Genomic DNA, 144,179 nt, shown 5'->3' with positions numbered 1-144,179 from the left:
GCCTCAGGGTGTGAGAAATCAACATTAACCTAAGGTTCTCACCATGTTTGCATGGAAGCATCACTCCTACATCAAAATGGCAACCAGGTCAGCTGGAAGAGTGGGAAGGAGAAAAATGCCATGGAGAATGCAGGGTCCACCTCCTCCCACTAACTCATGCACCTTCACTGGCTGACAAACCCACTGCCCCAAAAGCACCACCTCAGCCAGGGTAAGGCTTTGTGATGGTTTTCACCCTGCTAAAGGTATTTGCAGGAAATGGAACTCCCTGATGCCCATCAGCTCCTTCACCCACGCTCCACAGCTCAGAGCAAGGAGAGCCACAACAGTAACCTTCCCTGACTTTTGCTTTAATCACCAATCCTGAGTTTATCTGCTGTCTTAATTCAGAGCAGAGCCTGCAGCAGGAAGAAGGTGTGGGAGAAGACTAGGATCACCCATGTATCTCCTGGGAGAACTCCTGCCCACTACAGCTGAAACCATGGAGTTTTTTGTGGAACAGCAAAAGAACAGACCCATAGGGAAAGGCCAAGGGAGACACTGGAGTAATTTATCAAAATGGTGGCTTTGTGTCAGTGACTTGCTGCTGTGCTCCCTTCTGACAGTGATCCAAGGAAACTGTCAGATGGTCAGAGGACACATACTGAAGACATTTATTTACTTGTGTGGCCCCAAAAAGACCTAGTTGGTGCTGTGTTCAGTGGGTCTCCAATTTGTTTTCACTTGCTATATTCCTAACAAGATTTTCCATCTCTCTATCTCTTTCTTTCTCTCTCTCTCACTCTCTCTCTCTCTCCATCTATCTTTTCCATCTGAGAACTAAAAATTAGGCTTTTAAATCTGAATAAGGTGGCCAAACATAGCAGTAGGATTTGGTAACACCTGGGCTATTACCGAATTCCTTGTTGCAGTGAACATCTCACTTCAATATGACAATATATTCAAAAACAATGGATTTCATAGCAACAATGAACTCCATCCCAATCTAGGGAAATGAGCTGAATGCAATATCCACCACGCCTCTGCCTCACATGAGATATCCATCATAATTTGGCCAAAAGCACTGCAACGGTTACATGTCATGGTGTTTTAGTAAAAACAGTCAAAGAGAAGAGCTACTGCGATATGCTTCAACACACATTGCATAATATTTCCCCTCCTGAATTTATGTTTCTTTTCTCATCTTTAGGAATCATTAAAGCTACAGGTCCCCTCTCTTAGCCTACGGTCATTTCTCACTCTTTTGCTTGGCATATCATAGTCTCATTCCATTCCAGCACCATTTCACTAAAAGCAAAATCTGTGTACCAATTTGTACTATGCATTTCCTTTTGCTTCATGCCTAGATTTTACTAAAACACTTGTATACTTACACAGTCATCTACAACAAACTAAAGAAAAAGCCCTTTAAAACTTATTTCTTTCCAGAAGGGAAGGATAGAGGTTTTGTTACTGTTTCATTTCTAGGATCCCCTTAGGGGCTTGCATAGGTATGTTTTGCTGTAGGCTTACTGCATTGCCTGTGATTTCCACTCAAAGGACCTTGGAACAAACAAAAATCATAATCTTTTCCTCCCATCTCTCTCAAACAATATCAGAGAGCAGAGAAGAACACTCATTTGTCTTTTTTAAAATGATATTTTAATTACTCATGTCATGCCTCAGCAAAATGGCAAGCCTTTTGTTAAAATGGGGCTTAATTGCATTATGAAGCCTTCATGGGACCCTTGCACATAAAGCGCTTTTCTTCAGACTTCCAAGACCTAAATTTGCAGTTGGCTCCTGACCAGCGCACTCGAGCAGATCGGCACGTAGGTAGCGGGCAGACCCCGTGTTGATGAAGTAATCACAACTGACTGCCTCGCATGTGCTATTCCACAAATTTACCCGCAAACAAAAATTGCATCTGCATGTTGGTTTTCATTTTGAATTCATTCAGAAAAAAAAACTAACCTAAAAAAAAACCCAGTCCTTAGTATGTCAGAAAGCATGGAGACACCTTCACGGACTGTTGGCTACGCCTCAGCAAAGCTTTACAACAATCTGTTAGACAAAAAAGAGCCTGATGCAGATACCTTAATAAGCATCCCATCTGTGAGGTCATTGGGATATTTCAAACAACTTTCAGCTCTCATTAGTTTAGTGGATTCCACAAGCATGTCCTTATCTTTTGTAACTTTTGCAGCCAAACTTCCTGGGAAAGCCTCTGAGCTGGGTGACATTCCTACCCATGGGTCAGTCTGCAGTAATGAGCCACCAATTTATGTGTCCTTTGCACTCACAGCCAGTATATGTTTATATTAACCTTTACGTTGAGAATTTTTTCCTTTATCTGTGTAATTCTCTGGGTTCTACCATGCAAATCTCATTATTTCTAATAGGCTGCAATTAGGATATCCAAGCTGTTGATCACAGTCATTTGCAACAGACAGGCATTTTCCAAGCATAAATGCTTTATGTATAACAGAAGTTATGCCTGAAAAGTAATAGTGACTAGTGGAGTTGCAGGCTCATGGGAATCCTTATCAGCTCTCAGGTTTTGTACCTCCAATTAACACAGGAGATATAGCATAGTCTATTGCTTCACATAAAACACACTATGCATGACATTGCATGGAAATGAGATTTACAATTTTTCACATGTCCGCTAGGCCTGAATAAGTAAATGGGTATTTATTACAATTTCTTACAGTTTTATGCACTCAAAAGGGATAAAGCAGGTTCATCAGCACTTGCCCACATGTTAGGTCTTCATTGCACTAATGAGTGAGAACCCCTTTAAAGGGGATGTTGTAATGCTATTTTCTTTTCTAATCACTCCCATGTCTGTATTCAGAATTTATTAGACTGAACAATTCCACTGCTTAAGGTATAAGAGGGTAATACCCACAGTCCTTATTCAGATCTTTCTTTGGCTGCTGCTGTTTTCTGAGTTTTGCATGAGGGACATGGGTGGAAAAAGAGAACTGGTGAAACACTGATAACAGATGAAGAATTAAGAAGAAATGCCACAGGATGTTTGCCTGCAGCACCATAAAAGGTAAAACCAAAACTGTAGAATAGGATGGAAAAAGCAAAGGCAGCCTGAGGAGAGAGCCAAAAGGTGTGTGTATGTGCATGGTCGGAGGGATGTCTGCTCAAGGCAGGACAAGTGGACAAATACGATTTGGGGAAGAAAGTGAAAAATGGAGGCTGAGCAGAAGATATTTCAGTATTTCATGAGTGGAGTAGTCTACATCCAGACTAAAGTTTTGGTGGGAATGCTGAAGTAGCAGTAAAATAGGGAAGAGATTACAGAAAAAATGCCTGAATGGGAGCAGTGCACATGAGGAGTAAATCCTCAAAGATTACCGTCATCTGAAAATCCCAAAGTGAGCAGGGCAATGATGAAGGTTAGGAAGGACAGAGTAGGATGGGAGAGACTGATTTCACACTTTTAGGTACAAAGTTGTATTCTGATCACATTTTGTATTCCATCTATCTTCATTTTCATCCATGGTAAAGAAAACATAAGTTTTATTCCCTCCTTTATTAACCTTCCTTCCAGCAGTGTTGGCTCACTTAATGTGCACAACTACTTCCTTTTCAAAGCAAATAGAAAACATTTATGAGGCACCATATGACTTGAGTAAAGAGGGGAAAAGCCTCCATTCCAGACTTTCTCAGCTACCTACTGCCTAAACAGGTTCCTCTGCCTTCCCATAGATTCCAACCAAAATTAATAAGACCTGGGAAAATCTGCTAGGAAGCATCACTCAGGTCATATTCCATAACTAGGAAGGACCTTGAGTTTGGATGTAATGGGATCTGTGGGTTTGATAACAATTAATCGCATTTCTATCTAACATGTTATTTTTATTCTGCCCTGACTATTTACAGTTTGCAGTAAACACCAGCAATATATTTTCTGTTGGTACTTCTCAGAAGCACTCCACATAGAGGTGTCTCTGAAACTGCATTAATGATCTGCTCTCCCAGGCAGGCTGACTTATAGGTTTCTCCCTTTACTCTTCTTGTACTCCTTAACAAGTCCTATAAAATATGACCTTAAACTCAACAGTCATCACATGCTCGGTGATATTCATTTGTATTTTCCTGTCAGTTTCATTTTTACAACTTGTGTGCTCATATGGAGTCAGTGTAGTTTCCTTTCATTGTTCCATAAAATAAAGTAGTTCACATTTGAAAAGGGAATTTCAACCACATTAAAATAATCTTCCTATCTCAGAGAAAAATGTTTCTGTGGTGGGTTAAACACTGTTTTCCACATGCAAGCCTGATGCAATTCAGAACAGACAAGTTAAATGCATTGCTGGACCACAGATAAAGGGAGGTGAGGAAGAGAGGTTAAATAGGCAGTGCTAGGCAATGAGAAATAAGTGCAAACAGTAGCCAATGCTTTTCAAAATGTTTATGCAAAGATATATATATAAAGATATATAAATAAGATATATATATATATAAACAGTATTTGTATAGGAGACTGAAGATTTATGTGTGTTTTAAGGTCCTGAAGTAGAACACAAAAACAATTCACGAAACACAAAGCTTTTGCTATGGATGTCCTTGGAAGATGTCCTCTTTCCTATAATTTGTGATACAGGATATTAACTTTTGGAACTGACAGCAGTACAGACATCTAGAAAGAGAGAACATTTAACCTAAATGTTCTAAAAAGGTCTCGGTCTCCTCTCTTAAAAAATCTTCATAGGAAGCTTCTTGATAAGACTTGCAGTAAAAGCAAAGGGTAATGTTTTAGGCAGCTAAGACTGCAATACTTCTTTTGGTTTTTTTAACTGATGCATCTCAGACTGATGATTCACATCATCATAATGACTGTCTTGCAGAACCATGTTAAAGAATACCATTTAGTACTTTCACCAACAGTTGAATGAGAGGTTGTCAATAATCAGTTTGTTTGTTCTGATTATTTGGGAAGCAACTGATCTGTAAGACACCCTTTCTCTCTGTTTCCTGGACAGTCCAAGAGATACAATAAAGGCAACTTTGCTTCTAGGAGCCTGGCACAGCCTTGCACGCTGTCATCTCCATCTACAAGGGCACAAAACACTGCCTGGTTCTAGCCCCACAAAGAACTGACCTCAAACTGCAGATATGTGCTTAGTGATACAAAGACTTACACAAATGTAAAAAAATGTAAAGCAAGTAAGATCATCAGGGAGAACAACAACTGCTGTCATAAACCTGATTTATTCTCTGTAAGATAAACAAAAGCAGCATTTATGAGTAATTATTAGCTCTCCTCTGCCCTTCATAGATTAATTACTCTATTATAGGATGTTTTTTGTGGGGTAGACAGCCTAGATTTCAATGCAGTAGCTTAAACATGGGTGTTCAGAGGCATCTAAACCATGTTCTGGATCTCTTTTCTCCTAGGTGCCACCTAGAAGTTTATGTGTATCCTGTAGATACACATACACATCTGCATTATTTTATATGTCTTGCACAGCTGTCTCAAACCCACATGTATGAGAAATTAGTGATTCAAGGATGGATGAGCAAATTCCTAGAGGATCTAGCAGGCAGAGAGTCTGCAGAGCAATACCCCCCGGGCCCAGAGCCCTGCCCATAATCAGACAATGAAAGTCATCACAATATGAAGAGACAATTCCTTCAGCAGATGGTAGTCTAGATTTGTCAGTAAGAAACAAGAGAGTAGAGAGGACACTCAAAACAATTTGTTAGCTCTGTCACATGGGTGAGAAGGGACCCTGCTCACATGGGAACATTCCTCTTTGCAAACATGGAACCGTAAACAATTCATGAAGTGATGGAGAACCTGCCTTTCCTGGATACACCTCTCTAGTTTCTCAAGCCCAGAAGGTTCTTTCCTCCCTTAGGACATCATCAAAGGAAGGAGACAGCAAAGCCAAGCCTGAAGTAGGAGAATATAATCTACTACTCAGTGGTCAAATGGTGTTACCCTGTGGTACCACAGGAAATACAAAGGACTTACCCCTCTCAGCAAACCTGCAGCGTTCAGCAGCAGACCAAAGTGTGGCCATGATGAGTCATTTTTGGCTAGCTGAGCTACCCCAGTGATGTGGTACCCACACAGGCCTAATGGAAACCTAGTGCATTCTGAAATGCCAGCATGAATACTAGAAAAACTTCTATCAGATTTTCATCAGACCAATTTTAATCTTCCAAACCTAAACAATCCCTTCTGCTCTGAAGGCTCCAGATGGGATAAAAAGAATGCAAACAGCAGTCTAATCAGTGAGATAGAAAGGGAAGATGTGGGAGCAGAACCTTGTTTTCTACTATTTGAAACCCAGCCAAAGAGTCATTTAATCTGCAGTGACATGTATAGTACTAGTAGCTTGTAAATGAGATTATTAATATAAATTTTAATTTTTTGTTTTTAAGATGTGAAGTTGAAGATTGTGTCCTGTAGGCAGGTAGAACACCACCTCTGGCAACATCCAAATAGCCTGAAAGAATCAAACGTCGAATTTCTTTCAGCAACCTGTGTAAGTACTTAGCCAATTTCAGCAGATACAATCTTATTAATAACATTTCTTGCACTTTCTTTCACATTGTTTTCAATTGGATCTTTTAAAGTTTTTGTCTTTTGTTTTTCTTTTTAATCAACTGACATAGAGAGAGGTTTTTAAATTAAATCCACTCTCCCCTAATATTTACTTTTTTCTCCATATCTAACTAAGCTTGTACTGGAATAACTCTATTTCTAATCTGGAAAGGTGCTTCATGCTTAACTAGTAGATGCTGATAGGTTTTTTCCTGCCCTGTATTTATAAAGGAATTAGCCATAAAGAGAGACAGCAGATCAAAAAAAAAAAACCCTGCAGAAAAGGAGCCATGTAAGACTCACTCCTTCAGCCTGTATCCTCCACTTACATTTAATTGACATTTACTTTTAGTAGATATTTAAAATAAACCAAAATAAGATACTCAAAAGACCATGTGGGTGCTCATTCTGCCCAGGCTGGAGCAGTTTCTGTGACACACAAACAGGTTTGTGGTAAGGTAAAAGAGTAATGACAATGAAAGGAATTTATGAGGGCTTGCAAGATCCTCATTGCCTTGTGTAAATATTCTCTTTCCAGATTTAAGTTGAAGTCCTATATGGAGAAATTTCCAGCATTGCCAACTGCTTCTAGCATTAACCCACATTTCTACAGATTCAAATGATAAATTGATGTCTCTCTGTTACATTAAAAAAAATCAAGTAAAGTTTCTTTTCAAGTGTCAAACATTTGTAAAATAAATTAAACTGCAGCTTTCATTTTCTTTCTTAATTGCTCAAATCTCTCAGTCTCCTTCAATTCCATGAGCAGATATCCCATTTTTTTAAACATTTGTTCCAGCACCTACTGCACTAATTTTATTAAGGTGATTCCATTTCTGCTGTGTTGAAATTGTGGCGGTGATTTTGCAGTACAGTTCACTGCCAGTAACACAGGAAAAAGAGCCAAAGAGAAAGCCCAGTATGGATTAGACCTTTGCAAGTATTTCTGTACATCTGGATGGACATGCAGAAGTGACCTCACTGAAGTGAACGGGATGAAACACATCAAGGCTACAGGTAGGTGCTTACCGTAAGGTACATAATTAAACCTCCACAGCCAACAGACAGAATGTATTTATCATGGAGAGGTAAGAGCATGGACAAACCCTGGAGGCAACTAATGAAAGGACATGTTCTTCAGCCTGTTCTTGCTGCAGGCTCAGTTAAATGATTCTTTATAGAGCTCCAGCCAAATACCCTGTAGGACGGAGAATACAGATTCAGTGTTGGCTGTGGAACTCATCTATCCTTACAGAGAGCCTGAGAGGGGTTTGCCTTGAAGAAAGGCAGTGCCCTGGTAGACCACTTTTAAACTCATTCATGTGAAGTGGCACAAAATTGAAGTCCACTTGCAACAGTGAACCTGTTTCAGGACAGCCTCAAATTCGCTACAGCAGGTTTTAATTTGTTTGCAAAAGACCACATTCAACGAGCTTGCTGCCAATTAAGATTATTTATAGAGAACATGATGTTTAATTTCAAACCTCACAGTTTCAAGGAAGAGAGAGCAGGCCCTGAATGAATGCAGATAAGAGACTCCCAACAGCGTTGGCATGTGGCAACATTTGGCTGCAGACAGACATCCCGGAGTGATGCAGCTGAGTGGGGACAAGATGTCTCCGCCCTCCCTTGTCTGGGCTGCCACCTCCCGGCTTGTGAGAGCCGTCCTGTCCCTTTCAGTCCAAATGAGCTCAACTAGTGCCAGTAAAACCAAGTCATGTTAACTGAGAGAGTCCTGGAAGGAGGAAAGAGGAACACTTTGCAGGAGATGGAGGCTGCAGCCAGAACTCCATGATGCAGATGGGCCACAAGCCACATCCGGGGATACTCCACAACAGTGAGCCTTGCTCCTGAATAACATAAAACCTTGCCACTGGCAGGCTCTTTGTACAAAATCTTGCTTTTCATGCAAATATTTAGAATTTTAGAAGATATTTTAAAGTATGTTTGGAAGTGTCCCTTTCCTGGCAGGTTTACAGCAACGCCAGGACAAGTTGCAGACACTCTGAAGTCACAGAGCAGCCAGCTGAGAGCACCCCAGGCTCAGAAGCTGCTGAAAAGAAAGAGCTGCTGGCAGGTTTTAACAGGCTCCCTCCAATGGAGATTTTTAACAAGCACAAAACACCACAGCAATCAAAATGTAATGTGTTAACCAGAGGTAAGCCTGAGAATGAGCTTCTGAGGAAAACTTGCTGTTGATTTTCAGAGGCACAGCCCATTCCTTATCCCAACCTATCTGGCCTGGCAGCTAGAGAGCCTGTTGGCACAGTGCTTATCCAGTCCTTAATTACAGGTCTTATCTATCAGATGAAAATTCATTAAAAATGACTAGGTGGGCTCTTGCTAGTGATTCTCTGTGGCAATGACACTGTACCTGTAAAATAGATACACTTTAGGCTGGGTCCTGCCAGCTACGCTGCATTATGCGGAATGTCATGTCAGGTATTGCTCATTATTGCCTGCAGAGAAAAACTGAGGGATTTTCCAGCAACAAGAGTGTGATTGCTAATGTCACAGATGAGTAAAACCTCAGCTACACTGGTGCACAAAGATCTTGATGTCTGTATGTTCAGGAAAAATGGATTCCACCTGAGACAGATAGAGAAGGACCACAAAAATGCTAAGAGAATGAATGCCTGATGCAAGAGAAAACTGAAGGAGTTTATCACGACAAAATTAAAACTGAGATGTTCTGTTGCTGCAATTGAATGCCCAGGGGCAAGTGCCATGGCAGGAGAAGATCCAGCCAAGCTGACCATCAGAAGGGGAATGCTCTGGTGCAGCTTGCCTGTAGCAGCAGTGATAGCAAACAACTTCATCTAAGCAGCAGGCAAGAGATGATAACTTTCTCATGGTCAAGCTGCAAATTACTGATCTATAGTCTATTAACTGAAAGGAGAATGCTGTAGCATTCCGCATTAATGTTGCATTAATATATCTCCATATTTCTTAATCCATCAGGTAGAAAAGCATTGCTTTCTGCTGTACACATTTTGAAATATTTTGTTGTTAAAATAATTCAAAATATTTATTAACCAATACCAGTAGATTTAGAGAAGGTTAAAACACAATTATGTGTGAAGCCTGCTCTCACAGCCCATCCATCAAAAAGAAAAATATGCATTTTCTGGGAATATCAAAAAACGTGATATGAAAATTCCCAGTAGTGCTTTCTAAGTGTATATCCAAGCCTGTTCACATCCCAAATGCCTTGCTAAGAAGAATGTTTGCCCAATAACAGTAACCAAAAGATGATAATTACTATACCATTTCTATGATCAAGTTTCAAATTAGAAATCAAGACTGGAACATAGAGAGAACAGCACGGATCCCATCCTGATGAGATTTATCTTGTCAGGATTGATAAACAAATACAAAACTGTCAACCCAAGAATGAAAAAACATGAGTTGGACTTGAGCCATAATAATTATTTGAAGTTTTGTGATATTTTAAAATACATAACAGAATTTTAAATGAATGGTTTAAATGAATGGTTATACTGTTTTTAATAAAATCAGCCATTTTCTCTGTAAATCTCCAGATTGCATAGTGGGAATTATTTAGTGTTTTCTCATCTTTTTTCCTCCTGCTTTGATAGCCCAGGTTTTTCCTGAAACCAGAAAAGTCTTGAAATTTAACAAAAGCAAAAGGGAAGTGAAGAAACTGGCATTCACCTGTCATATTATGGTCCTGTGGGACTGAATTAAAGAGTGTCAATGCTGCATTGGCTCAAGTAAACAAAATGCTCATCATTAAAAAAAAAAAGATAAATGACTTTCTCAGAACAATTATGTTTTCTAGGTATTAAACGTTGTTTTACTCCTCAGTAAGGTAAGTTTGTTGAGAGATCTCTTTGATTTATAAAACACCTTCTTTGTTGCAAAATCCCATCTATAAACAAACAAATTTATTGCAACTTAAGCTGCAGTTGCTCCTATTATACTGTCAGTTCCAATTAACTTCACCATAATCTGGTACATCAGTTTATTATAACAGGCAGACACGGGTTTCTTCTCATGAGAACCAAGTAATGGATATGGGGAATGAAGACCTTTGTTTTTAATGCTGTAGTCTGTTCTAAAGCAGTGAAAACCAACAACAAGAACAAGAACAATGATGGATCCACAAACCTTGTGGATTTGTCATGGTTCAACCCCAGCTGGCAACTATCACACAGACACTGTCTCACTTCCCCCACCCCAGAGGGATGGGCAGCAGAATCAGAAAAAAAAAAAAAAAGAAAGAAAACTTTCATGGTCTAATAACTGTTTAATAACTGAAAGAAAATAAAATATAGTAAAACTAGTAATAACAGTAATGAAAAGGGAGATAACAAAAAGAGAGAAAGGAACAAGACTCAAACCAAGCAATGCACAATACAACTACTCACCAGCTTCTGACTGATGTCCAGCCACTCCCCAAGCAGCCATCAACCCAATTCCAGGTAACACCCCCAGTTTATATATGGGGCATGGCATTTCTGCCATGGAATATCCCTTTTGACAGGTCAGGTCAGCTGTCCTGGCCATGCTCCCTCTCAGCTTCTTGTGCACCTCCTTACTGGCAGAGCATGGGAAACTGAAAATTCCTTGAGTTAGAGTAAGCACTGCATAGTAACAGCTAAACCATCAGTGTGTTAACAACATCATTCTCATTCCAAATTCCCAACCACAGCACTGTACCTGCTACCAGGAAGACAATTAATATTATCTCAGCCAAAACCAGGACAGGATGTTGTCTACTCAGATTGTCATAAATAATTTGACATAATTTCCTGCAGCATTCTCCTGGAGAAAGCATCTGATCTTGGCTTGGACAGGTACACTGTTTGCTGGGTAAAAAACTGGCTGGATGCCCAGGCCCAGAGTGGTGGTGGCTGGAGTTGCATCCAGCTGGAAGCCAATTTGCAGCCAGTCCTGTTTAATAGCCTTCTCAACAACCTGGACGAGAGGATCACGTGCACCCTCAGTCAGTCTGCAGCCAGCACCAAGGTGGGCAGGAGTATTGATCTGCTGGAAGGCTCTGCAAGGGATCGGGACAGGGTGGATCTATTGGGTGACACCAAATGTATGATGTTCAATTAGGCCAAGTGCTGGGCAGCCTGAAGGAGAAGGACCTGGGGATGCTGTTGACAGTCACTGAGCATGAGACAGAGTGTGCCCAGGAGGCCAAGAAGGCCAATTGCATCCTGGCCTGTATCAGCAATAGTTTCCAGCAGGACCAGGGCAGTGACTGTCACACACCCCAGGTGCTGTGGGCAGCTCTGGGCCGCTCATTATGGTGGGACATTGAGCTGCTGGAGCATGTCCAGAGAGGGGAAACAGAGCTGGTGAAAGGTCTGGAACACAAGTCCTGTGAGGAGCTGGCTGAGGGAGCCAGGGGTGTTTATCCTGGAGAAAAGGAGGCAGGCTCGGGGTAAATCTTATCACTCTACAACTGCCTGAAAGGAGGGTGTAGTGAAATGAGGCTTGACCTCTTTTCCCAAATAACAAAGCTATAGGACAAAAGGAAACGGCCTCAAGTTGCTCCAGGGCAGGTTTAGATTGGGTATGAGAAGAATTTCTTCACAGAAAGGGCTATCAATCACTGGAAGGGAGCTGTCCAGGGAAGTGGTTGAGTCACCGTACCTGAAGGTGTTCAAAAGATATCTAGATGTGGCACTTAGGGACACAGTTTAGTGGTGAACTTAGCAACGCTTGGTTAAAGGTTAAACTTGAAAATCTTAGATGTCTTTTCCAACATAAACAATTCTGTAATTTTATGATTCTATGGTTTTGGTGCTGACCTAAAAGAAGGGTTGTCATTCTTCTCACTGAGAAAATTGTTCATTATGAGACCTTTTCCAGTATCAGTTTAATTGGTTCTGCACCTCTCACTGTAGTGGCAAGGTACTGCAATCCAACACACAGTACCCAGGCAGGCAGCATGGAAAGTTTAGTTTAATGATTTTCTCTTGTTGTTTACACAGATTAAGTAGATTCCATTTTTGCCAAATACTTTACACAAAATAAATCATTCGAGAGCCTGGACAGTTATGCTGAAAGAATTAATTACTGCCTGACAACACCTGTCATCACTTTTCCATTGAATCAAAAAACAGATCACAAAGACAGCTATAGCTGAATAAGTTAGTCTCTTATTTACAAAGCAAAAAGTAACTGTGCTCCTTAAAAACTTCAAATATTTTTTTTGATGGCTAATGTTAAAAAGAAATAAAAGCATTTTAAGAATAAATAAGAAGATAGTCTGAAATGCCTCACTGTGGTTTGCTAAGCATTTTTTCCCAGATGACAAAGCAAGCTTTCCTTTTCTTTCCTTGCTCATGGATCTAGTTTTCACAATGTGGGTGACACAGATGATACAACTGTGGGTCTACATTGCTCAACTCTTCCCTCTTGTGTTACCAGAAGGACATGGGGACAACAGCCAGGTCTTTTGTCTCCTACAAGAACTTCACATTACCTGTACATTCCTTCTCAGCCTCCTGACACAACCCTGCATTCAAAAGAGACGTGCCCTGAGGAGACAAAAATTGCTGGAAATGTGCAAACAGTGACCATGCAATCACCCAGAGGGAGAAGAAACTTGCAGGCTGACATCTTTATGGGAACAAAATAACGTATCAATAAATCTCCTCTTCTGTATTATTAGAGGAGATATGGTGTGATTCTTAGGGTTGGCCTGATAGGAGTTGGACTTTAATGATCCTTATGAATCCCATTCAATTCAGAATATTCTGTGATTCTCTGATCCAGCAAGTAAAAGAACCTGCCTTTTTGAAGAAGAAGCACTTAGATCTGGAGGCAAACAACTAACGTACAAATCATGACAGCCACAAAAATCCTATTCTGTTCATAACTTGATGTTATGAGCATTCAGGACTTGCTCAAATAAATCCTCCAGACAAACATTTCTTACAGAGAAACAGGCTCTCCTACCTGTCTAAAATCTTGAAGAAGGAGAGGCTGATTATTCCCAGAAGATGACAATGAAAACCCAAAGATTGGAAAAACCCAGACTAGACAATGACAAAATGCTGTCTGAGTAACTGCAGCACCCCATAGCAGCTATGCATGCTCTCAATACATGGGAAAATTGCAACCAGTGAGGTTTACAGGGATGTTTACCTACAGGCTCAAAAGATCAAATGATGTAGAACATTGAACTTGTTTGTTTAAATCTGAGGGGGTTGATCCATGCAAATTTCACAACTAGCTCAGGTTTTTACATCCTTTCTAAACCTGTTTTTGAGCCCTTTCAAAGTACTTCTAAAATTCCCACTGCTCACAGAAGTACCCAGTCCTCTTCCCAGTCTTGCTTGCTCCTGAGTCTAGTTGTTATTTCTTGGCAATGAGTCTCAAGCTCCAGCTGTACTTTACATAAAATGCATTTCCTTTCATCTATTTGGGATTTCTCATATTTCATCTCCCTTGCTCCTGTGTTGTGAGAAAGGTAATAAAAGCAACAAGTCTAACTGCTCTAAATGCTTTACCGTGTTATCCAGTTTTACACATTCCCTTTTGCTTATGCCATCCCAAATGAAAAAGCATCAATCTTTTAATTCTCTTGGAAGTTTGGATTCACTGAAGCAGGCAGAAGAAGCCTCTTTCTACTCTTCATGTGCTAGAAGAGGAAACGGCGGAAGCTTTGCTACCTCTGCAGTCAGAAGGGGACTGATGCATCATGCCTGGTGAGGAATATCTGAAGACATGGAGATCAAATTGCTGGACCAAGCATGTTCCAGACAAAGCCAGCTTTTTTTATGCATCAGCCTGAGGCATCCTTAGAAAATCGTTTGCTTGTAGATTTCTTAGTTGTCAGGTAGAGGAAGGCAATGAGTAAATTAGACTATCAGGTGCTTTCCTGGGTGACTCTGTCTCTGTGCTGTCAGTCACTAACAAAAGCAGCTTCCACCTCACATGTCAATAGATGAAATAGGAGTAATTCATTTAGTCACCTTAAGATGCTTCTAAATCCAGTGCTGCCTTCTTTCCTTTCAAGTCAGAAACTTTACTCCTCTTCTAAAGCATTGCTGACGGCAAATGTTGCAGAGCTGTGCAAATCATTATTGTTCAAACACTTTTCTTTAGTTATTGTTAGGTTTCAACATTACTATTTCAAATCCATCTTAGAAACGTATTTCCTAAAAGGAATAGTGATTACAGTGGCCCAAGGAGAATACAAGCTTTGTTCTAGTGAAAGCAAAGACTCAGATTTCAAATGTCATTGCTGGTTTAATAGTTTTCACAGCAGTCTGAGGAAGACTCTGAGGAATAAACTCTAAATAGATAAATAAATATCTATTTCTCATAGATATGAAATGATGGAAAAACTGAAGACTGCCGTGAATGGGCCATACTATATGGGATAAAACTTGCTGTAAGTGGGAATCCTCATCTGAACACTTTTGCATGAAAGTGGACCCAATATCTCATTCATGCAATGCACATAATTTTTAGAGAGGCCCAACTTCCAAAAACTGAAATACTTGGATTCTCCACAGCCCAAGCCGACTTCATCTTTCCTCCCAGAGCCACTCTATCCATCTGAGCAACATCAGTGAGTTGGAGAGGTCTCTTATTGTTTTATAATGCAAAAAAAATAAAAGCTTCATCCAAAACTAGAAACAATTCACATACTTCTGAAGATGCAATAAGAGAGCTGGGGCAGAAACAGATAGTTTTCATATAAAGAAACGCAGATGAAACAAATGTGTCTAGATCTGGATCTCTACTGTTTTTATCAGACTTAGTTGTCAAAAAAGACCGAGAGCAGGAGTACTTCTGAAGATGTAATATGAGAGCTGGGGCAGAAACAGGTAGTTTTCATGATGAGCCGAATGTGTCTAGATCTGGATCCCTACTGTTTTTATCAGACTTAGTTGTCAAAAAAGACCGAGAGCAGGAGTTCTGGCAGCAAATCTCTCCCTAATAGCTGCATATGAGTTTGTTGCTGCTCCAGCAAGAACAAGGTTGTATCAACTGTAAAAAATAGGAGCTGGGATTCACTAGTCTGAGGCCATGAGGAAAAGAGACTGGGCTGACTGTGACAGACTTCGGAAAAACCACCTGCTTTGGAAACCCAAGGCAGTGGCCAAGTCCTGAGTGTGCACATTCATGGTATCCAAGACATGCAGACTGAGTAGCTTAGAAAAGGCTCAAATGATCCTAGGAAGCAGCCTTCCCCTGCATGGCTGCAAGGCCCTCTCACTGCCCAAAGCCTTGGGCAACACCAGCGTGTACTGGCATGCCAAGGTGGGCATCCCCATGGTGCCCTGTCTGTCCCCAGGCCAGCCTCTTCTGGCACTGAGCTCTGCTGGAGCCCCCACCACACCACTGAGAGGGGACAAGGCTCAGAGGAGACCTGCCATCCACAGCCCTCTAAGGATCCAGCTGGGCCTGATGCTGCCACTGGGAAGAACCATGCCTGAAGACTTGACTGACAGTCAGAAACTTCTTGGAGAGAAGAAGGAAAAGGAAGACCAGCAACATTCAGTGCTACAAATTAAAGAGTTTTTAAATAGACACTGTAAATGTTGTCACATAAACAACAAAATTGGCAAAATATCACTTTAGTTTGGTTCAGTATTGTTTTTGATCAAAACCTTGCATGCTATCAATGTTCTCTCTCAAGCACAGCATGAAGGAGAAGAATGTGACACATCAGGAAAGAAGGATTGCTGAAGAATGATTAATGTAGCCATGTCCATTAGCTCTGTAGTGAAAAGCTGCATTGAGAAACAATATATATGCATAAAAAGTAAATAGGTGTAGTATCAAGCCCCGTGGGGTTCCATACTGCATAAAATGAACAGATGTGGAAGTCAAGAAAAATATGCTCTGAAAGGTATTTCATAAAATTCAAGACTTGCACCCACAAGAGCACTGCTTCACTTCTGGCCAAAGAATGTGAAACTACTGAGCCTGCCCCGGTGGACTAGGGTCTTGTGGCTGAATTGTCTATTAAAGGATGACCTTGTGATGAAGCATGCCCTTCAGCAAACCTCTGATGATAGATCTCCTGTTCACTTTGACTGAAGTTTATAGGAATTCCAGGACCCTGGGATCTCTATTCCTGTAGTTTAGAGAGGCCAGTGGGTTCAAAAGCTGTTTGTGGGTCATTAAGACACACACATATGTGCAGACAGCAAGTATTGCACTTGCTTTTTCTCTCCAGGAGACTAGCTTAAACCAGACAGTCTTCTCATCTGCTCACTAAAGGAAAGCATCCAAGAGAAATGTGGACAAATATTTTGCAGGACTGCTGCCTACTTCTTTTAAATAATTGCTGCATTAGGAGAAGTTGGAACAGTCTCAGAGATCAACACATAGTTCAGATTTCATGAATAGCTGAGCTTGAAAAGCCAGGAAGGAAAATAGTCCAAAAAGGCTGTAGGTGGTCAAGCACATCTGCTAAGCCACTTGAAGGGGATCAGACTGAAAAAACAACAGTGAAAAACAAAGTGATAGATGAGTGCTGCAATGGCAATAGGACATAGAGTCTTACCCTTCTGTACCATTTTCTGACAAAAATATCCCAGGTCCTAAAGACAGCCGTGAATCTGTCCTGGAGCCAGCACTGGAACCAAAGTGACATACAGAGATCTGGTTTTACACCATTTAACACCTTCTAAGCATATATTTTATATGTCTGTGCTTCCAATGTAAAAATATACCAAATAGCAAATAGTCTTAGCTGGCAAGAGCCATTTCCAACCTCTTAAACTTCATGAAATTGTTTTTTCAATAAAAAAAAAAAAAGGAATATAAAAGGAAGCTAATACTTTAATAAACTTAACAATCTTTGGTGTTCAGTCCTTTGATGACCCAAAAGGAAAATAAATGTATCAAGTTGGGCATGTGACTCATGGTAATGTTTGTCACTTTTCCTCTAGTAATCTTGTACAATTTGTTATGTTTGTGGTTTACAACTTAGATAAAAATAGATCATCATCCTGAAACACAGGATTTATAAATCTCAAAATACATGCAAATTTGCTTCCGCACTATCAGATTATTTATCCTATTAACAACTAGTCTGATTAGAGAAGCTCTGCGTGCTCACACTTATAAACCACATTATCAGCTTCGTTTAACTTCAGTTGAATTCATGCCCTAACAAGTATTTATCGAGATAATATGAATGATATCACATATTTGGCCATAAGGGGTTTTACAAGTCATACCTGGCTAGACAGTGTTTATTCCTCAGACTCTTCCGTAATTACATATATTGCTTAAGCATCAGGTGTGTGTGCTGGTGCTCTGAAATGCTCCATGTAAACACACCTTGGAAAACTGACTTACCACCTGTGGGGAAGATGATATCATACTTCCTAGGTGGTATTGCCATAAACCCTCTGTTCACATTTGCTTGTAATATGAGACATGGGAAACACATGCTGCATGTAGTTAGAAGAAAAAAATGACACATCTCACTTTTTAATCGTTTCAACGTTCCACAGCATAGCCAAGTATTTTGTGGTGTTTTTTTTAGTGCAACGTTCTTAACTAATGATTCTAGTCTTCATTCTCACTCACAATCTTTCCAAGCCGGTGCCCTCATTGCAGTAAGCCTCTCATGCTAGAAGACATCAGCTTAGTCATAGAAGAAAATTTTAGTGAAAATCAAGGAATCAGCCACATATACCATGGAAAACTGGTCTGCTGTCAGAGAGGTTTAGCCTGAATCCTTCCAACTGCCCTGAAGAAAGTCCAAGTCAAAAGAAATGCTACTGCATATGCTAAGCCAGAGAGGTGTGAGGAGCACATGAAGAATCTTATTGGAATACAGAAATGCCTTGTACCAAATCCCACAACAATCCAACATTTCATGTGGTTATAGAGAAAGTATCTGATAATTGGGTGCAGTAATTAAATGAGCCCTCCACATCTGCTATGAGCAGAGGTGTTTACCAGGGATGTGGAGCTACTGCACTTGCAGCAGCTGCAGAAAGACAATTTATCCTAGTAGGCTCAATATTTCTTTAGAAAGACTCTCATCAGAGTCTTTCACATCTGCCCACTTTACAAAATTGCCCTCTTTCTACTTTCTGTCCCAAACAGCACAGCTATTTTGAATGACAAAATATATGCCACTGAAATACCAGAGACATTTTCTGAAGAGCTGGAATAGACATTACTGAAGGAAAGAAGTTAAAGATGATTTTGATGATGATCCTACTGTATACTCTACCCAAATAAACACTGCTGTATTTTTTCAAGCATCAAAATAGACTTGCTGGGAGATGAGAATGAGAAGTCAGGAATTAAGTGTTTTCCAAGAAGATGATAAAAATAGCTTCTGCTAAAGTAGAATAGCTGGTCCTGGGGACACATAAACCCACATGTCATTCCCATGAAAACAGGAAACATTTTTAATTATCACAACATTGTTATGACTATAAAACTAATAAAAGCAATGTAAATCAAAGGGTCCTACACATCCACATATTTAACTATTATAATTTCTTCTCACTGCATGTATTCAACTTTTTTCATTACCTCACAAGATCTTGCTTCAGGACACATAATATTGAAAAGAAACTCCTTCCTGCTTGGAAAAGAGAGACACAAGCTAATACAAACAGCAATCTTGGAGTGATGTGTCACAAGATTATCCTAAAAAATAAAATATTTTTGTTATAGTGACTTGCACTTTTTTTGAGTACTCTGTCCTGCTTTAGAGAAAAAGCAGCACAGGAGAATAGCAAGGTACCTGGAAAAAAATGACCAAGAATCACCATAACTCTGGGAGCTTTAATTTACAAGGAGACTTGTGGGCTCTATCTAAAGAAAACTAAGGGGAGACACCATGTCAGATTTCAAATGTATTCAAGACTGCAGACAGAAGAATTTATTCACTGCATCTTTAATGAATAAAAAGTTATGTGTCTCAACTGCAAGAAGGAAACCTGAAGCATGACATTTGGCAAAGGGTAACAAAGCCCCAGATGTGCTGTCAAAGGACAGAGTGGGATCTCCAGAGGGAAGGGTTTTCAAGAGAGCTCAGACACACATCTGCTGGAAACATTACAGGCATATTTGATCCAGGTTTGGCAGCAACAGGGTGGTCTGTGTTATCCTTGGAGATTCTCCTCAGCCCTCCATGACTCCAGATCTGTAATTCTTGTTCTTGGCAATTTCCAGCTGTATTTTTCAGTCACTTGACCTCCTAGGCTGCTTGGTCCATCTTGTGCATGGGGACACAAAGCCAAGGAACAAGAGGTCCCAGTGGGGAGTTCTGTGCCCTCTGGATGCTCAGACATGCATTGCTGGTACTGGCAGATGTGCACCTGCAGCCAAGGTGTGTCTCCAGGTCTCAGCAGGTGAACCACGCAGGGGTTTCCTCTCCCATGAGCCAGGCATGACCACATCCACAGCAGAGTTGGAGTCATTTGTCCCAGATAACAACCTGGCAGGTGTAACATAACACGCTCTCCCTGACCACACGTGGAGTTGACTCTGTTTTGCCACAATTCTTTTCCTACCATGTTTGCTGTTTTAAATCTCTGTTTTCTTGACAGATTTCCCAAAGGAGTTTATAAGAGATGCCAAGAAAATGTTTCAAGTAGGGTGAGCCAGTATCATCAGCCAGCCTCAGCACTTGGCATTAAGATGGAAGTAAGTGTGGTGCCTAGCTCATATTAATACAGGTCTGACTTGTCAAAACAAGGTTTGGGAATAAGCAGAAGCAGGTGCATGTATTTTATTCCTCCTGGTATAGAAGATGTTGGGATTTTTTCTCACATTTTCTTAGTAAGACGAAAAATCTGTCAAATGTTATCCATACGTGGAAACACTTAGCAAGTTATGCCAGAATGTAAAAAGATACTAGGTATAAAAGGTAATGCCAGACAGAAGTATGAAAAAGGAACATGAATAAGTAGATAAAGTTCAGGACCAGAAGTAATTAAATTTGGTTTTATTGCCAAACAAGTAAAAAATGTGAGGGACGGCCTCTGGAAAGTCCCTAATCATGTGGTTTCATTGTTTTGCTCTCTAAAATGGAATTTTAATAATTACCCACCTCATAAGTGTGCTGTAGTGCTGTGTTTAAGAATGATTGCGAAAGGATCTGTGATTAGCTGACAAAAAAATGTTGTTCCCATCATTATCACTATGATCTGTGCACATTTATGCAAATACATCTGTGTCCCTAGGTGATTTATTTCAGATGCTGGCTGGAATTTAGATGTAATAACTCCTTACACTTAAATTGTTTTTCTATAGTTAGTACAATGGATTGACAGAGTTACTTATACTTATTACAAACTGGTTTGCTGTATAATCTGGACAGTTGCCTAATCTTAAATCAAGATCAAATAGGGAAGAACCAGTATAAATTCATCCTGTAATATGTAACAAGGATGCTGCAGAGCAAAATATATTGAGGTGGGGTACATTAAAATCACAGGAAACAACTCTTTTTTATATATCAAATGTTGGCTTAACAAACAGAATCCATGTACTCACCTGTTGAAATAATGATTTCAGCTGACCTTGATGGAAGAGGTCATTATTGGAGGAATTGTGTTCCATAGAGAACAAGTCAGGCAACAACTCAGTAATACAACTCCACAAGCCAAGCTTACTTGGAATATCTAAAATACCTGGGCTGTAAAACTGCCATGAACTTGCTCTGTCAGTTCAGATTAGTCCAGATTATTCTAAAGATGCTGGGTCACCTGTGCAGAGGTAATGTCAGATTGGATAGGATTTCTTTTCATATTGCTCTTATGGGTACAACATCTCCCTGTGCAGCTGGCATAAAGAGCAAACACTGTGATGGGATGAGTTTATTGTGCCAGATGATCTGATAGCACATTGAGGTGGCGTTACTGTGCACCCATGGATCCCACAGCTCAGCATGCCAGGAGATGGCTGGCCAGGGAGGAGGGTGCAAGCTGTGTTACTTTGGTTTCCAACAATTAAGAGCTTGAAGGAGATCTAAATAAAGGGGTTGCAGTTGTTAATGTTACCAGAAAGGAGGACTGCTCATCAATGTGAACATTAAAAATCATAGCAAAATCATCTAACAAGACTGTCAACTGATAGAATTGAAAAAGCACTCAGATATGAGTGACATTACCAGGACAAAGGAGAGTCAGCTTCAGAACCCTGCAAGAGAAAGCACAGAGTAGGTAACTCCCTGGCTGCTTCCACCTGCAGTGTTTGGGAAAAGTGTATTAAAGTGCACTAAAGTGCACCAGGGCACCACCATCCCTGCTCTGCAAAGATACCACGGGCCAAACAATCCTGGAATGAGACACAGTTTAAATTCATTCACACCAATCAAAACAAGATAGAAACATGTATCCGACAACAACAGCAGAGAAACATTTTTCTAGCTTGGCAAAACCTCCAAAGACGAGCCTTTTCCCCTTTGTGCCTTTTCCAGTGCTGTCTTGGTACCAAGTTTTTCTTACATTTACCTCTTGTAGTGTAGTGTAGTTTTTCTTACATTTACCTCTTGTAGTGATAGTGTAAGTTCTGGCTGGACATCCCTGAGAGCTAGAAAAAACATGTTTACCTCTTGTGTGGTGATAGTGTAAGTTCTGGCTGGACATCCCTGAGAGCTAGAAAAAACAGCTTCGGCCCTTGTTACTTTTCAAGATATCCACCTAAATACCGGAGTCTTTATCAGCCTAAGCAAGGCAAAGGGTTTCCATCACTTAAACTTTGCTACAGGTTTCTCTTCAATACACTGCTTTCATTAACTAAATTTGACAAAGTTCCCAGATGTTTTTGCAGAAGCTGCCTTCTCAGGCAAGGCTGCCATTCAAGGACATGAGTATTGAAACTACTGACCATCAGATAGGCACCATGAACCAGTATCATTTGTATCTGGTTTTCTGTGCTGCTATTACTTCATCTTGTTGGTGTTCAGCCTCCTCTGCAGCATACCCAAATCACTTGGAATGCTAAGCTTGTTCCCATGTTTGCAGCCTGCTGAAGCCTTCCTCTCTAACTTGAATCAATGTGAAAATAATTACTTAAGTCAAATGGTCTATCATTTATCTTGATTGGAATAACTTTAAAGAAAATGTTATGCTGCTTAAGTCAGTGGGATAATTTAGAAACTATGGAGTTTGTCAAGTTTTTTCAAAACCTGCTGCCATGCAAAAATGTTTTATATAAGATTACCATGATTGGCATGATCACTTTTCCACAAGAAGTATATAAGCAGTGATGCTGCAACTAGTCCTTAGTCACACCTACTGAACTATTTGTACTTCCCTCCTCTCTCTCTCCTGGCCTGTGCACTTTTGGGACTGACTTCCCACTTACCTCCACGGCAATAAGTGCCATGCAGGCAGAGCTCTGCCCACTTTGGAAACTGCAGCAGGTTGTTACTGCTACCCTATTTTTACTTTTGTATTGTTTCAGACTTAGCGTCCATTTTTGTGATCCCTATAGAGCTGAAGATGACAGTAACTGGTTATGTGACCAGAGGTTTCCTGTCTGGGAATTCAGAATTTTCTGAAGATAGAAGATGTAACTCATGCTTCAGATTTGCAACCTGATCAAATGCAAATGCTGAGTATTAGATAGATATCCTGAACTAACCTCAATCACTCTACTTTCATCTACTTTTTATCTCCAGTAGGACTTCCTCTTGCATGTACAAGTGAAATGTAGGCCTGCTGCTTCCTTAGTTCTCCATATCTGCCTCCCGACACTTCTCTTCCAACAACACAACTCAGGATTACTTTAATGAAGGAAAAGGAAAATATTTTACTATGCTTGTCACATGCTCTTTCACAGCCTGTATGCTGGTGGGCTTTCTTGCCCAGGGGGAAGGGAAAGGTCAAGGCACAGAAATACCCAAGTCTTCTTCAGCTTTCGCGCCAGGATACAGTTTATTAGCCAAACATGAAATTCATAAAGTAACACAAAGTAAAGCTATTCCCTGACCCAAAGGCAGCTGCAGGGGCTCCCAGGCTTTCCATGCCAGAAAAAGGGCACACATCTTCATCTAAACCCCTGATGAATCAAGTGACAGGCAGGCAGCCTGTAACCCTTTCCTGACTGTTTAACCCTGTCACAACAGATTTGCTGTTGTGATTGTTTCATTCCAGGGCTGGAGTAGGCAGTTTCACACTTTTTCAAATTTCTAGGTGCAAAAATCTTCAAGGTTGGTTTGAATTTTTGTTTTGGTGGTTTTTCGAGGGTTTTTTAGAGGGAGTGGGAGTGGTTTCGGTTTTTTGGGTTTTTTCATGCATCAGTGCTTTCGTCAACATTACGAAATTTTGCTACGCTTATTAATAAACAGGTTGTGGACAGCAATATGTTTGGGGGTTGGCTTTGTTTGGGTTTTTTTTTTGTTTGGTTGGGTTTTTAAAATGAAAATCTTTGCTCCTCAGAAGAAGCCTGTAGAGACATTTACATTTTTATAAATATACTGACCCCATAAAGACCAACTGTGTTTAAGAATTCACAGCTTTTGGGAAGTTGTTGTTAGATGTGAGTTTTTCTACACTCATTATAAGTATCAAGACAAATGGGGAAGAATTAAAATGCAGATATGCAAAACCTATGGATTTTGGATTCTTAGAACCAAAAACCAGGGTAAATTATAAACTAACAAGGAAAAAAAACCGTTTTTAAAATAAAACATATTCCTCAAGAGGGCAGCTAAGGAGGATTGCAAGCAAGAAGCAAAGAAACCCCCCACCGCCAAAAAAAAAACAGAGGAGAAGAGGGAAAATCAAATGGATTTATTTTGAATAGATAAATGCCTTTTGCAAGTAGACCATGGTTGCCTGATGATTGTGGGCTGGTGAAGGTGGAAGGCAGAGTTGCATTGCTTGACTTAAAAACACAAGTAAAAAGTCAGTCCATCAGTCATTGTCCTACAAATGTAAACAACATTTTCTTGGATGCTGGCTGTACAAGATCTGTCTTAAGCTAGAGAGCAGTAGAACAGATACTGGGCAGATCCACACACAATGATCACTCCTAATTTTAGGTGGAATCTGAGGCAAAAAAGATTAAACTTACACAGAGGTCTTGTAACAAAAGGTGCATCTTGTTTTCCGTTATTTTAACAAATATTTTATGATGCCCTCATTTGTAAGAGTAGCACTTCACTTTCTGTACCTTTTCCTGCTGTTTCTGAGAGAAGAGTGAGTAGAAGATCTGTCCTTTAAATCCCATAAAGCTTAATTTAATTCATGTTGCTTTCAATTCCCTGGAGATAAGAGGTGGAGCTGAGAATGAATGGGATCCTTTCCCTTTCCTCAACCTCCAAACAAAATGTGTAATTAATTCCTCCGGTGCAGTCCTTAACACTAGGTTAAAACGCATAGCAGCAATAAAACCACTGGAGTTTAAGACCACAAGGTTAATTTGTCTGGCAGATAAGGACATTTCCTTTCTGCTTGAAGACTTAGCTAACTTGATGTGAAATCACTGAAAAGAAATTCTTAGCAAACATCACTAGGCTTTCCCTGTGAGTGAGTGAGTGAGTGAGTGAGTGAGTGAGTGAGTGAGTGAGTGAGTGAGTGAGTGTGTGGGCTGAGCACTGGAGCCCACATCTCCTTGCTGTAACTGTGCTGTGTCTTCTGCTGTAACTATGCAGCCCATGAGGGATGGATACTCTTTATATCTTGCTGAGGGAGTTTAGGTCAAATGAAACCTCTCCAAACTGTGTGGGGGCTGAGTCCCGTTCAACAAAATGTGGATCCCCTCTCTATCCAGGCCCCCACATCTCAGTCAAGGTGTGCATCCCCACACACTCTGCCCTGACTCTGCTGCCATTAATGATCTCGTTTGTAGCTTCCTGCTCCATTTCCAATCTTCTGCCTACCATGCAAGAGTATGCACAAACAGGCAGGTGTAAATATTCTACCTGTCTTTTTTTTGCCTAATTTTCATAAAGTGTTCATGATCAGTTGCAGGTGCAGTTGGAAACAAACTACAGCCTGGAAAATGTGATCATACATTCCTTGCCTGAAGAAAGGGCAAGACTTGGTCTCCACACAAAATTGCAATAGAGGCCTTTACATAAATGGTGGATTAATTAGGAACCAAATCAGGTTCTGTCACTTTAAAACTTTCCTCCACCCTCCATCACCTCCATCCATCAGTTGCCTGCAGCATGTATATTGAGGAATCGCGTGCAAACCTCACCATAACCCAAGGCTTAACATAAACTATGCTCTTTCAGGTCATTGGCAAATAACAGGTATATCCGGTTGTGCCTTTGTACTTGCCTGCACGCAAATTAAAAGCGCATGTAAAGTTACAATAATCAAAGTCAGTCAGGGGGAAGGGGAGGAGAGCAGGGGGATAATAACCGGGGGATCAGGTTATTTATCTTCACAGGGAAGCCACTGAGAGAAATCTCCTTGCATGCCATTTACACCTCAAAAGAAAGATAGGGGCAAATCTGGCTCTTGGCCAAAGCCATCCCCTACAGCGCCCTAAGCTGTGCCTAATCCTGTCTCTTCCCTGCAGCTGGTACAGACGCTGTTACCTCCGCTGCTGCTACTTCTTCCCCATGGTGCTGCACAGCATTTTAAGCTTCCTCCTTGGCTCCAGGGTGAGTGTTTCCATGGGAGACAACAACAGCCAGGATGGACTTTAGGTTCTCCTCATTGGAAGAATTTTCTTCTCATGGTCTCAGCTACTGCTACTGTCACCACCTCCAGTGCATTGCTGCTTCTGCAGCTGCTTCAGCCCTTATTCCCTGACAGAGCCAGGCTCTTCCTGCAGGGTGACTCTGCAGCTGCCCAGCCACCCCAGGGCAGGCACAGGCTCCCACACTGTTCTCCCTTCCAGAGGAAGCCATCAGCCACCCTGAGCCTGGGTGTGGGTTGCTTGGGAAAGGGAAGAATTTATGGCAATTTTTTCCCGTCTTTCTCCTTTGGTGTACCATGAGATTAACAGGCATTAGCAAATGCCTCTTCCCGGAGTACCATGACAAGATGAAACCTGCCCTGACTGGCACCTGCAGTCTGTTCCCTTATGGTCTTTGATCTGCCACTACTGAAGGTTAGAAGACATGAATGGCTCAGAAACAGACACTTCCTTGGGTTTGCTTCCAAATGCTAGGAGCATGTAAGTGTCAAAACCGCTTTTTCTCCCTGAAAAATTTACTGAGGGACAGAGGAAAATTTTTTTATTAATATTATTCTTATAATTGTTACTTGCCTTACAGAAGAAGTCAATCATCTTGCTCAAGATTGTAGCCCTTACCTAGAATAGTTTAAAATTCTCCTAAACTCAATTTTCCATCAATGACCACAGATACCACAAAGGGAGTTTCCCTTATTCCATTGGTTTGAATATACATTCTCCAAATCTTTGTTCAAATTAAAAAATGTAGAAACAAATAACTCCCATTTCCCTTACCCTGGGGAAGAGCATAACTAATTCTATAGGCTACGGTATTACCTGCATACATCCCAGTCCCAAGTATTTGAGTAATTTCATTTACCACTGAAATGCAGTTACCGCTGGAGGCAAATGCACCAAACCCTTTCACAACAGAGCAGAGGAAGCCAAGAATGCCCAGTACAGAGGGATGTGCAAACATCAGCTGAATTTAATCAGCCAAATCACAGAAGGTCCTGGTTCAGATTCGTGCATTGTCACCTGACAGGATACTTCAATTAAGTCAGTGTAGCATAACCACAGTTTCTGGTGGATGAACTATCACTCTGCAGCTTTTTCACAAATACTATTCAACACTTTATTGACCTACAGTAGTGGAAGGGAGAAGGAGGGGAGCATGTTTCCTGACTCATTTGAGCAGGGCTATCTAAGAGGTGACATTTACAAGCAACTCCTTGACTGACATGAAATTTATTAGGTCCGTAACATGAACCTCCTTTGGGAAATCCCAGCTAAAGGCCTGTCTCTTCATGATTAAAAGCTAGGGAAAGTCCTCATGATGGAGAAATTATTGCGTTCCTCTTTGGTTCAGCTGCCATCTCGACAAACAATTTGTGCCCAGTGCCACATCCTCTCTCAGAGCACCTGAAAACCTGAAAGCAGCAGTACTAAGGATAACAATGTTTTTAAATGCTGAAAACTTCCCATTAGAAAATTTTCAATTTTCTAGACAAGAAATTACTCCAGGTGCTATGGAATGCATGCCAAATAGTACAAGAAATTTCAACATATCCATGACCACTTGTTCTGCTGTCAAGCACCAAAAATGGCACACACTAAACACAAACTGAAGAACCCAAATTACCAATATTTGTATCATGGGAAATGATATTTGTGTCATAAGAAATTATTGGTTGGGAAGTGGTGAGATGAACATTTATAGGCTGGGATAATCAATGGCTTGGGGAACAATATGGGAAAACCCATATTCTCATCAAGGAACTGCAAGTTTCTTCATTCATCTGCAAGTGCCTACTTGCACAGAGTTCCCTTAGCTGTAAACTCTGGGTTTTCCTTCACTTATAATATTACCTTACTTTAATAATCTGGTCTGAAATTTTCTATGCAAATATATATTTTATATATTTTACAGACCTTTAGAAAAGGTCTGTCCAAAACCAGTTGAATGTATTTATGAGAATGAGGAAAGTGTTCATTTTAAAATAAGAAGTGGCATTTTCTTTGAAAAATTTTGTCTAATGCTCTAATGCAGGGACTTGACATTTGTTTGGAAAATGTCTTTTTTCCCAGATTTGTGCCTTGTGGTCATCCCTTGATAATTCATTCAAATTTGGACAAATGTCCAAACTCTAAAAAACCGTGTTTTGCACATCCATAGTAAAGACTTTTTGGAACTTCACAGGCAAATCTTCAAAACCTTCACTCCTACAGAATATGCTTCTGTCTGTGAGGGAATTAGACTTTGCTTTTAGCTGTAGCCCAGGACTGTTTTGAACAAGCATCTGCCAATACTCTGAGCATACATGTGCACTGGCGCTTTCTAAAATGAAAAATACTGAAATCTTGGAGTTAATAAACCAATTGCACTACAAAATTTGTATCGCTGCTACTAATACAATACCCAGAAAAGTCTGGAAAACAAAGGAGAAATATATCACTGCTTGTTAACATAACTGCTTCTATAACTGCTTTGTCCTTAGTAATATTATAATTTTAAAGCTTTGAAGTGACCTAGCACATCCTAAAGGTTATAAGATTTAGATACTTCAATGAAAAGATGGACATTGGCAACACAGCTCTTGGTGCTGCAAACCTCAAAACCAGTGAGGATGCAGAGGTGCCAGATGTCCCTGGGAGCACCCCTGCTGCTGCAGCAGGACAGTGAGCAGGCACAGTGGTTTGCCCACACATCACATTTGAGGGCAGATGCAATAATGCTCACCTTGAGCAGTGTCTAATCTTTCCTAAATGTCATTTAATCCATTTACTTCAGATTACTTCTTTCAGAGCACTTCAAAAGAATTTGTATAGTGACAGTAAAAAGACACACAGAAAATACCATGGATGAGGGCCCAACAGTGTGTAAATTAGATTTTGCTCTTTCGCCTTGTAGCAGAAGCCAGTTTAAAAAGACATCTTAAAAGATATCCACAAAGGTATCAAGTCTGTGTTTTCCTCTCAAGAAAGACTAAGCTGTATGGTTTCATCTAATACTGTCAAGAAAAGGCAGCAAACTTTGGAAAGAAATACTATAGGAATCAGGCAAAATTAGAAGTTTCAGAATCAAGTTTTATGCTTGAATTAAGTATAACATCATATCCTCATTTCTGTAATCATACCTGTGCATTGCCTGTGTGGAAGCAGACCACAATGTATGCCTTTAATTTCTAAGTAACGTGAAAAATGCAAACAGATGGAGAGGCTACAATTCAGTCTACCACTGAACTGAGCCCCAGAAAATGCTGGGAGGCTCCTTGCCTTCCCACAGCAGCTGTGGGAATTTGGCTCAGAATTAGAAGCCAAATTTAGAGTTTTCAATAGCAAGGCAGAATTGAAAATGTGAGCTGGGATGTCAGTGGGAATGCAGGGAAGAGTGAAAGTCCAAAGAAAGCTGCAAGTTAATGAAGGTTAAGAATGTGATATGCAACCACAAATACATATGTTTTAAAAAGCATACCACAAATGCTTTATTTTAGGCCACAGTGAGTGGCCTAAATAAATAATCCTGAATTATGGAGCTGCAGCTGGCTCCTATGTATCGCTCTGGGTAGCACTGAGGATGTGGCTCCTTCTGTTTTGCTTACATCTCAAGCTTGGCATGACCGGAAATGTGACAAACTGAGCCAAACCAAGAGCCTGCATCAGAAATGATCTCGCTACCATCCACACTTGTGGTGCTGCTGTCTCAGGCTGGCTTGAACACTGAGCACTCAGTGCACTCTGGTGACCACAGAGCCAGCAGCCATGAGGCTGTGGCTGGACTGAACACAGATCTTTTGCTCCAGATCTGAAACTACTTGAATCATAATTGTAATCCTGCATCACATGGGATCACCACATAAATGTACTCTGAGTGAGCTGTTGCAAACACAGAGGTGTACAGGTTCCTATTCTGATTGTAGTCTGGCTGTTGTCGTGATTTGAGACTAGAGCTGAACACTAGAGGTATGTCAGTACATCTGTACAATTTTAAGCAGCCTAAAACAATAGGATATTGCACTTGGTTACGTTTCCAAGAGATTTGTGTTTTACAGTTATGCTATTTGTTTATTCATCTTATATTGCACATACTTATATAGTATTGTGCAACACTCAGAATCAGACAATCAGAAACAACATTGCCAAGGTCTGTTTAACAAAAAATGGCTTGGATCACTCTACAAACAGTAAACAATTTGTACAAGCTCTATGCTGAAGCAATCCCAGGATAAAACATTGCTCAACTAATCCACCTTGGGATTTTGTAAAATTAAGAGAGAGGAGGAAAAGACCCATAGTCCCAGGCATGGGAAAGAGAGAAATCTAGTGTGGGAGGGCTCTCCATGGAAAGATGCAAAAGGAAGAGGTAAGAAAAGAAAACAGAGCAAGGTCAAGTCCATGAGAAATTCCAGCTGATGCTCGTGAGGATTTATGAGCAGCTTACCAGTATTCAAAAGCAAAGACAAGGGCTGCCTTGGTTAGAAGTAAAACTAAGAAGTGAGTCTTCAATACCTGGTTTAGGTAAGTAATTCTTAACACTCATTGAAAGTGTTAAAAATCTCTTAGGGGTTAAGGAGTTTTCTTGGAAGAGGAAGAACATGGCAGACATAAAATTTCGCTCTCAAAGGGCATATGAAGATTCTCTAGGTTGTGCAATTCCTCATCCTTTATCAAATTTTTACCTCCACAACAAGGATGCTCATCCACATACTTAAGCAACGTTATTCAGAGTCACAGAGGTACTGATATCCCCCATAAACCCTGCATCTCGCATTCCTATCAAATCAATCGAGACTTTTAAGAGATTAGATCTGAATTCCTCTCCCTTGATCCCAAACCAACTCACTTCAAGCCCTTGAACTCCTTTTCTTTACCATATATTATATAAAATAGGGTTTCCTAGACCTCAGAAATAATTCCTTTTACTTGGCATGTATTTTCAGTGATTCAGTCTTCATTGCCCAAAAAAACTAACCAACTCAGGAACCTGGGACTGGTTTAAGTAGATCTGCATCTCAATTAAGTCCCTAGAATGGGGAAAAAAAGAACATACATTCTCTAAGAGCAATTCTGAACTCCTATGCTTCTACAAACAAAATAGGTGAGAAGAATAAACACAGGGGTGGACAGGAGGGCAATTTGTAGAATACAACAGAGACCAAGGGACTAATCAAAGCCACACAGAATCAGAGCCTAAAAACTTGGGTGAATGTTCAGTGTATACAGTCAAAAGACTGTAATAAATGCAATAGGGATCCAAAGCTGTAAATAGTACAGGGGGACAACATGCTACTATCACACCAGAAGAAAATATCTAAAATAGGTTTTCTTTCTTTCCTAATGATGACAGAACTCCTGAAGACCAAAGAGAAGTGAAATAAGAAATAATTAAGATTTCCTTAGAGCATTAAAAAAAAAAAGCACCAGGATTTATAACTCCTAGGCTCCTGCCTTAAATTTTCAGTTTCCAAACCATGATAGTAGAAATGTAGTCTTTTCTCTGTACTTCCTGCAAGCAGCCAGGAGCAATCCAATTGCAATACAACTAATTTAGTTGTTGATCCAAAGAAAGAGTTTAGGGACTAACTAATGAGGAGTTTGGGGACTAACTAATGAGATCTGGAATGCCTGGAGTTTAGGCAACTTTTTAACACAGTTATCAAGAAAAGGGCAGATTTACCTGCTGGCAATAAAAAATGCCCAGCATTATAACATAAAGCTCAGGTAACTGATCCAAGCTAGTCCTGACCACCCAGATCCAGTGCCTGGAACAGATCTTCTGTTCAGTGGCAAAAGATCAGTGCCACCCAGATCTTTTTCTGGAACTTTGCCAGAAGACAATGTCCATGTCTCTTCTTTGACACAAGACAGATGAAGGAGGGAGCAGTGACAACTTTTCCATAGCTGAGTGGTTATTGCATGTGAAATTTGGGTTCAATCTTCTAATAGTGATGAACTAACCTTGGTCCCATAGGGATGGAGCTATCTTTGCTTTTTTTTGAGGCTGGTGTATATGTGCAGGACCCTTCAAGTTCACCCTAAAGTGGGGCTGGGAAAGGGAAGCTCACTTTTCCCAGCACTGCTCAGAAAAAGTGGTTTTGACACCTCTGTTACTTGGCAATGACAGGAACAAGCACCAAGCCAACAGACGATCCGAGGCTGATGCTAGTCTGAGCAAGAAGGAGCATCACCATCTGGAAGAGCCTGGGACAGTGACAACATGCAGGATTACACTTTTTACCAAAGACAGAAGCAGTAGCAGCCTGGCCAGGACCGGGCTTACACCCTGAGCTGGGCTGACTCCCAGCATCTAATTTTGTCTAATCCCTCAACGCTACCAAAACATCGAATTTTCTTCTCATGACGTGACTGTAAAGAATCTGAAATAAATGTTGCGTTTTCATATTTTTCTTGTTACTGCAAAAATGACAAGAACAAAGCAAAGTCGTTCTGTTTTCTTGGGGAAGGATTTCCTCCGTCTCTGCGGGTTTTGCCGTCCCAGTTCCCCCGGGGCGCCGGAAAGCCCGGGGGTGCTCGGAGCGCCGTACCCACACGCCTCTCGCCAGCTCTCCCAGTGCGGGCGGAGGCGCCAGATTTAAGAATAAAAAGGAGCCGTAAGCGGGAGAGCAGCGAGCGCAGGGCGGAGGCGAGACCGGAGGGCACCGGAGCCGGCCGGGGTGCGAGCTGCCCGGGGCTTCCCAGCCGCATTCTCCCCGGAGCTGGTGTCAGGTATTGCGAGGAGGGGTAGGGGCCCGGGAAGGAGATGGCTGGAGGCTTTCCAGCCCCGGCTCACGCAATGCTAACTCCGCACGCAACGGGGAGGCGACAGGCGGAGGAGGGGAAGCTCTTCGGCTTCCTCAGCCCCTAAGATGCAGGCGAGACTTCGCCTCCCGACAGCGAGAGCTGCGAGCCCGCCCGCCACCCCTCTCCCCTCCCGGCACCTCCTCCGCTAAAACTTTTGGCCCCGGCCATAAAAGCGTCCGCGGCTCAGCCGCTCCGCTTGGCGAGGGCCCAAGGGCAGCTGGCAAATAACTGCGACCCCTCAAGCCAGAGGACGGGCCAGGCAGCGGCGATTTGCCAGCGGGGCCGTCCGCGTCCCGCCCGCACCGCACCGCGCACCGCGGATGCCGCGGGTTTAAAGGCGGGAGTGGCAATGCCAGGCGCCCGGGGTGGCGGCTCCGGCTCCGGCTGAGCCTGCGAGCAGCGGGCCGTCCTCTCCGCGCCCTCTGAGCCGCTCGCCTTTGCTCCCTGCGGCGGGCTGGGCTGGCCCCGTCCCGTCCCCGCAGCCCAGCAGGCGGGTGGGAGGGAGAGAGAGAGGGAGGGGGCGCAGCAGCCCGCTCGCTCCCGGTCCGCGGAGCTGCTCGGGGCAGGTGGCTGCCTTGGGGAGAGCTCCGAAGGGTTAAAGAGCAGGGAAGGTGATAACTGCGCTGGGATCGGGCGCAACTGGCATTTGCCTGCACATGACCTGCCAAGCTCCGGGTGACAGGTACCGGGGCTCTTAATGAGTTTCCCAAAGGCTTGGATCTGAACGCCGCCGTCGCCGCTCTCCTCGGAGCCGCGGCTGTCCTTTAGAGCTGCCGCCGGCTGCACAGCTCCTCTCCATCCTCCTCAAGGTCTCGGATGGAAGCAGCGTGCAACAGGTCAGTTCTGCTGCAGGAGCCCGCCGCTTTTTCACCCCTTCATCCTCTCGCTGCTTCTGAACGGCTGGAGCGGGTAGTCCCCGGGCTCGGGATGGGAAGCGGGACCAGTCAGCACTGCCAGGCGGAGTCCGCAGGCATCCTCCGCAGCCCATCCCCGGCGCGGCAGACCGCCAGCCTGCGATGCTGCGACGGGCCCGAAGGTGCGGGGAGGAGGGAAGGGCTCGGGACGGAGAAGGCTCCGCGGCCGCGTGCGGAGGTTTCTCCGGAGCAGCGGGAAATTCCGACAGTGGGGCGAGGAACCCGTTTCTCGCAGGGGCTTTTTCGCCGGGGGGAGTGATGTGCAGCGCCGGAATTAACCTGTCCCCGACGCACGGCAATTGCCTGCATCTGCGGAGGCTCGACAGGCGAGAGCATCCTCCTGCTTTTCTGTGCGCCTCTCTCAGCCGTGACCTGTTGGATCTGTCGCTGAGAACTTTCCTTACCGGCGAGAGCAGCGGCTTCCCCGCCAAATACGACTTCGATCTCTTATTAGGAGCTTGCCACTTGATTATCGATTATCCCTTGTTTTTCGCACAGGGCTTTAGGCACACGAAGAGCGCATAGCAAGGACTTGCGCGAGCGCTGGGACGGGTGCCGGGGCTCCCCTCCGCCACACCAGCGGGCCCCGCCCGGGCTTCCCCTTGCCCGCGGGACCTGCAGGTCCCCCCACCCCGCGGGGACGCTGCCCGCTGACCTTTCTCTTTGCCTTGCAGCATGGCCCTCGAGAGGCTCGGGGAAGCGCTGCGCGGCATCCCCCCCTTGCAAAGCTCCCTCCTACTCCTCCTCTGCCTGCTCGCCGCCATCCACCTGGGCAAGCTCCTCCTGCAGCATCAGCAGCGCCGGCGGCAGGGCCTGCGCCGGGAGCCGCCGGGCCCTTTCCCCTGGCCCCTGATCGGCAACGCGGCGCAGCTGGGCAGCGCCCCGCACCTCTCCTTCGCCCGGCTTGCCAGCACCTACGGCGCCGTGTTCCAGCTGCGCCTGGGGCGCTGGCCCGTGGTGGTGCTGAACGGGGAGCGCGCCATCCGCCAGGCCCTCGTCCGGCAGGGGGCCGCCTTCGCGGGCCGCCCGCCCTTCCCGTCCTTCCAGCTGGTGTCGGGCGGGCTCAGCCTGGCCTTCGGCGGATACTCGGAGCTCTGGAAGCTGCACCGGCGGGCGGCGCACGCCACGGTGCGCGCCTTCTCCACGGGCAGCCCCGCCACCCGCCGCCTGCTCGAGCGGCACCTGGTGGGCGAGGCGCGGGCGCTGGTGGCGCTGCTGGTGCGCGGCAGCGCCGGCGGCGCCTTCCTGGACCCCTCGCGCGTCCTGGTGGTGGCCGTGGCCAACGTGATGAGCGCCCTGTGCTTCGGCCGCCGCTACAGCCACGGCGACGGCGAGTTCCTGCGCATCGTGGGGCGCAACGAGCAGTTCGGGCGGGCGGTGGGCGCCGGCAGCCTGGTGGATGCGCTGCCCTGGCTCCAGCGCTTCCCCAGCCCCGTCCGCGCCGCCTACCGCGCCTTCCGCGACCTCAACCGCGACTTCTACGGCTTCGTCCGCGGCAAGTTCCTGCAGCACCAGCGCAGCCTGCGCCCCGGGGCCGCCCCCCGCGACATGATGGACGCCTTCATCCGCCTGCAGCGGGAGCAGCCGTGGCTGCAGCTCGAGCACGTGCCCGCCACCGTCACCGACATCTTCGGCGCCAGCCAGGACACCCTCTCCACCGCCCTGCAGTGGCTCCTCATCTTCCTCATCAGGTATGTGCCGGCGGAGGCGGCAGCGCACCGCAACGCCCCACCGGCCCGGGGTGGGGGGACATGCGAGCCCGCCCGGGGTGCGAGCGCCCGCCAGCCCCGGGGGACCCCCTTTAAACTGCACCGCATGGGCAGAGGCGCTGCTGGGAGCGGCGGGAGCAGCCGGCCCGAGCCAGAGCATGGAGCTCCGAGCCGGGTGTAGCCGAGGGCGCGGCCCCGGCAGGGACCCGCCGTCGGGTCGCGGTCTGCGAGACCGGGCAGCGCCAGCCCGAGCAGCGCCGGGTGCCTCAGCGGCCTCCGATTAACTAACACGGAAGCTCTGGGAAACCTGCCAGGAAGAGATAAGGAAGTATAAAAGAAAATAAATCCCACCCTACTCAGGCGGTCGGGTTATGGTTTATAAGGAGAGGCTGGCAGAAAGGCAGCCGAGTAAAACCTGAAAGTAACAGATTTTAGCAGGTCAAGATCAAGCAGATCATAGGAACAGGATAACAACCGCTTAAGCGCGGTAAAGAGTTCGTGCACCGCTTTACAAACCCGCTATTATGCTGAGCTGCCGCTGTGTGCCTTCCTTGCCATTGCGTGACTGGGCAAGGCAGACCCCTCGGGCAGCGGGCGGCAGCGCTGCCCTGGCACCGGCCTGTCCGCCGGGACACTCAGAGACGGGACGTGGTTTAAGAGAAGGTGCCATTGCACCGACTCGCTTGCCTATCCTGGCTTTTCCTTTCATCGCCTGCTTAATTTGTAGGCATTTGTAATGCAAACATTATCTACTCAGTCGCTTCTTGAAAAACGGGCAATTATTTAACACTCCAGCAAAGGGTGTGATGCCCCAGTGTTCACGTAACTTTTGGGTTTCTCCCCATTTCTCATGTTTGCCCAGCATTTGACATGTGAGTCTGCTGCAGGAGGAAAAAGCAGGCATGCAGAAGAGAAACTTGAATACTTAAAGCAAATGAAGTCTCCTGGGCAAAGACAAGATGTATTAACATTTTGATCTTATTTGGTTACTGTGTAGACTTCCAAACCGTCCAGACTTCAAGACAGCTTTAAATACATAATTGAGAAAACTTAATTTGATATTAATCAGAAAATGTTTTCTCAAAATAAAAGTGGGAACCTCATAAAGCCATTCTGACAATTTAATAATTGGGATTTTTTTTTCTAGCTTAGAAACCTCAAGGCTTTCAAAGATGAAATATGTCTAGTGATAACAAACTCCATGCTAACTTTTAAAAGTCGCATACAGAGTTGGAAAATCAAATTCTTGTTCCCATGGAATATGCAACACTTAGAAGAGACAAGTAATTCTAGTTTTAGAATAAATTTTCAAAGTTGGATCAGAATATTCACTTTCAGCACACTTTAGGTTATTTTTTTTTTATGTTGAGAATCAGTTATATGGGATATTAAAGTAAAAACTGAGCAAATGTAAAATTACACCAGTGCACAGGAAGGTTTCTTTTTTCCAATACATTTAAACTCTGCTCAAACTGCATAATTTAGGATAGCAGTGAGATTCTGTGAGAAATATTTGCAGCAAGGATTATTTGTAAGAAAAATTCTTCAAAAGTGTTATGTACCTGCACACATCTTGTTTTAAATGACAGGTATCCGAAAGTGCAGGCTAAAATGCAAGAAGAAGTGGATAGGATTGTTGGAAGAGACCGTCTGCCGTGTGTTGAAGATCAGCCCCACCTGCCCTACATCATGGCTTTCCTGTACGAATCCATGCGTTTCAGCAGCTTTGTGCCTGTGACGATCCCACACGCCACCACAACCAACACCTTCATCATGGGCTACCTCATTCCCAAGGACACCGTCATCTTTGTCAATCAGTGGTCAGTGAATCATGACCCAGCAAAATGGTCCAACCCAGAGGATTTTGATCCAACAAGATTCCTGGATGAGAATGGGTTCATCAATAAAGATCTTACTAGCAGCGTGATGATTTTCTCCTTGGGAAAGCGTCGGTGTATTGGAGAGGAGTTGTCCAAGGTGCAGCTCTTTCTCTTTACCTCCATACTGGTGCATCAGTGCAATTTTACTGCTAATCCAAACGAGGACCCTAAAATGGACTTTACCTATGGGCTGACCATTAAACCTAAGCCATTCACCTTGAATGTTACGCTTAGAGATACGATGGATTTGCTGGATCAGGCGGTCCAAAGACTGCAAGCAGAGAAAGCAGCCAGTGAAAGTCAGCTGTCAGCAAATGCCTAAGCAATAAACCTTGCATCTACAGATAATCCCCCTCTCTCTTTTTAGACTTATATAACTCATATCTTGTTCTGGTGATATTTTTGGTACATAGCCAATACTACACGTTATAAAAGCAGGAAGAAAAGTTGCACAAGGTATAATTCAAGTAATCTTTTTAATTCTAGAAGGAGAGCCAGGGGAACAATATATTAAATGATAAAACATATGCAATTTGAAAGTAAGCCTTTTCTTTTCTAGCTTGTTCACAGAAGTTGTCAATGTAAAGTGCTTTTTATCTACTGACTGGTTGGAGCATCTCCAGGAACTGTCTCTATAATCTTTTCCATGTCTCCATGTGCTATGCCTTAACTCTTAAGTTTGCCTTCAGTGACTGCACATTCAGAAATGAAATCTCTTATTAAAAAACATACAAAAGCAGTTGCTCAGAACATTGCAGCCTGTTTCTGAATTGACTCTGCTGGAAACTGCCATAGGCTCATGGCAACTCTGCTGTTCTGGCTGCTGGGATGTATGTTAATGCCTCAATAATATATGTTCACATGATTTTTGGTAAAATGGCAATGCAAAGTCTTGCCTTCAGCATTCCAAAATGTTTACATAAATGCCTAAAACAATAAAAGTCTTGCTTGTAAGCATGTTTGAAACTAAAATTCATGTCTTATATGAAAATTAGCAGAATGTCCTAATATAGTAACTTTCCACAAAGTTTTGAAAGATCAGAATTTCTGTCACTAGGTGGCAAGGGTGATACAAATCATATGCTAATCTCTTCATCAGCATGTTTAGGAACAAAGTAAGTATTTGAATTAGATTTCTAAAGGTACAGCTGAACTTTTTGTTTCTTTAGGAAGGAGTTAATATGGTTGTCCCTAAGCACATAGGTAAGTCTAGTAAAATCCACATTGGCTAAGGTAGGTAGAAGTGAGATTGTGGGGGTTTCTATTAAAATGTTAATGCCACAAGCCTCAAGTAAAGCATACAGCAAATAATACCTCTACTCACCAGTCATTCTGTTGAGTTAAATAATATATCTGAAAATCAACTATTTACTTTTAGTACAATTTGTTTGGAACAAAGTCTCAGAAGGAAAATTAACATTACATGTCCTAATTAAAGTACCCATTAACTGAACAAAAATTACTTTTACAATATTTGTGAGGCAAAGTTCATAATTTTTTTTAAATACCTCATTTTAAAGTAAAACACACATGAAACTTTATAACGTTGAACCTCCAGCTAAAGTTTGTTTCACAAAGCTGCATATTTCTCTAGAAAGCAAACAGCCCTACACAAGTGCCTGATTTGAAAAGTGTTGGGCACTTCTTTGGAGCTGCAGATCACCTTCAATTACACATGAAATCCATCAGACATGAGAGCACCTCACGTGACTTGCTGTGCTCAACAGAGTACCAGATAAGGTATTAGTAGAGCTAGAAAAACAAGGTTACAGTGCTGCACAGTGAAGTAGCTCTGCTGAGACCTAAGCAAGTGAGGATTTGCACTGTGACTTCTGATAGATGGCCAGTCTTAGTCACGCTGGCAGCAGGGACAGAGCTCCTAGTGGCACTGGGAAGAGCTGGCTTAACAATGCAACCCTGATCTTAAGTACAAGCTTTGCTGCTGATTTCAAAAACCTGAATCAAGCCTACAAGCACTGCTCTATAACCACACACAGTAATAATGAACCTGCTTAAAGTCTCTGCCTTCATATGGCATCTATCATCAGTTTTAGAGCTAAAAACAGCTTTCTGCTGCATACACATGAAGTAACCTCAGGTGTTTTTCTGAATTATGTACAAGTTTGTGATATCCCAGAACTTAGCCTACATCTGTGAAAAGCTTTATAAGATACTCAGCATTTTCATATGGAGATCTACATTAGATCAAATGCTAGCAAGACAATTTTTCTTGTACCTTTGTAAGTGCTGTTATTAAAACAAATAAAGTATGTAACCTACAGCTGAATAGTTATTTTAAAGCAAGGATCATCAATTCATATTTTAATAAAAAATGTCTTTTGCAATTTTTTACCCTTCCAAAAGCTTTAACTCTGCATTGGCTACTAGTGCAAAATCCATCCACACTGCTCATGTCAGTCAGGGGGTTACACACCATATAGCTGTTGGTCACATAAAGCCACATGTATTCTGTGAAGTTATTCAAATTTAGTAGCACCTATTTAGAATGTATGCAGTCATTTAGCAAGCTAAATTCTATGGTAATTTTGAGATGTATCATTGTGTTAGCAAAATATTAAATAAAATTATTCTTACAGTACCATTGCTTAGTTTATATACAGCTTACTAACATCAAGATAAAGAAAATTATTATCCAAATTGGAAAGTATTATTATTTTAGATCTTTGACCATATACTTTACACCTTCTTCCCATTCCTGGATTTTAAGGTTTTTCCTTCATGCTGCCCTTACAGCTTCTCAGGTCTGCCTGTCTTGCCATCTGTGTTCAACTTCCTAATGCTCCTTGCTAAGAACATTCCCTGCTGCTTGCCTCAGGACTGATCTGAATTCTCCCCTGTCTTTTGCTTTTTTCTAATACCTGTTAATCTCTCCTCAGCCTGCACAATCTCCTCTGCTATGTCCTTTCCTCTGGCATTTCCTTTTACTTCCACCTTCCCTCTTTTCAAGCCCACAGACTGGTTTTCCTTTCTCTGTTTCCCTCCTATACAGAGTGCTGGCATCTATATACTCCTGACTCTGGGGACCAATTTGTGCTCTTTTGGCCTGGGTACATACTCAGGAGTGCCAGGAATGGAATTCTCAGGGCCAAACAGGCCTTGACGTGTCCTTGCAGAGCAACCTCTCACAAAATGAAGGCAATCCCGTGGTGAAGGGTGGCTGTTACTGCAAATGTAAAGCATTTCTTCATGATGAAGCATCTCCCCCATCCCTTGGTCTTCTTTTCCTCAGTCTGCTACACAAGCCTGCTTACTTCAGAGCTGTCTTAGAAATGACCACATTTTCCCTAACCCCAAGGGAGTGGAACAAGGTCTGGGTGGGACAGGAGGCTGGGCAGACTGATAAGCAGTAGTTTCCTTCTGATTTGAGATATTTTTAGCTGGAGTTTCCCCCTGTGGGGCAGGATCTAAGCTCAGGCTGAGCTGGTGAAATCAGGAGCACAAGTTGAAGACAACTTACAAAGTCCTCCTGGGAACAGCCAAGGGCCTGTGGAGTAGGTGTAGTGCCCAGGCAGAGCCCGTGCAGTGTGTTCATGGCAGGGGCTGGCCAGTGGGACAGCACTGACTCAGAGCAGCTGTCCCTGGGTAAAAGCCAAGAGTACCTCCCTCAGCAGCCTGTGACTGGGTCACCACAGCAATACCAGACAAATACAGGTTGCTCTTTTTTCATGAATAAAAGCAGGAGGATTCTAGGCAGCTATATTCAAGGCAAGAGTTCTCCTTTAAAAGTCTTCTTGCTCAGGTTATAGTGATTTCAAGGGTTAGGAAAGCCAAATGTCACCCAATGTTTGCTTTCTCTGTGTATGTGTGTACACACACACTCAGCCTATTCCTAGAATTCTACTAACATCCTTTATTCAGATTGAGATAAGGTATTAAAAACCCAAAACATGCACCATAAGAAGAAAAAAGCCCACAAACCCCCCAAACAGGAAGCCTGGACTTAAGCATACATTTCTTGCAGACCCAGTCGCTGTCAGACCACCCCTCTACATAACAAGGAAGGGGAGCAACTAGGAGCTATTAGTAGCTAGCAGAGTTGATATGGGATAAGTTTATACCAGTCAAGTGTACCATTACAGTCCCTATGAAACCAATGGGAACTTGCTGGCTTCGGCAGGAGTTGGTTCAGAGCTGCTGAAATCCTTACCAATAATACAACAATAAGGAAAAGGACTCGCCAGAGCCTGAGCAACAAGCCCTGCTGTAAAGGTGTGTGTGGGAGGGTGTCCAGGATCTGTACAACTGCTGGTGGCACCAGCACAGTCATGGCACAACGCAACCAAATGCCATGCCAGTTAGTTTTGCATCAGACCCTGGGTTTTGTGAGTTTCAGGGAATGATGCATCGGTCTGTCTGTAGGAAATTGTTTCAGAACATCCAACCAGAGGAATCAGAGACTAGGCAATTGGGAACCCATATTTTACTTGAGAAAAGTTGAGGAATTAGCCTTGGAAAGTAAACAGTAAACATTTGCCTTTGCTGCATCTTTAATTTGGTTAAACATTACTCAGATCTCTCATTTGCCCATGTAACTAATTCAGCTTGGGATGACACTGAAAGTGGATCTGGCTTTCTTCAAGAATGAAGGGAAGGGCTGAATTCTGAATGGTGCTGTTATTTTGGTATACGGTACAACATGGACACAATGATTCAAGTTTCAACAACTTCTTTGCTGTTTACCACCCTGTATTTCTGCAGCTGAATTTTTTCCATGTTTTAGTCACTTGTACTCAGACCAGGCCAACTCACTTAACTGTCAGGTGAAAACAAGCTCAGTGTTAAGCACAGACAGTCTGGAACATTTAAGAGAGTTGTAGCTGATGCTTTGACAGCCCTACTTTTGGGCTTTTTGCCAACTTTTCAGACAGCTTCATGACCCAAAAAATTGTTGCTCGGTTTGTGTTGCCCTGTCCTTCATTACTTAGAGCAGATCTTGCTCCAGCCCGAAAGCACAGAGCTGGGGCTACCCAAATCAGAAAAGTGCCTCAAGTCCCTGTGGTCTGGGTCTGTGCTGGATGTCTGGGGACAGCAATCCATCAGAACAGTTAACTCTGATGCTCAGAGTTAACTGGGTAGGGTAGGATGCTCAGGCATTTCAAGTGCACGTGGGTGGAGGCAGAGAAGGGAGCGATTCAGAAGGGACTCATTAACGGTGCATAAATCAGCTGCTGAGCTATGTAGGAGTCAATTGCTGGAGTGGCTGAGAGCTGGCAGAGGAAAATATATGTCTGGACTGCAGCAAGATTTCAGCTGGGAAGGAAGTGTGCACAGGGTCTCTGATTTCCAGGAAAAAAAGAGGTGGTGATTTCACATTGCTTGTAAATACACATACAGACATAATACACCAGCGTTAGGGTGATAAGAATCCATAAATTATTAAAGATATTCACATCAGAAGCAGGGAACATCAAACTGAGAGTATCAGGACCAAACCTTACCAGCCTGAAGACAGGATGAGTGATTGTTTTTCTGAAAGCTTTGGCAAAAAAAGGATGTCCAAAAAGTCTGGAGGCAGCAAACACAGAAACAAGAGCAGAGGAGCTAAGCACGAGGGATCAGCTGCAGGATTTGAGAACAAGACAGGTCTACAACAAAAGGTCATGGATAGTCTGTCATTCACCTCACCTTGGCATCCCCAGTACCTGAGAACAACAGGAGGAAGAGACAGCTCAGCTGCAACAGTCTGAACACATTTTGGGGGAATCTTCCACTTGACATTCAGACACAGCAGTAGAAGAAGCTGACACTACACCAAAGAAAAACATTTCTGATCTAGAGGTCTGCTCAGAGCAGTTCAGTGTCATTGATTTGAGCAAGCTGAGCAGGAAGAGTTTGGTATCAGTTGGTTATTCTCACACTATAATTTTGTCTTCAGCTACATCTAGGCTTGCTCAATACCCACCAAGGGAAGAATGGCATACATAATGTGGCATGCTCCAGAACTAGGCTTAATCTCAGTATTATTGGTATGTTTCCAGTGGTGGCTCAGACTAGGCTTTATTTCCACAATCTCCCTTCTCCCAACCTGACCTCTGGTAAGAGCATAACTGTTATCATGCAGAAACAGGCTTCTAAACCTCTCATGATAACAAATGGGATTTCACATAATCACATTTTCTCTGCTAAAAATAACAGAACACCCTCCACTTATCTAGACTGTTCTGCTCATCATAATAGAAGTGGACATGTGGAGTGAGACACCTTGCTCCTAGTACAAAAGCAAGATTACCCAAGCAAGACAAAGTCTGACTTCACAAAGCAAGTATGGCTTGCAATTGCCTGCCATGCAACAATACCCCATGCTTCTTTTATGCTTTGTATTCTGTGAAGTATTTTCAAGCTGCAGTTCAAAAATTTAATTCAGCTGTATATCTTCTTTTTAATTAAACTTTTTCACTCTACAGAGGTAAAGCATAAATTGTGAGGCTATTAATCATCTGTGATTCAGGGAATTTAGATAATTCAAGTTTTAAGAAGTGCTACCAGAAAGTTAACTTAAAAGTTCACAATAATTACCCTAATGAAAAAATGAGACTAATAAATAAAAAAAACTTTTGTCCCATTATAAAAAAGCTCATTTTCCTTCCCTTCATTATTTGTGCTGCTGCTGAGACAAGCGTTGTGCTTCAACTTATTCTAAGACATAACTCTGTTCATCCCTCTGTTTCTGGCAGAAGACAGGAAGAGCTGAACCTACACTCTAGAACAATATGCCCTGCAGGGAAGCTTTCTGAGCAACCCTTCCAGGTGGCACAGACACAAAAGAGAGGTGTTTTCCACCAGTTTTCTTCATATAAGAATCCTTTCTCTCGTGTCCCTAACATCCTGCCCAGCCAGCATCTTTCCAGTATGTGAGGAGCACCAACGCCACAGTGAGCTGATAGCAGATCAGCCAGTGGGGCTTTGGTCAGAAACTACACAAATAGTCTTTGAAAAATCAAACAAGGAAGAATTCCCATAAAGAAGGAAAAGAAAAAAAAATCCAGAATAAATAAATATTTAAATTGACATGGTTCTCCACAGAATTACGAGGCATATCCTCCAGTGACATCATACCTGAACTGAAACTTTGTACTAAAGAACCCCTACTCCTGATGGCATTCAGACTGAGATATTTAGCACCTGTGTGTGCAGCCTTACAGCACACTGACAATCTTGCTCTCTGCATTTGAAGGTTAAGGTGATTTCCTTGAAGTCATCAGCAGAGACAGAATACAAAACACAGTCTCACAATGTATTTACAATACAAAATACTTTGTTTCACAATGTATTCACAATACAACATTGTTAAAATATCTTTATGCCTTACTTAAAGCCAGCAAGACTCCTTTCCTATCTTCACAGGGGATATCTCACCCTAATACAATACTTTTCTGCTTGAGTAAATAGCTCTAGCCTGTTCCCAGAGTTAAGTGTACACAGTAGTTTTTATTGGGTATAAAGCCATAAAACTGCTCAGCAGAACAGAAAGGAAAGTTCCTGGAATAATAATAAATAAATTCAATTGTCTGAATGACTGAAGCAGTGAAAGCAGAAGAGATGCATGAGGCTTGCATAGTAAGCTTTTGCTCTCAAGAGGACAGATTGATTTTCCTAGGATTTATGAGGAGTCAGTTAATGAAGTGACTGGACTTCTTTAGCTATTTTTATAGCTCCCAGACTGTGTTGCCCTTAGCACATAACATTTTCCCTAGCAAAGATCCAGTTAGCACAGCTTCCTGCATCCTTACATTCACATACAGCCAAGGTCTTCAAGTAATTATGAACAAGTTTCTCCCTGAGGATTTGTCATCCCTCTCTTTTCTTCAGAAACTTCCCAGAAATACACACATCTCTAGGTGGCAAAAGTCAATTATCTCACCTAACCCAAGCCAAAGATACTAATTTTTATTTTTCTGATAAAGGCACTCTCTGCTTTCTGGGGAAATCCAGCTAAGCTTGATCATATGCTAATAGAAGCAGTTGTTCTTCAGGGTAAATAGCAAAGAAGATTCTCTGTGGTCAGAGGAATAAGTATAGGGAAAATTGGGACAGTTGAGAACTGAGAACACATCAGAGGAGGAGAAATAACAGGCCAAAGAGAATAGAAAGAAATATTTTATCCCATGGAGGAGAATGAAAGTGAGGAGAGAGAACATGAGCAGCTGCTAATGGTCATTAGCCCCATCCCCACTACAACAACTCCCCAGGGTACCCTAGGGACCACAGGCTGTGACTGTGACACACACACCCCTGCAAAGGGCAATTCGTGCCATCTGCCCCTCAGCCAGCCTGCTCATACCACACATATTCTGGTTATTGATGTGCCATGTCCTGCCTTTACTGCCTCCACACCAAATGCTACAGAACTGCATTTTGTTCTGCCCTGCTTAGAAACGAAAATGTTAAGCTACAGAACATCATTGGTGGTGCAGTTAGATTAGGAAAAAAGCAACACTCTTAGGCTGGTGGGACACATTTCCTTAGGGACTGAGGAAATAAACCACACTGGTTTAGCTAGGCCGTGTTGCACAGTCTAACCCAAATGCCTGATGTCACAGAATCACAGACTGGTGGAGATGAGAAGGAACCTCTGGAAGTCATCTGACCTGACACCATGATGAAGCAGGGCCTCCTGCAGCTGGTCTAGTTGTTCTACTTTCATGTTAATAACAACTACCCACAGTGCTATAAGCATTTTCCTTCAGATTTTTTACAGTAAACACATAGCAAATTTATTTATTTATTTATCACTTTCCTTTCTTCTTAAAGTTAAGCCCATATGGGCACAACCCTGGGAAACACATTGCTGTCCCTAGGAGGTGTTCTTCCACAGCATCCTTCCTCACTCCTACTGCATGAGAAAATCCTTCCCTTCACTTTCTTTAGGAGGCATCCCCACAGGCAGGAAGAGAGAAAGGCCATATAAGACAGCATGAGTGCCCATCTCCTGCTGTTTTGAACTGGATTTTATGGATTTTGTGTGTATTTGCTCCCTGCTTCAGCACATAATAGAGAGGATCTCTCTGTCCAGAATGAACTGTCAGAGACTTTCCTCCTGCTGAACTGAGCCAGTAAGTCATTCACATCTTCCCCAGATGTTTCTGTTTTCTGAGCTAACAGGAACCACATGTACTCCCGGCTCTCCCTGAAGGTCTGGGCCAGCACAAACAGAGGAGGGGGGAATTCCCCACTTGACTTCAGGAACCAGGCGCCTGCAGGAGCAGGGTTGGCCCAGGATGCTTCCCAAGTGAGGGCTCTAACAAAGAACCACTCCCAAACCACTGGGAAGAGAGCACCAGGTATGACCAACTGGTGAAAATGCCGCTCACCTTCAAAAGATTTTAATCCTTTTACACTTCTAAATAGCACTTCAGTGTCTTTGACACTTGTAGTATTGATTAAGCACTACACGCAGCAAACTCACCTATGGCAGTAGGTGAAGCAGCCACGCAATTTAAGACATGGAAAATAAACAGTACTGCCTTGTTTGCTCACTGAGCTTTAGTGTAGATGCCTGTGTTCATTGTAATGGTCATCACGTAACCAAAGAATCTAAGCTTTCCCCTTAGTTTTTAAAAAACAAATACTCATATACTCATGTTTCCAAATATCAATACAACTATGGTCAATGCACAGCATGCCTTCAGTCAAACTTTGTGGTCAGGCTTGAAGAGAGGAAATCCTACAGAGCAACACACTTGCAAACACCTAAGTCCCTAATCTGGCCATTACCTTCTACTGACATTTTTTTTTTTAATTTACTGCATACTGAAAGTTAAATTTTAAATATAGGAAACAAATTACAATTTATGCCAGTGCAAATCTGAGCAAGAGAATTCAGGACACTGAACACACTTCAAAAATAACTAGAAATTAGAACTATACCTTTTCCTTTCCAGTGTTTGGTTTGTGGGTTGGAATTTTTTCCTTTGCTCTCTCATTCTTGCATAGATATTGATCAAAATCCCTTGCAGAATGCATGCTTTCCCAGGCTCCAAAAACATTCTATTTACTTATCAAAAACAGGTAGCAAAACTCTACTTCAAATTTTTAGAGTCTTTTTTCCAACACACAAAAACAAGTGTTTACAGATGCTCACCAAACTCAGCAACTTAAACTGTCACAGAAGTGGTCTCCAAATTTATTAGGAGATATATCATGTTTTCAGCTTAAAAGCATGTGGTTTATTGCCTTTTAGTTCTGACTGCTAAATAGCAGCACTATTTGAAAAGACAGGTTTCAGAGACATATGACTCTTGGGCAAATGAATTTCAGTAGCAGCACAGGCTTACACAGTAAGGCTGGAAAGTAGCCCAGTGTTTTTCTAGGATATTTCTTTTCCTTTGTCTAGCTTTGGCCAGACTATATATATTTTTAGTATTGCTTCTTGCAAGGTATTGGCCTGCAACCTGTGCTCAGTAAAAGGTTTGGACTCCTGCAGATGTCCTATGAATTCCTCCACTGAAACTTAAACTTCTAAATCAGTTTGAGTCCCTTCTTCACAAAGGCATTCAGACATGAGTAAAGAACAAATTAGAGAGAATCACCACATCCCTATGCTGGTTTAAAAGGAAAAAAGAAAATCAGACCACCCTAATTGTAATTCTGCACTTGCAGTTTTCAACTTTTGACATACAGCCCCATGATCCTTTTATACACACTATCAGAGAACTCTGCCAGTGGCCCGCAAGGCATGACAAAGCCACATTTTTTGTCAAGGAATACACTTAAACATGGGGTTAAAGTTCATAATTAACTACAGCTCCATTCAAAGTCAAGTGATCTTAATGAATATCAGTAAATTTCAAAGACAGTCAGGTTACTTTCTTCTCCCAGATGAGCAAAACAGATTCCAGGAGACAAAAAGAGCTTGATTTCTGCCTCCATGCCTCCAAGAATTATTATTATTTTTAATGAAACACATTGAGGGTCCACATGGCTGTCTGCAACTTGGTTTATTTTTAGCTGGTAATGTAGTTAATAAAAACCAGGTACAAACCTTATCCTGCTTTAGAAGTACATTTTGGAAATCAGACAGCTCTGCTAAAGTCATTATAAAACAAGATTTTAAGATATATCTAAAAAGCCATAAACCAAACTGTTCTTAATATGTCATAAAAGAACTGTTTATCTATGTGCATCTGATGTTGCACTTTTCCATTTGTAGGGAAAGGCAACCCTGTCAGAGAGACCACACACTATGTCACATTTAGTACCTGTTAGGAAAATTTCAGCATGATTTTAATTATTTCCAAGCTGGGTAAATCCTCTTCTGCCTCCTTGCTGGAAGGGTTTACATCAATTAAAATGGACTATCCTGTAAACTGTTTAAATGCCTAGAAAACTTCAGTTTGCATCCTAGTTAGCAAATTCTTCTCCTTCTAATTGTCCAGCTACAGCCTTGGCCAGACAACATGAAATGCAGTTTGACAGGTAGCACAGTCCCTAGAATGCCATCCAGGTGCCCCTGCATTGCTTTCAATACCTGTGACATCCTGTTTGTGCTATCCACAGAGCTGTCCTGCACTGCCAGAAAAACCAAGAGAGAACAGATGGGCCACTTGGCTGCGGTGACACCAGACTCAGCTCCTTCAGCATTTGTATCTAAAGGGGAAACTTCTAGAAAGCTGGGGCCATGAACCTGCTATCCTGCATCTATGGCTGTGCATCTGTTGAGAAATTTGCATATGCAAAACCAAACGCATTCATTCATCTCAGGACACCACCTTCAGGAGACAAGACTGTCTGGGATCCTGCCCACCCGAACCCCAGGGAAGAGCCCACACAAGGAAAGACAGGCACAGAGACTACACAAGAGGAAGAAACACCTCTGCTGGAAATGGCATGGGCACATGGGCCAGGAAGAGAGGCCTCACACTCCATCTTTGGATCCAAGTCTGGTGCACCTGGACACACAGTGATGTGTCATAGCCTTGACAATCAAGGGCCAAGGCTTAGCTGAAATATCTCTCTCATGCTGGGCTACTCACAGCATTAGAGCCTACAAGCTCTTTTTTTCAGAGCAGGAATATACAGCCAGGTGCAAAGCAAAAACCTTGTAGTCATGTTGGGGCTTGCAGCTTCAAGAAGCCCAGCATCAGAGGTTTCCACACACAGTGATCCTGACAGAGGGAAAAATTGAGTTACTACCAGCAGAAGAAATTCTGCTGTTAAAAGCAAAGCTGGAGCTGGTGTTCACTGATCTGCCCCTTGTATCTCAGTCTGTAATGCAGATGGGACAGCAAAAGATAATTACAGGAATATATATGAAAGAAAGAGACCTCAGCATCTCCTAGCAAAGAGCAATCTTCACCTGCAGCCAGACATCTCCCTGCTCTTCAGTCTGGCCAGCAAGATGAAACCTGAGAGCTTAATCCATGGTAAATTAAAAACCAGTATGTGTTTTAGTTATTAATAAGAACATTCCAGGGAGTAGCAGAGTTTGTCCATATATGCTGGCTAGGGGAAAAACCTTAAACATTCTTGCATGTCCTAGTTCACAGCTGGGATACCCACCTCTTCTGACAGAACTTGTTCTGGTAGCACAAGCTTTGTTCATATTTCTCAATGAAAAAAACAATAGTAATAATGAGATCATCATACTCTTTTATACATTTTTCTCTTTGTAGAAATAAAAGGCCAGATTTATGTTTTATTTCATACTTCACTCCTGTTTGGAAAAAGACACACATATCCTGTTAAGCAGCCTCGTGCTGCAGTAGGGCTGAACACTCTCTCCCAGTGTGAACAGATCACACAGAGATTTTGATATCACAAAAATAGGTCATCTGAAGTTTCCTTAGTTCTGGATGTTGCAAGTAAGCCAAAGCTTTCTGGGAGTAGAAGGAAGGGTGTTTGTTACCAAGGAAATTCAGCTGATCCTTACAGTAAGAGAAGATGGATTACATGAGCAGAACAAAACTTCTGGTTATGCCTAACCACAATAAATACCAGATGCTTCCAATACATTTCTGCTTCACCTCAGGGTGGAGTTCCCAAGTTTCAGGACAATATGCCCTAGAAGTCCTTTAGACACCTAACTCCCATGTAAAAGGAGGACAACAGCCTGCCCATAACCTTTCTGTGAAAGCTTTCATGTAAGGAGATACAAGTACCCCAGTTGAGTTTCATATCGTTGCAGGAGGAAAACAAAATTTTTACATAATTAATAATAATCATTGAATAAGAAGTCATTTCCATTGAAAAATGTTATATTGCCAAATATCTTCCACACAGATGAACGTTAGAATTGTTTCTCTCTTGCATTTCAGGAATTAGTAAATAATGCTTGGGCCAATTCCCAAACACAAGGTGATTTGAGTAGATCCCCTTGTTTGGGACCAACCCAGAGTCACCAACAGTTAAATATAATCCCTTAACTTATACACCACTGGTAATGTCTGACAAAATGCAAGTGTGGAACACACTCAAGGTAGCACTTACACACCAAAGGCAAGGGCAGTCATGGGATTTGGGGCAGAAAAGTGTCTTCATTCCCAAATGGCAGATACATCAGTTTCTCCAATAAGGGGGTTGGTAGCCAGATTTAGAGCAAGGACTAAGAACACATCACAGGATGCAGACACACATCCTGTGTCAGGTGTTTGAACAGGGAAGGCTGCAGGCCCTGAGGGGTACAACACCATGAGATGCCTTAATTCTTTCTGTTCCTTGCATGGCCTGGGATCCCAACCAGGATTATGAATTTCAGTCCACAATCTAGAAACAAAAGAGCTAAATGTAACACCAGCACATCAACGCAGCCAAGCCCATCACCAAACCTCTCTCTGGGACTTCCTGTAACCACAAAACTTATGTGTGCATTTCAATTCATAGCCCTCACAGCAAGCCCAGCCCTTCCCTAGGGGAAAGAGATGAGTGTTAAGGAGTAGATCCCAGGGAAGTGCTTTGCTAATCACACTTTCAGCTCCAGGAAAGTGTTCATGTCCCCGGGCAATCTTTTCAACAAAATTGCATCTGAATGCCAAAAATTAAGGAAATGAAAAATGAGTAAAGAGCAAATTAAAATCCCATAGCATTTAATTGTGGAATCAACAAAACGTTGTGTTCCTGGAACAAGCACTGTGCCCCAGGCACCTCAGCAGCTGCAGCTCTGCCCTGAGAGAGGCTGAGTCTGCTCAGCGTCCCACTGTCCCAGCCAAATGACAACGGGGAACACACGAGACTCAAAGCAAAAATCCTGGTACATGCCAGGGTTTCTCCTCCCTTTCCTTATTAATGTTTGCAGCACTGTCTTGAACGTGACTAACGAGAACAACTGAAACAATGGATGTGGCTCCTGCAAAGCAGCACGTTGTCAGAGGGGGGATCACAGGGCTGGTGACTCAGTGGCTGCCCAGCATCACTGTTTCCCCCACACGTGTCCTTGCAGGCTGATCTGGTTATTAGGATACAGCTACAGGCTGCCATGTGATCTCTGTTTAATGGGAGCATCGTCATGGTGTGTTCATACATTTCTTTAAAAATTTAATTGATGGGCACACATCCTTGCAAATAGATGTCAAGGAAATATTAAATCTACTCTCACAAGGGGAAAAAGGGGTTAATTAATAAGAAAAATAGAATTCAAAGTTAACACATTCATTCTGGCATTAATATGATTTTTCTTAACTTCTTACTGTATTATCACTATGATAACATTGTGCTGAAAACTGTTTTCTTTCCTACACCAGAAAATCTATTGGCTCCTCCCATCCCTTAAGTTTACAACAGTTCAGAAACAGCAGCTTTTGTGATGAGAAAAATCTAACAGCAAATTCCATCTCTGCTAAAAGACCATGAGTCTCTCTAAGGCTGCATTATCAAGAATTACTCAACCTGTCTGAATATGAGATATATCCTTCTGAAATCTGTCAATAAGAACTGGAAAATCTATTATGTCATTGGAAAAAGAATAAAATGTGGACTTGAGCAACGGGATTGCTTTGTACCCAAGTTTTCACATCACCTGTATTTTATTTTCATCACATTGAGCAACTGAATGCAATTTCCCACATCTCTAGTGCAAAAAAATATTTTTGTAGCTTTTATAAGATTCTGAAAAAAGAGATGATCCACTCAGTTGCAAAAGCTGATCCTAGAGATGAGAAGGGACCCTATCTGATAAAACAGGTAAGTAATTGCAAGTATGACCAAGTAAGTCAGTAAACACAGCATTACCCCCCATCAGTTGTACATACTGCATGCACTAAGCATTAAATATATTGCAGGCTGTACATAGTAATGAAGATACCAGTGCAGAAAAAAATGCTGAACTAAGATTCCAAATTGCTCTGCCAAGAGTCAGAAAAATCATAATAAAAATCAAAGCCAGCACCAGAGAGGAGGAGTCACAGAAAATCAACATAATAAAAAAGAATTTGTCAAAACACGTGGAAACTGAAGTCCTGGAGATGTACAGAGCTCTGCTGCAGACTTAAGTTTTATGGACACTTTCCTTTCTGGCCACAGGGCCCCAACTATCTCAGGTCAAACCTACTGACAGGCCTCTGGTTCCTGCTGAAAGTTCTGCCCATACGCTTGGCAGAAAAACCCTTCATGGCCCCTGCAAAGCTGCCTCTAAAGCTCACTGGTTTAAGGTTACATTTTGACTTCTCCTTACTTGGAATCTGACTGAAAATACCACTCGTTTTGGCAAGAAAACTGGAAGAGATTCAGTGTAATAGGCGTGAGCAGACCAGTTATTAGCATCTCAGCAGGAGCCGCTCAGGGATGCGCTTCAGTCTCCACATACTTAAGAGCTAAGACAGCTTCAGTCTTGCCTGAAATTTTTCTCCCCTTTCCACTCCCACAGGATTTACTTCACTCTTTGGTGAACAAGTACGGAGTTCAGGAAGCCAAAGAAAGTCAAACACACCATAGATGGGTACTAAGCAATCCTCCTTGAGGGTTTTTCTGCAAATCATAATCCCTACTTACAAAAAAAGCACTCTCAAAAGACAAAACCCCACCTCACATAGAGCTCTTCCCTCGTCCTCATCCTCCCTTTCAGCCACAGATGGTCTGGAAGCAGAAATGATGTTTTGGGAACCATCATCAAGACGATAGAGAAAGGATTGCTGGACTATGTGTTGATTCCTAGTGACTCAGTAACCCCTTCATGGAGGTCACAAGCTCACACTTGGAGAAGGCAAGGCAAAGGAAGCTAAGACATGAATTTACAGCTTCTTTTACCTTTTTCTTTACAATCTGCCTGCTCCAAATTGAACACATAAGAGACTTCCATTAGGAGTTGACAGCTGTATATAAAGCTTATCAGGGTTATCATCTAGCATTTCCTCTCCTGCACACAAGGTATCCTGCATCCAACAGATATTTTTCCTGTCTTTTCTCTTAGAGGGAGGTCCAACTGTGTGCTGTGGCAATTCCCTTTCATCTTTTAACCCTGCAGTTAGAAGTTATGATATAAAAGGATGTGCAGGCAGAGTCTTTCTCAAGTTTTCACTTCACACATGGATAGAAATTTCAAAAAGTTCACAAAGTAATCAAGTTTCTTATTGAAACTACAAAACACAGCAAGTTATATCTACTTTAACTCCTCTATTAAACTTATGGATATGTCTCTCCATACAAATATTTTTGTATGCATATACACCCAAACACAAAAGCTGTGGTCTCCATATCATTTCTGCTCATGGAACTACAATTCTGCATTGAAAACCAGACAGGATCCATAGCAATCTTGCCAGAGTAAATCCAGTGCAACAGAAATCAGAAGGTTGCAATGCAGGTGAACCCAGTCAGTCTGTTTGCCCTCAGTACCACTGTGGACACACTAAACATGCTTCTGTTCTGCTGCTCACGGTTTGACACAAGAAAAGCTCCTTCATATAAGCTCCTTCTCTGGCTTGAATTTAAGGATTAAATAACCCCCCAAGCATTCAGGAAGGACACGGCACCCCTTTGCTTCCCTTCGAGGCTGCCAGCTGACGAAGCGGCTCTCAGCCGGGAAGCGGCTGCGCTCCCTGGCCGGCAGAGCCGCCCCTGCCTCACGCCCAGCCCGGCCTCCTGCAGCGCCCTCGGGGGGCTTAAACTGAGCCTGGAACCGGTTATGGAAGAAATGGGATGAACTACTGGCAGCTAAAACACATCGCGTCCAACAAACCCGAGCTAAGCAGTGTTGTCACACTGGTGTCCTGGTTTATTTGAGCGCACGTTTAACAGTAACAAGCTCTTACCACAGGAAAACAGCAGCTCATAGGCAATGCATTTGAACTGTCTTTTCTGCCTTGTATTTTTCCATGTAAATTTAAGTAGGTAAACAAGAATAAACACATCTTTTGAAGCTAGGAAAGTAGAAAACGGCCATTTTGGCTTCACTGCCACTTGCCATGCCCAGCAGTGCCCCGCAGCACGAGGCAGTGACAGAGCCCTGGAGCTCCCTCAGGTGTCGTGGCAGGCCTGAGGGGAGTCAAAGCCCCGCACAGAAGAAAGCCTTCCATGTAGGCAGTCACAGGCTCAAGACTTAACATGCCTTCCCACTGGAGTTACCAAATCCTGTCGACCTTTGGTTAGCTCTCCAAGGGACACCTTCCAGATGCGCTCTTTTAACTTAATGTCGGCCTGTGCCACAGACATGCAGGCTTGTGAAACACCCGCCATGACAGTACCCCCCACAATTATCCCACAGCCGCTCCTCCTGACACAGCCACGGCAGGGCGCAGCTGGATCCCCCACAGAGCACGTACTCACCTCTCCTTGCCTCCAGCCCAGCAGCCCCCACAGGCCCAGCCGCCATCCCGCAGCCTCCTGCAGCAACACAGCTCCCGAGGCACCAGGGCACATCCCGCCACGGATCACGCGAACCAAACGCGCCGATTCCCCGCTGCCAGGGCCCACCCGAACCTCCTCGGGGGTCGCCGTGCTCCTTGCTCAGCCGCTGTGCTGCCCCTCCTGCCTGGCTGCCGCTCACCAGCTGGGGCACTTGCTCACACCTATGGCTGCGTGCCTGCAGGCAGAGCTGCACGGGCTTTCCGTGCTCCAAACCAGCCTGGAAACAGCATAAATGCTTCCCAAGGCTTCATCTTCCCTGACAGCATTTTGGGGGCTGATCGAAAGAGTAAAAGAGGCCTAAAAAGTGCAGGTTACTTTACCACTTACTGCTTTGTGTGTTCATGTGTTTATTCTTACATGTTTTATTTCAAAACATCCTCATGGGTGAAAGAAGCCTTGTCAGCCCCATTTTTTCAGATGGGGAAATAAGTTGTGGGAGGAAGGAAAAACTGTGGTATGCAATAGGCTAGAGTAATCACAAAGCTCCTCCTCTAGAGAAAATAAATTAATGACCTTTAGAGAAATCTTGCATGGTGGACAGCTAATTAAAAGTATTGCTCAAATGACCATACACGTCCAGATCCAGTAGTTTGGGTATTTTTTCACCCTCGATCTATTGTTCTGAATTTCTCCCATGGCATCTGAAAATACCTGCCTTCTCATTTCCTGAATGAACCTGTTAGGACATGTAGGACGGGCTGTGAAAGGGCATGAAAGCAGTGCACCGCTGAACAAGCTGCATTGAGCACTAGGATGTACAGAAGCAAACATCACACAAGGTCATGCAGGTACTTTTAAAAATCTCATCCTGGCACAATGCCTGGAAATCAGTGATGTCCAGAGGCTGTGTTGCCATGCTCTCAACGGCACCCAAATGTCACAGGACAAATCACGAGAAACTACTCTTCTCTTCTAAGAAAAACACTTCTAAAACAAAGAAGATGTCAAATGACTGTGGGATCACACACTCAATTATGGTCTTTTGAGCCAGTGTGCACTGGTAATTCTTGGTCAGGGATTCATAGTGAACGCAGCAGGAACACTGCTGTGTTTGAAACTGCCAATAACCATACACTGGTGGCATCAAAATCAACACACATTCTAGCAGTACTTTTATATTAACCCCTCACTGCACTTAAAGTGTTGCATTAGATATATTCTGCTGTTCTAATTTGAAAAAAAAAAGTATTTTATTACCATTTAAAGACTTTCTATATGATTTTATATGGCACTATGTAAGCTGGCCTAACATTCTGCAAAAGAGTAATCCTTAAAAATGAATTTTCGTTCCTTCATAAATTATTCTCTTCCAAGATTAGGAGCACACAAGTAAATCACTGAGTCTACTCTGCTGATTTGACACATTTTTCTGAACAGCAAACAGAACCATTTTTCTCTGGAGACTGAAATTTCAACAGCCATGCTGGTTACCTTTATCCATGAATCAGAAACCAGATTGGTTTGGAAAAAGCACATCCATATTCAAGTCTATATCCTTAACACATGTTTAGGTTACAATATTCCCTGTAAATATTGTGTGGCTCTATTTTTAGCTTATACACGTAGGCAATTCAAACTAGCTCATAATTAATCTTAATAAACAAAACATATGAAGAGTGGACAGACTGTGTTTGCGTGTGTGTAACTTGGGTATGTAGCTAAGGAGCTTAACCCCACAGTCACATCATGGGTCAGCAGCACAGAGCTCAGATTGTTCATATTCGAGTTCGCACTGGATCCCACAGATACTTCTAGAATAATTGGTTGTTTATTTAAATGAGTAAAATATTTCCTAAAAAAAAATTATTAATGTTTCACATTCTTAGTTCCAGTGCTTCATTTCCCAGCATCACACATGCATGGGTTACACAAACATAGACAGGGCCAGAAAAGCTTACTTCTTTTTGTATTGTCAAGACAGTTTGATTTGTTTCTTCTCCAAGGAACTTGGAAGCCTGTAAGAAGGAAAAGTGCTGGAAAATAAGAATATAACCTTATATGCAGAAGGAAAAAAGACCAAACAATAATGTTGGCCCTTCAGAGTCACTCCTTCTTGAGTTTGCACTGGATGAATGCCGCAATACAATTTCATCACATTACCACAAGATTTTCTGATTTGGAGTAGGTGAAATGCACTACTGTGCCCACTGAAAAAAACACAAGACTAGCCTCCAGAACATCCAGGAAAATTCCAGAAAACCCACCAATCTTGCTGCAATTCATAACATCTCCCTACAGTTCTAGGTACTTCAAGTAAAATGTGATCAGGTAGTAATGGCTGAAGATAAGTAGATCCAAATAAACTGCTATATTTGGGTTCAACATGGCTGGATCTCTGGGTAGCCATTCCTTCATTGCATTTTTGTTGTTGCTTTGGTTTCAGTGTTGCTTTTTTTGCTTTTGGGGGTATTTTGTTTGGTTGGTTTTTTAGTTCAGACTTTAACTACTGTAATAACAGAGTTGTAGGCATGGATTTATGGAAGGATTTTTTTAACTTGAACTGGACATAGGACTTGTCACTTTCTTTTCTACATCATCAGCTACTCACCACTGGTGGACAGCTTTCTAACTGATTGCAGAAGTCAGGGTATTGATATCACTACACAGAAATGCTTATCTCACCATGACTCTGCAGAAGGAAAGACAGTGCTCTAAACAAAGTAGTATGAGAGTGTATCTCTGTTACCATTTCCACCATGTGTCTGTGCCATTGCTACATAAAAATGTACCACATGCTTTGTGTGTTACGAGGGACAACTGCAAAGGGATTAGGATTTGGTGACAGAAGCCTCAGCTTCACCACAAGAAATCAAACTTACCTCAGTCATCACAGACAGCAGAACTAGTAGTTTTAACTCTAATGAAGCACATAAATCCTGGTACCAGGTCAAGGCCCCTGAGCTCACTTTTTTCCAAGTGTGTAAAGAGACAAATTACCACAGAGGATTTACAGTGTATGTACTGGAGCAGAGACCAAACAAGAGATGCCACAGTGGAACTGAAGGAGGTACCGTGGCTTCAGGAAGCCTGCAGCCCCCTCTGCTCCATATGGCTTCAAACCCGCAGGGGGTTAATGCAGAATCACAGACTCTAGCTCCTCCACAGAGACAAAACTACGGAAGTGACTGTCTGCTTGTGGATATTTTAAACAAAAAAGAAAACATATGGCCTCTGGAGCTATGCTTGCTTTTTCTCCAGCTGGTATGACACACAGAACAGATAGCCTAGGCCTACAACTAAATGCAAAAGCTGTATTCCAAGGAGCAATTAGGGAACAATCTAGGGAACACGCTTCAATTTTAAAAGTTCTCATATTAGCAAATCAGAGACAAAAACATTGAGAATGCTCATGTATTCTAATTAGTAAAAACCTTTAAAAGCACAAAATATCTCAGCCATTTCTTACCTGTGTGACTAATATTTCTGCAAACTACTAAAGACAATTTAGAATTAAATAATTAAGCCCAGCCTTTTCTCTCACAGATGTTAATTTGTAATTCTACACATACACTAGTAATGAGCAAAAACTGAAACTGAATAATGGGCTTAATTCAGAAGGCTTAAAAGAAAGATCAGTAATTTCCTTTATAAAACCATACATTTCTTTAAAAATGTAGCCATGTGGATTAAAACCACAGTTATAATAAACAGTCAATGGCAGTCATGATGCACATCTTTAAATTCAAGTCTTGAAACATGCTGATAAATACTTCAGAGCGCAAACTCATTTGATAGTCTGGGCCCAAATGTTGAGCCATACAGTGTGTGTGCAGACACAGCCCACTGACTTCTGCAGGAGTGCCTATGGCTTGTAGAGAGCTGGAGCTGTGCACTCCCCAGGGACAGCAAGGCCAGGAGGGATCTTAAGAAGTCCTGTAACCCAACCTCTGCCAGAGGATGAACGTGCCTTAAACACTGCCAATGTATGAAATCTGATTTAACTTTTATACTAAAACTTAAGTAAATGATTTTATAATGTTCTCAGGAAATGTATTGAAGGGCTTTGCAAAGTTACCATCAGGATTATTTTCTCCTAATGCCTAATCTGAAGGTAGGCAATTACCTCTTGTCTTATGAATAGGGAATTTGGAGAACAAGGTTTGGGGTTCTTTTTTTACTGTCTTCTCTGCAAAAGCCTTTTACAATGTGGCCTTTTACAAATGTGAATACTCCTCTAGTCCTTGCTCCTGCAGACTAAACACACCAAATTCTTTCATGTTTTACACGCAAAATAATGTTGTCTAGCACCCTCATCATTCTTGTCTCTCTCTCTACCACTGGACTCCTTCCAGTTAGACCCCAACCTCCCTCAAGTGTGGTGCCTGAAACTAGATACAATACACCAGCTCAGACCTCATTAGAACTTATTAGGCCTAATTAGAATAAAAGGTTATTTCATGTGAATTTAATGGGGAATGTTTATTTATTCAGTCTAGTATGAAATTTGTTTTTTCACAAAAACATAACATTATTGACCCGTGATTAACTTGCCACTCACTGGAATCTGCATGTCCTTTTCCATAGAATTACAACTAGCTTGGTCTCCTCCAATCTCTTTCTGTTAATTACTTCAACTCAAGACTTTATATTTGCCCTTAATGAAGTAAATCCTACTTATGTCATGTAATTTCAGTAATTAATGTAAGTAACTTCTTGTTCTAATCTATTTCTCCAATACACTTTCAGCTTTTATCAGCAATAATTAAAATGAAGTATCTATTGCATAATCCAATTTATTTTATAAAGGATATAAATTAGCATAAAATTGATTTCAGGAAAAGCCTCCTTATTACATCTTCTTAGGTGACAGTGAATTGTTAACAACAACCCTATGTACAAATCACTCTTGTAGATTATTTTAAACTATGCTTCCTGCATTGGCTATGAAAACATCAAAAGCAGACTTTACCAACAGCCCCTTACCAAAATCATGATGTGTCACCTTTCCAGCTTCCCCATTCACAAGCCAATCACTCTGTGTGAATCACAACACTTTGTTAGGATTAATCTTTCATTTTCCCTTTTCTCTGAGATTATGTATTAAAAAAAAAAGAACTCTTGAATTGAGAAAGACATATAGAAACGATTTCTTACACAGGATGAACATTCAAAAAAAAAAGCATATTTCTTTAAAATAAATGCCTACTTCTTCAAGTAGGCATTTATTTTAATACCCTCCATCTAGATTAAGATCCTGAATTAAAAGCCAATCATAACTGGCCTCTCTTCTTCTACAGACTGGTGTATTCTGCATCACTCCACTGGTGAATGGAAATTCTTTCCCTATCTGCTACATTTTATTGAAAACAGTGCTGTCCAACACACTCAGAAGTAGTAGGTCTTTAGCAGTCTATTTTTATGTACAGGTCATGTTATATAGATGATATAAAAGATTAGTGATGGACACATGCTGGACTAGGTTCTTCAAAGACACTCTGATGAAACCACATTAGGCAACTCTTCAAAGACAGAGAGCCAGCCTTCACAAACTTGATGGAGGTCCTGATACAAATCCATTAAATATCACAGCTATAATAGATTAATCTAAACCACTTTATTTAATTTGTCTTATCTTTAATATTGTACTTGATGTTACAAATAATTTATAATATTTAATTTATAAAATGTTCACATTTCTTTGTAAAACCAACAATAGGTTTAAAGTAAAAAGAGCTTTGTTGCGGCAACAGCTTTGTTTAACTTCAACAAGACTGTAATTTTTTTAAGAGTAGAGAAATGTGTAAACATAAATATTCATGATTTTTTTCTGTACACATCTGTGCAAATTAGTTGATATAAATATAATTTACTATAGAAACATTTTTTTTGTTTGTTTATGCTACACGTAGTTCTACGCTGGCATCAAGGACTAATTGATTCATCTTTCAAAGAGTGAGATTTATTCCTTTTGCATTCAAACCCCCAGTATGTCCATTGCCAGCAGTGGACTTCATGTTCAGAGAATCAGACTCACAGTGTCAGAAATTTAAAATTAAACTTCAGTACAAGTTTATAAATAATCAATAATGAATGTATTATTTTAATACCATAATCTCCGGACACTCAAAGGCCATGATCCAAGCCAACCAAAATCAATGACTGTTTTTTCATTGACTTAGCTGAAATTTACCCGCAGTTTCCAGTCTCATTTTAGTTTTACAATTTTATTACAGCATGAAGAGTTAAAAGTACGTAGTATCAGAGCTTCAGTGTAAGAAGTAAAGCCTCTAAGTCTTTCTGGGCCTCTTTATCCTGAAAGAAACAGACAACCATGCATCAATTTAGAGAGGATAAATCCCTTCATTTGCCTAATACGTGCCTATCCACATTTCTTTACTAACAACAGACATAACACACAACTGCAACAGCCACAAAATGTAAAGACTGGATAGTAAGTTAATTTATCAGTGAATACAAAAATAAAGTTTGAAGTGAAAACAAGAGCCAGATGGCGGCCCTCCCTTTACAGCTCTGTTAAAGCACTTAAAATGTTAGCCCACAAATAGCCTTCTCAGCAGACCAGTAAGCCCTTCAGCTTGGGATATAATTTTTATTGATGTACTTTGCATAAAGTATTGCCTTGCCTTATACCTGATGCAATCTTGCATCCTGACCACATGCAGTTTCTCTAAAGATGTTCTGTGATATTTGCTAATGATTTATTATGCAACTAAGAAGAAAACATTGGGAAATGTAATTAATGACATAGGTTAGATGGTGGTTTCAGAGCATACAGCCATACCTACCTGTGATAGCCACCATGGGCTGACTGCACCCTCAGAATCTTCCAGACTGAGCTCTCCCTGTGCTACTGGGCTCATGGCAGAGTGGGGCCAATGTGGGAGCAAGAGGCAGGTGACCTGCTGTGCTCAGAGCCAACACTACATTGTACTCCTAGGGCAGCAGGAAAAGGCTCCTTTTAGGCCAATGTTTTAAGTGCACAGCTTGTATGGGGCTTCAAACCTAAGCCAGGCCTAAGACTGTCTCACAAGTACCCAGTGCCATATGTTTTGGCTATTCCATGTATAATCTCCTTGGAAAGGGGCACATGCATATAAGCATGTAACCACAGTACAAAAACTCCATTATTCTACTTATTTTTAAGTGTCCCCTGGATATAATCTGCTTCCTTTAGTTGCTGCTGCAAAACCTGTAGCTTGCAAAATGCACCTTGGTTTAAAACCACATTTCTAAAATGTCACCACCTCGTGCCTGAAGGCTCATAAGGGTCCAAACACCCAACACATGCATCCATGGATATTTAACAGTGCAAGTGAAAAGTGCCTGCACATCACAGCTTTTGTGTAAGTATTTCTAATGACAGGGTCCAGTAATGATATTGCCATGGTATATTCTCAAGGAAAATACTCTAGACAGTCAGTGAAGTAATCACTACATTTCAGGATCACTTCATTACTCAATCAACCAAAGAGCTGGAACAAAATACAGAACATTTTAGAATATATTTCATGGGTGAAGAAATTCCTGCTTCTCTTTATTTTGGTTAGTTGTCTATAATGTCATGGAGGAACAGAGAAGAATATTGAGATGATAGAAACCATATGCCAGACATGTCAAACTACATCATATTATTGGTCTGGATTAAGGCATTAATACATTAGCTGAACACTTCTCTTGGAGTTACTGCCTTACTCCTACTGGCAACAATAGGCTAAACTATCTGCCTAATCATTTATCAGAGGCCTTTAAAGGCACACACTGCAAAGCCTGTAAGCTCTTGCCAAAATACTCTAACAGAAGGAAATGTCATACAGCACTGAGCACCCCTTAAACTCCACGTCACTACAGGCTGTCTGGAGCACCATGCCATTGCTTTCACCAAAAACTGAAAACCTCAAAATTTTCCCTTAATTCAGGGAAAATACACTCTTTTCTGTACTGACTGTGGTCAACTTATGAAAATGATTCTAAACTCTATTAAATAAAAAAGTAAAAAGCCAGATATTGTCCCATGCTAATATAAAATGGAAAAGCTTAATTGTATCTGGTTACACTCTTATGACATTTTTCTAAGTTGAAAATTATAAAGGTGCAGGTTTTCTCATATCCAAATAGTGTTCAGCATTTCTACTCATTTTGCAGGATACAGCATTTTAAAAAATATATCTCCAAACGACTTTAGATAATTGTCTCTTTAGAAGTAAAGGATTATATTGGGCAATGAGCTTTACAAGTTGCAAAGGTCCAGAAAACATTGGGCAATCTTCCCTGAATCTTCCTCTGGGCTTAGGAAAAAGAATGGAACAAAACCCAAGATTGTTCTAAGAACTGTCTGGAGAAGAAACTGCAAACGTGCAAAGCATTCTACCTCTGGTTTGCCAGTTCTAAACAGGACTACATCAGTTAAAGCAGGAGTTATTGTGCAAACTGCTTAACGGGTTGCATTAATTGAGCCAGCAGCTTCCAGTCAATTTGAACTTGTAGGGCAAAAGCATTGAAAAAAATCAGTAATGGCATTAAAAACAAAGCTGAGAATGGTCAGTGAAGGGAACTATTGTGTCACCTTTGGAGAGAGTCCTTCCAGACCAAGAGGTGTGTCATGCTAAAAGGAGAGAGAAGCCACAACTCTGTTCAGTGTACTAGTTTCTGGTTTTAAGGGTGAAAACTTCATTATTGCCCACAGCTTGGTTGCTAATGGAAATAAAAAGCCATAAATCCTGTCTTGGGCCAACTCTTTTCCTTATTGATTTCTGGGTTTGTGGCTTTCTGAAAATGAACAGTAAGGTCAGCTATTTTTTTCCTTTTTTTTCCCCCCAGACAGCAGGGTTTCTTTTTAGAGTGTGGCAAGCAGAAGAAGATGTGCAAGCTGTAGGAGGAATGCAATATACTTGTGTCAGTCCCATTTGTTCACCCTGAGGCTTAGTTCAGCACTGACTGAATACACAGCCATTTTCAACCTCATCTTTCTACTGTCAAGGCTTACATTTATTAAACACTCCTTATATCATTTTCAGAGTTGAATATGAGTTCAAAATGTTCTGCAAACTGCTACACAAAATGTCTTCAAATTACAGGGTCAGGGACTGTATTTTGCCTCATTCCTATTTTGTTGCTTTACTTTTATGTTTCATCATTCACAGGGGATATGCACAAGAAAAAAAGACCTGGGAGGCCAGGGACTGAACAAGGGGAGAGAGGGAGTTGAAAACAAGAGCAAGAAGGAAAAGAGAGCTGGTGGGAAAAAGGGAATGTTGGCTTATCTGGAAGTAGTCCATATTTTGACAATTCATTTTTACTGAAAAAAAAAAAATAAATTACTGATACATATACATGGAGAGTTACACATATAAATGTGCATGTAAAAATTAAATGGCAATTAAAGCCAAGACAGAAAGATAATGATTTTACCTTCCATCTCTGCTAATTATTTCCTTATGTGCTAATACACTCAACCCAGGCACTGCACATGTGTGCACTTGTTGACAAAGTCTCAACTGTCAACAGAGAATGATACAACCCCATGACCACAATTAAAATGGTTACACCAGCCAACGAAAACATAATTGTGTGCAACCACTGCCAAATCCCAAGCTGACATGCATCCTGTAGGGTTTCACTGAAGTCAGCAGGGCAGCATGGTACATTAAATAAGCTGGGCTGCAAGGGTGGTCCAAAGCTGTACTCTGATACGCAGTAACAGCAATGAGGTGCTGAGAGACACCCCTGCTTTTGGGTACAGCTGTATCGTTCCCTCCCAGCTCCAGGAGAAATCCTGGACTGTAGCAGAAGAGACTCCCAAGAATGCACAAGGGCTGTTAGAGAGCAATAGCTCTTGTGGACAGTATAAATCATGCAAAGCTAAATGCTATCCTATCCCTTCTTGGTTTCCTGACAGACCCTCACAGATGGTGTGACTGTAGTGTGCACTAACAATTGTATAATACCATGAGTTTTCTCCTTTGATATTGCAACACACCAATGCAATCATCCACGTGCCACCTTCTACATGACTGCTGTACGTCACAAGCTGCTGCATTCTGTGTTCTTTCATATTATCACTATCTTCTCTGGGGATTAACTGTAACTTCACAAGGCTTTTAGGATCAAGGCAAACACAGCTTTAAAATATGCAGCAAATAATTACAGATTTTTGGATATTACTTCAAGTAGAGGGAAAATACCCTTTCTCACACAGAAGAATACAAATAAACAGTTCACCTTGTTCAAGGACTACTGTTGAAAAATTACAAAACAGCAGAATACAATTCAGAATAGTTAGTAGTCATGTAAAATTTTAATTGGCTAGTCCTTTCCTGACTTGGAAGACTAAATTTCACCTATGATCTGGTTTTCTTTTACTACTGTATACAATGTGGAGCTTGTGGTGTTAAAGACATTCTCCTCTTTGTGTCCAGCTGCTGTCTCTCCCATGATGGGACATACAGATTTTCTTTCTGCACAGCCCTTGCTGAAACAGCCTGAACACAATCACACCCAGTTACAGCCCTCTCAGAAAGGTGCCTGTCAAGGCTTTCCTTCACCCTGTATATTGCCTCCAAGACAACATATTTCAAAACCCCAGGAGTTTGACTTGGCCCAGCTACTCTACAAAAATTCAAAACGGGTTTTTGCCAATTGATTTTGTAATCCTGGATTGTACCACCACCTCTGTGAATACTTCTTCCACTCTGCCCCTGCATTATCAGAATGCCAATGGAGACACACTACACGGAGGAGACAGAGACATACTCCATACTTTGGGGAACTGGCTGCTGACCACTCTTGCTGGACTAAGAACTGTGCTAACTGTGTTAGCTTTGATAGGATGTTGAAACAAATACTGTGTGATAGTCAGTTTCATCATAAATATAATAATCTTGATATTTATCAGGATAAACTTCATCCTTATGCATGAAACTGTGACACCACAATATCTTCATCACTTTTCAGAATAATTTTCAGAAGGAGAGAAGAAATAAGTACACAATGCAAACAAACCTTTTTTCAAGGATTTCAAAAACATGCATATAGAAAACTGATCACTAAGTTAGAGAAAAATAGACTATTCTTTGAAGTGCAAAATAATGTAAAATATTGGCAGTCTCAAATTATTTTAGCAACTCTTTAACAAATGTCTCACTTTCCCCTAGAATTTTAGTTTGAAATTTGATTTCTTTATAATGAGTTTTTACAAAATGTATTCCCTGAGCTTGAAGCACTCACATTTATTGTATACAAAACCACTAATTAAGGAATAGTTTTTTTAAGCATACTCAAAAAATGTTTTAGCTTTGAGTTGGTGCTGGCTATTAGGAAATTGTTGTTCAACTCCACAAATAGTACTAGCAGGAAAACAATAGCCTAGAATTCAAAATTAACACAAATCTGAACACTTCCCTTATTTCTGAATTGAAACATCATTGATTTTTGTTGGCCATTTGGAGGACAAATGTGCAAAAAATCTAAAGCAACAAATACTCTCTGAAAAACATGACATTTTGTATTGAAGATGTGAAAAGAAAATATTCTGGTTGATGAGAAAACAAAAACACTTTTATAAGGTTAGCCCAAATTACTCAGTTTCAATTGGTGTTTTTTTCAAAAACAAGTCATAATTTGTAACCTTCACTTTAAAAGCAATTACTTTTTTCTCCTCAAAATCTACTTAGAATGACAAATTACAATAGCAGCTTCAAATAAGATCTGTTGGAAATATCACAACAAGGTCTGCTCCTATGACCAATCCATGGCTGCTGGAGTGGTTATTTCTTGGAAAAACTTGAAAATCCAGATAGACAAATGGTCTGTTGGAATGGAACAGCTGATGGGTGCTGAAATTTATACTCTGACCTCTCTTCCATCCCTCTGCAATTCCCACTTTTGTCCTTATAGACAATATTAAAAATTAAATTAATAGCCAGGGAAATCAATTATGGTGTTGTACAAAAACATGTAAGAAAACTGTATGAGCATGAGTTCCCCTCAGCAGCTGCATTCTTGTGTAAAAATCCAGCCATTGTTGCTGCCTATTATTACATTTATCACCTCCTCCACACGAGTTTCAGATGTCACTGAGGCTGAAGGCAGAGTTTTTAACAAGTCTCTGCTTCCTACCATTCTACACCTGTAAGAAGTGAATGTCATAATAATGAATTTCTGTAAGATCTAAATCTCCCTTCTTTGTTAATTTCAACTCTGAATTGCCATAATTTCTAATTGCTGGGAAGGATGGAGTGCACAAAATCACCAATAATTTTGTAAAACACTTTCTTACCTTTAGGGAAGTTTTTATCTACATTTTAAGTAAGACTTTCAGCAACCCAGGGCAAATAAATTTCCTTTGCATTTTTTTTGCTTTCCTGTTTTCATTTCTCCAAAGACTACACTTTTTGTAATGCTACTGCTGCTTTTCAGATTAATTTTTTTTAATGTAATAGAGACTAGAACCTTGAAATTTTAATCTCTTTCTCTGCTAGGCTGTTAACTCCTTTTGTGGTGAGCTTATTGGTCCTACAAGCACAGAGTTCATTGTCATGCTCATGCTTGTCTCCAGACAGAAGAAAAAACAATTCAGTGACGATTATACTTTATAATCCTACATTGAGACTTGAAATTCTACGAGTTCCAGACTTGAAAACTTCCAACAATCTTTATTAAAAACAAGAAATTAGGGTCTTATTGCCCTTACAAGCAAAGAACCATGTATTCAACCACACACACACACACACACACACACCTACCTGTTCTGTCTTTCTGTATGCGAGACAGACACTCATGATTTCAAAATTAAATTACATTTTTCTCTTGAAATTTAGAAAAGTAATTTTGTTCCACCACAACAGTCCACCACATCTGGCTTCAAGTGCCCTTGACACAGTCACACTCAGCAAGGCTTTGAGCACACTACAAAGTAATGAGTCTCAGTAAGGGTAATGCAACATCCTCTAGATGAACAGAGCAGCTGTTAAGCACTTAACAATAACTCACAGCAGCCCTGAACACTGGGATCTCTTTTGCTGAAGGGGCAAATATTTCCCAGGACCCTGAGGTTATCCACCTGGGTAGCAACCAGAGAAAAACTGGACAATTTGATGTCCCATGCACCCCCAGCAGTGAAGTACCATTCTACACTATTTATGGCCAAGGAAGGACTGCATGATTCATTGGAGGTTTTTTGTTTAGAGAGGATAGAAAAAAGTCTTTAAAGTTGCACTGTAATATCTGCCTTGTTTTTCCAGATGTAATTTATACCAAATCTCACATATTTCCTTTAAAAAAAAATGCATAGACTGATAAGTTAAAAATGTGTCAAACTATTTTAAAAAACTGTCCTATTTTTAAAAATCCTCCTGTAACTCTTAATTTACAGGACTCATTCAATCAGAAATTGTTTCTTTTTTTATAATTTCTGTGTATCCTTTTTTTGAGGTTCAGAATAGGTTTTAAAGTTTGAAACAGGCCATCTGATTTTTTTTTCCTTTAACAAGAATAAGCTATCTTTGGAAGCCCCTTTACCCCTTGAATTAAAACAAACTCTGTAAATGGCAGAACAGATGCACAGAAGGGATATTTGGATGTGACATAACATTCAAGACAAAAATAATATCACTTAACTCAAAATGTTATATGAAATGAATCCTAGAAAAAGTGTGAAAGAAGTGTCCTGAGTTACAGCAGCTGAGAATTTGACCTGAGGATTAAAATGAGCTATGGGCTACTTTACTGATGTCAAGCACCTCTGGTTCCCAGAAATCACTGGAAACTGTGGATGCTCAGAAGCAATAAAAAGTAAAACAGTGCCTATGATAATTTTTTCTGCAGGATGATTTTTATCATGTAATACTATACATTTCCTCAATGTGGCACCTTTCCAGTAACTTCATCTGTCAGCCTGCTCCTGATTTTATGCCTTTATACAAATACATGTCTCTCACTAGAAGCCAACATTTAAAAACAATAAAGGAGTTCCCCTGCTTGAAGAAAGAGAAAACTCATATGAGAAACTATGATTACACTTGGGAATGATGGGTTTCACATGACTGTGACAGAACACCACGCTGCTGACAACCTTGAGATCCTGAGCTGTGGCAAATGGAAACAAATCCTCACACTGCTGCTGACCTGTGCTTTTTTTTTAGACCACGAATCCCATCTTCTACAGGGCTGCAGTCAATTCAGGCACTAATAAAGTGCATATTAGCATCTGTTTATTACTCTCTCCCCAATGCCTCTTCAGTCTTATTACAGTCTCTTTCCTCTCTTAAACTAATCTCACTAAATGTTATTCCTACATACAGCTCCAAGCCCTGAACCACTTCACTTCCAACACATTTTCCCAAAAATCAGTAACAGTCTTTCTGTAACACAATAACCAAAACAACATGTAATATTCAAATTCAGATGGGATTTGAGGTAACAGTCAGACACAGCAGAGTTCATGTTCCAGATCTCCATTTCACAGTAATTTCTTTCAGCGTGCACTTGGTTTTTTTTACCCTGTGCTGAGTGCTTGGTTGTTTTTTTTTTAAATTGAATTACATACTACTGCCCTAATGCCATATTCTTCTGGACTCTTTTTTTCTAAATCTAACTCAAAACACATCACAAATAAACAAGACAAAGGACACAAATCTGTAATATCTATAGACTTCGTCAAAACAGGAGAGGTCAAATCATCTTTTCCTCTTCAGATGGACAAAAGATTTTTGGGGCCCATTTGACACTCACCATTTGACACAAATCAGTGTAATTCTTGTTCTCATCACCACCCTACTTGCCAGAATACATACACCTATCCCTAAGACTCCTTTTGAATTCCTGCTTTCTCCTCAGGGTTCCTTCTCTTTCTCAGGTCTGCTGATACTTCACAAATGTGATGGGATATTAAAGAGATAATTTATAGCAGCCTTTCCTATGTAATAGGCAAGCTGAAGGTATATTTTAACAGTGAGGTAAGAATAGAGAGAATTAAATCATTGTCAATGTTATATCAGTATCAATACATATTTAAAGAAACACTGAACTTAAGCAATGATTACTTAATTTATGATTGGTACATACTATAACTGGGGCCAAAAATTAGGCCACCCAGGAGCAGCGGCTGGTGAGGCATGCAGGGGTCTCTCTTCCCAGCAGGAACACTTGACATAAACATGTTAGTGCTCCACACACAGCATTTATTGTCAATCAAGTTAAAGAGTTGTTTAATGGTCTTTTCCCTTAACTTCAAAGAATTAAATGGGATGGGGCCAATTCTTCTCAGGAATCACCTCCCTTTCTCCATACCACATCTGCTGTGCTCAGAGGGGGTCCCTTAGGCTGAAAAAGCTCAGGTTTGAACTCGTCATGCTCTAGGATGGTAAGATGTTTCCAGTCATAGGTCAGTTATGGAACTTGCTTTTACACGAGATCAGACAGAGTGCACCTTCTTGCCATGACTTGGTTTATATTTGAGAAATTAAACAACTTAAAATCTCCAAAATATTTGTAGAAATTTTGTGTCCAAAAATGTACCAAAATATACCAAATGTACAAAAATGCTCTAATGGGCCTAAAATACTGTAATGGGACTCAAGAGGAATCTTGTTACCTCTTAGAACAAACTCTAGGCCAGCAGATGTGACTTGAAGAACTGTGCCTCCTTAACTGCCTTGTGGTTGAAGACAAAGCCAATCTTAATAACTCATCTGTCTCTGCTGTAGTTAACATACTGCCCTTGACAAGAATCACAAACCAGAGGCTTTCAGGAGCAGAGACAGAGACTGTAGGACAAAAATCCAGAGTGCTTTCAACTGAGGAAAACATAGGTCTGGGGCAAAATTTCAGCACAGCTAGAGTGACACACTCAACTGCTTCTGCTCAAGATGATCTAATGAAGTGGGTTGAATTACAAAGAGTACAATTCAATTTCTGATACAAACGAGTCCCTGACAGTTCCCCAAACAAAGATTTTTTTTAAAGCTGTTGATACAGACAACTGTTATGAGCCAACCTAAAGTGGAGGGAAAAGGAATGTTCTGTGCTGAGAGGAAAAACTGAAACATTATGTTGTTACCGGCAGTGCAATAATGGATGCCAAAGACAAGAGAGCAGGCACAAGGGAACAAGTTATCACTCTCAATACCCACCTCATTAGTAACTGAGAGAATTGACAGTGCAGAATCACAGCACTTCAGTGCATTGGTTTTCTGGCCAAGATCTTTATAGCACTGAAAAGAAAAAACATTTTGTTTCCAATCAGACCACTGTAAGAACACCAGAGTCTACAAATCATTATTTTTAAAAGAACTTGGTTACCTTTGCCAAATACACATAATTGCATTTGGAATATCCTGGATGCATTTCTTCTGCCTAAATAATAAAAAACAGGAAAGAAAATAGACATAAAACTTGCATGATGAGATTTATGTGATCTGCATAGCATTCTAAGTAATGCACTACATTTCCTCAAACATCAGACTGAATCATCCCTACTCTGTGTAATGCAATCTGTTTAGTAGCATTTCAAAAAAAAAATCAAGAAAACAAAAAAACCACAAAAACCCTAAAGCAGTCACATGAGATGCTGACAGTGAACACAGAAAATGTTCTGTACTGCTTGCTCTCCTCTGTCCCTAAGCACTCTGTGAAGATCTATGGTCATTCTGTACAAGATCTACTGGATTCTTTCACTTACAGGAAAGGCTTAAAGATACCACTGTCTATAGATTATTAACATTTATTTCCTCATCAAATAAATAAGAAAGCAACCAACCATTCACACTTTGAGTAATGAGTAAAGAACTGTGTTTATCAATTTTACAATTATTTCTCTTCCACAGTCTCTTATCTTCTAGCTTCGGGTTCACCTTTCTTTTCAAATTATCATCTTCTGAAAAGTTCAGGTAATTTAAAAAGTTTAATAATGTCTTGGGTTTTTTTTAACAAATCAAGGCTACAGAAGCTTACAAGATGAGTAAAACTCTTACTAATGATCTACGAACAAAGAAGCAGCTTTGAATCAAAGAACAGCTATTGGGAGGGAAAAATTACATCAGTGAAATCTATAGTAGCTGTAACCTTTGGACCAAAACAATGCTGCTTTACCACAACTGTGTAGAATCAAACAACTGAAAAAGAAACCTAAACAGTTGTCTTTTAGAAAGTAATTTGATTTTTGTTGCTGAAGATGACTTAAAACCACAGTCACTCTGCAGCCCACCACAAAAAGCCCTGAAGCTAAAGTGAATGTTTCAAATTATTTCTACCACTTTTGGAATTTGACCTTCAAGATAAAATCTCTTAAACTGGGAAGATGGTAATGTATTGTACTGTCCAAAATTCAGGAGATCATTAAATCTTTAAATAGACTAAGAACACAGAAAAGAAGCACTTTTTACAGTGAGGAAAAGATGCCTGTCCAATTTATTTGAAAAACTTTGATAGCAATTGTAATGATAGAAGTTTATGATTTGAATCTAGTCTTGTGAAAAATTTGTAAGCTTTTGAGCTCCAGAAGTAGAAATTATTCATATAGAAAGCAATAAAAGATAGATTTATTTTATTCATGTGGTGTTTTCTTGTGTTCAAATAGAATGCCCAGGAATATGGACCTATATGACAGCTTTCTTCTCTACTTCACTACAAAAGTAATTTCATCTCCACAAATAAGAAAAGCTTCTACTGAAATTCAATGGAAAATAGTTTCAGATCAGAAAAAAGAGAAGCATCACAATGTCAAAGTTTTCCTTGCCTATGTCAACTCTCTTGCAGAAACAGGCAAATCAGCAATTATCACTATCACAATGGTTCATCTGTTTCAGCAGCATATGTAACTAATCTATATTTATATCACATTCAATTCAATAACTATTAACCATGCAATTAATTGGAGTATTTCCTGAAAATAAATAAAGAAAAGAAAGGTGCTAACCACTCATGTCCAAACTAATTTTAAAAATGAAAAGAAAAAAATATTTTAATAGAAAGCTCAGTCGTGTTTAGAAAAGCCCTGAATTTATAGCTACTGAACAGTCTGTTGAACAGACATCCTGACAGTACTCACATATAACAGCTGGCAAACAGCAACACAGGAAAACCCTTGGCTAGGACTTACCTTAAGGAAATTCTGCAATGCTTCTTCTACTGTTGAAGTTGGTGGAGTCCCAAAGAGAGCAGCAGCTACTTTCTTTTCAAGCCAAGACAACTGAGCTACCTAGAATTAAAAAACAAACAAACAAACAAAAAATTAAAAAGAGATTTCTTAAGAGTTGCTTCTCAGTTTTGCAGTAAATAGTCTTTTGTATTGTACTAACTATACAACATATTTTGGAAAAGAACCTGTAAAATAATGCTTTATAGTGTCAGTTTGGCCAGCTCAAAGAAGTCTTTTGGATTTTAGAGTCATATGACCAAACACCCATATAAGGTTACTTCCATGTTTAAAGCTTAAAGTACATTTTAGGTTTCATAGCATCCTGTCTTTTTTAAAAACCTAAGGCTAGAAATAGTACTTATAACCTGTTAAGGTTTTCATGAGATAGACAGCTTTGCAAAATAATCTATGCACTTGACTACTTTCCTACATTATGAAAAGGTGTTGCTGCAGTAAAAATGTGAGTGTTTTTGGAGCTTGTATAACAAGTTCATTTATTGCACAGAAGCTGGTGACAACCACTGTTAAGAAATAGGCTTCATTTTTAGCTCTTCAATCTGACAAATGACACTTGCCAACGACCTCAACTCATTTCAGGAAGATCAGCTGCTATAAAAGGACTTTAGGAAACTGTCATATTGCCACAAAATGCATATGACTGACATACACTGACACCTGACAGAAACTGCTTTGGTCACTGCCATAAGGTATTTGGCTCCATCACCCAACCCTCGTATCTCTAGTAGCAGAGGAGTTGCTAAGAAATGCAGTGTGAAAGAAGAGCCTGTTTAAGTGGAGGAGTGAAGCCACCTTCCTTTGAACACTTCTACAACATATGTAAAGAAAAGCCAGGAGTTTTTTTCCTTCACATCAGTATTTGAAGCACAGCACTGATGGCTCCTGTCACAGAGCAGATGAGTCAAAAAATAGTAAAAACCAAGGTTCTGTGTTTTCTGGCCTGATCTATGAAGAGGCAACACAGAGAAGAGAAACGAACACACAGGGCTAAGAGAGCCTCTCACCAGAGACTTGGAGATGAGGTAGGAATCACATAGGGACATCTCTTTTTCAAAGGAGCTGCAATTCAAACAACAGAGTTCAGCCTTGAAGTCAAGTCTCTCCTACTGTTATAAAATTTATAAAAGGTTTTGCTTTGTTTTAGATGATTCCTGCCTCATTCCCTGGGTTCTCAGTATCTGCAGGGCTGCGCTGCTCCCCCTACCAGCTCCACCTATATCCAGCAATTACCCAGGAAAAGTCAGTTAATAATTGTAAATACGAGAATCCACTGTCCCATAACTATCCACAGCTACCAGACAGCTTCTCCTTTGAACAGACATCAAGTTCTACCTACTTCTTGTTGCAAACAAAAAATAGCATTGCAAAGACCAGAAATACAGGTCAGCATGCAGCAGGAAAACGCACAGGATCATGGTTTCTCATCTGGCCCCAGTGTCTCTAGCTACATAAGAGCAGCATTGCATGGAGACAGAAGGCATCCTGGACAAGTCAAGCTAGCTGTTCAGCAGGGTCCCAAGGCCTTATCTGTTATATTTGTTACATGTTGTCAGTTAGTGTCTCACACCAAAGCACTAAACTACAACCCAGAGAGAAACAATATTACAAAAATAGAGCTTTTGTTTTCATTCTTTTTCACATACCTCGCCTTTGAAGCTTCTTCTGAGAACATAAAATGTTTTTTACAAAACCTCTCCAGCAATCATGGAGTTCCTCCTCACTGGAGCAACAAGATGTTGTTGTCCCTGCAGTGCTTTCCCACTGTGCTACAAACTGCAACATGCTGCTTAAAACTTCTAATTGTAGGTATAAATATAATTTCCTTCCCCATTTAATTTCTCTCACTGTTGTACAGTTTCTGAGACATATTCTACAAGAGCTATTAAAAGAATTTTTGTCCTGTTTTTTTCACATCAATCTACCACTTTCACACCAATCTACTCTTGCCTTGTTCTCTCTTCTCTTGGAAGAGGAAGGGGGTTTCTGTAATTTCTAGGTCCATCAAACCAAGAAGGAGGAAGACAGGGGGTAAAAATAAAGGGAATGTGTTACACTGCTCTCTGCAAAAGCACACCACACCCTGGAGATACACACTGCACAGACACAATTACCACACTCATGTCTGCTGTTATGCAATCATGAGGAAAAAAAAATTACAGTTTTTTCATGTGGAGTTATAATTAACCATTGAAAACACAAGTTCTTCCTGGCAGTTACTTTATTTTCTTATGAGATTTAATCAGAATGAGGCTTTAGTCTTTATTTTGTCTGGCTTGGGTGCTGTTTTGCACTACTCAAATTTCTAAAAAGCCCAAACATATAAGCAGTTGGCCATTAGGCAATTCCTCTTCACCTACATTAGCCTGGGATGAACACTCCTATCTTTCTTTTCCTCAACTACAAAAGGAGCACAGACACTAGGGGTAGGTAAAAGCAGCTGAGGTGAATCCCATCACAACAGCTTAACTGTGCCCAAGTCTGTCTCCACCCCTCTAGGACTGAAGGGGGACAAATGGAAAAGACCTGTTATATGCAATGCACAAAATTGTGTCCCAGAGCAATAATGATGAACAGAAACTTATACTCTTCCTCTAAACACACATAAGTAAAGTCTTTAATTTGAAAAACTTTGAGTAACTCTTACACCATGTTCAATGAAATGGAAACATCATTCCTACTATACCACATTATTAATGATTCTCTGTGAGCAAGCACAGGGAATGCAACCCCTGGAGTAACGTGTGTATTCTGCCCTAGTGTAGTGCACTCAAGGTTACTCCAATAGTGCAAAGTGTATCTGGAGGTCCACACAAAATCAAGTATAATGAAAGGATAACTGTCATCAACTACAGCAGAACCATGATTTCACTTAGGGAGTGTTCCAAGAGTAGTAGAGTGCAGCAGGTAATAAGGCAAACAACTACTGTTGCAAGTAATAGCTACAACAACAATAAGAAAATTAATGAATGAAGATTGGTTTTGCCCTACAGATGATTTCCAAATGTTAAGTGAGTTTTAGTTTTTCAGGTCTCCTAAATCCTGATGTCAGTCCTGCCAGAAGCCTGAAAATTCAGAGAAGCACTGCAAGGAATACTGTGTTTCCACAGAATATCAGGTTTTAATGTACTGGGTCACTCAAGGAACATCACTTCCCAGCTGCCAAACATAAGGATAGCTACTCCCACCCACTCAAGAGCAACAAACAAAGGCCTGAGGAACCATCAGCCAACTCCTGACCTCCCTTAGAGCTGAAGGGTAGTGGGTTGTCCTGATAACCTGGCCTTTGCCAAGGAGAGTAGGCCATTCTACAGTATCCCAAAGCAAACAGAGATGTTTGTCACAACCAATCTCTCCTACAGATCCATCAACAAACTGTCATCCATTTATCCTATACCAAAATATCCAGAGAAGGAAGAAAGGCACTCCCAGAGTTAAACTGCAGCTGAACATTAAGTTCATGGTCGGCACTCTTCCATCAGGCCTCTTGTATCTCTGAGAACAAAAAAAGGGGTTCTCCCCTAAATTCTGGGAAAATGAATTTCAAAAATATCCCTTTCTCTTCCTTAGCCTAGGATCAGCAAATGTGTATATACCTATATATCTATATATCTATATATATGTATGTATGTACATGTATGTATGTATGTGTGTATGTATATTCTGTAACACTGGCTGGATTTTTGTCTTCTGTTTGTTTTTTATGAAAAGCAAACCCAGCCCATTGACAGCTCCTTTCAAATTCCAGGATGTTGGTATGAAGGAAACTAACCCACCTGAATTGAAAAAGCATCCAGAATTGACTTTCAGTCCTAAAAGACATCCTCTTCCAATGCTTCTTTGCTAATAGCTCACTGAACACATATCACACAACTGTCTTCCATAAAGGCAAATCACAGCATTGATCCAGCTTCAGTAAAATATTAATGGCACCTAATTAAATATCCTCAGAGAGTTTCTTTTTCTTTTTCATTACAATATATTAATGTAAAATTGTACTAAATAATTTTGCAATGTTTTGACTTCTGGAAGAGATTAAGTAACTGGACACCAATTTTGGAATATTGGCTTCCAAAAAAAACATTCTCTTTCTTGCCAGCTGAGGAACCTGGACAATCTGCACAGGCATTTAGGTATTTATCCAACTTGAATGAGGCTTTTCAATTTCCAGTAAGGGAAGCCCACTTAGACAGTACACAAAGGAACTGTATCCATTTATTCCCTGATGTAACCCAAACAGATACTGGGATACACCAGAGACAAATCCAAAACATAGCATATAACTTGAAGAAGGAAAATCCCAGGAGATCTAATGTTTAACACACTACTAGCATTTACCAGGGATTCTGATCCAGTTTCACAAGGACATGCTAGCCTGTGCATGTGTGTAATGGCACACATGTGTGCCTGTCTGGTAATGCAAGTAGACATAAGTCATAACTACAAAGTTTTATAACCTATTTGAAACATTAAAACACTTAACTCCCCCCCAACCATATAGTTATAAAGAACTATCAGATAATTGTTCCCAAAACTTTAAGGAAATAATTCTTATATACCATGCACCATAGATGCATTTACATCTTGCATACACAGCAGGTCTCATAGGCAAAATTTTGCCCACCATGACATCTATGAAATGACTGGTGAAAATCTTGCCTACTTGATTGTGATACCAGCAGTAATTTTCTAACAGAGCTGAGAGGATTCTGTGATCCTCCTCTTTTGTACAGCTCTACTGACTTTAAATGGTTAGAGAAATAAAAAACAGCAAAAACTGATTTTTAGACAAGGTGGTGCACAACTGTCACTGGCTCTGCATCACAGACAAACCCCAGCTGATGTGAGGCAGTGAAAACCTAGCTCATCCTTTCTGCTGGAAGGTGCTATGACACCTTGCATCAGCTTCATTTCTGGCCCAGCAAGAATAACTGCTGAGTAAGAAACTCGGCAGCGCTGTACCACTGCTGCTTGCAAAGGATTGCACTACACTGAGGAAGGTGGGAAATGGCAGTCAGGCCAGATTAAACTCCACTAATTAAACAGCTTTTACTAGTACAGCATGCAGACTTTGCATATAGATTTCAGTCTTCAATAAATCTTCTGCATCTGCCTCCACTGGTTTAGGGGTGACAGGACTGACAGTTGGACTTGATCTTGAAGGTCTCTTCTAACATTGAGGAGTCTATGATTCTATACTTTTTACCTCAAAGTCTTTTCAATGGCTTTCCATTTCTGAAAATGAACTGTAGCCCCGAGTTACACTTGAAGCATCCCCATTTACAGTATCTTATGCAATTCCTGTTTGTCATCCAAGAAAAAAATAGCTAACATTAAATTGGGAGTAAATGGGAAATATCTGACTATACTAGGAAGGCTAAAGTACATCAGATTTCACAAAACTGCTATTAAAGCCTATAAAATATCAAAAACTTGTTATTTTTTTAACTACACTGTTTCAGTAAAAGAATATGTGACCAAAATTGCACAAACATACCCTGGGAAGCCATACCTATGAAAGAAGAAACATTCAATGGTCAATCCTAACTTGATCCCAATCAGCTAGGCTAAATGTAAAAACTAACCTTCTTGCCTGAATCATCTTTTTTCTGCTTTAATTATCTCACACTGGACAACACCTTCCCAGCCTCAACAACAGTGAGACTGAACATTAAAAACAGAACATCTAAGAGGAGCATTATCACTCCATCTACAGGTACCAGAATAGACAAGTGACAAAGGAATTTTTCAACACTCCATCATAATCCCTACCCTAACAAAGTATTTGGAATCAATTCCACAGCCAACAGTCTTCTTTTGGGATAATTACTACAGCATAATTACTACAGAAACTTCACAGTCTGCAGAACTGAAGCAAGTAATTTGGCATATCTTCCACAAGCTCCTATGACTACTATATCACACGCACGGCCAAAACCTGGGTTAGTGGATCAGCACAGAAACAATTCACTCTGCTGAAACTAGAGAGGATTACCAATCTCACTGGGCTAGGGTTAAAACTAGTAATGCCTCAAAACCAATGTTTCCAAATGACCTCAGCTTGCTACTGAAAGTGTGCAAAGACAATAAGTTTTTAAGAGCTGACAACCCCAGAAGCTGAACAAGATGTTATTCAGTCCTATACTTGCATTTGTTTAGAGTACACAAATCTGTTCTGTGTGTTTCAGGTTACCATTTTGTAGTAACTATTCATGGCAGTCACAGAAGGCAAGAACTAAAAAAAATAAGAACAACAGAAATCTGAATTCAATCCTTACATATTTCAGTGGCTACATGTGTTTAGGTAGATTGTTTCATCAATGTTTCACTCAAATAAATGCAAGTCAGGTCATAACCTAAAGCAAATGTAATATGTGGTTTCAATGTTTAGTAAGGAAGTCCTGTATAGATGTTGCAAGTGTGGGATATGAATTTTTAATGATACAGTACAACAAACCACATGTATTACTGAGTCAGGAAGTGGTGATTAGCATGAAAATGAAATGAGTAAAAAGCAAAGTGCAATAAAAACTAAGTGAAGTATACTGAGATTGTGTGTTTCCAAAAAGCAGCAGCTCACATGAGAAATAAGCCATGAAAAACATCTGGGAGTATTTGGCTTAAATGGAAGCTGCAGTTATCTGTTGGGGACAGCACAGTATAAAAGTGCTTAAGGAATCAGTGGTCAGAGAGATGCTTCTCAGAGGCAGGACAGCAGGCAGACTAAAGGACCATCTTCAGCAACTTATTTTTGCATAACTAATGCTGTTATTCAAGAGTACACTGTGACAAAAAGCAAAAAGTCAAATTCCTTGAAAAAGCTGGTGTCATTCCTTATTCAAATCAACAGAGAAAAAACATGGTTGCTGAAAGCTCTTTGGAAGTTAAATATATGAACTGAAAAACTGCTGAAAGATTACTTTGCATTAAGCCTTGTTGCAGATAAAGACAAAGTCTGCAATGTGTCACAGCAAATCCTTCTTTCCAGTTTGCCGGCACTTTGTAGTGACTTGCACTGGAAGTATCCAAAAGAAAAAAGCTTGGCTGGAATTCACTGTGCATTAGCAGTCATTATTCTGAGAAGACTCACAGTGATCTTTTACAGCATAGACAATGCAAGAATGTTTTCTTCCAACAAAAGATTCTTCAAAGTACTAGAGATGAACCAGTACGGACAGCCAGCTGAGCCCTCAAAGATGTGGATTACCAAAAAGACAACTCTCTTATTAAAGCACAAGCACAATTTTTCTAAAAAACTTATTAACATTTAATCTTGTAAATTATTCTATTTTTTCATATATGAGTACTTATCACTACAGAATCTACTATAATCTAATATAATCTTTATAAAATATAAATTAAAATATATAACTAAAACAATATTGTACCCGTATGACACAAATTGCATTTCATGCAAAACTCATTGGTGAATTACATATTTTTATGCATGAATATTATTTGGACATTCCCTTGGAATTTACCAAGCCAGTATGGTAGCCTTGCTGCCACAGGCATAATTCCACAGCATTTAAATGCCTTTAACTTAAGTAATGGATGGGAAATAAAGTCAGCACAAGGCTATGTTACCAGCCCAGGTCCACCCAGAAAATTTACGGCAGAACAAAGAAGTAAAATTAAGAGGTCATCCTTCCTCCCTTCCAAAAATCAGTTACTTTTTATTCATTCATTCAGATAAAAAACCTGAACACAACAATGAGGGTCATGCAAGCACAACTTACCTAATTACACTGCAGGAATGGTCAACTGTGAGCATCATGCATCTGACAGTGAACTCAGGAAGTGTAAATGTCTGCTTCATTTAGCTCAAAAAACATCTACTTAAATAAATACCTGCTTTGTCTTAAGTCCCACTATTTAATTATAATTTTCTATTATACTCAATTCATACATTAGATAAATAAAACACAACTTACTGAATAGCACCATCTTCCATTTAGGTAATATAAAAATGGATCTTGAGGCTTAAGTTCAATTGCCTTGTCTAGGTGCTCCTATTGGAAAGAAAATTAGCATCACTTTAGATGTTCACTTGGCAAGTGTGTTTACATTTTAAGGAGTTTGCTGCAAATCAGGAACAAATTTAGAAATTCTCTTCTGCTGCAATTGTCTTCTAACAACCTAAAACTTTAACTAGCAAATCCCTTCCTCATGGAGGGAAACCACAAAATTATTTAGCAACGTTGCACGCAATGCAAGAAGGCATGCTGTATTTAGAACATTACTAAATAGCTCTAAAGTTCAGTCAAATAATTCAAGAACTTTTGTCTTAAAAAGGCAACTGCAATTAAATTAATTTCATTTACAGTCAGTATCAGGAAACTATCACAGATCAAATCAGTGAGGAAGTAACTACTCTTGAACAGATCCCACATGCCAGCACCCATTACTGAAGCATAGTTCCTTCCACCCTGGAATGTGACAGCCCCAATGAAATGGTACTTGACACAACCAGCTGTGTGAAATTCAGAAACCAATGTGAAATTCAGAAAATAAAATAGTTCTGTTTATAGTGAAACTACAAAATCTGTAAAATATCTAATGAGGTCATTTCAAAATAATTTTCATTTCAGGTCATGAGTACCTTTATTTCTCTCTTTAATTTACCACAGAAAGCTCTTATTGCTCAACCTTAGCTGGAAGAAAAAATAAATATTTCAGCCCTACCATTTGCCTCCCAAAACAGATTTCATTCAAACATTTCTTCCCCCCCCCCACATATGTGTCTTCCTAATTAAGCCAGTCACAAAAGTATTTGACTTACATATATATAAGAGACTACTATACTATCATATCTACAAACTATTCAGATAGGAGCTATGTTTTCATACTACTATCCTCCCAAATCAACAGATTTCAGGATTATTTGTGAAGAGCAAAACTTCCCTGAAATGGCTACTGCTCACACCGCAGTGACTCTTAAGAAAATTCCATCCTTGAACAGCTGCAGCACTTGTGTTATTTGTCATTTTCCCTTTGTTCCCAGTTTATCCCAGTGCTCGGGGCTTAGCTGGCTTGGCACAGCTCAGATGTAATTAATGCTCTCTCATAGGAAAGCTCTGCCACACTCCAAGTCCTAACACGGACATGATGTGAGAGGAGCCCATCGCAGGCATTCCCCAGGGACTGGAACATGTCTGTTGCCTTTCACTGTCACCCAGAAAGGGGGGACGCCAGCTTGGAGGGCAAGGGATGGATGGAAAGTGTCTAAGGAATGCTGAGGACAAGGAGGGGGGGGAGTAGCACATGTAACACAAACAGCTAACTCTAAAAAACACAATTACCTTTGCAAGGACAGAGTTAAAACAAACATTACTTAAGGGCAACATGAAGGATGACTGCAGAACTGTGTTAGATCACTGCTTGCTGTTTCATATGTTTTGGTTTTCTAAACAGAATCATTATTGCCTTTCCTCCCCGCTTTGACTACAAAGGAAATCAGAAATCTTAATGCTGTTCCCAGAATCCTACCTCATTTCTTATATTTTGCAAGAATATAATTTATTTTCCTACATAATAATAAGCTTTTCAATTTAACTTCAGCACCAAAATAGACCTGTGAGGCAGAATTACTGTGTTGGAAAAATCTATCTTTGACACTATATAAGGAAATAACTTAAAGGAATAGCTTAAAAAAACCAACCCCAAATCCTACGAAAACATACCTTAAAGAGATAACCATTCCTGATTTTGTTTTGTACACTTTCAAACTGAGACATATAGCCACACATAATTGCAAACCTGAGAGGGGAAAAGAAAAACACACACACATACTTTTTGTGATTTAAATAAACCTTTGAATCAAATTACAAAATATTTCAATACCTAATACACACATTTACATCTTTTTTTTCCATTCTCAATGGCTGGATGGAAGTTTGGCATGAGCTATAAATATTGAGGAACAGACAAAAACACAAACCAAAACAAAACAATGGAAACAAGGAGAACTTTAAACGACACTGTTTGGGTTGTCAGTTAAGTGAAAAAACAGATTTCTCCCCCAAAATTTCAGCCATTTATTTCAGAGTGCAACACTTCCAGACTGGCTCTGCTATTGACAGTAGTTTACCTTGACACATTGTGCTCTGCGCTTCACTGGGAACGTGAGCACCACCAGCTGCAGAAACTCACCCAGGAAGGCAAATGCTTGGGGTGTGCCCAGCAGGAAGCTGTACACACCTCAGAAACATTCACAGTTGCCTTCCACCTTTCTCAAATACCCCAGTGCACTCCTGCACTTCTGACATTCTTCTAGTGTCGTTAAAATTTGAAAACATACACATGCATTCTGCTCCAACAGGATCACTACTGCTATTGCTAGATGTCTATTGCTAAGACCATTTATTGTTTCTATTATTATTACTATGATTATCATATATTGGAGACACTGGTAAAAGAAATGTGAGATAACTTCTATAAAATATTTGTATTGTTAAGCAGTTATAAGTGAAAATATTTTCAGAGGAAAACCTAGATTCAGATCTCTTAAGCAGCACTATTATTGACACTCCACCTAAATTTCTATTGCTTTCTTCTTATTTCTTCAACAGTTATAGAACCTCTATGCATAAGGAATCTCTTGCAAAAATATCAATCACAGTTTCCTTGGACATATTTTCATTGGTATTAAGACAACTTTGCATCTCTGTATAAAACAAAAAGAACCACCAAAGAAATAGTTAAGCAGCAAAAACTCATGTAGATTATTTTTTCTAATATTTTTCAGAATTTCACTTTTTTATCAAATATTTTACAATGCAACACCAAGCAAAAATAAAAATTAATCCTAAAAGAAGGAAATCAAGTTGAAGTCCAGAGGAAAACATGTGTTATGCAAGAAGCTTATTGAGTTAATTATGGTAACACAACCACAATCTGCATGACACACACAGTTTGTAAGCACTATTAAACATCAGCTTTCTTGAATTTCTTTATCTAATGTAATTATTCAAGCTCCAGTGAGTCCTCATTAAAATGTCATTGGTAACACAACCCAAGAAATTATTTTATTGCTTACAGTTATACCTAATGGTTTTAAGTCAGAAATGCTCATGCTACAGGTTGTTTTGGTCTGTAGTGTTTTGGTTAGTAAATATTCCCAGGTAAGGCACGGAGCCAGCAGAACAGCAGCTGAGCTTGTAAGAGCTCCAGACAGACTGTCAAACACTGTTGAGCAGGGTGTTTGTGGTGACCAATGTGCACTGGACAAAATCCAGCTAATGGCAGCACTAGTGCTGACAGAGCTGGAGCCCGAGTGCATTTCCTATGGGAACGAGCTGCAGTTGAGGGAAAAAGCGAGGGGTGGGGGTGAGGAAAGTTCAGGTATTTAGAGAGAGGGGGGAGGTAGTGAAAACTTTATTAGGGTTAAGTAACTCAGGCAACATTGCCCCTATTCCCTTCACTCATTAAGTGCTAATCAGATAAACTCAGCATACCATAGCTAAACGGATTGCTGCTACAAAAGAAAACAATGAAAAGCGAACAAGCTAATCCAGCATCTTGCAGTATTTCCCTGTCTGTGCGTGACAAGAAAGAGGGCCTTAGTTTAAACTAGTTCAAAGAAAAACTTCTACTTACAGCTAAAATCTCTTGGGAGGGAAATCCCAATGAAATTTTCACTGAATTAAAAGTAAACTAACCTACTAACTTTAATTACCCTTTATTTTTCCAAAGGAAAAATAAAAATGTCTTTCATATCTTTATTTTTTTTTTAATTTGGTTTGGTTTTTTAAATTTTATACTTTTGAAATGGACTAGACAGCCAATTGATAAAAAGTAATTATTTAATTTTTGAAATTCTATGGCATTTTGGATATTCATTTCATTTCTAAAAAAAATCCCCCAAACAAAACAAAAAAAGAGCTCCAGGTCCTTTCTTTCCTGAGAATATTTTTTAGACTTTTTAAATAATTTTCAAAGAGTTTAAAACACCAGGTAAACTTTTATTTTCAATGGTGCACAGGGTAATGTTAATCACTGAATGTCTGTATTGTAAGGGACCTTAAGGTCAAGTTCCAACTGTCCTGCCATAGGCAGGGACCCCTTCCACTAGACCAGGTTGCTCAAAGCCATATTGTAAGGGACCTTAAGGTCAAGTTTCCCCCATAGGCAGGGACCCCTTCCACTAGACCAGGTTGCTCAAAGCCCCATCCAGCCTGGCCTTGAACACCTCCAGGGATGCCCATTCTCTGGGCAGGCTGTTCCAGCGCCTCACCACTCTCATGGTGAAGGAAATGACCAAAGAAAAAGAGGCAGGGAGTAACTAGAAACTCTTCCATCTGGTTCTTTGTCGTTCTTTCTACAGCCCCGGCGCTCCATGGTCACCTGCCCCATCTCGTGGTGACAGGCGGAATACTGAAAAGATGAACATACAACAACGTGCAAATGTCTAATGAAATGGGTAAAAAGCACATCTGTTAGAAGTGCAAGCGATACTGGTTCTCTGCACAGCCATTACCTCCCTCACACCCTCTGAATATCAGAGTACTGCTTACAGAACTTTCACGGACAAAAATAAAGAGGAAATCGTATCAGCAAAGAGCTGCCAGGAATGACCTCTTTGCTGAGCTGATGTTACTCCTGGGTAAAAAAACTAGCCCCAGATGCATTAATCCAGATAAACACAACAATAATTACCTCATCAAGACCAACACAGTACTTCAGTTGGTATTAAAAAATGTAATTCCCAGACAAAAGAAAAATTACTGAATACAGTGTAGCAGCATATGATTGATCCCCACAATTAACAAACCTTTATTGAGCATAAACACAATCCAACAAACTCAGTATAACAGGTCAGCAACACGTTCCTCCATTAGAAATGATGTCCTGAAACTCAGACTTGCAAGAAACTCTTGCTGACAGAGATGGATGCCAAGTACCTATGTACCCATCATGCAGAAGGTCCTGATCAAAGGGAATTAACATCTTCCCTTCTGGTATGAGTATTACAGGGAAAATTGTAAGGGGCACATCTTACCTATTGCCAAAAAAAGAGAAGCAGGTTGATCCAATGATTTTATCAAGCCAATTTGAGTTCTAATATCAAAAATTATACCTACATTTAAGACTTTGTCATCCACAGCGAATGTACATGAGACAGATTTACAGAAAAGATTTTGAAGTCTCAAATGAAGATTAAGCCACACTAGGGCATTTAAATATAGCATTATTTATCTTTTCCCTGATAAAATTCACATGGCCAAAACCAGAAACAACATGCACCTTTCCAGACTTGTTCCTTCCTCTCCTATATACGCAAATCTAAAAAAACTTCTTATGTCACATAGACTTTGGAAATGTGTGGGTACAGGTTACATTTAGAAATCTAGATCTCCATTTCTCAGTACCAATAGGAAAGGAAAACATCAATTTTTTAAATTGTATCTCACAAGACTTTTCAAATGGGAGGAGAATTTGTGATATTTACCACCACCAAAGTTTAATTCATGTGTTTCATAACTGTTTTTCACTCCCTCCTCCTTATCTGAGAAATATTTAACGTGTAAAGTAGTGTGAGCACAGGCTAATGCGTGGGCAGCACACAAGAGGCCCAGTGAAAAAAAAGTTCATTTTCATTCCAGTTCTAAATGTGTTCTTGCATCTCCCCACCTCTGCACAGCTCAGTTCTGTGCATGTCATCTTACATTTTGGCCCCCAACTGCCTCACTCACCAGTTTCACCCACTTGTATATTCTGACATTCTCTGCAATGTAGTGAGAGCCACAGGATTTCTTTTCAACATTATTTCAAGGAGATACCAATTTCTAAGTAGGGGAGATTTTGCAACTGAACTTATTGATTATGATCCCTATTGCATTGCCCTTCCTGAGATCCCAGTTTTGCATACTTCATATTGTATCATTTTGCTATCAAGATATTTAATCTACAAAAATCCATCTGACACAAAGTTTCCATGAAAGGTAAAGTATTGGTTTGTATTGGTATATGATCATCCTCATGGGGATATGGAAGCAGTGCCTGAGAATGTCTAAGTTGCCAACACACCAAGTAAGATGTGCCAAGGTGCAAAGTGAAGTGTTTAGGTGATTTTTCATTTGCAGAGATTTTTTTTGTTAATGGGGATTTAATTTCCCTTTCCTTTTTCTGGGAATATAACTGAGTCTACACTGCAGAAATTGGCAGAAATACACTTTTCATATTAAAAATTCACCAGAGCATTGCAACTGAGGTCCAGGGAAATATCAGATGTAGCACACACTTGTGTAGGTAACACTTGCAAAAACATGAGAAACAAACCCCTACTTGGTTTAAAAAACCTCAAAGGTAAGTACATTAAGAATTCTGGGTTTATTTATTGCAACACATGCAGTATACCAAATCAAGGGAAAATGCTGCTGTTAATGTGTATCCACAGAAGTTCACTAGTAGAACATGTGGATGCCATGTTCAGCATTCCTTAGGCTGCGAAACCCACAACTGTGTTAAATTCCTGTTTCCAGAAATTTAACTTTTATTTTTATAACAGAGTTGTTACAGATGGAAATACAATCTTGAAAAAATTAGCAGGATAGTCTTCACAAGTGTAGAAACAGAGTGAAATAACAGAGAGACAGTAACACAACAATTCTCCTTGACAGAAATGTAATAGGCATCATTAGGTTGTCAGAATTATTTCCTCTGTGATCATTCTGGCAACAAAGCTTGTAGTAAACAGATCTTTTCACATGTCAAACCTTCCTCCTTTGCACTTGCATGAGTATGCTGCAGTGTTTCACTGATCCACTTACTTCAGTACAATCTACAGCTTTTGAGAAATGGCTTCTGAATTTGAAATTTTCAATTATTTTTAAAAAAATTACGTAATTCAAAGATTACTGACTAAGATTACACATAACTAAGAACAAATTTTGCTGTAAAATTTCTTTGGTCTTTCCATGAATCAAATACAGGGCAAGCAACTACTAGCTGGAAACCTTGTATTTCTGTACAAACTACCAACTCCTGAAAAATCTGACTGCATCATAGAAACAGATGCTTGTCACTTGCAAGTTATCTGCCTCATCTAAGTTTAAATAAGGGATAATTAAGGGCAGCAGGTAACAACCATTTCATTGGAAACAGCTGAGGATTTAATTTTAAAAGTTCTTGGTAAGTATGACCATATCCTACAACATATGCCAAAATTCTGAAGTTTTGTTTCACTGAAAAATTATTTTTATGCCATTACACCTTACAAACCTGACAAATTATCTGTTAGAATTCTATTACTAAGATGGAATGAACCATATCCTACAACATATGCCAAAATTTTGAAGTTTCACTGGAAAATTATTTTTATGCCATTACGCCTTACAAACCTGACAAATTATCTGTTAGAATTCTATTACTAAGATGGAATGTTCACCTTTTTTTGTGAGAAGTTTGTGTAAAATCACCAAAATACCCAAATGACATTAATTATTCATGTGCAAGATGGAACCAACCTGTACTACTCTTCTGTAGTGTTGCCTGCCAGTGAGAGACCATCCCTAAGCTCTGGAACTCACTTCCATGGAAAACCCAGGGTTTGTGAAAATATCTGTGCTTCTGATGAACACTCATATATATGACAGAGCAAACTCTTGGGGGGAGGTGTGTTCAGAAAGGGTCTTCACTTACAGCTACTGGGTTTTCAGTTGCTAACTTCACTTGCACCTAAATGAGACGTGCTGTATGACTCCCACCAACAGGTGAGTTCTAGACAGTAACACAAACTCAAGAGCAGCACTAAGTTCAATTGTGGCAAACAAACCAAAGCTCAATGCAAAGAATGACCTTTTAAAGTAATTGTCCTGAGAATCTGCCATAACAATAACCTTTTTGTTCTTTGCAAAGCCTGTAACAAGTTCTCCTCAAAAAAAAGGAAGTGTGGGGATCTGCACAACAGCAGAGAAACCTTCCACATCTCTTCTCCAAACTCATGAAGTGAAACCAGCAACAAACCTCCCACAAATATAAAAATTCACTGGTTTTGAAAAGAATTTAAAAGTGATTGTTTAGTTTTAAATAAAAGCACTGTTCTTATGCATCTACATTTTGTTTTCTGTAACTGTAAAGTTGTAAAGCAGCACAACTATAAAGCAACTGCAGCACCAAATTGTTCACACAGCACTTCTAATTAAAATCTGGGTGATAAAGATGCTCCATGATCCAAAATGAGCTGCAAGGATTCACAGCTGTCCTTTGGGAATCACTGGCCCACAAAATGAATCTGTTTGAGGCTTGGAAAAAATAAGAGGACCTGCAATGGCTGATGATAACTTTTGCATGTGAGTTCCTCCACAACTTGAAAAATTGACACTGCCAGAACAAAGCCACAAATCACTTAGAATATTTACTCTGTATTTCTTTAGGGCTTTCATACAAATAATGAAGCTATGCTTTTCCTTTCCAGTGTTGCCATTTACTTCCGTTATTTAGAGGTCAACATTCAAAAAATCTGAAGGTTTTTGATCTCATTGGCAACTATGAGATTAAGTATTATCACATGTTTTCAAAAATCTGGATTCAGATATGAAAATTATTTGCAGCTGCAATTCATTACCAAAACCGACTGACTACTTCAAGATATTCAGCTTTCTTTGTTCTGCATATGTTTCCTCAAATTTAATTTGAGGCTGAATACTGTTAGTATTCTAATCAGTAAGCTGAACAGTTGGAGTGTTGATCATTTTATCATACAATTTTACAGAAAAATATAGGTGATATCACTAAGAGGATATATGGCATCTTTTTGTTCTTAACTGAAGTAAATATCAAAAGTAAGGCAATACAGCTGAACTCTAAGCCTACATTAGCAAGTTTGCTCATGGAACCATTCCACTAAATTCCATTAGTGGACACAAAAAATGTGCTCTGTCTTGCAGCTACCTTACAGCAGTTCCACAACACAGAAAAATACCTGCTCCAGAAAAGGGATGTTTTTGCTTGTATAACTCTGTCTACACTAGGACAATTATGTGTGTCAAGGTGTCACAAGAACTTGTTTATTTGGTAAATAGAGCTTTCTAGCAGCAGGGATAAGCTTCCAAAAGAAACTTCCAAACGGGTCTATAGACCTAAGCATTGCATGACAGGCACAGAGTACATTTTTAATGGAAAAAAATAAATCTTTAAGAAATGCCTTTTTCTAGTATTTCTAAATATTAGAAAAAGTTCTCTAGAAGATTTAATAAGAGACAATATTCAACACCACAACTGCAAATGACCCTTTAATCATAGCAGGGAATATTTTTAGATCAATTCAGCTCCAGTGAGGAATTCTCAACTAACTTAAAAACCAAAAGAAATTTAGTCTAAAAATGAAAACAAGAGTATAGGGATATTGGTAAGACAATAAGAAGAGGTTTCCATAAATACACCAGAAGGAAAAAAAAAAACAGAAATGAAAGTGCAGAACAATTAGCAATGAGGAAATAAAGGCAAAAGATGAAACCAATGAGGCTGAATTCAATTTCTTACTCACTTATATCCCACCTGCTCCACAAGGGTTAACTGTAAGTAGAGAGCAAGGTAGGACCAGGAAAAGAATAGGCTATCATTTAATCCTCACTCACTTAGTAAGCCATAATATATTAAACAGTTTAAGAGAAGACTAGAAATAATGTATGAGTGGACAACACAGCAGCTTTACCAAACGTGAGTGAAAACCTCAGTTGTGCTGATTGGAAATACCAAACCCCCCTCAGAAATTAGTAAGAAATCGACAAAAACTTTCTAAAACTTCAGTCAAGGTCAGAAAACCAGCTTGGTCTTCAATAGGTGATAAAGACTGACATAGCCTTACATGCAACAAACAGATGGGCTCACCTTACATAGGCTAGGATTATTTACCTCACAGCTTTAGAAAACATTATGTTGGCAGTGAGATGAAAAGGAAGGATTTTGGTCTGAGACAGCATTGCTTTCACACTGACCTTGCACTCATGCTGACCTTCTCATCTGTGTATCTAATCTCCTATTACAGCCAGCAGAGACCCTGTTCAATTCACAGGATCCCTGCCTGGACACAGGTGCCTACTGCCACTGGAGATGCCCTAGGGTTTCTCACCACTTCTGGATGATAGCCTGGTAGTGTAGAGACCCCAAAGGTCCTGTGTGATATCTGTCATGCCATACAAATACCCTGGCACATCAAATGGCACATGCTGCCTTTCAACTCTCCATCCCCCATAAGTGCAGGAGCAGGCCCTTGCTCACACGCAGGCACACATGACAGAGACAGAACATCCAGCTGTCCATCTGGAGCTGGGAACTGCCCTGATTGTGACCATCCACTAGTGATCCTAGCATCTTCTTGTATAAATATTTGTTCTATTTTTTTTCTTTTATGTTGTTTTCTCTCTTACAAATATTCTTATTAACTATGGATTTCATAATACTTTCACATATTATTTATCCATAACTTAATTGTATTGCACCATTATCTGGTTATACACAGTCTTTCCTATTTATAACCTCAAATAAAATATTGTTTGTGTACAACTTTGAGAGCACAGTTTTTAGAGGGAAGATTCCCTGAAGTCTCATTTCTAGTTCATGGGCATTATCATGTGAAATAATGTTTAGATAAACTGGAAAAATTTGCATTAGACCAGACTCAAACAATATAGATATGGCACAGAGCTGACTACAGAAGTCTTGTGAGTAATGCAGAAAGCTCCAACAGCAAGCAAAAAGGCAAACACAGCTGCTATCAGGGAGAAGAAGAGTTACAGGCAAACCAGCCTAACCTGAAAACAATACAGGATAAATTATTCTGGAAGTGCCCAACAGCAAGCAAAAAGGCAAACATAGCTGCTACCAGGGAGAAGTGTTACTGGCAAACCAGCCTAACCTGAAAACAATACAGGATAAATTATTCTGGAAGTGCATAAGCATACAAAACAGTTAACACCAGATTTTTATGAAAAAAAAAAAAAAAAAAAAAAAACCAGGAAAAAAAAAAAATTCTGGCAAAAAAAAAAAACCACAGAGCTGACTACAGAAGTCTTGTGAGTAATGCAGAAAGCCCCAACAGCAAGCAAAAAGGCAAACATAGCTGCTACCAGGGAGAAGTGTTACTGGCAAACCAGCCTACCCTGAAAACAATACAGGATAAATTATTCTGGAAGTGCATAAGCATACAAAACAGTTAACACCAGATTTTTATGAAAATATACCAGATTTTCGTGAAAAAACAGGATAAAAGAAGAATTCTGGCAAAATAAAAAAGCCGGGTAAGAGGAATGCAAGAAATGAGATACACCTTGTTCATGTGGCCTTTGACTTTGTCCTGCCTGATGTTCCTCAAAACATAACCATGGAAATATTTAAATTAAATCACCTGTAGAGATGGCTGCAGAATCAGGTTCATGTGAACCTGAGCATCACTATGGGTGTCAGCCAAAGTTTAGCGCTGGGTCCATTTTATATTCCAGTAATTTCGTTAATTAAGTTAATGATTTTAAAAAGCCCATACAACAAAAAACCACTTTTGAAATAAAATGTTAACCCATGAGGGGATGCATTTACAAACCCAAATGGCCTCAAACCTCAGAAATAAACACGAAATCAATTAAATGTGTGTAAAATACTTTATAAAGAATAAAATAGAATAAAACAATTAAAAAAAAAAGTTACAAAACAAATCCAACTGGTTAAGTAGCAGCACAGTACAAAAATATCTACTAGGACCACAGATTGAACAGCTATTGTTATGCTAAACAAAAACATACCAATGTCCCTCTGGAGCATGAAAGTCCACTCTGCCCAGTATTTAGAGCCTCAGTTAGATTGGCACAACCATTACACTTACATCGCACTTTAAAAATCATGCAGCAAGTCAGAAAGATGTCAGAAAATAAAGACAAGCAGATAATATATTCAGAAAAAAAAAAGATAGTGAACTATTTTAATATATAATGTCTATCTATACCTCTAGAAAGACATCAGTTGAACAATAATTGATAAAAACCTCATGTTCACTTGCAACCCAGATAGATGAAGGATGAAAACTGCAAACCATACAGAAATCCACTGCCTGTTACAAGAATCAGTAGCTTAAAGAATGTAAGATTTTCCTCTTAAACCTCTCAAATCAGCTTTCTGAGCTAACCTCTGGAACACATCTCCTTACACTCATAACTTCCCCTGCTAGATGTTCCTGCCAGGACAGGATCTCACATGTGAAGTCCAGCAGACCACCTACATCTCCCTGCACAATATGTAAGGGTTTATCAGCATCGTTTCTGCCAGTAAAGCTGTATTTATACTAGAATATTTTGTCAGTCTTGTGGGCTGAGGAGGAAGGGAGAGGCAAGATTCATACTTGAATGTGATTTTGTGGTTGTTTACACACACAGTTCTAGCTGAGAGGAGTACACCAGCGTTACTCTGAGGAAGTGGTCATGACTGTGGTGAAAAAAAGAGCAGAAATGGCTTTAAATTGCTTTCAGAAAGAGAGAAAGCAAGACAGAGAATTACCTACTTAAATGATAATGTCTGTGTCTAATTAAGTATCTAAACCTGAGATAGCTGACATGTGCTCCCTTTGTTGGCAATGGAGATGTTGTCAACTGAGCCCCAGGAGAAATTCATCTCACCCTCATGCAAGACTAAATGAGCAAAACTGACTCCACTGAACTGCACTCCAGAAGTGGCTGCTTTCTTCAGATTGTGAAAGGAGTCTGGTGTAAAAGTATTTGTTTTAGATATGCAGAATTTAGGTGAAATCCCATCCCACAAGTGCAAAGAAAATTAATGAAGAATGCAGAAAGCAAAACGGAAAGGAAAAGCTAATAATATTAGAAAAGAAATCAGGAGCACAGTAAAATTTACTAATAAAATACTAAGGTGAGGAACTATCAGCTAGAACTCAGCAGAATTATCTTTTACCTGATAATGTTGATTTGATAAAAAAATATTTACATTTGCAAAGTTTGTTAGTTCTGGCAAGGTCTACAAAAATAAACTAAGAGTCACGCTTGGAGAAAAACTGTATGATAAAACATAAAATGAGAAGTTAACTAAAATTTCCATAGTCCTCTATATCTGTTTTTAATTATCACAATTTAGACTATTACAAGAAAAGGAAAGGACAAAATTCAAGGTCAAATGACCTTATTTTGTGAATTATTGAATGGGAAGCTAAATGGAAAACTATGGCTTCTCTAAGAAACAAAATAGTGGCTTAAGCAAATACTCTTATGTACATTTCTTGGCACTTATTGAAGTATGGTTATTGAGTTGTTTCACATGCTATAGTAAATGCTTCACAGAATATTTCAATGTAATTCTTAGCAACAACTGGTAATAGTTGAATTTCATAAAACTATGAAAAAATAGTAATGACTAATTTATGAAACTGATGTCAGACTGGGTTTTTTTTTCTTGAACTTAATAAATGTACACAACTTTGTAAAAACTTTCTCAAACTTACCATTGGTGACTCTCAGCACTCCCAGCATCCAGCTGAATAGCCTGTTCAGCTTTAATCTTTCCTGTAAATGGAGTACAATATATTAAAGGATTTATAGTAGTCTTCCACATTTCAGGTGACACCCAAGAACAAAGCAATCTGATTTATTCCAGCAGCAAAGAAATTGCTTCGTGTTCTTAGAAACATTTAGATGAACATCATCCTAGCTTTACTTCATTTACATAGTCAAACACTTACATACAAGTATATATCAACTATACATGCAGTTTCAGTATTTTCCTTTAAAATCCAGTTCAGATGCAGTTAACTCAAGGAAGGATTGGACTAGACTGTCAAAGGAGGCTGTCATGTCTGTAAGACCGAAGAGCCTTAAAAGCGGGTCGGACAAGCATCTGTCAGAAGAACCAGCAAAGCCATTTCAGTGCCTTGGGTACAGGAATAAACCAGTTGAAGTTTCTTTCTAGCACAAAGCCTTCCCTTAAGTTCCACTTTTAACTGAATAAAGATGACAGCAGGTGATTTGATCAAACCCACGCTCCCAGTAAGAAGTTCAGATGAGATGCTTGCTGTTTGCAGAGTCTCAGCTGCAACCAATTAAACTGCACTGACATTTCTGTATTGTAAGTTAACTTCATAAAAACAAAGAATAGCATACACAGTCCTCCTACCCAGTGGAATGAAAAATAACCATGAAAATACTGCCAGCTCTCCTGCAGTCTCAAGCCCTCTGCAGCACTTCCAAAAACTGAGATGAAAAAGTCTGCCGCCACCCCCACTTCATGAGAATGAGCCAAACTAGGCTGGTTACTCAACACCTAAGACTCACTTTCATTCCATCATTCTTTATCTCTCCCTGGTTTTTGCTATCATTCATCAGCTGAGGTTACATGCAGTTACAGAATCACAGAATCTGCTGAGTTGGAAAGGACCTACAAAGATCACTGAATCCAATTCCTGGCTTGCACAGGACCACCCCAAAGAGTCACACCATGTGCCTGACAGCATTGTCCAAATGCTTCTTGAACTCTGTCAGGCTGGTGCTGTGACCACTTCCCTGGGGAGCCTGTTCCAGTGCTCAATCACACTCCGGTGAAGAACCTTTTCCTAATATCCAATCTAAACCACCCCTAACATGACTTCAATCCATTCCCTTGGTCCTGTCACTGGCACCACCGAGATCAGTCTGCCCCTCCTTTTCCCCTCACGAGGGAGTTGTAGCTGCAATGAGGTCCCCACAGTCTCCTCTTCTCCAGGCTGAACAGAACAAGTGACCTCATGCAGCTTCCCAACAAGGCCCTTCACCATCCTCATGACACTCCTTTGAATGCACCCCAATAACTCAGTGTCTTTTTTACATTGTGTCACCCAAAACTGCACCCCAGTGCAGAGCAGAGCAGGACAATCCCCTGCCTTGCCTGGCTGGTGATGCTGTGCCTGATGCCCCCCAGGACAGAGTTGGCCCTCCTGGCTGCCAGGGCACTGCTGACTCAGGTTCAACTTGCCAGGGACCAGGATTCAGGGTGCTGCTCTCCAGCATCTCATTCCCCAGCCTGTCCATACATCCAGTTTTGTCCCATCCCAGGTACAGAATCTGACACTTTCCCTTATTGAACTTCATACAGCTGGTGGTTGCCCAGCTCTCTGACTTGTTGAGGTCTCTTTGCAGGTTCTCTCTGCCCTCAAGGGACTCAACAGCTCCTCCCAGTTCTCTATCGTCTGTGAACTTGCTCCGTATTCCTTCCTTTCCTGCCTCCAAGTAATTTATGAAGATGTTGAAGAGCACAGGGCCAAGAATGGAGCCCAGTGGAACCCTCTAGTGACAGGGCCCCAGTCTGATGTCACCCCATTCACTGTAACCATTCACTGTAACTGTGCCTGACCTGTGAGCCACATCATCCCATGACGTGTTTATCCAGCTGTGTGCAGGACATTTTGTCCAGAAAGATCCTGTGACAGTATCCAAAGCTTTACTGATATTCAAAAATATTGTATCAACTGGTTTCCCTTGATCAGCTAGGTGGGGCACTTTGTCATAAAAGGAAATCATGTTTTATAAGCAGTAGCTTCCTCTCATGAAGCTGTGCTGGCTGTGACCAGATGCATTGTCCTCCAGATTTTTTTCTATACCTTCCAGAATAATCTTCTCTATAACTTTACCAGGCACTGAAGTAAGACTGACAGACCTGTAGCTGCCAGAATCTTCCTTCCTGCCCTTTTTGAAAATCAGGACAATGTCAGCCAGCTTCTAGTCAGCTGGACCTCTCCAGATTCCCAAGACTGCTCCAAAATCATCAGAAGAGGTTTTGAGATTACACCAACTAGTTCTTTGAGGATTGTTGGATGAATCCCACCAGGCCCCACAGATTTTTAGGAATCCAGCTGAAGCAGCAGATCCTACACAATTTCCAGGTTGACTGGGAATTGATAATTCTTGCAGCCATGGTACTCCAGCTCAGGGCACTGATAACCCCTTGCTCCATCATCCGTGTTAAAGACGGAGGCAAAGAATACATTAAACATCTCTGCCTGGTCCATGTTCTCCTTTGTGAGGTGATCACCCTCACCCTGTAATGGGCTGATGTTATTTTTACACTGCCTATTGCCATTAATACATTTCAAAAAACTCCTTATTGTCCCCCACAGTCCTGGCCAGCTTCAAGTCCAGTCACTGGTAAAAGCAAAGGATCCAGCAAGAGAATTTACTGTGTTCATTTACTTTGTGTCATAATCCTCACTGCACTGTAGGATTTATGTACAAAGCCAAGTTGCAACTAAAGCAAAGACAGTATCAACTAAGTTGCTAAGACAGTGCAAGTCTTCAGGAGTATTTAGATGACAAAAGGCTTGGAAAAAGGAAGGACCTTGAACAAACTGAGGCTGACTGTGGAATATGTTACAACAGCATGAAGGCATCACACTGCCTTTAAGGATGACAAAGGACAGCTGAAACTGCTTTGTCAATGACACTCACTGCCAACACAACAAAAAGTCAAGAGAGGTGTCACAAAAGACAAAATAACCCAAACTTGGGTTACACTTACAAAACCTGATTTGGTGCAGCAAGGAAGGGGCAATGGAAAGACAAAAGAAAGAGAGAAGTACTCTGAGATAAAGGCAAAAAAGATTATTTTAAAAACAGTGCCTTGACTGGAGGAGAGTGACACAGTATAGAGATGTTGGTTTTAATGTAATAGAAAGAAGACCCAAAATAAAAGGGGAAACAAACTGTTCCTCTAGCCAATATCCATCCAGACAGTGAAAGAAAGGGCAATGATTTTAAAAGCAACCAAAAAAGGTGCTATGATGAAGAAAATTAAAAACTTGTAGAGATTAAATTGTTAAACAGGACCCATGGGGAGAGATGTCTGGAAGCAACATCAATTGTCAACACACCACTTCTGTTTCTGGTCAACAGTTTCATCCCCACCATCACCACAAAAGAGACTGCTGATATGCAGGAGTGCTCCCTGACCACAGGAAAGCAGAAAAACAAAAACAAAAAACAAAAAACCCTGACCCAGCCTTGACATTTATTTATTCCTCTTGCTCTCCCAAAGATGTAATTAAGAAACTGTGCTAACAACATCTGGGGGTTTTCACATTCTGTATCCATCTGTTTCTCAGCAAAATACAGGATTTTAAGGCAATCTGCAGAGACAACAGCCTCCAATTATGACCCACTATACTTCTCTGCCACTGATTCTGGATCTCTCATTGAGGAAAGAATGAACTGAAGTTGCAAAATGTGGTGGTTTACTGCACAAAACATTATCATTACAGTACAAATGCAAATTTGGATTGCAAATTCCTTATACTGGAAAACTTAACCAAATTTCAAAGCATGTATCACTACATTCATATGGCACTCTTCATAAGCATTTTTCCTCTTACCATCAGTTACATATTTCCTCTTCTCCTCAGCATCAGTAGTCATCTCAAACAGATCTCCATAAGCACGTGCAAGCCTCCAAAGAAAGTCCACACAGTTTTTGTACTGGAAGTAGAGGACAGCTACATAATTAAACTGATCAGAATGTGATTTAAACAGTTTACTTTCACAATGCTTAAAATTAATAACATGCTTAAAGCAAGTAATCAGAAGATGGCATAATTTTTTTGTTAATTTTTCATCCTTCTACATGCTACTTTTAGTTCATGTGAGAACCAATTGACCAATCTTCCATGCACAAAAGAGAATACAGCTTTCGGAAACACCCAAGACTGTCTAAAAAATGATTTTATAAATCAGTTTAAACTTCTTTTAATATAAACATTTACAAGGTAATCCAGCAAAGCATGACAAATCCCTGAACAAAGTGATGTGTATTTTCTTTATGGAAGCCATAAGCACCACACTCATTCACAATATCTCATTTACCTTCCTTGGTATTCCAATATTCAGATGAAAATACAGTCAGAACTAATGCTTGCCAAGATGGAATAAAATGGTACACTGAATTAAGCACTGCACATCAAACCACCTTTAAATTTTATCTGAAGCTACATATGGGCCCAGTAAAGCCAAAGGAAAAATTCACATGGATGGTATTAGAAAGGTATGAGCAGACTAGATGCTCACAGTTTGAGAACAGTAGGTCTGGTTACTACTTAATTCTACAGAATTTTCTCACACAGACTATTCCAAAATCAGAAGTAAGTATAATTTACATTGAAAAAAGCCCATGATTTTATTTTGTTTTATGGAAGAATTCCTGTCAAACAAAGCCTCAAAGTTATTGAATTAGAATGGGATATAAAATAGTAGAACTCCTATGTCCACACAACATGAATATTGACAATACTTTGAAATACTGCTTTTTGACTGTATTTTAAAAATATGCTTGAAATTTCATAGTCCATTTCTATGTGCATTTTAAAGCTTGTATTTAGTTCTCAAAAGCAGTGTAAAGTTAATAGCAACACAATATTAAGTTTACCCATAATACCTTGTCATCTTTCTCAGTCAGCAGTCTGAAGCCCTCTTTTTTATCATCCTCTGAACCCTTGTGCAAATTGTCCACCTGCTGTAAAAAATTAAGTAAGTCTTCATCTTCTTCTGATTTCACCAAGGCATCAGGTGATTTCACACATCTCTTTTCTTCCTCAGAGTCTCCTTCAGAATCAGTATGAGCGGTAAGGTAACTAAAATCACAGAAAATAAGAAACATTTTTTTCTTTCAGAAAAAAAGGGCATTGTTAAATGAAAAAGCAAAAATTTCAGAGTACAGTTTATCCCAGTTGTCCAACTTTAAAGGATTTTTTATTAATATCAAGCTTATTGTTATTATTACAAAACCTTTATCTTCAAAGGGATAGCACAGTCATATTCCAAACATAACAGGTAAGTAATTATACTGCTGCCTAATACTCCATTAAAAAATGCAGATACATATTAGAAACACATGTAGCCTTGTGTTTCAAATGCAGAACACTTGAAATCATTAATGTGTTTTAAGACATGCTCTGTAACCCTGAATAGGCCTCTTCAACTCTTTACCTCAATTTCCCTATTTTTTGAACAAGGAATGAGCTTACTAACCAAAATATAAGTGCTATAACAATCATTTATACGGTATTTTCTTAGCACTTTTAAGATCTAAATACAAGCCAATAAAAATAACACCATTGTTACAAATTCCTTATTTCTTCTGAGCATCCTGAATTTCAGAGTATCTGAAACTGGAAAAGAGTTTATATTGATTCATGATGCTTAGTGCACAAGTACTCAGCACAAGGCGGTCAAGGGCAAAGAAATATTTGCAAAAGCATAAATATCACACAGAGATAAGCAGGTGGCCTTACTGTCCAAAGTGCTGAGAATACATTAGGGTGCTCTGATTTCAAAGAGGAGCAGCTTATGGCACTGTTTTTAAAAAGCAGCCTTTTACTTATGTACTAAAAACGGACAGAGAAGCCTAATCTTCTGCATTTCCACTTTTGAAAATACTGTTCTGGGGAGAAGTAATAATGTAAACCTATCAGCTGCCAGGTTCAGAGATCTTCTAAATGGTTACTATGAGTACAAATAGCATGGAATGTACTACACACATTTAGTAACTGAATAATTGAAGTAGACCATGACAGTCAGAATATAAAAAAAATCTATTTCTTTTTTCAGAAACATAACCAGGACAGAGTGCTAGCAGTCAAAATGAAGGTTATTAATTATGGCTTTCAAATATTCTGTTTTCAATATGTTGCTTTCAGAACAGATGAGTGTAGCAGAGCAGATACACTTCCAGCCTGTAAATGAACAAGTACATTCTGTAGCTTATGAAGCTACAGAAGTGCTAGATGTGGCACGATAGTTTTGCTGCAAAATTAACCCAGTGACACCAGAAAGAGGAGTCAAAAATACATTTGGATAAAACAATATATACACAGACCATGTATACACATGTGTACATGTTCAAACTGAAAAACTTCACTGAGCAGAAGAGAGATGGAAAACTTCATATGTTTCTACAGATTTTACATAATCTTGATGATGCTGAAGTTGATGACACATCCTATGCTGTGTCTTGCAGAGACTATATTCAGTCATTGAACATTTATTTTCATTTTCTTAAGGAGTTTTACTTAATCTTGATGATGCTGAAGTTGATGACACATCCTATGCTGTGTCTTGCAGAGACTATATTCAGTCATTGAACATTTATTTTCATTTTCTTAAGGATGTTTAAAAATACAGCGTATCATTCTTTCATAGTTATGTTGAAGTGGGCACAGATCTATATCATGGCTGCATTTTTAAGAGCCCCAACTTAACCAAATGTATAAGGGAGCTCTTGGGGAGTGGGACAATCTTTTAGCTCCAATACAAAACTCTATGATGTGAAGTATGCTTGGACAGTATCTTTCCTCACATGATTTAGATGCTCCATTCCCCCTAATTAAAAGATAAATGCACTGAGGATCTGGGCAATTCCCAACCTAAAATAAGGTCACTAGATAATATGAAAGAGCAACAACTAAGCAGTAAAGACAATATCCTTAGTTACAGGAATTTGGGCAGTGCATCAAATGCTACCTAATCAGGTAGATATGAAAGTGAGGAACCAGTGTTTGGAAGTCAGTGTTGGCGTTGTATTCTTTACCTCTGCTGCATAAACATCTGCTAAAATGTCTGTGATCACTACTGTTCCCGTGTTAGATAACAGATAAAAATGCTTATTAGAAAATGCTGCTCTCCCAGCAAAAATATAATGGCCAGATGACAAATAGAAGGCCAGGCTGACACCCAAGCCCATTGGGCTGTCTGTCAGTCCAAACAAGCCCAGCAGAGATTTCCAGCATCACTATATCAAATGTCATGAAAAAACATCAAATTGAGGCCAAACATCAAATTCACATGACATCAGGTAAGTCATATATTTATTGGGAGACTCATAGAAGAAGTGTGAAGTAGGTCACTATCTAAAAGACCATGTGAACCCATAAGGAGTTAATTACAAAACAGCAGAGACAGCAGGGTCATGTCTTACCTATTCCCTCTCATCTCCACTATACTTGCAAATTCTCTCCTACCTCCTCTATTTACCTGCTTTATGAACCCTGAAAGAATTTAAATGTGGAACAGACCCTCTTAAATGTTGATTAGAATGTCATAAATTTCAATTTCCTGCCTTCAACAGGAATATATCAAAATATCTGCCTTCAACAAAGCAGTTAACAGTCCTATACATCTATGCATTCTAAAAGAAACAGAAGTGGAGATTCTTCTTAACACAGTTTAAAAACTCCAGGCCTTAAGGACTGATAACACTACTCCAAAAAAGAAATCAACAGAAAACAAGGAATAGTCATTATTGTTTGTTTTACAAATATTCCATACAACAGAAATCTGCAATTTTACCTGGTATTTTCCTGCAAGAGGTTTTATCAGATGATAAACAGAAAAGTGATTTACAAGTGATAAACACATTGATCAATATTTGGAAAAACGTAAGAATGTTTAAAAAATGTCCAGAGTCAGTGCCAACTTGTTTTCACCTTTATTACCAGTAGATTTTAAATAAAAGAGAAAAACAGTGATAAGAATGTGAGGAGCAACGATCAACCAACAGGACTGAGTTGTATCACAATGGACTGTACAAAGTTCAAAGAACAAATGGAAACTGTGCTGGAGACTCACCCCACTGTGGCTAAGCAGTTCAATAAATCCCAGCACCTAGTACCAGATTAAAACAAGCTACATGGTATAAAACACCCCTGTGGTATAAACACAGTTGGGTTGTTCAAAAACTGTGTTGGGGTGTCTGTAAATTGGCAGACACTGGGCCTAACCAGGTATCATTTGTTCACAACACTTCAGCTTTTAGACAGATCAAACAGAATCTCTTGTCTCCCTGCCACCTTCTAAGAAAAACACAAGCTGACACAAACACCCACTCATCTGCTCTGGCTAATTCCACAGAAAGGTGATTTTATGTCACAGATGGATCTGGATCAAATTTGCACTGTATGATTCAGCAAAGTGCACATCCATCAGTAATGATAAGTGGCTTTCAAGGAAAGGTTTGGCAAACTGGATTCTTAAGCCAACTGAAGGTTGCATTTCAAATAAATGAACAGCAAAATAAATTAGAAAATGCTAAGTGAAATGATACTCAGAAGCAGGCAAGGGAAATTTCTTTTCCTGTTGACTAAACTATTTCAAGGAAAAATTATAAATAGAGCATCTGTCAGAAAAGAATTTACTGCAGTGATTCTTTCTGGTGGCTGATGCCAAATGCAATTTGAAGAGCTTGGATGCTGGGCCAGCTGAAGACGGGTTCCAAAATGACACTGATGTCCAGGGTTCATCACTGCCATATCAGGGAGGAAACAGCTTGAAAATCACAAAGAGGAGAATTCGGTGACATGTTCCATTCCAGGTGATCATCTAGACACAATTTATTGCATTTGTAAATAACTGAGTGCTTGTTACACATTTTCAAATGTTAAACATTGAAGTTTTCACTAGGACATTATAGGAACTGAAACAAATTTAAAATAGAATACAGAGAAGCATAGGTTAGAAACCACAGACTCTTTACCATTTAATGTCTCATCAATTCAGGGCACCTTCCATTCAGACTGTCATTATGTAAAAATATAGCTCATTTATTAAAACACGTGACATTTCTCCACTTACAGAAATACATAATTTTTGAAAGGCAAAACAGAAAACTTCTCTTCCCAAGGTGTTAAATACCAACAGTGACATTGAGAATATGCCCAGAGCAGATGAAAGCAGTGAGGGTCTTATCAGAGACTGTCAGCTCCCAATATTTAATGAAAAAAAAACCAAAAACTAGGTAGTACTAAAAGCTTTTCTGGAAGAAGTTTACAAACCTGAAACCAATGTAGTCATCCAGCACAAATCCATAAAACTATTCAGATTAGTTTATCTGTCAATTCCCAGTGTCTACCCATTTGTCAATTAAAAACAGAAGTGCTTAACTCAAGCAAAATCCTATCTTCTACATCATGAAATTACTGCTGAGGCAGTAAAACACAATGCACTTTAGCTGGGAGTATAGAAAGGTGGAAAAAAGTTTTATCACTAACAAAGAGCAAATTTTTTTTCCTGTAGAGCAAAAACAAGCACCTGAATGCACCATTGTGTGTGGAATTAGCCACAGAAGAGTATAAAACAGTGCACATGGTGCAATGCCTACAGCATATGAATCAGTGATGTAGAGTAACTGGAAAAAACCCATGTATTGCTCTTGACCCTCCAGGCCATGCACCAGTCATTAAAGTTACAGAAGACCTCAGAAAAAGCTATATATGTTGCAACTGTACACGTTAGGATTTACAATCTATTTTCAAGAAGAAGAAAAAAAACCCTATTTACTTAAAGGAAATGAAATTACCTCAAATTTAGAGAAGATATGAAAAACAAACGCATCGTGTACAATGTGTTAATAGGAAAAAGCCCACCTCTTTCCAGAAGGGATTGAAAAACAGCACTGGGAAAGAACATAGCCAAATGATTAATGCTAACTATAACCTTGAATTATCTTCCTTGCTTCTGACTGTACACAAATACTTGTCAGAGAAGGCCTCTCTTAAGGACACACTCAATGCTCTTGCACACTATAATCACTTGTATTGGATCACCGCATCAGCTCCTTCGTCACATGGAAGAACCTGAACACACAAGTTTCCTTGGCTTGTTTGCAAGCAGCAACACATCACTCCTGATCAGAAAACAGGATTTTCTCAAATGCTACTTGTGGAATAACCCCTGCATTGCATCTGTGGGCCTGGTAATTCCTAAACTGGTCCCTTTGCCTTAATCTGCATCTCTGAATATTTTATTCATAACATGAAGGCCTATGCAAACCAACCAATGGATGAAATAATCTAAGAAACTAAGAGAAGCAAGATGTTTCCACAGCAGATGAAGGAGGACTGTCATTGAATACTTACGCCAACCCTGAATACTTAAAATAAAGAACTGGTTCATAATAGAAATGACAAGTCTTAAAATATGGCATCAAAATATAAGACTTGGGAACCCTGTGGGCTGGGATGTAACATAGACAGAAAGTCTGCTCACAGTAACTGAAAATGAATGTGGAGAAACTGTTAAATATAGAATTCCATTAATATGCAGCATGTTAGCTGTCTCCAGAATATTACAGTTATTAAAGAGAAAAGGTGACATAAGATGGGCAGTTTACAGACATAATGCTGCCTACACAGGCGTGTAAGACACACTGAGAAGTAGCTCAAAAAACAGTTGCTATAAACATAGTATTAGGGAATTGCATGTAAGTATCTAATCTGATTATACCAAAACAAAGTTGTAATTACAGGAGATTAATGTCAAGACAAAAATATAGTGCTCTCCTGGAATACATCATTCCCCAACATGTTCCTCAACTCATGAGAATAAAAGACCCTATTAATATAACGTGACTACAAAATAACTAGGAACTTTCTACCTCAGTCAGGATCCTAAATTCCTCACGGTCACTTTTTGAGCCACCAAAAAGTGTATACAACAGCTCATACACATGAGCCATTGCCACTTGTACAGAGGTGCTGCTCAGATGTAGCTTCCATAGTATGTAATGCCTCTAGGCAGAACTCAGTAATAACTAATCTGTGAGGCTAATAAAAAACAATTTATCAGGAAAAGCACGTGAACATTCATACAGTTTGAACAAACTCTGTCAAAGACACTTTGCACTAGAAGAACTTTTAAAATTACACCATTATGCTGAACTTTGCCTCTCATTCCATACCTATGTAGCAATACTGCATCAGTGTTACCAAACACACTCTTAAAAAAGAATCTGTATTATGCTTGGCATTAAGCCAACTTCAGCCATAGTGCAGACTCAGAGATGGTCACCAAAAGTCTTCTCTGATCTAAAAACCATTCATCTGAACGTTTGCAATTATTTTTCCAGAAGTATAAAATCTATACTTTTAAAGGCCTCTTCACAAACTTTTAAAGGGCTCCTGTTTACAGTTTCATATAGGTAATGATGCAACTTGCACTGCATGTGTACAGTAGGGTATACAAATTAACTCACCCTCCTTCACTTTCTGCCTCTTCAGAGCTGGTAGTTTCTCTTGCACTAGAAGTTGTCTCTGCTTTTCTCCGCCTTGCTGCTCTGTGCGATGGGCTAACTCTCTGAACATCACCCTTTCCTTGAAGCTCATTTCGAACAAGCTCTTCAAGTTTTGGAATAGCTTCTTTCAGAAATTCCACCTCTCTCTTCAGTTCGTCCACGCTTAGTAGCAGGCCATTCAATTTTTCTAGTATTTGCAGTTGCCTTCCATGTAAAACCATTACTGCTCCTTGTTCATTAGGAGCCTCATTTGGCAAGCCCACTGAATTAACTCTGTTACCTATATCCTGGAACGCACGAATACGCACAGCTGCACCAGGCTTTCGGATCTTGCGGTAGCAAACCAGCACCAGGCTTAATCCAGCAGTCCCTGCCATTATGCCCAGTATTAGTCCTTTATTTTCGAAGGGAGACATTTCTGCACGCTCCTAGAATTGTGAGACAACAACAACAGTTTAAGATGTTTCCCCCTGCTCTACGCAAGCGACTTGCTCTGCTCTGAAATCACGAAAACATAGGCAGGAAGAACTGCAGACACAAAGTTGCACTTTTGGCAGATTCCACAATACGAGGTGGCAAAAACAAGACCAAAGTGGGTTTAGGGGTGTGAAGGGCGCTGGCACGTGGACAGGACCTCAGCCTCCACTCTTAACCGTCCCGGTATCCCGGGATTTGTTTGTTTTAATGCGAGAAACTCATATAATCGGATTTTCCGCCACTGCAAGGAGGCGGAAACCCAGCTGTCAGGCCGGAGCGCCGCCCGGAGGGGCGTCACGCCGCTCCCCCAGCCCCACCGCGCCGAGGGCTGCGGAGCCCCGCGCTCGCTCCTGCCCGCCCCGCAGCCGCCCCAGCCGGCCGGGCCGCCCGGGTGACGCGCGCTGCCGGGGGAGGAGGGATTCCCGCAGCGCTGGGAATGCCGGCGGGCCGCGCTGCTGCGGGACGCCGGCTGCACCTGCCGCGGACATGGCTCGAAACACGCCGTTCTAGAGCGAATGTACCTGTTCCTGTGTCTGTCCTCAATTTGGTGGCCTCTCGATTTCACCGATTTAACCTTTTGCTACTTCTAGGCCACAGAGAAATTGTGTTTCCACTGCATTGGTGGAGACCTGAAGCTGCAAAATCACGGAGAAACCCCGCCCAGTTGCCAGGAAGACGGGCAGTCCCGGCACAAAAGCTTCATTGCAATTTAAGCCATCTAGGGACCCGAAGCTGATTTCACCAAAGTCCATTATTAGATTGCCCAAAGTCTGGAGGAACTTACCATAGAACCTTAGAGTGGTTTGGGGTGGAAGGGAACCTTAAAGGCCATCTAGTTCCAGTCCCCCTGCCGAAGACCAGGACACCTCCCACTAGAACAAGTTGCTCCAAGCCCCATCCAGTTGGCCATAAACACTTCCAGGGTCAGGTATCCACAGCTTCCCTGGGCAATCTGTCCCAGTGCCTCACCACCCTCACAGTAAAGCATTTTTTACTAGTGTCTAATCTAAACCTATTGTCTTTCAATCTGAACCCACTTCCCCTGTCTGTCACTCCATGCTCTTGTAAATGGTATTATCCCATCTTTCCTCTCAGTTCCTTTCAGGTCCCAGGCCACAATTAGGTCACAACAAAGCCTTCTCTTTTCCAGGCTGAACAATCCCAGTTCTCTCAGCATTTTTCACAGGACAGGTGCTTCATCCCTCTGATTAACCTGGTTTTCCTCATCTGGACTCATTCCAATAGATCAGTGTCCTGTGTTGGCGACCCCCAGAGCTGGATGCAGCAATGGAGGTGGAATCTCACCAGAGCAGAGTAGAGGCACAGAACTTGGATTTATCAGAGTGTGGGAGGTATTGCTCCTGTGCCCCATCTGAGATCACTTTAATTGGTGACTCTCACAAGACTCTCCTTTGCCCTTTATGACAAAATGATCTGGCTCTTGTTTCTCCCTTCGGATGGAAGAAGGATCACCACAGACAACCTGCTCTCACCATTTGTCTTCCTGAAGGCTTGTGGAGAGCCTGTGCACAACATCCTGTCACAATTTACAAGCATAAAACTCGTGTTGTTCTGTGTGATGGCTTGAGGAAACCATCATGGAAATCACTGTGTCTGTGCAACGGAAGAAGCTCTTCAGCAGCTGAAATTGTCCTCAACCATATGAATCAGAAACAAGGAACACAATTCTCAAAAAACATACTAATTGCCTTTAAAAAGTGAGCAGAGTGCTGTTCAAAACAAAAAAAGAACCCAAAACAGGTACCAAGAACTCAAGATTTTCCAGTCTTAGTACAAATCAGTAAACCAGTCTAATGTCTATTTATTGCAAAAAAAAAATTAGTTTAAACCAATTACAGCTCTAAAATAATTCTTCATTAAGATCCTGAGGATGAAATTACCCTTATGAGACCAAACTACAATCTGAGACAAAGGTAGAAATTTGTTAGAATGAAGAAATGAATGTTTCACTATTTTGCAGGTTTCCCAGTTACAATATAATAACAAAATGCATAATCTGTTCATATGTTTGTAATTTGAAAATTTTAAACAAAGGATGGAAATCTCTTCAATTTTATAGAAACCTCACTAAACTCAATTATTTTAACAAATTTCACTATAAGTAATGGTTTTAAGATACAAAATCCCTCAGTGTTTTAAAATGGAACAAGAAAACATAAATCTCCGTATGCTGATAGTGTTTCAAGTATTCAGGAATGGTAATATAAATGTGTTGGAAAAACTTTAATTTTTGTTTTCCCTTTTTTTCAGTATATTATGCCAAAATCTTTCCATGAGCCAATTAAAACAGGAAAGGATTTTAAAAAGATAATTAATTTGAGGGCAAACATAGCACAGAGCTGAAAAAAAAATAATAAAATATTATGGCTGCAAAAAGCTAAGTGAGTATTTTTGAAGATTTTCCAAAGTGACTGTCTCAGGCTGCAGGCCTTAGACAAGGAGAACTGTTTTCAAAAATAAAGGCCCAGGAGAGCTACCATCTACAGCTGCCTGGATATGTAGCAACTATGAAAATCAGGTCACCTGTCTGGTTCAAAGATGTTATTGCTTATATTTAGAAACTTGCTGGAACACAGCAGCTTTCCAAGCTGGAGAACTAAACATCAGTTTACCTAGATTTGACATAATTCAATTGGCCCAAATATGACATATGTTCTAAAAAAACCAAAATAAATATTTTTAGTAAAGTACTATTCTTCTGCATATGAATTTTTCCTAGTTGAAAAAAAACGTTGTACCTGAAGTCCTAAAAAACAAGTCCAGACAACCATCTGTTATAAAATGGTTAGCCCCAAATATTTTTAGTGTATTTTCAGCCTTATTTCCTAAGAACACAAAGTTTATGCCCCCAGGTTGTCCGTGTGTTGTCCTTCTGACAAGCCATACCATGACACTTTCTCCACCCACTAACTGCTGAACATGGAGCTTAATTTCAGCCAGTTGTGACAGAATATGTCAAGAACATAGAATTGTAGAATCATAGAGTGGTTTGGGTTGGAAGGCTGATCATCAAATTCCAACTGTCCTGTGATGGGCAGGGACATCTTTCACTAGAACAGGTTGTTCAGGCTGCATCCAACATGGCCTTGAACACTTCCAAGGATGGGGCATCCACAGCTTCTCTGGGCACCTGTTCCAGTGCTTCACCTCCTTCTAAGTAAAGAATTGCTTCCTAACATCTAATCGAAATCTCTCTTCTTTTACTCTAAACCTACTTATCCTATCATTATTTGCCCAAGTAAAAAGCCACTTTCCCTCTTTTTTGTAGACTCTTTGAAGTATTGAAGGGCCACTCCAGGAAGTTTCAAGAAGGCCAGCACTTTGGAGTGGCAAGACCTTGTGATCATCCTGCCTCCCTCCACCCCTGGCCCCAGGCAGACACACAGGAATGAACTTAGCACACCAGTGCTGCAACACTGACACACCTGCACAGGGCACCAGCCTTCTTACACCACTATTTTTGTAAAACCAGGACAGGCAGTTTACTGGTCTTTAGGGAAATTTTGAACTTGGACAAGATTTTTGTGTCATATTAGAAAAGTTAGGACATTATTGAGGGCTTGTGTTCAATGGATCAGAGAGGCATTATATAGTAAGTAATGGATGCATTCTGTTTCCAGACAAGGTAAGTATAATCTACTGGTGCTTTCACTTCTGTTTGGAAGGCATTTGTATTTTACTATTTTCATAATTTTCTTTAGCTGTAATTCTTCTGTCCATTTTCTTTCATGATATGCTGTTCTTTCAGAAATGCCCCTCCCTCCCCACTCCCAAGAGATTAATCTATTGCTTGTAACAGATACAGAAACCTTTAATGAGATAGTAGCAGTTCATACTTATTACTTCACCAGTTGTCTTGTAGGCGTAAAGTCAAATATTGTTAATATGTCACCAAACATTGTGAAAGCTTAAATACCTTTGACCAGACTTGCAACCAGCCTGCCAGAAAACCTGATGCCAGAACAATCAGAAGTCACTGTTCTGTCAAGTTTGGTTAAATTAGTCTGAATTTTTTGCTATATAAATAGCAAAAATATAAAGTTATATCTTACCTCTGTTGGATCTGGATGTCAGAACAATCAGAAGTCACTGTTCTGTAAAGTTTGGTTAAATTATTCTGAACTTTTTGCTATATAAATAGCAAAAATATAAAAATAAAGTTATATCTTACCTCTGTTGGACTTGTCAGTATTCTCTGCTGCTTTTGGCCTGAACAGTTGTCCAGTGCCCCTAGTGAGAAATTAATCAGTTAAAGTTAAAAGGAAATGGGTAATAGAACACTGATATTTTCTGTTTTCTTGAAATAAAGATATACTGCTTAGCACAGTTCCCTGGGGAGATGAGGCTGCCTCTGCCTTTGTCTCCATGCATGCAAATGTAACTGTACCTCTCCCTCCACCCCAGTATTTTTGAATCTTTGGCCAGTCTCAGTGAAAGTCAACAGAGAAACTCTAACAAATTTGATTGAATTAGTTGATCTTTTAAAGAAGAAATTTCTGAATTAGAGTCACTGCTGTGGGGAAGATTGCTTATCCCTTGGTGCAAAACTGAGAATCCACACAGGAGAAAAGCATTTTGCAAGAACAGGAAAAGCTAAAGCAGAGCTCACATTTTATCAGATGTGAGTGAACAGAATTACAAGTTATAACCTCATAGGAAACCTGGCTTCGTTAGTGCAACTGCACTCACAATCATCTGTTTATTTATTTATTGTGTTGATAGGATGCAGTGGTGCAATTTCAGCTAAGTACAAATGGTCACTGATGGCATGGCTTTTCAAACAGCAAAAGAAAAAATGTACGTACTGTTCCTGCTTCTTTGTGTCTCCAGAAATCTCAAGGACATCATCAAAATATATTTATACAAGCTCTGTTAATTTTTGTAGGCCAAGGTAGATGATTCAGTTTCCTTGATGTAAGAGATGAGAGTTGGCAGCCCAAAAGAGTTTGCATATGTTGTGTTGATAACAATACGAAAAAATAAGCAAGGTTACATCCGATGTAATTTCGCGGCACTGCCTGATTTCTTCACAAAAAGAAATTGTCCTTGGAGTGCCTGGGTAAAAAGAGGAAACATATATGAACAGTCATAAATAATATGTGTGTATAAAAATATATTTTACGTGTATATGTATATGTTCCTTGGGAGTTAAAAAGAATCAAATTTTATAAAAATGTGTGTGTGTGTGTGCACATTATATTCTACATCACCCACTGTATTTTCTTTTACTGAATGAAAAGTGTCCCTTTTCCCAGCTTCTCTATAAATATGCCATTTCAGAGCATACTGAAGTATTTTAAGGAGCTTTACTGTTTCCACCTGCAAATGGCAGCATGCCTCTTCCTGTACTCCAGTAAATATTGCCTGATGGCCCTAGGATATCTACAATTTCACATTTAAAAAATCATCATTCAGGTGATGTGGTCTGTTCTTCCATCATTTCTGTCCCTCTTCTCTGCTACCACTTGTGATCTTAAAAAAAATTTCCTTTCTGATTTCAAGTTTCCATCTAGGCCACTAAGGCTTTGTGTACATCAGCAAGCAGTGGGGTCTGACAGGAGTGAGTCTCTGGGCCAAGCAGCTGGTGCTGATGCCATGACATCCATGCTGTGCCCTGGGTTAACTTTTGCCAACTCCAGCCTGATCACAGGAGTTGTGTGCCCGGTTGTGGCTGCAGTGCCTCTGCTGCACTTCTGCAATGGATATTCCCAAAGTCCAGGTGTTCTATGCCTGGTACGTGGCACGCAAAGCTTGCCAAGCTGGGACAATTGGGAGATTTGCCTGCGAGGTGCACACCTGACCCAACCCAAAGGGTTCTATGTCTATGTCTACACACATATTTACACTGGGAGTTTGATGTGGGTTACACAGCCATTGAGGGCAGTGAACACGGCTGGGAGCTCAGCTCCTGCTGGCAATTGCTGAGTGCTGGCAAAGGGGCTCCTCCTTCATCGTGGGAGCACTTCTGAACAGTGACAATCAGTAAGTGCAGCTAAAAGCATGAGGAAAAGTGGTGAAACCAGGTGAGTGAAGGGGAAGCATAAACAAACACTTAACTACTTCAAAGGGTTTTGTTGTATGCAGTAACAGGATTATTACTGTATGCAATGCACCCACACATACACACTCACACAAATATATTTACGTACACAGCATTTTAGTTTTGCAGATGGTTTCAAGACACCTGATGTGCTTTTTCATAAAGAGATACATATTAAAGTAAAATGTAAATGTAGATTTTAATCTTTTAATTGGTGTTTGCAGCCTATCCTGGGAAGAATTTAAGAAATTTTCCTTGTGATTCTGAGCTGCAGATTCCTAAAGAGTAAATAAACCAGATGGGCTTTTTGAATTTTGGTGAGATAGACTCACAAGTGCTTTGCTCATTCATAGTTACAGTGCTGCTATCTTGTGGGAAAAAAGGCAGCAGCAACTGCAACACATGCAAAAGTTGAGATATTGAGTCATTGTCAAGAATTGCAATGATAGCCTTTTAAATGTTTGCACATTTCTTTCTAATTTAGAAAACCTGTGTTTGTGTGATTAATGCATTAGGCTAACCATCCAATGGTTCCAATGGGGAATTCAAATTCAGTGTGGTCCAGAACTTTGAACTGCATTCTAGCAGAAGTAACAAAATCCCTCCCAGGACATTCTGGAGACACTATTTAAAGCTACTGTATGGCTGTGCAATATGCAATTTCAAAAATCCATCTATCTAATGAAAAGATAGAGAAGTGTCTTGGGCAACATTACAGTATTTCTATGAAACAGGCAGATTTTTTGCCAAAGTAGTTGTTTTAGAAGAATTTTCATTGGCACATGCTTTGATCGTCAAACTGAAATACCAGGGTGTTTTTTTTTTTCTGATAATAACAGAGTAAGATTCCAGAGCTAGGAAGAAATTGTACAAACAACTGAAACATGTTTTTATTCGGTTTGCGTTTGTTTTCCAGTTTGCAAAAGCACATAGAAATACAGATTTGTATGTCAACAGGCACATAGAATTTTTGACAGACTTCTATTGCATACTGTTATAATCCACTTTACCAGGTTACTAAGCAGCTTTTCAAGATCATCTGTTTTCATAAAAGAAACATTTTATATTTCACTCAATAGTCTTGGATTGCGAAAGCAGGACTTAAGCAACCAAAAAACCTAGAAGAGTCAAATACAGCCCTGCCCTTCCAAAGGGCAAAAAAAAATAATTTCCGAAAGTATTATGATAGATTTGATATATACTAAAATATGGTTTATCTTCCAGTTGTGAAACAATCTTTTTTTCAAATTCCTATGTTTTAAAAAGCATTTTTTAAATATAAAACACTTTTAAAGGAGTCTATAGATCTGTATTCCTCACACAGCTACAAGTCCTACTGAGCAAGAAGTTTGAAATATGCATAAAATTTAGCACTACACCCTGAACAAGTCTGACATTAATCAAGAGTTACTCTGAAGAGCCAACAGCATGTGAGGCATCAAATGGTGTAGATAAGGTATCCATTGCACTATTTAGCATCAGAACCGGATTCCAAAATACAGAAAGAATGCTAAAAAACCTGCTTATTTTTTAACTTACTGCAGCATTATCTCAAATGAGGGTGAAAACGGCATTTGTAAATGTGCAGAATAGGAAATCTGTTTCATCTCTGGGTACAGTCTACTCATTTGTGTAGGGCTGCAAACCAATGCTGAGCAACAACATTTAAAAATTCTTTGATATTTTCACTAAAAAACAATATCATGCCACTGCCATGATGCAGTTATGCCTCTAGGCCATCATGTTTGGAACTGCTTGTGCAGGCTTGGAAGTGGGAGTTTGGAGGGCAAGGTGGGACTGTGCACATCGAGCAACACCAGGTCAGGGCAAAAGCCAGGTACTGGCTGCCTCCAAGGCCACGCATGGATCACCAGCAGCCTGGTTCCCTCCCAACAGCAGAGCTTTTGTAGGGCTGGTTTGAGGCACGCGTGGCCCAAAGATTGCCCCGAGGCCACACAGCGGCCTGAGGACAGCACCTGCCCCACGGCCACACCGCCACCGCCTCCTCAGCCCAAAGCGGCAACAGCCGCCTCCTGCCGAAGGTCGGGGTCTGTCCGACCCCAAAGCCGCCTCCTGCCGAGGGCTGGGGTCTGTCCGACCCCAAAGCCGCCTCCTGCCGAGGGCAGGGGTCTGTCCGATCCCAAAGCCGCCTCCTGCCGAGGAGCGCTGCCACCGGAGCTCGGGGCGGGGCAGCGGGGCTCACACACGGCGGGGGGAGGCGGGGAGAAGGCGTACCCGTGCCAAAGCACACACCTGGCACAAAAGCAAGGCGGTCCGTGCTAGGCATGGGCAGGCACAGCCTGCAGGCTCGAGCTGTCAGAGGAGCCGGGTTACACAACAGCCTGGCAACGCAGCGTGAGAAGCAGCGTCGCTGCCCGGTTTCAGCAGGGCCGTGAGGGGACGGTTTCCCCCGGGACAGCAGGGCACAGGAGCCACACCGTGCACTGCGCCATACACGGCCTGCATGCCTCTGGGGCAGGAGGGGCGCGGAGCCCACCGGGTCCCCGAGTATCTCCCCACATACCACAGGCTCTCGAGGCGCCCGGCAGCCACACGGGTCACTGTCCCTGAGGGAATGCCATCCCGTCCTCCGCCTCTCCGGGGCGCCCTCAGACGCGGCCGCACCCAGCGGCACCACAGGGTGGCGGCCGAGCGCCGCGGCCGCCAGGAGCGGGTCGCGCTCAGCCTTCGCTCCCTGCCGCTGGGCCAGAGCCGGCGGCGCCCTTGGATACGCCCCTGGATACGAGGGAAGGAAGGAAACGTCCTAAAGCACGCCCATGGCCGGGGTTCCTCGCCTCTCCGGTGCTTCGCGGGTGCATTTGGAGAGATCGGGTGGCAGCGGCCTGCCACGGGTTCCTGCTGCCATCCAAAGCAGTACTCTTACATCCTTCCTTGAATCCAGCATTCATTAGATAGCTCAGCTCACTGCCTTGGCTGAGAAAACCGCGGTTTTGTTGTCACTGTTCTGCCAGGTTGCTGGGTTGAATCAGCTCAAAGCAAAGCCCTTTGTGAGAAAAAAGGCAGGAGCGGCGTGGCCAGGAGCTGAAGGAGAAAAGTGACTGATTTGGCTCATCTTACGGAATTGCATCGCTAATTGCAATTGTTGTAGGAGAAAGGGTGCAAGAGATACAAATTAAGAAAGGAAAGACAACACCTTGTATCCTATACCTGTACCAGAGGCACACTATCAGATCTCAGGACTAGTTAAGAGAGCAGCATATATTTGTAGTATATGCTCTTGTTTCTAGTGTAGATCCGAATGATTGAATTATCATGGTGTGCCTCTGTGTAAATTGTCCCTTAACAAGAAAAATTCAGCTCAGAGTGGTGTGTCCTTCAAGTCTTAAAAACAAAACAAAACAAAACAAAAAACCCACCCCAAAATAAAACAACCCAAAGAGAAAGGGAAGCAGTAGAACAAATGCTCAGACGTAGAAAAACCACAAATGAAAAGTAAAGGTAGAAACAAAGAAGGTGGAGAAAGTCTCTGTAAAATTTTAAATGCCAAGAGAGCTTGTTTCTGTTACAAAGGTGGTCATGACCTGGATTCCTACCTCTTGAATTTACATGTGTCACCAGGGTACACAGCTATAGGTTTTCTGTAACATCTCTGGGGAGAAAGGCCCCTTGAAAAGGGAACAACTCTTCAAGTTCAGTGTCAGTAATTGTCCAGCTGCTCCAGTCTGTAGACTTCAGTCTTGCCCTTTATGTGCCTAGGGTATACTGACCTCTGCCACTTGCAAGACATCCTTGTCATGGAAATTATTTGAGGCACGTATTGGATTGCATTATATGGGAGGCCAGCCCATGTGATACTCATTATCTCTTTGGTAGTAAAAAGGGTGACTTTATTTACAACCTTTGGCAAAATGTCCTGCAGTCTATTTTGAACTGAAACAGGAGGACGAGCAGAATATCACGAAGCTGTGGCGACTTCCCTGCTTATCTTGGCTGCCTTCTCCTCTAGAGTTGTACTGAACAGCAGTCTGGTGCAGCAAACAAGCTTGGCCACTATTTATAAACAAATATGGGTTTCTCAATGCATTTTTGCTTATCTGCATCTTTCTTTCCTTTTTTTTTTAATATTTTAATTGCCCTGAGGCAATGGTCATCTCTATCTGTGATGGTTCTAAGACCACAATCACTGTTCAGCTGTAATGCATAATAAAAATTAGTTCAAACTGAGCTAGAAACAGCATCATTTTAGGCACTTTAGTTAACCAGTCAAATTACTACTTAACTCCTACTTTATTTACTAATATCTACTTCTAAAACCTTGTGAAGGTAAAAAACTTAGTGCACTAAGCAGATATTTTCATCATGTTTCACTTTCTAATATATGGAAAAAGGTAGTACATGGAGAGTTATTATTTAAGAAAATAACATAACTGATTTGTTGTATAAGCTGAGCCAGCCAGTCATAGTAACACTTCTACAATATTACCCATCAGGACCACTGTCCCAATTCATTTGAAGAGTCCAGCTTCAGTGGTAATAGTTTTGGACCCTGTAATTATTGTAGTTCTGTGTATATCAGATAGACACCATTGTCCAGCTTGGCTATTTCAGACAGGCAAGGTAAAAAAATGCAAGTTCTTAAACAGTTTAATTTGTAAAAAGGCATATCCTTCTTTATGCCAAAAAAAAAAAAAAAATCAGAAGAATTCACTTTTCTCTTAAATTCAAAGAATATTGACCAGGACTAGGACTCTAATAAGAAGCAGAACTTTTTATCAGAGCACAACAGTGTTGTAGAAAAGCCTTTGAAGTCCCTGGCGAGGCACATGCACTGTTTTGGCGGTCACACTGGAGTGAATGTGCATACGTAATTCTGGAGGGAACATCTGACATTTCGGAAGTGCATTCGTGCTTGGATTGTGGCAGCCAGGGCTGCAGACCTGCTGTCATGCCAGGGCTCCCCAGGCCCTGCACCTTCCCTGTGTGAGGCCCTCTGGGCCATTTTGGCTTTCTCATTTGGAGCAGCAGTAGCAGCACACAGCAGAGCTGGCTGGAAATTTCTGACAGCAAATTTCTCCACTGGGAAAAAAAAAACAAACCCAAACTGTAATTGACAGGTTTCTGAGCAGCACATTGGCTCCGAGAGAAGCCAGGCAGGATCCCAAGCTGCCTGCTTCCCCTGCAGTCTTACTTGGCTTTCTCTCTCGGCAGCTCACGTGCTTTCTGCGCTTCTTGACAGCTCAGTAGGGAAAGTGAGGGAACCTGTGAACCTGAGAGGTGGGAGTATGTTCAAGTTCCCATGGCCACTTTGGATGGGTAGTCTTTTCTAGAAATGTGGGAGACAAATTCTGGTTCTCCAGGGCTCTGCTCCAATGAAGCAGACAGCACTTGGTCTCCTATTCCAGAGCATCTCAGGCAATGCCAGCAGCCAAAAGACCATCCATCCTTCTCCAACCCAGAAGAAGCAGCAGGGATGAGGTGCTATAAGGAAATAAAGGCATCCTCTCTTCCTTTTCTGAGATGCACTGGCAGAAGGGACCCATTGACTTTTAATCATTTCATCAGCTACATGGGACTACTGTGCTTTTCCACTCCTGACACATAACATTTTTCATGGGGATATAGTTAAGGGCATTAAACCTCCACCAGGGAGTGAGGGGAATAAACACAGAGTGATTCATAGTTCCAAATTACTGTTCTCAAGCTGAGAAAGGCGTTAGTGCATTCTGGCTGCTGGCTCAGCTATGCTTACATTCTGTTTGAAACTCTTCTTTAAAACTGCTGGGCATCTACAGGTTATTTCAGCAAGCAGTGAAATATAGCACATATATTTCCTTTACCATAAATGCAACACAACAGATTAGCCAGACAACACAGGGTGATTCTGCTTCTCTTCAGCAGAGGTTAGGAACTGCTCTACAGGGAATTTAACTTAAGCACAGGAACACCCGCTCTCACGTAGCCTTCAGAACAGCTCAAACCCTAAAGTCTTTTTTCAGGCCCTGATGAAACAAACTGAACAAGCATAAATCAAACTAACATCATGGCTTTGCTGAATTCATATCCCAAGTCTTGCTCAAGTAACCTATTCAGAAAAGTTAAAACTGGGCTTTAACTTTCAATTTGCTGTTTCAAATTAGATTCCTTACACCTGTAAATGAAGCATATAACAATTTTTTTCTTCTCTTAACTTTAAGTTGTCTTCATTTTTTCACAGTCATCTGTAATTTATTTTCCCAGTTAGAGGTATTTGTTGGAGAAAATAGACAGATATCTTGTAAGATATCTGATCAAGAAGTGGAATTAAACTTGTCACAACTAAGCAACTTGACAGAAAATAGTGAAAATCACATAAATCTTTCACTGGTTCCATTTTGTTTTGTAAGAAGAGAGGTGAATATTTTTAAAAATATGTTTTCTGTACACAGCAACAAAAGGTTTTACTTGTATTTTCTTTATAAGCAAGTCCAAGCTTCTGGCTAAAGTCCAGCAGACATTTTTCTTTGTCCATTAAGGCAATCTCCTACACAGTTTACCAGGGGAGGATGAAATTCCTCAAGCTGTGTTATAAACATTCATCAATGAAATTGTGTTCCTAGTAACAAGAAGAGCAGACAAAATTTAAGACAGTGCTACACTGAGTGTGCTTTACAGATGGAGACTATAGAATCAAGAGTGAACCAGTAAAGCCAAAGACCAAGTAAGCCACTGTGAAAAGATTAAACAAGACAATTTTCCATCACAGAGACATTTGATGTTCAGGGAAAGTAGGAAAACCTGGTTCTGTCGCTCCAAATATAAGACAAAGGAATATTTAGATGCCAAAGGAAATAGTCTGAGAAAGGATCATTTTTGCTCAGTTGAAAACCCTTGATCCTTCCCTGTAGCAGTACTTTACAGACACAGTCTACAAGTAATTTAAAGTCACACAGCCTGTAATTTCTTCTGGATGAACATTTTGAGAATTCTATGGAATGTTCCTATTGTTCCTCTGTCTTTGTATTGCTCAAGTTCATTCCTGTTGAATAAAGTCTCTAGAGATGACAGCTGGAACGAGGGTCCTGTTGAGACCATGACACGCAATGGGCAGCATTGATTTTAACTTGGTAGTTCAGCATGGGACAGAAAACAGGCAGTGTTGACAGCAGTGCCTGCAAGCTGCTAGTCAGGGAGACTTTTTATCAGTTCACCTTCCTGTCTCCCTTTTAAGCTGCAATTTACCCCCTCCTCTGCCAGCCTCCCTAATTAGTGCAGAGGATTTGTTTGTGTATAGCCCTAATAAATCGTAATCACCTTCAATGTAGCGCTTCCCCAGGCTCTGACCTTTTGCTCTCTGACCACGTCCATGCCAAGTTCTGGGTGGGAGGATTGGGCAAGGATTTCCTATGTACTGCCATCACCAGCAGCAGGGAACCCAGACTTCCCTTCCTCATTTAGGCCTGTGCTAAAGGCTACCACCATTAATGAATTATTTCCTTTATGAAAGCATTTCACAAAATTAGATAAGCATAAAGCCAGAAAGTGACCTGAACAAATGTGAACAGAACTTCTAAAGCAGTTTAACAGAAAATGAAAACTTCTCAGGGTCTTATATTTTGTGACAAAACCTATCTAACTTCATGAAAGGCATATTGTTCCAGAAAAATAATAATTTATAGGAGACTCTGGAAAGGTTTCTTAAAATGCTGATGGCAAGAGGCTGATGAGGTGGAATTTTCTGGACACACTGTGAGAATATCAATACCAGCCTTTCTACTGCTGCAGGCTGGATCTGGTTTTCAAAGAGTTACATTTTTTGCAGCATTGCTCACAGGTTTCTGGTGTGTGAGTCTAGTTAATCTGGGAGCCCCATTGGGCTGTAACTTATGCAGAAGGCTGCACTGAGTCCTGGCAAGTGCAGGCCTCTGGAATTTAGCAGTGCAAGAGAAGGAAACATGCCAAACCATCTACCTGAACTGCTACTCCCTCAACACATTCCTCTGTGGTGTTTCTTGGCTGGGTGTTTGATCCCTCAGCTCTAGGACTGAAAAAACCCTAGTGCTTGAAGTTATATTTCTCACAATCCTTTACATAGCATATGTAAAAATAGCAAAAATATCCTAGTATACTATCAAACAAAAAAATACTGAAAAAAATTTCAAACCAAAAAAATCCTGAGAAATAATTGTCTTTTTCTAATATCATTATTTCTTTTTGGTTAATAGTCAAGAGTAGCAGATGGGTGCTCTTAAATTAAGATTCAAATATGTGAAAATCAGAAGTGCATCTTTAGATATTTAGGTTTCCAATTTGTTTTTAGTAAGATACTGCAAAATTAAAACTTTGAATAGTTGATGACTATTAAAATATTAATCGTTAGAGAAAGGTTTTTAGACTAATACTACAAATCCAGACCCACAAATTTATCCTGTTCTGTCATTATCACACACAATTCTTTCTTCATTGTGGATGATTTGGTCAAAATCCCATCAACTGCATCCCCTCCTCTGTTCCCCAGAGGATGTCTATTTATATGGCTGTTTAAAGCAGAAACACAACTGGTGTGAAATTGTGGTCCTATAGAAACAGAGAAGCTTAGCACAGGAAAAGACCCAACATACACCTAGCAAAGTATTATAGAGCTTACTTAATTTGTGTTTCCATATTTTACATATGTAGATAACTGCAATCTTTGCTACAGAGAGTGGAGAGGCTTCTGTGTTTGTCACAAGAAAACAGTGTGGGTTAGATGGAAATGAAAGTCATTCATGTCAGCCAATGGGAAAAAGCAGGGCAGATTTCCTGGAAATTATGAAACTAATAGTTTTGTAACTTGAGTATTTCAGATTCAAAGTGTATTGAATTGTTGCAGATTTGTAATTCTTTTGGTGACTGTCACAAACATGGAAGGCTATTTCCAGCAGGAGTAGTGTTTAACAGCATGTTTCAACAGGGCGGCAGTCTCAGCACAGTGGCTGTGTGCACAACATGCTGCTGTATCTGTTCCACACAACATACAAGCACCCACTCAGCAAGGAGAGACAGGATTTTGGAAGTAGTTTTGCCCTATGTATTTGTGGGCTCTTTCTGTTTGTGTTGATAAGACAAATTAAAGCAATAAATTCCTATTACTGTTCAAGCAATGATTGCCACTGGTACCTTCTACACCACAGACTTACATCAAGATAGTCTCACATGTAGAAAATTGAAGTTCTTTGTTGTTCTTTTCCATAAAGTAGATAGTCCTTCCAAATGTCCTGGGTCCAAATGATCATAATATGTCATAACATTTGGGTCACAGTTCCCTATTTCATGGTACTATTGGATGTCAGAGTCCTTAGATTCATGTCCAACTGAAAAGAGTCCTTTCAGTGCCTTCAGCAAGCCATGATCTGACCTTGGCTTGCTTAGCACATTGTTTTGGGAAGTCATTTACTCTCCTAGACTTCACCCTCTCTTCATTCTGGAAAGTTTATTAATTTATAGGTCTTTAGGAACTCAACTATTGTCTTAGTTAGATTTTGGAGATTTTTGTTGTTTGTTTTAGATCTTGGCATTGGAATATGAGTTGTTCGTAGACTAAGATGACCCTCATGTTTATAGGCCTCTGGAGGAAATAGAATCACAAGTCTTCAATAAAATCTAATCAGCATTTTAAATAACTCACAGATATGAGAGTTTAACTAAACAGAGAAAATACCCCAGTGTCCCACCCCACAGGGTCTTATCATGGTCAACTTGGCTTCTGTACTACAAAAACATCCTCAGTTCTTCAAATATGCCAATAAACTTCCCCTGAGAGGCAGACTTCAGCAAATAAAGCCCTCCCTTCATGCTACATGACCAACATTTTCTTGATAGACTTCAGATGAAAGAGTCAAAAATTTCTCCACTGACCTAACAAGCTGCCAGAGGAGCTTAAACTGCTGGAAGTATGGGAAAGCAGAGCAGTTTAAACCAGAAAAATAGGATTTGGGACAAGGTGATGTCACAGCCCAGCATCCAACAGGAAAACATTCAAACTCTGGAATCCTTCTAGCAGCCAAGCAGTTCTGTGCTAACATGGATGTCACAGGGGAGTTTTTTTAATAGATTTGATATACTGAGCCAAACTGTGGTCTTCAGAGAGTTATGGGAGAAGTGGAATATGCACATCTGGGAACCAAACCAAACCTGCTCTGATACTTTAATTGCACAAGGTTTTCACTTGCTATCACCTATAAAGGAGCTTGTACAGTGTTTTAATTATTTTTAAAAGTTCACACTGATTCTCCAGACAATTGAATTATACATGGATATATACAGAATAAAAGTCTTCATTTATGGATATCAGATGATAACATTAATAGCCAGAATAAAAAAAAAAGAAAAAAAATATTGGGTCCCTATAGTAACATTATTTTTCTTTGAATAAAAGTAAGCTAGAGAAAATAGCATGTTACTAGCCCCTCTTTCGGAGTTGGTAAAAAGGTGATTGAATACATCCAGAGTGTAATGATGTTCAGATGGGATACTGGGAAACAGAACTGGTCAGGAATGAGCAATTAGTATGAAGGAAGGAAACATAAAAATGAGGTTAGAAGCATAGAGAACATTTTCAAAATGGCATTTGTTTTCTCTTAAAAAATAATCTTGCAAAAAAGATATTTTCTTTTTTAAGACAATGTATTTGGAATTGCCTAATAAAGCAATAGTTCTGTCTAAGAACAGCAGAGATTAAATTTCCAGTAAAGGTGTAATAGCAAATGCCTAACTGCTATTAGATGCTAAAAAATATAAATGCTTCACAATAAGCAAACTAATTAAAGCTTTAGGGGAAAGAGAACTCTGGGGACCCTCTCAAGACTCAGAGAACTTCTGAGGTAGAACTGTGCTGTGCCCAGCCATCTCTTCTTTCCCCTCATATGCTGTGCTGGCCATGACACAAGTGCCATTCTGCCATAATTTCTTGTTCATAAATCATCAAAAATTATTTTAAAATAATATTTTTTAAAAAATTTCTCCTTTGGTTTAAAACTGCAGAAATGTTTAGAACTGCAGATATGTTTGCTACTTATCTCCACAGAAGTGATTTGAGAAATTAGTGAGCATATGCCCTATGGCATTTGGCTTTCAAATGTAAGTCCTTTTACTCAGTCGTTAAATGTCCTAATCAACCTAAGTCTTTATCTAGTTCTATGAAAATTTCTAATTCTACATAAAATCCAAGGGATGTCTGTACAACTTATTAATGGTCATTACATTTACAAAGATGCTGAATTATGGAAGACCTCAGGATTTGTGTTATTCTGCATGTGTTAGTTAGGGCCTGTACTCTGTGTCCCTGGACTTGCTGAATCTCGGTGTACCCAAACCAAAGTGCTGCACCATCTTGTGGGCTCCTTCTTCAGCCTAAGGCTGACTTAGTACTCAGGTCTGGACCACAGCCCAGGCAGGCAGCACTTGCCTGGAAACCCAGACTGAGTCAGTTCAGCCACCAGGCAAATCTGGGTCCCTCATACATCGTGCAAAAATGCTCAGTTAGCAGAATTTAGTGGTAGCTTATTTAGGTGGCAATTTTTAGCAGAAGTCTTTCTAACTTGCTACTTTGCGGGTGGGGGATCTGGTGTTGACAGATGGAAAATAATCCAACAAATTCAGAACAAAAAAATATAATGCATGGTTTCTTCTGCTGCTGGCTTTTACAAACCAGAGCCAAAGACTGCCACAGTGATGAGAAATATGGGTCAGGAAAATACATCTAGAGTAGGATATTTAAGGGCTAGCTGGAGTTTGAATGTGCTCCACGTTACTTTGTAAGCACTGGGGGAGCTCACGCTCAATGGAGGCCAGTGGCAGAGCTCCATAAATCTGTCTCTAAAGGTTGTGCTGGGATACAGCTGCCTGGGCTTGTGGCAAGGTCTTCCTTGCAGAAATCACAAAGACTTGTAGCAGTCTGGGGTTTTTTACTAACAGCACAATCTCTCTTTGAGTAATGCAGGAAAATTTCAGTTTCCTACTCTGCATTTAGCAAACCACAGGAGGATCAGGCCCCAGAGGGGCTGAGGCACCCACCTGCCACTTCAGCTACCTGAATTCAGCCCTCAAATCTCCAAGCAGCTTTTCCAACACACCTGCCTAGGGAGACAATGGAGCTGTCTGCCTGCCTAAATTACTGCCTCTCAGCATGTCATAACTACTGAAGTGTGGGTATGTCCATGCTGTTACCTGTTTAAGCCCTTCTTAAACAAGCTATTAGCAGATCTACATTGCCTGCAGGTCTGATTCTCTATGCATTTTCTGTTCATGCTTTCACAGGGTCTGACACACCGTGTTCCTGGCAGAGGTGTTTCCTCATGATTCATCCAACAAGTGAAACCTGTGGAAAACACAAGACTCTGCCCCCCACCTTTTCCAAAAGGGACATTCAGTATATGTGGAAGAAACAATAACACTACTCTCTTCTCATGAAAAGGGTCTGGCATGGTTTTAGGACCTCTGTTGAGGATAGGGCCCATACTGATGAATACTGAGAGGTAAATGCATGCAGCCAACAGAGTAAAGTCTCACGTGCCCCAGAGCCTTGCTCTGTCTCCCAGCACATTTCATTGGCTTCACAATCAACATTTCAGCTTCCAGAAAACCCAAGGACTTCATACACAGTGTCAGAAAAGGTATCCAGGTACTAAAAGGGAGTAGTGGATCCCCTCTGCTGTTAGTGCAGGACATGAGAGAAAATGTGGTCAGGGAGAGCTGGGTACACACAGAGCACCACCCCTGACAGCCTGAGTTAGAAATCTGAAATGCATGCTTTGCAAGAGACTGGTTTCCTTCCTGAAACATTGGAATAAAGGCCTCCTTAGCAAAGGATTGTGTTTAATGTAGGTACATTTCTCAGGCTGTGGTGCATACACCATAATAAGGTAATGCAGTTTTTTGTGTGTACATGTGTGTGACAGTTCCCTCAGTGCACAGTGGCCAAGCCTTAAAAAAGACCTGTAGCAATTCTTTTAACCCAGGTGAAGTTACGAAAGTGTTAATAGAAAATTTCCCTGCATTTTTCCCGGGGAGGAACAGACAGAGGTAGCATATCACAAATTTTCTATCTGGAAAGAAAATATTCCTTCTTTTCCAAATCAAAATCAGGAATTTCTTTCCCCCTCCTTTATTTTCTTTAGGAACAGGCTCATGCAAAGAAGTTCATGAGATATTTGGGTTTTGGAGGCTGCTTCAGGCCCATTATGGGGCCTCTTGAGAGGAGTTTCTCTTAAGCATTTCATAAAAATCTTGTCAAGTTTTTGGTATGTGGGTGAGTTTCCTGTCTCAGCTGAGTTCCTCTCTTTTCTCTTCTCCATTCTGGGTTTCTGGCATATAACCTAAAAAAGTGCTGTTTGCTTTACTTTTTTAATGGTCTGCATCATGTGTGACATGAGTGTGCACAGCACTCAGGAGTAAACTGCAAATTAGGTGCCCTCAGGTAGTTGTTTGTGCAAATACTGAGGACATTCAGACCTGGAGAATATTTTTCATGCTGAAGACAGATGTATGTTTCTGGAAAGATTGGCCATTTATCTTTTCCAAACTACTGATAATAGTTTAACCTATGTTTACTGAGCCACCATCCCACAAACTACTTGTAGGTTAGTATATGTACTGTCCATACAGTCTGGACTATCTGGATGGAAGGAACCCTGGCCTTGCCCATGGGTGTTATATGACTTGATGTGTTTGTGATGTTGGGTTAACCTTCAAAGAAACTGGACTAAAATCTTGGAATTGTTTTCATTACAGCCTTCACCTGGACTGACATCACAGTCACACATAATAAACAAGAGCCTCACCCACTAAATCCTTTCAGGCTTTATGTTTTAATGAAGTTTTGAGTTTATGCACTAGTTTTGGTGAAAATCTACTTTGAAAAAATTACACAGTAAGTGCCTTTATGTTTGTGGGTTTCCCCTTCCCTTGATCATATTTTATTTTGTTCTGTTTTCTTTACTCATTTTGCCAAAACTAACTTACGCAGACTTTGGTTTGTTTTATACCAGGTTTCTACTTCTAATGTGATTTTTAAAGGTTTTTAAATTTGGACTCAAGAATAAACGTCTCAAGTTTTCAGAGCCAGAGTAATTTGCTTTAGTGAGATGGTGTATTGCACCTGTATCAGCTTAGTGGCACAAAAATATCTGTCAGGAATTTTTCATTAGGGTTTTTTAATTTTATTTTCATTCAGACAGCAGAATAAGAGCCTAGCCAAGAACTTAAAAGACCAATTAAGCTTTAAATAGTTAAAAAATACTAATAATACTGAGAAGAAATGGACTGCATAAAGAACTTGCTTGCTGTGCACTTGGCCAGTGTGAGTGCTCAACCATTATTACCAATAATCCTTCATACTTGTGATCAACAAAAAAACTGAGTGTCAGAAGTTTTATCTGAATCAGGCATGGGTTCAAACTATGACCTGAAGAAAAATGTGGCACTTTATTAAAGCTGTAGATCTGGCTCATATGTCTGGGAATCATAATTTACTAGCATTTTAAATCACAGACATATTTGGTGATGCATGCTGATATCCTTATGTTTTCTGAACATGAACCTTGTGCAGTATTTTGGGTGCTCAGAGTCAGAGATGTCCTGCTCACCACACTTGGTATTTCTGTTCACGACCTAAGCATGGTCTCATGTAGGCAAAACTTGTGGTTTCTCCTGTTCCTGCCATTTTAGCGGGGATTAGTCCTTTTAATACACAAATTAAGTGAAATCAGTTTAATTACATTTTATTTTCCCAGTCTGACTGAGCCCTTTGCCTAATTAAATGATTTGACATGTAGGCAGGGCTGTCCATTCTGAATCTCTTATTTCTCCCCACATGCTGCTCTGCCAAATCTTTTACTTGTATTGGGAAGGCAAAACCAGACAACAGAGACTGAAATGGTGTGAAAAACTAATGAACAGGGTCTGTATTTGACAGCTTAAATGAGCTGACGGCAGTGAACACCTAAATTACCTTCTGATGCCAGTCAAAGGCATTTCTGAAGCTGGGGCATTTGCAGGGAAGATGGAAGCCTATAAAATGTGCTCACAGCCTGTCAGAGCCAGGCTTCTGGCACAGCAGTGAAGCAATTAATTCATCCTGACCATGAGCAAAGCAAGCACATGTTTCTCCCTGATGGAGTAATATAGCTATAGGCACAGCCTGCTGCTAAAGCTGCAAATACCTTGGTCTCTGATGGGGTGCTGTCTCACTCCCATCTTTAAGCTACCCCATGGGAAGGTCATGAATGTTGTGGGTGTCAGCCCTGGTTAGTCTCTTTTCTCCAGACCTCCAAGGTGCTATTTTCTGGCACAAGGACCCAAAAGAGACCAGGGAAATGGATATGCTTCAGCCTATCCTTCTGCCATCCTTATGTTGGATAGTACTTTCCAAAGAGCTGCTTGAGGAATATCTAAGTAATTATGCCATGATTGGTAGGCATTGGATGATCAGCTGAAGCCAATTGGGAGGAAAAGTGAGAGAAGCAGGTGATGACCAGAGCGAATGAGAAATCACTCATGCCACACCCAAGCAGCTTAGCATCCATTTGGGCTGGACACAACCCTGTATTCATTCAGGAGAGGTAAGAGGACTGAGGCACACAGTAGAAGCCAGCCATATCTCCACAGCCACTGTGCCAGCATGTAAACCCTCTCCAAACAGCCTGCTGAGACTCCACCTGCACTTCTTTTCTCTCATTCCAGAAGCCATGATTTGCCTCACCCACTGCCTCCTGGTTCAGCCATCTGTGGTGTCTGGTGGAGGAAGGCCCAGAGTGCTCCTTCAACTGCTGAGCCCCTTCTGATGTCAGCTGCCCAGTCACCTGTACTTCCAGAGCACTGTTCAGCAGCATCTCCTTGCTTTTTGGGTGTGTTCAGAAGTGAAGCAGCCAGAGACGCTCTGCAAAATGTTCCCCTTCTTGTCTTTCACTGTGAATTGACACTCATTTATCTTCAGCCTGCCATTGTTGTGGTGGGTTTTTATTTAATTTTACACCATCACGAAGCAGTTAACACTGGGAGGGACCTCTCATGATCATCAAGGCCAAACCCCTCCATCCTCCTTTGCTCAAAGCAGGGTCAGCTAAAGTAGATTGCTCAGTCACTTTCTGAATACCACCACAGATGGAGACTCCACAACCACTCTGAAAAACCTGTGCCAGAGTATGATCACCTCTACAGCAATATTTTTTCTTTTGTTTAAATGGATTTTCTTATATTTTAGTGTCTGCACATTGCTTCTTGTCTTTTCAACGGGTACCACCACAATGCCTGCTTGTGGCCTAAGTACCTTAGTATCCCCATTTCCTTTTTTAGAATTTCTTAAATTTCTTGTTGTCTGATTTCTTCAGCATGTCAAAGTTTCCCAGAATGACACCCACGTCAACCACTCCTCCTTGTATTGTACAAACTTGCTGATGGTGCAGTCTGCTTTGTTATCTAGATCATTAATGAAGAACAGTCACATGTTTCAAATGTTTTTATCCACTGGAAGCTCATTTTCTCCTTTGAGCTTTCTATTTATGAATATCCTACTTGCAGAAAGTATATCCAAATGATTCTTCATTATTCACCTGTGTGTTTTATGTGGAACATGAACCCATGAAATTAAGTGAATCATATACCAATCAAATTTGTAACAGAATATTTCCAAGAAAGTAGTCTTGTTTTCAGAATTGCCCTCATGGAAAAAACATCCAGAGGAACACTTGGACTTATTTTTAACTAAAGTTTCTCCACAGAAACAGTCTGTTTTCTAAAGAGGTTTTTGTGGCTAAAACACAGAACAAACATATGAAAAAAGAACAGAGAATGCATTAGAGGATACTCCCTAGCCCTGAAGTAAGACCTAGAAATGCTGGAAATAGGATGTTCCTGCACAAAGAAATGCATGCTTATGTGTGTATATATATCTATACCTATATATATATATATATCTCCACATATATATAAAAAATGTATGTATAAACAGTGAAAAAAGATTGTATTTTCACTTTCCATCCAGCATGAACACAGCCTAGCTCTGGTGACTGCTGGGCATTGAACATGTTTTCATGCTAAATAGCTTCATTCTGTTGATGCAAATGTGTGCTAAAGACACGAGACAGCTCTGAGGTGAGGTAGTTACAATTTCATACGTGGATGCAGATACACTTCTAAAACTTCTGGTGTAAGAGGTAGAACAGCAGCTAGAGTTTGCATCAAGAGTTCCCATCCTCTTTCCTCGCAGGAAACAAGGCCCAAAATGTCTCTGAGAATGTTGGTTTTCATTTCTGTCCTGCCACAAGTGCCTCTCTTTTGTCCTGTGTTTTGTCATACTTGTTACCGCTCTCAATCCTGAGTGAGAATTGGGCAAAACATAACTCTTGTTTGTTCCTTTTTCATGTTCCCAGGCTGTGTTCCTGTTTGATTAGTGGTGTTTCCTTTTTCCTGTCCTTTGTTTATTACTATAACACATTTCCTGTTTATTGGTTTATAGTAACCAGACAAAAATAATCTTGTTTAGAGCTCTGTCTTGGAAGTGCTGGAGGTTCAATGACACATACCATTTGAGTCTTACATGCATTCCCAATATCTCAGCTTCCTCTTCTTCATTTCTCCCCACACTTCCCAGTTCTACTCCCTTTGTCATCACACACCCCATCTTTGCTTTTCACTCACCCCATAACCCTTCACTCACCCCATCTTCTTATTTCTGGCAGGGGAAACCTAAGTATTTGGCAAGAAGGAGGGAAAGAACCACAAAAATGAGCCATGGTGCAGCCAGTGTAAACAGAAGCTCACAGTGGCAAACCCTCTCGCTCCAGCAGCACTGGTAGGAGAAGTGACATTGGACACTGTGTTCCAGTGGCAGAACATGTGCAGGGAAAGCCAAACAACTTGTTGAAACTGAATCCATTTCTGGGCATCCACCAAAAGTTGGATAAAAAATTCTAGTTCTAAATAAACTAGAAGTATTGACTTTGCTGCCTTCTGGTTTGAGGTCATTTAAGGTTTGCAATTTCAAACTTCTTGTCATCATATTGAAAACTTGCTTTTAAATTACTATTTTCTTTTTTAACAAAAGCCCACATTCACAGGTATCAGCCTAACAGCATCTGGAGCTTTAAAATAGCAGGACAATGCAGATGTTGCCCCTAATACTAGAGGACACCACAAGCAGAGTACCCAGCTTGCCTTTAGCACAGGAGGATGTCACTGTTTATTCTGTGCCTGCAATTGCCATAAAATTGCTAAAAGTTTGGAAACAAGTCTTGGTTTCTTCTTATATCAGGTTCTTCATTTGCCAGTCATACCAGCAACCCCCAAATGTACACAGGCAGAGAAACTGGAAATCCTTAGGCCTGCCAGAGACATTTCTTACAAATATTCTGGTCACAATTGCCTTAGTAATTCATGTAAATATACAGATTGTGCCTCCATACCTAGCCCTGATGGGATAGTGTGTTATAGTAAAATAAATTAATATCTTCAGGCCAAACATAAAGGTTATTCCTCCCATCCACAGACAGTCACACTGTGGACTGCCAAGCCAGAGACCAGCAAGTTGTGGCCTTGTGTCATTAGGAGCCTTTTGGTGACCTGGCAAGTTGCTGATTGCTACTGCTCTTATGGCCTTGGACACCACAGGCAGCTTCCCATGGCTGCAGGGTCCCAGAGGGCTCCTCCACTATAACCTGCTGCTCCCCTTTCGCTCCAGGCTTCAACCTGACAGCAGAGTCCTGTCTGCTCTGGAGGTTGTAATGAAGGACTTTGCAGCCTGGAGGTTAGAACTGGAGAGTAGCATAATGTCTAGCAATGAACCTGACATTTCACTGCACGAAATGAGACCTCATAACCTGAAGGCTTAGTTTGTAAAGTGATGTCAGAAGCATGATTTTCATTTTTAATGGCTGTAAAAATAGCTTTCCTTCTTGCTAACCACTTACAGTCTGTATAAACAAACCTATTAGCAGTTTAGAGCATATAGAAATAGTTATGTCTGACCAAAAGGTGAAGAAGATGCCCTAAAGACAGACTTTAGATCAGATGAGACAAGGAAGAACCATACCAAGGAACTCTTCTGTGAAAGATTTTGTTATTCAAACATTCAAGGAAACACTTCAAAGGGCCTGGGGAAGCTAACTGCTTGGAACCAAAGCATGCTACAGGTTCTTTTGGGGTATAAGTCACATCAGAGTGCCAAAAAATATTTCTTAATTAATAACCTGACTCCAGTATATGGAGTTTTACAGTGAGAAAAACCAGCTGCAGCATAAAATATCATGTAACAATTCCTCTGACTAAGGTAACTGAAGGTGCTGGAAAGCTCTCTACACCATTGTTAAACTTTTGTACTTGCAAGTCACCTAAATTAGCAATTTCAGTTAACTTTTCTAAAGAAGTTTTCTGTTCATGTGCTTATTCACTAAGACAATGATGCTAACTATTTAGATGCCTAATTACAAATAAAGTGTGTAACCTGAGGTGTAAAAAGTTGTACTAAATTCCTTGGCAGAGCATACAGTCAAGCACTGAAAGAAGGGTGACTGCAACCCAGAGCATTGCATTCCTATCACTTGGCTGGATATTTGAGAATACAATAAAAAAATGAAATCGTAGGGTAATAAATTCTTGCCTTGACTGTTTTCATTTTCATAAGCATTCTTGTCTTGAATGTTTTCACAGGCATTGATTTCCCTCAGGTAAAAATATATGCATCAGAGTCACATTTACATTTTTGTGGAAGTGTTGCCACCCTCTGTTTTCCAATAAGTTTTTATGCCTTTGTTTAATGACATGTAATTTGTAGCAAGTTTTATGCTTCAAAGGAGACACATAAAATTCTGTTTATTATCCCATTCTTTATTTGTCACTGAGTTCAGTTTGTCCCACCATGGCACTGAATAGCCATTTGCTAACAGCTTAGGAGATAATCACCAGTTTCATCTCCAAGACTTAAAATAGTTCAGGGTGGTGCTTGTGAGTTTTTGCATACACATGCATACCCCTCTCCTGCCCCCCAACAAGCCACAGTTAACCACAGACAAATCTCCACATATCTAAATACTATTTGTCCTTGCACAACAGTAGGAATATGTCCTGAGTCACCCCAGCATGCTCTTTTCCTTTTTTTCTGGAACCATACAATTAGCATCTGTTTTTAGTACTTAGCATTCAGACTGAAGAGGACACAGAGAAGTCCCTGTTGTTAGCTGTTGCTATGCACTAGTTGGTAGTAGTGTGTAAAATTGCAGAAAGAACTACAGGGCTCACTCTTCCAAATACATCCCCACATTTTTAATCTATTAGCCCCCTTTCCCCTGGGCAGAAATAAAGCTTTTTGGAGATAGAGACTTAGGAGCCCCAGAAGGGGGCCAAGCAGTGCTCGGTCTATAAGCCATGGATGATGGGAGAACAGATAAGGTGTAGGCAGACACAATATTTATATGTTTTATCCCCTCACAGTTAGATACTATTAACTCAGGGCTTGGGTCCACCAAGGGAGAAAGGAACACATCACCTCCACCCCCACACAGAGGAACAAACTTCACAGAAATATTTGGGTTTATTTCTTAGAAGTTTTCTCTTCATTCCCACTTGTAATGCACCTGAGCATCACTGCAGGCAGGGTGCCACGGGCACTCTGAACTGATAAAGTTTTTGCTACATATCACAGGGCTGCGCAAAAGACATGAATGAGGATGAGGAGAAAAGTATCATAGGAAATGGACATATATTAACCCATTTTAAGGTAAATAATTTGACGTTATCTGCAAAGGACTCAAAAGTAAGATATAGCTCTAGCATTACATCTAATTATCACCTAAAACTCAAGTCTGTTCATGTTAGTTATGAATTGCAAAATTCAGATTAAAGAACTCTTACCACCATTTGCTGGTTTGCAGTTAGGTTCTTTGAACAAGTATGGCTCAGGTGGCTGAGGCATTCGTGCACCTCATTTCTTAATCAAATCAAGCATTTTATGTAAATGTTTCAGTTTTGGGACACAGTCACAAACATTCTGCAACCCAGTGAGCCCCAGCTCAATGAGAGGCTCTTCCTGAGAGAGGTGGGCAGTGAGTCATGCCCAGAAGTAATGTGTGCATAGAGTGTGGCTGTGAAAGGAACAAACAGTAGCAGAGTGAGGAGCACAGAGCCAGACACTGTGCTTTGACATGGCTCCTTGGTGCTGCAAGCAGCCACAGAGACATCAGTCTTTCTGCCTTGGAACTGACAGGTCCTGGAGAACAAGCTGGATGTATAAATTGGTGAAGACCTTGCTGAAATCTGAAAGCCAGTTTGCATACTTAAAACAGGACATAATCTTATGGTTCTGCAATGTGTGCTAAGGAACAGGAAGGATTATTTTTAACAGGACCACATCTTTCCCTTCATGACATCCAATGAAATACTTCTCAACTATGCAACTATGCAACTTCTCAACTATGACCTTAACTATGAACCAGTGGCAGATGTGTTTACATTTTTTCTACTGTCTAGTCAGATATAGGAGGAAGTGTTTGTGTATTTGACTACATATCCTTTTTGAGAGGATGTGTTATTTGCTGTCAAACTACATTTGCAGTTAGATAAGATGGCGTGTCCATGATTCTCTGATCATTTGACCATGGAAATTGTAGAAGATTAATTCTTAAGTCTGTGACCAACTGTGCTTGTCTCAAACATATATGCAAATTCCTGTATGTCTTGTGACAGGAGAGACATAATCACATACTCTGAACTTCTCATCCCTATTGCTGATTGAAAATAGGAGGAACCAAGGTCATTTTCCATTCCTTCAGTAGACTCCCTCCATACATGTTGCTATGACTTTCATTGAAAAGATATTGTGTGATTATACCATGTCAACAAGAAAGATGTTGCCTGTAAGTTTTATGACCCACAATTAAATTACAGATGTAACTTTTCCCAGTTTGCTGCTGAATTCCAAAGTGGAATCAGAAACTGCATGCTGGAGACTAGTCAGACCCCACTCTGGAATATATTTTGTGTTCAGGATTTTACACTTGCCATGTGGTTTGCTGCTAGGCTTTAGGATTTGACTGTTATGGATTTGATACCAGCCTCAGGGTCTGATACTACACTCTGTTATGGGGTCCAATCATGTGGGCATTAGTAGGACTCTGCAGTTTATCCAATGCATTCAAAGAAAATTTTTCCAACCAGTAGTGCAAAATGGAAATACAGCTTAACAGGAGAGTTTCAGCAACCTTAGAGTCTGTAATGTGGTGACTTTTATGTTGCCAGATGGAACCTGGCACAGCAGGTAGATATTCATGTCAAGCAGTGATTGCAATCTCAGTAGCAATTACCTGCAATTTCAGTATGATTGGAACTAACTTCATACATGATTTCAAAGGATTCAGGATTAGTTTTCAATAAAATGTATCCTCTATCTACTGCAAATGTGACCTAACTTCAGACCTTTATATTAAGGTAATTTTGTTATTCCTTTTATCTGAAGAATCCTTCCCAAGAAGCTTAGCATAGCAAAGCTGCAAGCAACTATCTATTATTTGGGCGGTTCAGAAGATCATTGTTCCAAGAAAAAGCTTAGTGCTGACCCTGCTAATTAATAGCCATGTTTCTAAAGATCAAAGAATGGAACCTGATCAGGACCAGCTGCTGTTATGTATGGTTATTTACATTTTCCTGTCTGATGTCTTAACATGCTTTTAATGATTTATCTTCCTTTTGCAGAGAGTAATTCCATTGTTTTATGAACTAAATCAATGTCTGCTCCTGGCAGATGACTGCATACCTAAGATTGCACAGCCATTGATCTTTACATGGATTTTCCCCAGTGTGAATAGGAATTTCATACAAAGTGTATGACCACAAATCATAAGATATAATCAAAGAAAAATCTTGCTGCCCTAAGAGATCTGTTCCTGGGAATGATGACACACCAGTGGGCAAAAAGGCTAAAGGACTCAGGCATAAAGACTGGAGAGTACTTATAAGAGGTTTCCATGTTTCCACTCCTGCAAGGGTTATGTTGGAAACATTTGTGTTACATGTCCATACTCTCCCCATTTGAGTGTCAGCAGAAACATCTGGTATTCCAGATGCTTCAGGACAGTACGTGCTGTTGGTAAGTCAGACTGGATAGAGGACATGCCCAAGCAGTAAGAACCTCTTATCACTCTGTTTGTGCCAGTATTCCAAGTTCAGACACCCAACTCCATTAAGGAAAAGTAAACAGTACTTAAATAGAAACTGGACAAAGAATCTGTGTTGGTGAGATCTAAGCTCAGCTTCCATTTAGAGAAACTGAAAATAATGCCCACAAACTTAGTTTAAAAAATACAGTAGTTGATACATCTCAGTGAGAAGGCAGAAAGGTGACAGAAATTATGGCAAGGGAGTAGGGGGGAGAGAACAGATGGGGAGAGGAAAACTCTCTGTCTGCATTCCCAACTGCTATTAAATGTGTTATGTGTTAAGTTTCAATATAAACCAAAAATAAATTTTAAAATAAAATTTTAATCTCCTATGGCTTTTAAATTATTGCAGTCTCACAAATTCAAAGTCTTGAGTGACTTGAACTGTTGCTTCAAGTCTATACAAAGACAGATTTAATAACTGATTTTCATTAAATTAATTTGGATTGCACTTGAGAATAAGAAAGAAGAAGAAGTCTTGCCCACTACGAAAGAAGAAGTCTTGCCCACTACATATGGAACTTTAATTTAGGGGGGTTTTAGCTTTCCCCCAGACCCTGAGATATGACTTACAACAAATTCGCTTCTTCCACCTCCTACCTGCCCAGACACAGAGTACACATAGCTTGACAATACATTGGTTTGACTTGGGCATGAGCAAGCAATTGTTCAGCTGGCCATATCTGAGAATGTCCAGCACTTTCAGTATAATTTGTGCCTGTGAATTCAAACTGCAGCTGCGAATTCAGCAGCTGTGGCTTCCCTGCATAGTGAGACCCATCTCCTCTGTATATAGAGGGACCTCAGGAGGTCTGCCACATTCAAGAACAAGGCTGTTCTGTTTGTTGTGGATGTTTACGTGACGAGATATACTCTGCTGAAATGTGCTTGAAAAATATCCGTGGCATGTGCTTCATCCCAACCACTCATTCCCTTTCCTTGACCTGCCCTTTGTGGAGAGCATGGAATGTTAAACATTTCTTGTTGGTCTGCCCAGCCTCTGCTTTATTTACACTTACTCTCCCATTCCCTTATGCTGGGGCACCTTTCAGGATATTTTCTTTCCTGCTCAATGCAATGGAGTGCCAGTAGGGCCTGATTCTTCAGCAGTTAGGAAGCAGATTTTGGCCATTAAGGCTGGAGCCTGCACCCACGGAAGCTGCATGCAGAGCCAGAAGTAAGAAATAGTAAAGAAAATTAAGGACTAAATAATGCTTTGTGGCTTGCTGAGCAACACATCCCTTTTTCTGCTGCTCTGAGAAGAAGTATTTTTAAAACAGCAGGTAAAAATAACTTCTGCTAAAACATTTCTTCTCAATATAAACAAACTTTGGGCTTCTGAAACCCACTACATCAGTAGTCACAGAGCCATCTCTGCTGCATTTAGCAGAGGTTACATAGGAAAGAACAATCCTTACAGCAGAACAGCCAAGAGCCTACACTTTCCATCAAACTAGTTTACAGATTTTATTTTCAACTATTATACCTAATCCAAACTACCTGGAAACTTACATAAAAGTCAGCCAGGTTTATTTCAATTTCAACAAGACCATCAGAAGCTACCTTGAAATAAAATTAAGCAAAATAAAACTCTGGGCCCCCTTTTCTTACCAAATTTCTCTGTAGATAATCTTGTTGATATGTGAGACAGGTAAAGAATCAGATGGAAGATTTTGGACAGCAAACAGGACAATGTCCATCACTGAGAAATTCCCAGTTAAATAAGAATATGAGTCTTTCCACAGACTTCAGCTATTGCCTCTGAATTCAGTTACTTTCAAAGCTCTGTCACCTTATGTCACCTCTCAAATTGCATTTGAAAATTCATACTCAAGCCTAGAACATTGTTAATAGACTGCAGGTAGTGGATTAGGTTGTTATCCTTATTTGTTTTTAATAGAGACAACTTGCAGATCAGAGCCCTCCTGTTGCAAGTAAATAGCCAACTGACAGCAGAGCAGGGGTAGGAATGGCCCTCATTTTGTCTCTGTGGTGTTGAAATTAAGTACTTTATATATTTAGAAATCTCCAGCCTAGCCCCTTCTCTGTATTAAATGTTCTGTGTGCCACTGATTTTACAGCAGATAAAAAATTACTTTTTCAAAGTAATATCCTGGCCCTGATTTTGAGAACTGTATAGTAAATTCAAATGGCTCTGAATGACCTGATTTACAGAACATGTTGAAAATACTAACATTCAACCTTCCAGCCACAACCAGGAGACTAATTCAGCACTTCTGCAAGTGTAGTGTTTGGCTGTGGAATTCAAGATCCTGCTCAAGACCTAAGACTTGCAATTGTGTTTACTAGCTTGATAAAATGGATCAAAAGGAGGCACACATGCCAGTGTCACAGTAGCTTAGTATGTTCAAGTCTGGAATACTGCCTGTCTTCCTCAAGTGGTCATGAGGTTTAGATCCAGCTGGCAACAGCCTGCTGAGCTCTGACCTGAGCCTGAACACAGCAAAGCTGTACCTAAAATCCTAACCAAGCCTTGGTGTGTTTCTTGGTGATAATGGGGACACTTGCCTGCAGTGAGAGATACAAAGCAGATACATAGATTCCTCATCTTTTCATCTACAAAGCAGGATAAGAAGGAATTTGGCAATGGCAAAGGGCTGCACAGTTCATTCATTCATGTGTGCCAGAGGAAAGTCTGAAGGGAAGGAAAAAAATGTAGGAAAGATCTGGCTGAAAAATATGTGCCATCATATTTTTTATTGCTGCTGAACAGGCAATTAACTACATTTCTTACTAATAAAGCTATCAGTCATGATCTCAGCAATCTGTTGAAAATATTCTTTGGGGACATCTGAAAATAACTTTGATTCCAACTGTTTATCAGGAGAGATGGTAGGAATTCCATGCAAAGCCTATGTTCAAAGCACTCAGATTCCTTGTGGTTTCTCATCTTCCTGGAGGTAAGCTCATAAGAGAAAAAATGCGTGCCAACTTCTGTGCTGTTGCACAAGCATACTGTAAGATGATCAGAGAGGTTTACTCGCTGCATGCCGTGAAGTTTATTTAAGGTAAGGCTGTGCCCTGCATGGGGGTACCTGAGGCAATGGTGAGGTTGCAGGGCACAGCACCCATTGTAGGAGTAAGGCACAAGAGCAGCCCCAGCACCGCTTCCTTTCCAGCACTAACACAGGAGAGGGGAAATAACCAAGTAAGTTATGGAAGCAACTTAGGATGTGGGAACTGGAACTAAAGCCCCCCACTGTGCTTCTATGGTGACCTGGAATCATTCAGCCATTTTGTATATTGGTTCCAAACTGACCCCAAGTGCACAGCATTTACTGTGGGAATTGGGAGAATTGTGAATTCTGTGCACTAATCAAGGCTAGTGCTGGAAGTCAAGGTAATTCCACCACCACACTCAAAAGAGTGTGCAAATAAGTTAAAGAGTACAAAGGCAGACCCAATGAGAGGAGCGGGAGAACTGAGTTGAATGGCAACACAGAAAGCAATGCTGAGTGGAAAAAAGCAAAGTCACTCACTGACCACCTCAGGCATGAGGAGGTGTCCCCCATGGCAGGGTGACTGCAGTCACTGTCCTCAGACAAGGACTGGGGCCATTAATGGGGCAGGTTTATGCAGCAAGACAATGTCTTTTGAACAAACAGCCAAGAGGGAAAGAGCAACTTCAAGCTGGATATGGTAATGATACAGAATAGAGATTTAATTGGCATTATCATGTGTTACGACTCTCACACCTCCTGTTGTCCATGCTGAGAGCTTGGAAGAAGACTGTTTTCAATTGCACAGCTGATGAAAGGAACTGAAATAAGAACTGGAGGGTGAAGAAGAAAAATCGAGACAGACCCAATTCTCCTCACTCCTGTATAAATAAGGAAACACATGTAGTCTTGTATGAAAGGGGAAACCCTGCTGTTTATTTCATGGTTTCTCTCTTTTTATTATCTGCAGACTGAAGCATTTGGAAGCCAGTGATTAGGAAGCCTCCATGACAAGAATGGGACAGTCACCTTAGCTGGAAGCAAATACAGCTTTTGCAGCTGATTTGATAACAAGCCTTGGAAAAGGACCCTGAATGACAAATACAAATGACAAAGTATCCATATAATCCACATGAAATTCACATTATGAATACAGCATTAAAAGAAATTTAAAAATTGAAAGAAATAAAGCAAAACAAACCTATAGCCCTGATTTTATATTTGTTTGATAAACAGTTCTTGAAATGTGACCTGTCTCTTCCATACTAGCAGAGTTTGTGCTTTAATTGAAAGGCCATGTCTGAAGCAGTCATTGTGAAATCTGAGATACGCAGCTTTGTTTACAGAATGATACAATTCTGATAAGCCCCTTACATGTCACCACATGCCTTTGAGCTAATAGTTTTTCAGTATTTGCCTTAATAACTACCTTCAAGTAATGGGTTCAATCAGTACTGTGTACTGTTATTATTCTTTTTCTCCCAATAGCAACAAACTGTATGAACACACCAATTTCTAGTTCAACACTTACCTTTAAAGCCCACAAATTGTTCTCCAGACCTTTTATGGCTAAGTTTATCTGCTGGTGTAGGCTTCTGAGATATTTCCTTCCACTTTGTTTACTTGTACGGCTGCATTTGCACAAGCAGCCTGTCATTCTGCATTATATAAACTTAAGCTTCACAGCAAAAATAGCAATACCTGTTCTTTGTCTTTGCAGATCTGGCATTTTCCCTAGAACATTTGCAAAGACATTAATCCAAATATGAATGTACAAAGGAGGAGGTAAGGAGAGAACACATAAATCTAGTCCTTCCTTTAGGACTGGTAGATGATTGGCCTCAAGACAAAAGCTTATCTGGGCTATCCACATCAGGGAATAATCAAACTGATTTACTTTTAACTGGTTTTGTTTAAAAACTCCTATTAATTTGCAGCTAAAATAAAGCAACCCTTATATTTCATTTTACAAGAAAAATATTTGCAATCCATTCAAAACTAAGAACAATATCAAAACTGCTGTAATTAAATGCAGTGTAAATCAAACCACTGTGAATTGATAATAGAAACATACTTGCCATTGTCATTTTGAGGTGAACAAGAACAAGGAATGTAAAATTCTGATCACTTTGGAACATTTGAAATTTAAAGACCAGTGACTGCACTACAGCTGTTTCATATTAATTAATTTCATTTTGTGATTAGTCTTTTCACAATGTCTTGTATGTGTTTTACAAGAGTCAAACACCAGATAAATGTGAACAGTCTAATGAGGTAATTTCTTGCACTTCTATACACAGAATGAAGAGTCATACCTGTTTTCCTGTGCTTACTGAAATTAAAATACAAAAAGAAACCAGAATATTTTTTCAAATAAGCATTTAGGAAGAAAAGATGAAATTATTAGATTTCTAGTTTTATAGTTTCTCTAATCTTCTGCATCAGTCAGATTGGTAGGCATTCACTCCAGGGAAGTGTGTTCTAAAACTGTGGAAATACACTGCAAATCGTTCATACAAAAATCAAGTTATTTAATCTGATTCAGAGTACACAGTTCAATGTGGTTTTTTTCAGAGCTGATGGCATCTTAATTGTTCTCAACAGTTTAAAACCACATCAGTAAGACAGAGCAAATGTTCCCTTTTTGCCTCTCAAACCTTCACTTTTTTCATTTGTAAAGTATATAACTTTGTAAAATATGAAAATACAAAATCTTGATAGCAGCCTATTGAAAGACAGACTTTTTGTTCGGGGAATGATGTCCTATCAAAAGGTGAAACAAGAACTGCCTCTGAAGAAGGGAATTTGTTATTGAACACATTTGAACTTAATTTCCAACATTAACAGACTTTTTCCTGCATAAACAGAATCAGGAGTTAATCAAAGAATTTCCAAGTTAAATTCTCAGTTTTCCACATCAATAAAATAAATTCTTCCAAACCCACAATCTCCATATTTTCACTTTGCGTTGAAAGAGTGAAGCTGGTAGCCAAACCTCAATATGCTACATATTCAACAGAATAGCATCCGTTACATGGGTAATAAATTGCCTCTGGAGGAAGAATTTTCCAGCTCAAATGAGCTTCCAACAGCAAAGCACAGGTGTTCCAAAACACTCCTTGGTTTAGATGTGGTGAGAGAATTTTACACATGATAAATCTTAATTATTACTTTTGAACAACTACCTAGCTTTTACTTCTGAATTACCCATTTGCATTACCACCTCCTCATCTCTGTGTACTCACTCTGAAATGCTGCTTTCATTTGCCAGCATCTCTGGCCACCCAGGTGACAGAGCGTGTTCTGAGTCAGAGAGAGACACCAGGAGAGTGTGGGGGTGCACAGCTGCCAGAATGAGCACCCGTGATACATTCTCCAGAGTATGGCAGCAAGTTCAGATACCATCAGAATGAAATGCAAATCAATTTCCCTCTTTAGATATCTAAATCTACAGATCTCAGGATTTCCACTGTGCTACTAGCATCAAGGCAAAATGAGGGAAGGTGTTTGCAGCTGCATCAGCCAAGAAGAATCGGTGGCCTGGCCTTTGGGACATGCTGAAAAGTAAACTAACATGGCCAGGATTCTTGGAAAGTTATTAGTGTAGTTACTGGCATGTGCTAATATATTGCCGTTTTGAGTCTTGATTATTATTTTCACACATGCTACTGGATTTTGCCAGCAAGGTAGACCTATGCATATAATATCAATGCTTTTCTTTTCGTGCATAGACATACCAGGAACTGTCATCACCAGAGCTAGAAGTAGAATTCAGAATCTTGCTTTGAACATCTCAATCACATTCTTTAACTTTTGTGAGGTTTTCTGGCATTAACAAATGCCACAATGTTTGGGAAGAAATTTTTGTGGCACCTTGTTGCTGAGTCGGCATTTCAAGCCAGGTTATGCTCTTAATTTTTTTTTGCTGCAAGAAAATGAGCCTCTATCTGTATTTCTACTACCTTGGATTCCACATGTCTTGTCAAATTACCTTCAAATTCACACACTGGAACCATTCAGGTCTCTAAGGTGTAATAATAGCTCAGTCAAAAGCAAAAATTTGTTCAGATGACTGCCCTTTGAGTTCCCAGATCAGAAACAAAAACAGTTAAAATCAGCACTTTTTTAATGTACACAAATATATATTTAGTTTAAAGAGAAAATAAGTTCACGCTGTATTAAATGTTTCAACATGCAAGTTTGAAATGAACTTTTCCTCTTCTCTAGCACATCTCAGTTCACCACATGAAGACACACAATGTAGCATTTTTGTTGAAACAGAAAAATGCCATGAAGGAATATGACAGAAATCATAGCCACAAATAGCTTCTGTGGGGTCAGCAGAGCTCTTTGAAAATAGCCCTTCACCATATTTTCTTCTAGGCAAGTTCTGCAGTCTCCCACAAAGACGGCTGCCAAATACCCCACACGCAGCAAGCCGCGCTCATCAGAAAGCCAAGCTCCTGTTTGATGTACCAGCCCTTCTCTGGGTAATCATAATCTGGTTTGACATGTTTGTTGATGAACATTTCACAGATAATTTTTTTGTTTTGCTGTTCCCTGGTTTATACCTCTTCCAAGACCTTGTACGACTCCAAGCCACCATCAGATAGAACTCAACTTTTACCTCCTCTGGATACTTGTGCATTGACCCAGGGTCAGCCAAGCTCTTCGCACCCTGCTGTGCAAGTGGGCTCACAAAATTTGGCGGGGGGAGCTCACAAATTTTGTGAGGCAGGGGATCACAAAATTTGCTAATCTAGCTACAGACCTGATCAGCAGGAGGAGCAGCATGCATTGTTAAGCAGGTGGAATTACACCCTGATCTTCTGCCTTACATATTTGAAACCATCAGTGGCTACTTTGCACAGAACAACCTTCTATGGCACCCTTGCTTTTCTTCTCACAGTTCTTTACTGCTCCTTCAATGAGTCTAACCACTCCCAGCCTCTGAATAGGGGAGAGACTCTGCTGAAAGCCCTCATCTCCAACAGCATCTTATTCTCCCAGCCTTTCCCTTTCCTTTAATAGAAACCCATTTTCTCCAGTTACTGCTGTGTGCACCACTGCATAATCCCTGCCTTTACAGAGATGTGCCAAGCCCCTCTTCCTAATTGCTGTCACCAGGTGCACCATGCTGCTCAGGAAGCAACAGAAGCCCTTTGAAGGACTGAATTGTGATTTTTCCTGTAAGAGTCTTTGTCCAAAAGAACTTTCCAAA

At 40.5% G+C, this 144,179-nt stretch overlaps 2 protein-coding genes and 1 long non-coding RNA gene across 7 annotated transcripts; 2 read left to right on the top strand and 1 right to left on the bottom strand.

Annotated features, from left to right (window-relative positions):
- The first annotated feature begins 32,150 nt into the window (after positions 1-32,150).
- On the top strand, positions 32,151-40,019 carry LOC120506903 (cytochrome P450 1B1). Of its 2 annotated transcripts, XM_039719017.1 has the most exons (4): positions 32,743-32,842; positions 33,600-33,753; positions 34,506-35,522; positions 37,130-40,019. In XM_039719017.1, exons 2-4 carry the CDS (start codon positions 33,734-33,736, stop codon positions 37,740-37,742), a joined length of 1,650 nt encoding a protein of 549 aa, XP_039574951.1. In that variant the 5' UTR covers positions 32,743-32,842; positions 33,600-33,733; the 3' UTR covers positions 37,743-40,019. The 2 variants fall into 2 exon arrangements, with proteins under 2 accessions (XP_039574952.1, XP_039574951.1); XM_039719018.1 differs by lacking the exon at positions 33,600-33,753 and having other exon boundaries at positions 32,151-32,842.
- A 20,732-nt stretch (positions 40,020-60,751) lies between these two features.
- Positions 60,752-115,522, bottom strand: RMDN2 (regulator of microtubule dynamics 2). 4 transcript variants are annotated; one of them, XM_039718950.1, is made up of 14 exons: positions 115,403-115,521; positions 111,644-111,893; positions 111,010-111,068; positions 106,302-106,768; positions 99,714-99,909; positions 98,659-98,761; positions 94,768-94,828; positions 83,009-83,084; positions 81,260-81,337; positions 73,272-73,370; positions 71,474-71,527; positions 71,305-71,385; positions 63,741-63,779; positions 60,752-61,468 (listed from the first exon to the last, which is right to left on the bottom strand). In XM_039718950.1, the coding sequence occupies exons 2-14, from the start codon at positions 111,684-111,686 to the stop codon at positions 61,415-61,417; spliced, it is 1,410 nt and encodes a 469-aa protein (XP_039574884.1). In that variant the 5' UTR covers positions 111,687-111,893; positions 115,403-115,521; the 3' UTR covers positions 60,752-61,414. The 4 variants fall into 4 exon arrangements, with proteins under 4 accessions (XP_039574884.1, XP_039574885.1, XP_039574883.1 ...); XM_039718951.1 differs by lacking the exon at positions 63,741-63,779 and having other exon boundaries at positions 115,403-115,518; XM_039718949.1 differs by lacking the exons at positions 60,752-61,468; positions 63,741-63,779 and adding an exon at positions 61,478-62,110 and having other exon boundaries at positions 115,403-115,522.
- Positions 112,685-140,052, top strand: LOC120506864. Its single transcript, XR_005628620.1, has 3 exons — positions 112,685-112,861; positions 128,536-128,699; positions 139,929-140,052. It is a non-coding gene; the product is annotated as an uncharacterized LOC120506864 (long non-coding RNA).
- The last annotated feature ends 4,127 nt before the right edge of the window (positions 140,053-144,179 follow it).

Source organism: Passer montanus, unplaced genomic scaffold (assembly GCF_014805655.1).
Source record: "Passer montanus isolate IOZ18808 unplaced genomic scaffold, ASM1480565v1 scaffold40, whole genome shotgun sequence".
In the NCBI taxonomy this organism is placed as follows: Eukaryota; Metazoa; Chordata; class Aves; order Passeriformes; family Passeridae; genus Passer; species Passer montanus.
Note: the sequence above shows the minus strand (reverse complement) of the source record. Positions and strands in the feature narration are given on the sequence as shown.

Coding starts and splice junctions, on each gene's coding strand:
- RMDN2 (XM_039718949.1), bottom strand. CDS start 111,686: ATGATGTCCTTGAGATTTCTGGAGACACAAAGAAGCAGGAACA. Junction 94,829..98,658: donor GAGGAAATATGTAACTGATG/GTAAGAGGAAAA, acceptor CTCCATTTACAG/GAAAGATTAAAGCTGAACAG. Junction 73,371..81,259: donor ATGGAAGATGGTGCTATTCA/GTAAGTTGTGTT, acceptor TTTTAATTCTAG/GTAGCTCAGTTGTCTTGGCT.
- LOC120506903 (XM_039719017.1), top strand. CDS start 33,734: ATGGAAGCAGCGTGCAACAG. Junction 33,754..34,505: donor ATGGAAGCAGCGTGCAACAG/GTCAGTTCTGCT, acceptor TTTGCCTTGCAG/CATGGCCCTCGAGAGGCTCG. Junction 35,523..37,129: donor CTCCTCATCTTCCTCATCAG/GTATGTGCCGGC, acceptor TTTAAATGACAG/GTATCCGAAAGTGCAGGCTA.